Source organism: Condylostylus longicornis, unplaced genomic scaffold (genome assembly GCF_029603195.1).
Source record: "Condylostylus longicornis isolate FDR11 unplaced genomic scaffold, ASM2960319v2 ptg000010l, whole genome shotgun sequence".
Classification (NCBI taxonomy): Eukaryota; Metazoa; Arthropoda; class Insecta; order Diptera; family Dolichopodidae; genus Condylostylus; species Condylostylus longicornis.
The window spans coordinates 5,701,299-5,823,872 of record NW_026577979.1 but is presented as its reverse complement, the minus strand read 5'-3'; the positions used below and the strand labels follow the sequence as shown (position 1 = coordinate 5,823,872).

The following is a 122,574-nucleotide window of genomic DNA, read 5'->3' as shown; positions in this document are numbered from 1 at the left end:
ATTCCTTTCTGCTATAAATAAAAAATTATGTTTTTTTCAATATTTTTGTTTAAATTTCAAAATTTAAATTATTTAATAAAAATTTTTGGTATTAAAAATTTTTATTAAAGTGAAATGTGATTTTTTACAATTCATTGATTCGGCCGATTTTTTTTACATGTTTTCAATTTTTTCTGATAATTCAGTCTGTCAATAAAAAGGTTATTTATTTTTTTTTAACCTGAAAATATTTTCATAAAACACCTACGTACATATATGTATACATATCAGTTTATATTAACTTTAATTATTTGATTTGATTAAAATTTAATAATTTAAAAATTTGAATTTTTTAAGCGATTTTAAGGAAATATTACTTTAATAAAAATTTAATCAGGTTTTATTGTAATTGTTATATATAATCACAGTTCGAATTTTAAATAATTTAATTATTAATATGCAAATATGTAAAGGTTAATATAGGTTTTTGCTTACAAGGACGAAATTGGAAGAATAGTTTTAAAAATCAGTCATTAATTTATAAAGACTAAGTATAAATTTTACATGTTAAAAAATATCAATACAATATTATTATTGCAAATGAAATTTTAAATTTTTTAAATCTGATAAAAATTTTCAAATTCAAAATGGAGCTTATAACGTAAATAAAGACCATTTGCCGTGAATTAAATATTATTATTCTTATTAATTCTAAGAAATACTTATATATAACGAAATAGGATATGACAATGTAATAAATTTAAGTTAAACGAGAAAAATTAGTATTAACCGTGTCTACTATGTGCAAGTAAATACGCCATTGCTGACTATGGGACCGACTATGACTTTAAGTAGCCATATTACCATACTAATTTATGCAAAATTACTGCGATTTCAATATTTTCTAAGATATGGTCAAACTACTATTGAAGTTGCAAGGCAGCTTCCACAAAGTGTCAAGAAATTTCACCGATTTTTATCAAACAAATGACATTCAGCGCATGCAGACAAGCAATAAATTATCAACAACTACTATCAAAAATGATGGCCCAAAATTTTCTTATGTGCAATTTCAGTATTCTTGCTTTTATAATTTCAGGTATCTTATTTGCTTATCAGATAAGCAAATGGTATTGGAAGCTATATGGCAGCTATCCGAAATCAAAACAACTTTTATCCAAAAATTATGCCACACTTGCGGTACAGTAAATAAATTAAAACAATTGTTTATTTTAAATACTACTTTTATGGTATTATTTACTATTTATATTTACTTTTTATATACATGTGTATAAAGAAATATCAAACAGCGAGAATGGCACATACACACGTAAGTTTGTTTGGATTAATAACACTAAATGCTAAAATATTGAATATTCAATATCATAATATATTTAATTTGCTTTAACTTTATATTCTTTGAATAAAAGTTTAATTTATTTAGAATACGTTGTAAGGATATAAGATTTTAGATATGAATCCTTTATAGAAATTGCAAAACTAGATTTGAAACACTTAACCTATTATTGAATATTGAATAATAAATACTCGTACATACCTATGCAATAAATACTTTAAACTGTAACTAAAGTTGTCGAATATTACACACTGTATAAATATCAAGGAATATAACATACTTTTACGTTATAAATGTATTAAACGTATAGCTGTATACATGCATGTAATATATGCGAAATCAAATACCGTAAATATTGGTTCTTTCTGGTAGCTGCCATACAACTTCAATAGCAGTTTGGCCATATCTTAGAAAATATTGAAAACACCGTACTGAAATTTTGCATTCGTACGGGTATCACAGAGTTGACATGATCAACTAAATTTTTTCTCGTTTTGTTTAAATCTCAAAATGCGAAAGCATTTACGTTTACATGTAAAATGTGTTTAAGCTCTTTGCTACATTTTTTCATCGTTATACTATAATAAATTTATATCTAATCCGTATAATATCAAGCTTAAATTTACGAAATTTTACATTTAAATAAGAACAACCCTTCTTAAACAAGAATACAACCTTTCTTGTTTAAGAAATAACATCATAAATATTCATAAAATAACAAAATATACATGTCATGTACATTTGTAGAAGATGAACACACATGTATGAAATTTATTATAATATAGTATACACTGGGAATTATTCTTGACGACAATCACTTAGAAAAACTAAAACACGTGAAGATAAAATTGTACGTGACCCAATTTTTCCAATAAGGATCATATCGTCGTTAACTTGTATATGTATAGAATATAACAAACACCTGAAATCTATTTGATTGCATTTTTCTCTTTAAATTGTTATCATAATATTATGCATATTTGCAATATGCATGTACCCTGTGCATATTACATATATACCCTGTATATGTAATATGCACTGGGTATGTATAAATGAATATTTTTAATGTTTAAAAATCAGCAGTATTTCTTATATCATATATGAAAACTTATATATAAGGATTTACAAAATTATTACATACAGAATTTTACTTATATTGAACATTCACATGAACAAATAAAATATTACATACCTTTCATTTTATCATTTTTTTTAAGTGTTAATATATAAAAACTTTTATACTATTAATTTTCTTTTTCTTTTTATGAAATTTTTTCATGCAAAATTTTCAAAAACTTTTCAATTTCCTTATAAATATGATATAGCATTATTGATGACAAGAGTAATATTTCTTAAATAAATAAGTTATAAAAATAATATCAGATTTTGGTCTTAAAAAGAAATGCATGTAAATTCATATTTCCATATATTATACATATACATATGTATATGGAATATATGCGTATACGTACATATTCATATACATACATAATACACAAGGCAAAAAAATTTTAAATACAATTTCCTCGAAACTTTATGTTATGCACTGTGAATTCATAATATACATAAATATATTATAAATATTACGAATTATGAGTGATATAATGAATATACTATTATATCACTCTGTAATTACCGCAATTTTTATGATACTCGTATTGTCTCTAAAAAAGTTTATATAAAAAAAGAATTAAGATTAACATAACATAACATAACAGATAAATTTCTTTTTAAAAATTTTTTAAATTTATCTAAGAAAATAATAATAACATTATTCTTTTTTTTTTAATTATACACTATTATCAGTTTGGATAAGGACGAATCATAAACATTATTATAACAAATTCACAGAAAAACGACGCAAGTTCCAAAAAAAAGTCATACAAAATTAATAACTTGTATTAAATTTGCAGAACTAATGTGTTAAGTTTGAGTAATTTTATCTATTTTATTAAAATTTACAGAATATGTAATTCATATTTCCGCCCTCTTAAAAGTACCTTTCCAATCATATTTCTTTTCAATCATATTTTACAATGTGATAGAAAGTTATGCGAGTTACATATTCAGTTATACAACCGAATAAAGTTGTAATTCTACCCGTTACTTCCACTTAATTTAAACAAACAATTTTTTTTTCCTTTTAAAATATTTTTTTTTATTCTTTCTACTAAATTAAATTCAAATTCTAAAATAAATAATCACATCAGCATTTTTACCTGTTATACTTTTGCGCGTGTAAAAATCATGCTATGTAAAAATGCTTAATTAACAAATTTCATTTAAACTACCTTACTATGTGATGTTTCTTATAATTATTAAGTTTTAATCAGTCGTTAGCCGTAAAAGTAAAAACATCAGTTATTTTATATATTATAGTAATTGTCATATATTACCCGTAAAAGAAAGAAAAGTTATCTTTGTAAGAAAATTAAATCGAATTAAATTGCCATATAAATTTTAAATTAAAAATAATAAATCATAAGAAAATCAAATTGAATAAAATTGTCATATAAGAAAATTGTGAATTATAAATAATAAATAATAAATTTAAATTGTGAGAATTTAATTGTGAGAATTTTAAATAAAAAAAGATAAGAATAAAAATTCAAATAAATAAAATAAAGTTGTTTTAAATTCATAAACAAAATATAACTCTTTATTTATTTTTCCTTAAAAAAAAAAAGAAAAAAAAAAAATATAAAACACAAAACTTGCGCACTGTTACACCTTTCAGGTTTTTCAACATACGAACCACTAACCATAGGGTTCCAATTATCAAACAACAAAGCAATTAGTAATAATTTAGTTAACAATTTACAATTTATTAAGAATATACTGATATAAAATATATAATAGCTTATAATACATGAATATTTCAAACTTTAGAACACAATAAAATATATTACACAAAATAAATGTATAATTGTACATTAATATAATGAATAAAAAAAATATAAAAAACAATATTTAACAATTTAATAGAAGAACAAAATAATTTCTTTTTCAACTTCTTAATAATTATTAAAAGATAAAATATGTGATTCTTTTGTCGTGTTAAAGCAATTCCGAAATTTCTAATAAATTTTTATCAATTTCATTACTTTCATCACTTTCATCATAATCAGCATCATAATCACATAAACCACGATATCTACCACTCTTACGGAAATCACAATTTGATGCTGATGGACCAGATTTATAAATTGATTCACCATAAATACTATTATAATCATAATTACATACGACATATAATGCTCTACCACGTATATCATTACTAAATCTTACAGCTGAACATCCAACTTTTTTAACACGATCTGATACCATTAGTGTAAAATGACCAATTTTTTTTCTGAAATAAAAAAAAAAAATCATACATATGAAAAATAATTAATTTTCAAAAAATAATAGAGATTTGATAAAAATTGACTTAATTCGTTTCAGAACTAATCGACTATCTGTAATTGATGATTTTAGAGATTTAAAAGCTTAAATTAATTGCAATTAAAATTCAAGAAATCAACACTGATGATTTAAATTGTGATATCATTCACTATAATCATATAATACATAACCGCAAAATATTGCAAGTGAAAATTTATTTATTTTCATAGGTTTTTAATTAATTTATTGATTATAAAATATCTTAGTATAATAAAACGGATTGATTTCTTTATAAATTTCATAAAATTATTGCTATTAATTGTAATTTGTTAATAGTTTTCTCAACTAATTCATTTGTAATAATTTGGTGCCAATAATAACAATTAAATCTAATTAATTTATAGGCACATTATTCAAATTATAAATTTCGACTATAGATAAACGATATTAATATACACATACAGTTATATCATATATATTAGTGGTACATAACAATATAATAATTTTAACAATAGGTACATAAATTTACCAATTAAATTAAATACCGCTATAAATAAATGTATAAGTTATTTTTTTTAATAATTATTATTGATAAAATATCAGACTTGCTAATATTAGGCAGTTGAAAATTAAAATAATTTAATCAACATATTAATATAGAACTAAAATTTATATATTCAGCGTTTCACCCACAATTTAATTTTGAAAATAAAGAGTAAATATATGAGAAAAAATATCTCAAATATTCCAAGTGTGACGCATAGGAAGAAAGTTTATTCCTAATATATTGAATTATAATACAACCCCTTAAAAGTTCATTGGTACTTATTGCCAATAAAGCTGTAGCTTCATTCAGCAAATCCTAATTGATTGAATTGCAATTTACGAACTTGCACCAGGTTCTTACAAAATCACTTTTTCCCCAGGTGATTACAAAATTTAATTTCATATAAAATTAAAATGTTGAGAATTAAATAATTTAAATTCCTTCGCTAAAAATAATTGATTCGGTGCTGCAAGCTCAAAAAAAGAGTTTTTAACTTTGATCTCAATTACACACACATTCTAAAACTCAATTCGTTTTATAGAACCTTTAAGACATGAATTAATTCCAAATCAACTCCACTTTAAATTTTAGTACTTTATATATACTAGTATTCTTAACATACTATATGCTAATATTGTTGATATACTAGTATTCTTAAAATACTAAATACTACATTTTTGAATTATGCTAATATACAATAAAATCAAAATGATTATAGTGAGATTTCTCTGAACGGACGACAGACAGACAAATAAAATTTCAATTCATCTATATAAGTGTATTCAAGAAAAATTTTATAATTTAATTAATTAATTTTCTTTGCTATCAAAATAATATAAAAACCAAATATAATTAAAGTTTTATTATTTTATTGTACAAATATTTAATTTATTGTACAAATATTTCAATTGAACTTTAATCTCTGTAATTATTATTCACATGTATCTAAGTATGCAAATTTAATAATATATTTCACTGATGTTTGAAACACATTTATTATTTCAATAATTTTCCTTTGCTGAATTATGTGATTTAGATATACATTTATGACTTTATTTGAAGCTTCTTCTAAAATTGTACTCTATGTGGCAGTTTCTATGGATAAAACATTGAATACCTATAATTATTAATATCTACTTTAAAAGAAAAGGAAAACTGCAAACAATGCAACCTTGCCAATAACTCAATTGATTTTTTGTTTAGTAGCTTAATTATTACAGCAATTAATGCCTAAATATTAAAAAAGTATTCAATATTTGAAAAGTTCTGAATTGAAAAAGATAATTTGCATTTTTTAAATTCTGAAAAATTTGTTTTACTCCAAATAGATTTAAACCAGTTATCTTCCGATTTTTCGAATTCGCGTTCATCAATTAAACTGTGAAATGCGGTAGAACCACATAAACTAACGTAAAGAATAAAAAATATTTAGAAAACTGTTTTTTTTTTTCAAATGACAGTTTCTGAGTTCAACATTGATTTAATTGGAATTTTTAAAATTCGTATACAGGGTGTTTCGCATAAGGTGGCAAATAATATCAGGAATGATTCTTTAAACAATTCCCAGCAAAAAACTGTATGGGTGGAGGGGAAGGGCGGGTGCAAATGTACTTGTTTTGTTAAAAACAAACAACAGTTTATTGTTAAAAAAGATACCAGATTTTCCTGTATATAAATATAGAGTAACTATCGGGGGCTGGTTTCACACGCAATTGACTGCTGTTTATTTTCGGTCTTAAAATCAATTTGATTTAAGTCATACTTTTCGAGATAGAGCTTATCAAAGTCAAATTTTTTTTTTAAAATTTTGAAGTTTTTTTTGGATGCGTTACGATAAGTAATTATCTTAAAGTTAACCAATTTGAAATTTTTTTTTCATCTCCCATAGTTTTGCCAGTAAAACGTGCTAAATGTGTTTAAAAACATGAGAAAAATGCATATTGCTTGAAATTAATCAAAGAATTAATCCTGAAATTACATGTTTAGCACCTAATATAATACACCCTCTATATAAAAAAGAGCAATCACGAATAAATTTAATATTTTAAAATAAATAGGTCATAAAATTGACTAGAATTCATTTCAAAATTAAACATTTAAATATTATTTTGAGTTTTGAGAAGAAACCGAGAGTGGGTTCCTTTTAAAAGAATGTAGAATTCGAAAATACTCCGGAGCAGTTGGTAACGGGAACTTTGAATTGTATAAAAATTCTGTAAGATACAAAAATAATAACATATTAATCTATTTATATAGATAAATGTTGAGCCATCTACCGCAATAAGTGTACATTACTACTCCTCACAACTTCTCCTTTATACAATTTTTATATTATCTGTTCTCATTTTTATATTAATAAAATTTGCTCGATCAAAACATTTTTATTTTTATATTAAAGAATTTGATTAATATCAAAATAATAATGAAAGCAAGTATGAACTTTTTTATGTCGTGAACATACTATTAAAATGAAGTTATACAGTAATAATATGCATATACTTTCAAAATAATAAATTAAATATTACAAACATTAATAAAATTGTAATTATTATTTTTAAATTTAAAAACTACATGTATATCTTCCCTTTAATAAAATTTTCAATTTAAATAAAATTGTACTAATTACAAAATATAATAAACATGACAATTTAATTACTAATTATTATCAATTAATTATTATATGTTTGCAATTAATAATTTATTAGATAAAAATCACTATAGCACGTTCAACTTCTCATCTACACAATATAATTTTAGAATAATATAAAAAAAAATTATGTATACATATTTTGTATTAAAAATTTTAATTTTAAACAAGCTTTTAAATTAATTATGCAATCATCGCATACATAAATTACTTATTAATTATAATAGTTTATTAGAATAAATTTCTTACCCATCTGTACGATCTTCATATGCATCAATAAACGATTGATTTGCATCTTTATGTTCATTAAACCATAAGCCAACAATTAATTTTATTCGTTTTGAATTTGAATGAAAAGCTGGTTTTTGCCAACTGATACCAACATTTTGTCCACTAATTTCAAATTTATCTTTTAAATAAAATATTATTTTGAATTATATTAAAATATTTAATTATTATATAGAAGTTTTAGAATAATATAGAATTATTTAAAATGTCTTGTAATATATAGTGTTTAAACACGCAAAATTAAAAGAGATCCTAAGATCATTTGTATAAATAGAGAAGCACTGCCCTGGTTCGTAATTTTTAATACTATGGTCTTATATACGAACCAGGACAGTGTAGAAAATTATAAAATAATCGAAACTCTTGGGCTTTAATTTATATTATGTATCATAAAAACAAAATATAGTAAATTATTAAAATTTTTGTTTTTAACCATTACTTTAAATACATTATTATTTATACTCGTTTATATTTTCATAGATTTTTTGAAATTTCCATATATAGGCGATAATATTAAATAAATTTTTTTTTATATATTACCTGTATTTCTACACATATCATGTTCGAAACGACAACGTTTAGCATTAAGACCAGCAAGAAATTGTAATTCATTATCCCATTTTAAAACTGGCATATTTTCAGCTGGTTCAAAACCTGGTACTTCACCCATTGCTATTTTATTTCTAGCAATATTATGTAAATCAAGTATTAAATTAATACGTCTTTGATTCATATCTACCATAGTAGCATCTGTTGGACAATCGGAACCAAATTCACCATCATTATTACCTAAACAAAAAATTAAACAATATAAAAAATTATATACATAGCTAGGCTACCTATATAAACTATGTAAATCATATGAAATTGCATAAGTATAGGGGCAGTAATTTACTAAAAGTACAAAAATTATTCTATTTAGCTATTATATTATTTTTAATAGCTATAACATACTTTTATTCGAATTCATAAATTTTATTCAAAAATTATTATGATTTTAGTATCCTGAATTGTACGCTTGTATAATATTTTAGCAAAAATAATCATGGAATTATATTAGAATAATTGTTCAATTTTTGTGTTCGTTACCTAAGTATTTTTATATGAAAATAATTGTGAAGATTTTTTATGAAAATTCTATAATATAAAAGGATTGAAACTAACCTATAAACTTAAATATTGAGGATTTGATATTTATTTTGCATAATAAATATGCTTAACTACATACTCCTCTCAATTATACTCCCACACATAAGCATAGACCTTTACATTATTATAAATAAATATTAAAATTATAAATAATCAACTTAATAAATTATTTTTAATGGAATTAAATATATTATATCGCATATTGTTGTTTCACTTAATTTGAAAATTTAAATTATTAAATAACAACATATGATAAATAAGCATAAATATTTTTATATAGAATCAATTATTGCAGAATTATATAAATATATTAAATTTCAAATTTTTATTTGCAAAATTAAGTGACAACATTTTACTATTAGTTCCCAAAATCATAATATTTTCTATTTAATATTTTATGCAACCTATTATATTATTGATATAAAACGATGTTATCTAATTAAAATTCAAATCACTTTCAATTGCAAATAGAATTTTTGTATTTTCAATTATATTGTTGTTTGATAAGTGAAAGAATATTTATATACCATTAGTAAATGATATGAATTACTCATAAAGATAACAATTAAAGCAAAAAAAAGGTAAATTAGAAAATATATGATCGTGAATTTCACTATTTTACTCGCCAAGTGAGAAGAAAGTGAGTAACTATCAATATACTCTTATAATGTAATTTTCGAGTGAAAAAAATTATTCCGTATATTGGCGTGTCTCGTTTTCTTCAAAAATGTATATAAAATTTATTTGCTTTGTTTTTGAAGTAGAACGTTCAGTCGATAATTTGAGAAAAATTTCAAAAATCCAAATGAAAAACTGGGTAGTCTTATTGGAAAAATGAAATGCACATAGAATAACGTAATCTAATTTGAAAGTGAATAAAAAGTGTGTTGAAAAAGTGAAATACACGATTAGGCTGTAAATATTTTTCATAAAGTCACCCACTTTACTGCCTATTTTAATTATATATACAGAATAGGATAAGGTACTCTCATAAGGTAATAATAATTTAGTAAATAAAATACAAGCAAATGAAATTAAATGAGTAGATAATTATGCATTTTTACTTACATCCAATATGTTTCAAATAATTATAATCGGTTCCATTCCATATTTTACATAAATCTGGTTTACAATAAAATACTTTATGATCTAAAATATTACTATCAACATCAAATTCTTCTTCATCACCAAATATTTCCACTATATTATATGATAATAATAAAATGTGAATTCCAAAATTAATTATTAAAAATTTCATTTTTAATTTTTTTCTAATAATTTTCACGTAAATTTTTCTTTATTTTATTAAAAATTTTTTTATTTGTTATACTATTATCAATAAATTTGAATTATATTTTAATATTTAAATTAATTATTTATAAAATTTTTTAAGAGTAATATACACACTTCTACATCTATGGGAAAATTCATAATAAAATGTGAATTAAGTTTAACTAAGAATTTATTTATAGTTTCGCAGCTTTATAGTTAGCTAGTAATTTTCTTAAAAATTAACTTTTCGATTTGAAAACAAAAAAAAAAAGAAACTTAATAAATAAAAAGTTTTGTTTTAGTTGCCAATTTATTAATAATAAGAATGAAAAGAATAGAAAAAGTGGGAAGTTATTAATTTGTTAAAGTTAAAAAAAATAATAGATTTATAATTTATTTACTTACTAAAATCTTGTATAATAGTTTCATTCTCGCAATTTATTCGAAATTTATTTGTACGAAAATTAATTTGTATACTCATTTGTAAATTTTAAGATTTCAATTATTTATTTTTAAAATAGCAAAATATAGCTGCTATACCAGATTGCTTCCAAAGTGGCTACGAAAATAGTAGATTTTGTGGGTTTGTTTTGCAAGTTTTAATTCCTAATTACTAATCAATTCATTAACTTCTTCTTTTTAGTTTCAGTATAAAATAGGCAGATTGTATGAAATAATTCAATTAACATACTATTTTTAAATTGTGCAAACTCAGAAAAGTAGTGACCTACCAACTATCATGAAACGACATAGGCATAAATATTACAATCATATACATTTGTTTTTTTTTTACTAAACAATTTTAATAGTCTAAAATTTTTAAAAATTTCTAAGAATAAGGAAATAGTTTTTTAATTGTCGGAACGAAATTATTTTTCTTTTCTCTCATCCCCATGAGTCAAAGTTATCGCTTCTCAAATTTATAGCAAAATTTTAATTTTCATTTTCATATATTTCTAAAACTGCATTCTTTCCCAGATTTAAGTAAAAGCAAAAAATCTAACAGTAAATATCTTTTTATTAATGAATGAATTTTTGTTTACCCCCGGAAATTATGCAATACTAACGAGCTATTTATCTAATGATAAATTAAAATATATTTTTAAAAAAGTATTTTCACTTGTTCAAAGTAAAAATGCTACCTTACAAAACATTTTTTTTTTTGATCCATCATTTGCGTTTTCTTAGAAATTTAGTGTAGTATGTTTATTTCTTTTTTCAAAATTCAAATACTAAAAATGTTTATTTCATTTTCAATTTTTAAATTATTAATAAATTTTAAATACAATCTTTGATCCATATTAGATTCTATTGTATTGCAATAGACCAGAAGTGATGTATTTTTCAATATGTGTGATCGTCAATTATTTTTGTATTTTTGCAAGCTATTTGACATATAATTCGGTGAAGTGTACAACATTTATAAAGTACGTATTTATGAAAATTTCATAAGGAGAGTAGCCATAATAGTAACTATTCAGCCATTTTTAATCCAAGAATTAATTTGAATAAATATTAATTTCTCAGCTGTTACATATTTTAAAGTAACCATTTATTTCGGAAATACTTTAAATCTTATTAAAATAAGATTAATCTCTAAAAATAAATTATGTTGAATGAATTTAATGGCCAGTAACTCTATCTATATTATAAATTCTTACTTAAATATTTTGTTTTAATTTCTCTAGCTCATTATGATTTTCTTACTATAATTTTTTTTCTTTGTCTTTTTAAATACAAGCAGTATAATTAAAAAATGGTTAATAAGATTTTTTTTTATATAAAAACTTTAACTAACATTATAGCTTGATGATAATTTAATTAATAATTCATCTTTTTAATTAAATTACTATAATTATATGAAAACAATAGCATTAAAAAAATTTGCTTAAGATGTCTCGCAAACAATCGATTAAGACATCATTCACAATATTTTTTATTGGTACAATAAAATTATTTTAATATAATTGTTATAATAATCGTGGTTAGTTACCTATATTATTTTCTATATTACATATGTGTATATAAAAATCAATTGAATTAAATTGTTTTCCAATTTTTATGTATGATGTAAATTGTACTATGTAATCCATTTATGTTAAATAGCTTAAGTTTACCATTATAATTATCATTTTGAAAACGTGTCCGTAAGAATTGAATTATTTTCTTAAATTAGTAACTAAAATTAATAACTTTTAAAGTATAGGTACCTAATTATCAATATGTGTACATTGACTTAAACTATAGATAATAAAAAATTATTTTCCTGGTTTTATTTACAGTCACTTTGTACATAAGTAGATTGTAGAAACAATTGACACGAACGCAACATATCAAATAAACAAACAAATTATAATTATATATATATAAATATATGTGTACCAACATACATGTATAAAATATTTTAAATGATAAAAAAGACCAATTTAATACATCAGTATTATTATTTTGTAAAAGAAAAAATTAAGATGTTGCGTGACTGGAAGCTATTACCTATAGAATATTTTAAATAAAAAATAACATAAAATATAAAAATCTTTTTAAAATACATCTTAAATCTCCAATCTTAAAAAAAATTCTCCATGTACATATAGGCAGACAATTAGCACGTTATGCACATACATGCATGTAAAATGTAATTTAAACCTGGAACTCAATTGTATTATTTTATCTAATTTACTGATAGAAAATTGATTAAAATACAAAGATTTTCTCTTCAATATTACACTCATATTTCCAAATTAATCAGAAATCATTATAATTGTACTCTCACAATAGAGAGTTTATAGATTTCTTTAGTCTTAAATTTAAATTTAAAATATTTAATATTTAAATAACAATAAATTTAATTAATTTTTAATAATCTAGCTGATAAAAGCCAATTTAATATTCAAAGAACACAAGAACACATTCATACACAAGAAAACATTCACAAGAACCTCTAATCATAAGCGAAAATTTTTTTTTAGAAAAAGTAATTAAAAATAATTTAGTTTAATTGCAAAAACTATAATAAAAATCATATCCGAAACAATATCATTGAAAATTTAAACACAAAATTAAGTTAGTTAAAATGAATAATTATATTATATTTTGTTTGCAAGAAATTTTGAAAAACTTTCGATTTTGGAAATATAACAAAATTGAAAATTTCCTAATTTCGGGCAGTGTTAACTTGAAATAAATTATTAATCAACAGACCTGGCTTATTGTCTAATATAAAAAAGCTGGGTCGAACCAATAGTTTGTAAAGCAATACTCTTCACTTCAACAGATGAAAGAACCAATAAATGACCAATATAATATTTAAATAGATGCCACCAAAAAATAATTATATTTTTTGTTGGCATGGAATTTCTCGTTAGCTTCTGCATTTATAGAAATTTGGAAAAGCATGCGGTTTCGAAAATATATAGTGTAGAAAATTTTAATTTTACAAATTCAGAGAGGCGGTAACTTGAGATGAGAAGGAAATGGAAAAAATGTTTGTTTTAACAAAAAAAAAAACTTTATTAGTATGTATAAACTCCCAAAATTTCTGACTCCTACAACCTATTGTACTCGTATATAGAAAAAAAACGATATCAAAAATTTGAAAAAAAACGGGTTTTAAATAACAATTAATTTTAGCAGCCATTTTGTTTTTAAATATCCAATTATGCTGTGCCGTGGTAGCACAAACTAGCCGCAAAGCTTGAAAAATGTTTATTTTTTTAATATAAATAGTCAAAAAAATTACATTTTCGGCCTTTAAGTAACTATAACTTTTATAAAGGGTAGAGGGATATAAGTAAAAATTTTGGTTTACTGAAATAAGTTTCTAGCAAAGATCTACATATGTACATATGTACAAAATTTCAACTTTCGATCTTTTGTAAAAGGGTCTACGGACGCGCGGACGGAGTAAAACTTATGTATATGCATTTTTTTCATAATATTTTCGAAAGCCGAATTTGATGCTAAATATTTAAAAAAAGCAAATAGAATATTAAAGCGCCATTTATTCAAATGTAAGTAAACCATTTTCAAAAAAGCTATCAGCCATCAGCATAAAGTTTAAGGCCTGCATTACACATGCAACTAAAAAATATGCAATAGAAACAAATACTTCTTGCTGCAGAAAATTGATGTTAAGAAATATAAGAGAAATATAAAAAGAAGAAAAAAGTATTTACTACTAATACGCATAACATACGTTAGTAATTAGACTAAAATAAAAAATTTGACAAGAAATTATAAAAATATTCAAAATAATTTAAAGAAAAACAACGACAACAACAATTGAATAAGCAAGGCAATTTAAGTCAAAGGGAAGCTAAACGGTTAACAAAGACAGTATAATTAAAAGCCACAAAAGCGTCAAAAAAATTAAAAACGTCATAAAATTTTAATAAAATTTCACAAATCGCTACCACGAATTCTATTTTTAAAAATTTTAGAAAAAAGGTATTTGATGTTTACGCAATGTTTGCGATTCATTTCATTTGTGAAGCCAACAGATCTATTAACAGAAAGATTCAAAAGCCTGAAACACAATATGTCGCAGGTACATTTATTTTTCTTTATGCTTATAACATGACAGATTAAAATACAATTAAATAATAGACTTAAGCAGGTAATTTTAGTACAAAAAATATTTTCACCCAAAATAAAACAGTTGAGTTCCAAAATATAAAAACGTTATCGTAAAATTTACTATATAGTTTACAAGAATTTTTTGATAACCTTTCATACCAGTCTGTCGATCTAATTTGTCTATGGTCACGAAATACACGTAATTGATAAAGTGACACATATTTGTTTTTGACAACATTCACTTCATATTTTTATTTCTTCCTACTACTCTTTACATTTCAATTCTAGGAAGTTAAAAATTTTCTAGAATTATTTAAGTTTAACATAATTTTGAAATGTAAATTTTTAGTAAGCTAATATAATTCAAGATGGTGTATATTGGAAGTGGTAAATGTTTTTATTTTATTTTAAATTTTTATATATTAAAATAATTCAAATGCAGATGGAAGAGTTTATGAGAAACAACCTTGGAGTGTAAGCTGGTTTTTGGGCCTATTCACAGGGTTTTATCATTTTTTGATTGCTTTGTAAGTAAAATTAAACTAATTAAAAGAAAAATTATATTTAATATTACATATTTACCTACAAAATTCAAATTCACTTAAACAATACAAATGATGCAATAAAATTTACGAAATTATCTAATGGTCCTCCATATAAGTATACATAGGTGACGTACATAAAAATGAATTGTAGCAATTGATCCGTTATTACTTTTAAGTTAGTGTATGTGCTAAATAGCAGATTTTAGCATTAATTTAAATTATGCAAGATAACTTAAATTTAATTATTTCATTTTACATAAGTATGTACATATATATTTATAATTTTCGGTTGAAATGAATGCCCAATTAATTTAATGAATACCTTCAAAAATCAAATTTATAAAAACCGAATTTCTTTTGAAATTTTACTTCTGTAACATTACACCTGCCCACTATTTTGATACATACATATCTATTGATTTTGACAAAGTGCTATTACTGATTTTTCTGTTTTAATGTGCAGATAGGCAGGTAGGCAGATGTAGTTACTATATATAATATTCTATCAATTATATGAGTACCTACCTTTTATATTTTTATGTTAATTCATCTGTTGGCATTTTCGTACTAATATAATTTATTTTAATTAATTTTAGCTTTTCATCTTTAATTTCTCCATTGCAAGAACTTCAAAGTAGTGGAGGTTCCGGACAAAGAGGGGGTAAATATCAAAATAAATTTACTTCAAACGTTTGTTACCTATCAAAAAAAATTTTTTTTAAGGATGGGGTCCCGGAGGAGGAGGAGGAAGTGGTTCTGGTAGACCTGGTGATGACGGAAGAGGTAATGGACCTCGGAATAGGCGTGTCGGAAGAATAATGAGGATGTCAGATTGTGTTGTTCCTGGAGGAGGATGAGCACGGTAAAGTGTTCATAAAAGCTCAACACTTTTAGTGAACACCTAATTTTTCAATATTTATCTGATTATTTGAGTAAATTTTTCTATTGAAAAGCTTTACTGTGAATGACGAATTGTTCATAAACTCGAAAATTAGAGGGGAACCTTTCTGAAAATTTGAATCAGATAAATATTTTTATAAAAATAGTATCTAACAATGTATATACTATTTCCTTATTTTTAATTGAATGATAAATTAAAAGTAATTCATATTATATGTATTAAAATTTTTATCGGATTGGTCATAATTTTAAATGTAACCATTGTAAATAAGTTGATTTTCCACTATAAATATTGTAATAAATAATACTCCTATCGAAATCTATGATAAAAACTCTATTTAATACTCTATGAAAACCTAAAATGAATAGTCATTATTACAATGAAAAAATTTCTTAATTTTCAATATTTTATTGATATTCTCAAAAATTCATAATTTTCAGGTAAATTTATAATATTAACGGAAATTAGAAAAAAAATCAGGTTAAGGGTAAACCAGAAATTAAACGATCTTGAGAAAAACTTAAGAATTTTGTACAACTTTTTTTAAAGGAACACATATTGTTGTACCTTTAATATTATTGTTTTTATCAACCAAATTCAATTTCGGTCTTCAATAAACTTTTTGGCAGGTCCATTTAAAACTTTTTCCAAATGACTTCCATCCCAATAACATTTACCACAACCCTTTTGCAAAGAAAATTAAATTTCAATAATAGGAATTTTGATGCTGTAAAAATTAATTTACCTCACATATATAGAAATAATAATTTAAATCTATAACATGGTCAGGAATTTTACTGAGCTGAATTTTTTTGTTCTGATTTGTTGTTTTGGAGAAGAATGTTTTGCTGCTTGGAACATCTAAATGAAATAATAAATACAAGTCTGATGAAGACAAAATATATAAATATTTACATAAACTTACTTAAAATAAAATTCCGCTGAGGAGGTGATTCTGTAGGTTTTTTGATGTTATCTGTTTTACTATAATTTCCATTTATTAGTCTCTTCATATCATAGGTGTTTAATAATATAAATTCATTTGAATTACAAATTTGGCAGCGACTGAAAATGTCTTTCTTTGATAAAACTACATTATAATATTTTAGGACTTCCAAAATTTGATCTTCAACATCATTTGAATATAATTTAAAACAATGACCGTATGGTAAGTACTGTGAATACTAAATAGAAAGAAAATATACAATTTAAAATTTTTAATTCTATATTGTGTTACGGATATTCATTTTTACCTTAACAAAACGTTCACCTTTTGTTAGTACAAAACGATTCTCTTTTAAAGCTACTTTAATACAAATATCCTCAGGGACTTCTAAACCTGCAACAACTAAGCAATCGACACCATATTTCCTGAGACCCTTACACAAACCGGCAAGCATTTCATCACATATAAATTTTACATCCTTAGTGCTATAAAAGTAAAATATATAGTACACATTTAAAAGCAAATATGCAAATATACGTTGTTTTCATTGAAAACGGACTTGGCGTTTCTGAATCTTCTGTTATATTGCTTTCAGTTTTAGAAACCTTTATTGGAACCGCTTTCTTTTTGAATTTTTGTGTTTTGCTTTTAGATTCAGAAATAATATCTTCAACAAAAGAATCAAAGCAATATGGCTGTCTCTCAAAGATTTCTTTGATTGTGTTATATATCTCTATCAAACAAAATGCATCCAAAGCTTAACGGAAAACAAAAACAAATAAATTGAAAAAATTCGTATATTTACTTAATAATTTTAATATTTACCCGCATAATTAATTTGCTCTGTACGTAGTGGACGATTTGACCAATTGGAGCATTGGTTTGACTTGTCTAACTTTTTTCCAAAACATAATTCAACCAAAGCACTTAAATTTTGACCAGGTTTTTCAACTGAAAAATAAAAATTCAACATCTTCTACTTTTTAAAATAAGAAAAACTTATTAACCCTTATAAGGAAACTTAAAACTCATTATTTTGTTAACATTTCTCCATAAAATTTGAATATCTAAATACGCACAACTATTTTGTATATTTATGTTTAACATTGGCAAATCTTTTTCTAACATTGCTAAGTCTTGTTGCAAACAAAAACCCAATTTTAATATTTCGTTATTACAAAAAACATTTTCTCCAAGTTTACTCCACATATTACCTTTGAGTTCATTACTAAGCACATCAATTAAGTATACTGTATCTTTTGCCGCAATTTGTATTAAATTAAGCATAGCTTCACCTTTAAAGGATGGTTTAAATTCTGCATCAAATGCTATTAAGCTTTCTGATCTCAATCTTTTCAGCATAGCTTCAAAAGATTCTGGTCGGTCTACATAAATAATATTCTCTTTTCTCAGATTTAAAGTATAAAATTGCTTTCTTGAAGTTCCCGGTTCTTCACCGACGACTGATCTTTTTGTTGAAAAAAATTTCATTTGACCATTCCACGAATCGTCATCAGCAGAAGTTTTTATTCCATCTGCTAAATTTTCTTGAAGTGCAAAAGGTAAACGATCTATAGGTATCCGAAATACTTTTAACCAGTATAAAGTTTCTTTTGTATCTCCGTTGAACCAAATTGCATATATTAGATCAAGTTCAAGATCTTTTGAATTTGCTAATAGCTCCGTAACAAGTTCGCGCCAGGCATCATTACTCATTCCTTTTTCTATATATCTTTTATGTATAAGATATTGAAGACAGCCATAATTTTTTTGTCGATTAACATTAGGTACTGATTCCTGTGGTATATTGTATTTTTTTGCTAATCTAACAATTAGTTTTGTTAAAGGTTTCGATTGAAGCTTTTCATACCTAACATCATTATATTTATATTCTCTGATAAGAAAAGAATTAAAATGATTTTTAAATCAAGATGTTAAAAATATTGTCGGTAAACAGGCTGTTTGTTTTGCCTATTTAAAAAAACATAAAAATTAATCTTACACTTACGAAATAATTTTATCACATTCATTTGTAACTGAAGAGTTTGGATTTAGAAATGAATCTAAAATTTCAACAATGTCGCGTTGTAAATGCTTTGCTTTGTCTAAATATTCTTCTGCAATAGATATCTTATCTTGCATAATTAAGGGCAACGGAATATCATAAAGTGTAAACCTGTTTGTTAAGTCCAAATACAACGCCCAATGAGAAGCCTTAAAGCGAAATTACAATCAATTCAAATACGTACATAGATATACTTTTATAGTAAGCACTTTAAGTTTATTGCAAAATACTCACGTCTTTATAATAACGATTTTTCACTAGCTCTCTAATTTTTTCCACAAATAATTCCTTGGCCTTTGTTAATTCATAAGCATCCCTCACAGCCTTATATAAAATTGGGATGCCTTGAGTTTTGATAAAATTAAAAGCCACCATTTTCATATTGTCAGTACATTTTTCAGATATGTGTGGTTTCATTTTTTTTAAATTACAAACTGTAACTAAAACTGAACACACCGTTACAACCAGACTAGAACTAGAGCTTATATTTAAATCAGATTATCTTACCAAAATAAGCTAAATTATTTTTTGTTTTCAAATTGTTACATCCAGGGGAATTTGCAAAAATCTTTAAAGCCAATAATAGAGGATTTTCATTTAAGATGAATAAATCTTCAAGAGCTTGTTTAATGGCGGGTGTTTTCTTATCTAAATATTTTACAAAAGTAAATATTTTAATAGTATGTAAATACTTATTCAAATTTCATTTCATACATAAGGCCCATTGCTTCTTAAATGTTTCAAACCAATTATTAATTTCCTCACACAAGCTTGCATCAAAATCTAAAATAATTGAGTATCAGAAAATGTTTATTAATCAAAAGATACCGATTACCTTTGTCATTTAAATCAGCTCCTTTGGTTAAATCTAAATCAAAATGAAAAAGAATTTTAATTATTTAAATTTAATATAAAAAATAAAATTTATGTTCAATTCTAGTTTTTTGCTTTTATGTGTAAAATTTTTAATAGCACTAAAGCAATAATTTAAATAATTTAAAAAAATATTTGATTTAAAAAATATAAGAGACCCATTTCCGCAAAATTTCTAATTGCAGATTGTTTATTTTTTTTTCATATTTAGTTTAAATCATAAATGTATATAGTTTCATTTTGTCATATTCAGCTAGGTAGGTATTCACCTACCCGATATATGATATACAAAATTTAACATTATATACATATTATATATGTATATATATGCAATAATATATGGATTAAAATTAAATTCCACCAGTATATTATTTTGGTAATCATCATATTTTATTACCTGGAACTACAGTCACACACATGTTTTGCAATGTCTTAGTTAAAGCATTAGCGCCAGGGCAATAAAAATCGTAAATATCCTAAAATAAGAAAATAAAACATTTGCTTTAAACAAATCTAAGATAATTTTTACGTCATCTTCTTCATCCTCCATTCCAGCTGGCAAAAATCTAGTGCCCATTTTTAAAATTTAATAATTTTTTTTCTTTACAAACTACTAAAATATTTTACTTTATTATTTATTGTAATTAAATATATTCCAAACTATTTAAATCATATAACGACACCCCTACGAAACTTTAGTTCTATGTACTTGTTTTTCAAAATTAAAAGCCAATGTAAAAATCTCCTTTAAAATAAATTCTCAATCTTTAGATCTGTTCAGTATTTGCATTTTGACTTAAACTGTCATTATGTAGTATGTTTACAATACTATCAAAACAAACCCGACAAATATTAGATCTATCAACGAGCTCTTTCGAATATCAAAAATTTTGTAAATGTCAAAAAATTTTCATTCTCTTTCTCTCTCATTTTTGAATTTTAAAAGTTTTTTATACATTTGCGTTAAAATTTTGTTGTTTATTTTGAATGAACTTTCATTTAAATTTATATATGTACTCTTCTTTTTGGTACTTTTTTGAATGAAATATATTTTGAATTGAGAATGAAATATATTTACACAGAAAGCTTTTCTATTAAATTTTTCATTGGCAAGTATATGACAAGTAAATGACATGTATATTTATAAGTTCACAAGCAAAATTTTAAGGTACCTTAACCGAAATGCAACAACTAATTTAAAATTATTTTTGTACTTTGAACAACGGAAGACTTGTTAGCCAAATAAAAACATTCCTTTTATTAGTAAAAGTATATCCTTAATATTTATATAACAATGAAACAAAATTATTAGACAATAATTAGACAAAATTATTAGAAACTTTGGACGAGAAATTTTGAACTTAAAATTTTGTATGTAAGTTGATAATATATGTAGTGTTTATAATTGTATTTCGTAAAACTGGAACATTCTTATTAGTTTATTTGAATATGTTTCAGGAAAAATATCTTTTATAGGTATCAGATCAATTCATACGAAAATTTAGAATCAATTGAAATATGGACGTCAGTTTTTTGCTAAAACTAGTTATATTATATGACCATAAGTTGCATCAGCTTTCAGCACTTTTATGCTCAAGTAGTACCAGATGCTCAAGTAGTACCAAATAACATTGAAAATTAATAATTTAAAATGTGCTATATGTGTATAAAATAACAAATAAGATAATCGTATCTATCTAATAGCAATAACTAACGCTTAATATCGACATAAAATTGAAAAACTTTTACATGATAATATTTCTGATAACTATAACAGGCGTTTAAAACAGAAATGTTTTAAAGCAACGATCGAAAAAAAGAATATTTGAAAACTTCAAGGACTTTTTGTTTTAAAAATGACCAATCTCTGACTGTTACTGAATGTCAAACTTTAAATATAAAAAGATCAAACGTCAATCTGACATTTTATAAACGCTTCCTACTTCTAAAGACAAAATCCAAAAAAAGTTTTATTGCTTGGTTTTTTTAATTAAATAAGGGTTTGCTTCAGTATATATCAAATAATATTATTAATAGAGCTTATAAAACTAAGGAATTTTTGAAGTTGTTGAAGTTGCAATAAAATTAGAAATTAAAGTTTTATGCTCACTTAATATGGATGAACAAAATGGTAGGTTATGAAACGTTATAATATAATTTATTAATAATCGATTTTCAGGTGAATATGAGCATCAAGTAAGGCCTGAATCAGCTCAATCTGAAAATTCTGATGCTCAAGTAGACTCTAGCAAAGGAATAAAATCGAAATCGAAAAGTCGCAGTCGCTCCCGTTCTTGCAGTCAAGGTGAAACTACTCGGAAGAGTCGATCAAGAAGTGGAAGTCGTGATTCATTTGATTCTAGAAGTAGAAGTCGTAGTAAATCAAAAAGTGATCATGAACAAGTAAATGGAAACGGTAAAATTGAAACCCGATCTAATTCTAAAGAAAACAATGGAAGATCAAGTCGGAGTCGTAGTGGTTCAAAAGATTCTGTAAAGTCCAGAAGTCAAAATAGAAGTGAGTCAAGAGAAAGCGGAAGCCATTCTCCCATTAGTGAAAGTGGTTCCAAGCGAAGTGGATCAAGAAGAAGCAGAAGTGGTTCTAAACATAGTCAAAACATTTCAAGAAAAAGTCGCAGCGGCTCAGAAAGGAGTGACCGAAGTAGATCTAGTAAAAGAAGCGAACTAGATTCTGCCCAACATATTGCCGACCCTTCACGAGAGAAAAGCAGAAGTGGTTCTAGAAATAGTAGAAGTGGCTCCAGACGAAGCCACAGCGGCTCAAGAGAAAGCCGAAGTAATTCTAGGCGTAGTAAAAGTCGTTCCAGAAGAAGTTTGAGTAGATCTAAAAGAAGCAGGAGCGGTTCTAGGCAAAGTGTAAGTATTTCTAAACAAAGTCGAAGTGGTTCGAAAGAAAGCGTGAGACGGAGTGGAAGTGGCTCAGGCCGCAGCAGAAGTGCTTCAAAACATAGAAGTAGCGCTTCAAGGAAAAGCAGAAGTGGTTCTCGGAAAAGCAGAAGTGGTTCTCGGAGAAGCAGAAGTGGTTCAGAAGTTAGTATAAGTCATTCTAGAAAAAGTAGAAGTCATTCGAGACGGAGCAGGAGTCCTTCAAATCGTAGTAAAAGTGGTTCCAGAAAAAGTATAAGTCCATCTAAAAGAAGTAAGTCTGGTTCTAGGAAAAGTCGAAGTGGATCTAGGCATAGTAGAAGCGATTCCAGGAGTAGTAGAAGTGGTTCTAGAAGAAGTAAGTCTGGTTCTAGAAAAAGCCGTAGTGGATCTAGACGTAGTAGAAGTGGTTCCCCACGCAGCCGCAGCCGATCCCAACACAGTCGTAGCGGGTCGCCACGAAGTAGAAATGGCTCAGCTCGTAGTAGAAGTGGCTCGGCACGTAGCAGAAGTGGGTCAAGAAGAACTCGTAGTGGTTCCAGGCGCAGTCGAAGTGGTAGCGCACGTAGCCGCAGCGCTTCAGCACGTAGCAGAAGCAGATCCAGGCATAGCAGAAGCAGCTCTCGTGATAGTAGAAGCAGGAGCAGGTCTAAAAGAAGTAAAAGTGTGTCCAGGAGTCGTAGTGGATCGCGACGAAGCCGAAGTGGCTCTCGGCGCAGCAGAAGTATAAGTCGTAGCAGATCCAGAAGCAGAAGTGGGGCTGATTCAAGAAGTAGAAGTAGATCAAGAGGTAAGGATTCTAGTCGTTCACGTAGTGCAAGTAAAACACGATCTAGAAAAAGTCGAAGCCGTTCAAGATCTAGCAGAAGTCGAAGTGGATCAGCAAGTGACTCTCCGGTAAAAAAGAAAAAGAGAGTTGTTTTTAGCGACTCAGAAGGTATAAATTTGTTTGCTTAAATACCCTTAGCTTTGAAACTACATGCCTAATTCAATAATTAAATTCAAACTTATAATTTAGATGAAGAAAACGAATCGAAAGAACAACGAAAACGGCCAAAAATTACAGACACAGATAACGAAGACGAAAATGAACCAGGAGAAAATGCTGAAAATTCAGAGAATAAGGGCGAAACAACGAAAGAAAATAATACCGTTGTTGACAGTTCTGATGACGAAAATATTCCCATTTCAAATGAGTAAGATTAATTCATTTAATACGTATATAACACTCTTGATTTTAAAACCAAAATAATGTTTTTAGCGTTGATAATTTTATTTCGGACTTTGATGCTATGTTATTACGAAAAAAAGAGGAAAAGTCGAAGCGTCGCAAAAGACGGGATATTGATTTAATAAATGATAATGGTAAACTAAAAAATTTTGTATATTAATTTCAACACTTCATTTTATATTCGTATTTGCTAGATGACATAATTGATCAATTAATTCAAAATATGAAGGCTGCAGCAGAAGATGATCGTACACTTAATATGGAAAACAAACCTGCAATACGTAAAATTTCTATGTTGAAACAAGTTATGTCGCAATTGATCAAGAAGGATTTACAATTAGCGTTTTTAGAGCATAATATTCTTAATGTTTTAACTGATTGGTTAGCGCCATTACCAAATAAAAGTTTACCCTGTTTACAAATAAGAGAAAGTATATTAAGACTCCTTTCAGATGTAAGAGCTAACAAAATCAATAACAAATTTTTTTTAATTAAACAAAAAATATATAATCATTTTACAATACTTTTAGTTTCCCACAATAGATAAAAGTTATTTAAAACAATCAGGCATAGGCAAAGCAGTTATGTATTTATACAAACATCCTAGAGAAACCAAACAAAATCGGGAAAGAGCTGGTCGTTTAATATCCGAATGGGCCAGACCAATTTTCAATTTAAGCACTGATTTTAAAGCAATGTCACGTGAAGAAAGAGTTCAAAGAGATTTAGAACAACAAGTTAGCAAAAAACGTAAATTAAGTCCTGAACCAAGTACATCTAAATCTACGAAACGTGATATACATTCAGCAATTTCAACAACTGAAGAAAAAGCATTAAGACCAGGTGACAAAGGATGGGTAGCGCGTGCAAGAGTTCCAATGCCATCAAATAAAGAATATGTTGTAAGACCAAAATCTACAGTAGATGTTGATATGAGTAGAGTGAGTTTATTATATACAATATCAATTTAGAAATGTAAAGAAAAAATTTGTTTTAAATTTTTAAGATTTCAAAAAAGAAAATGAACCGCTATGAGAAACATTTGAAGAAATTTATGGATGCAAAAAGATTGAAACAAACAAGACGAGCAGTGGAAATATCGATTGAAGGTAGAAAAATGGCACTATAAATTTAATTATATTATTTTTAAATTCTGATAATGGAATAAAATTAAAATTGAGTACGTATAGATTTTAATTCTGATTATGTAACTTAGATTTAACATTTTCTGTAAGTTAATTTTTCTTCTTCGTGATAATATTGAAATTTTGTAACTAAATAATAAACAAAATTTTGAAAAATAAAATAAATCTATATTATATATTTTATGTAATTGTTATATGCATATTTACCACATCTTTGTAAAACGGCATAGGTAAACATGTTTTTTGTGCCTCTCCTTTAGAGGAATTCACCAAAAAAAGGCTTGGTTTTAACAAACAGTTCGGCAAATATAAAAATGTTTTCTTAACTGGAAGTAATTCGTTTGTTAATGAAGCAGAAAATCTTTTTAATTGGTAAAATGACACACAAAATGTTTCACGTGGTACTATCCAAGTAACATTTTTAAAACTTTCACCAGTCTGAAGTTTATGATTACTATTATATAAAAAGTAATCATTTTTAAAAGGTGGTAGCATTTTATCAAGTTTAAATACATTAATATGTATACCACAATTACTCTTGCGTATTTCATCCATTGCAATCAAAATTGGCTCCAGAGATAAATTCATTTGGAAACGCATTTCAAAAATATATGATATAATTACAATACCATCATCATATTTTGCTGCTTCCTCCACATTTACGTATTTTCTTTTTATATAAATAACTTGAATTTCTAGAGCTTTTCTAATATTTTCAATTGTGTGAAAACTGCCGTATTTAAAATTTTTACCCCAATAAAAAACAATCCTTGAAAGAGTATAATTTCCATTTAAAGGTCCGCCTGTTAGATATGGACGTTGATTTGCATTCCACTTTCCGCTTAATACAGCTGCAAAAAACATTCCGATATTTATTGGAAAACTCAAAGAATTATACGCGGAAAGTAAACAAGATAGACGAAAGCTTTAGAGAAAAAAAACAACCAAAAGTATACTACGTACACATTGTTTTTCGCAGCCGCAAGTTATTTTAACTTGCAATTTTTTCTAAACTATTTTTTATTTATTATTTATAAATTTAATTTTAACCAAAACCTAGACCTGCTTTGAAAGCAACTGCGTCATTAAAATTATTGTTAACCACTAAAAGATAAATGTGCAATTTATGTATGGACATAATCAGCTGCACCACCTACATATACTCATAATGATATTAGAGAAATAGAAAAATTTTTCTAAAAATTAAATGGTTCTGAAGAAATTGTGCTATAACAGGTTCTTAGGCAATGCTGAGCTTACTAAGCACAAGGACAGCCTAAATACACTAACCACTCCAACTAACAAACTAATTTAATATCGATAATCCGCTTTTTACCTATCTTTCCAGTATTTTTGAAAAAAAAACTTTTCGGTTCTCTAAAATAGTTTGAAAATTTAAGAGCTGGAAGTACTATTTTATCTGCTACTTCATAATTAAGATCCGTTGGACTTAATATATTTTGATCCAAAATTCTTGCTTTATCGAATTTATTTAAATTTTTTAAAAAAATGTCTTTTACAATACTGATTTCATCTTTTTTGCTCATTTTGTGCGAATTGGTGTGAATTGTTTAAACAAAAACTGAATTTACGGATAATTTGGTTTAAATATATGTATGTACATATGTAATTTCAAATTTGATATTTACACATAAAAAATAAACAATTTAGTTTGTTTTTATTTTTGATTGAAAATTTAAGAAACTTTTGTTTAATTTTTTTAAATTAAATGAATGTACATAAATAGGTATAGTGCATAAGATCCCACAATATTTTATTATTTATTTATTCTATGACATTCATATGTACTACATAAAGATAATGGTACTAACACATAAACCCTTAAGCATTCGACTTGTGAGCTAAATTCAGGAAATATTGCTAATTTTATAATATTGTATTTTTGATTCCCTGTTCAAGTTCTTTATTAAGCAATTGAATCATTTGGTCCAGATAGTTTTACATATACGGAATTTAATAAATGAAATTTAAGTCTTTATCACAGAATCTTTAAAATTTATTTAGAAAAAATTTGTGTTAATATTTTATATTAATAGATTATAATTTCGATTTTTTTACAATATTTCTTGCAAAAATTACTTCCGGTTGTTTTGTTGGCTTTTGTATTTCACGATAGTTGTTTACAATACGTTTATTCTCATCTCTTGGACATGATTGTAAATTGCGAAAACTTGCAACCTAAAAATATAAATAAATATTCTATTATTATTACAAATATGTATATATATGTATAATTTAATACTTATATAAAATCAAAGAATAAGCTTTAATTAAAGCATTCTTAACGGAATTATTATCAATATACATACTTATATATTTTGCATGCATATATGTATGTACTTATTATTTAAGCGGAATACACACAAAGCATGCTCTTATATTTTAACTTCAAAATTCTTTGAAATCTTTAAATTTTGTAAAAGAAATATTTACATATATGTATGTACATATCAGAAAATTCATTGGCCAGGTTTTATTAAAATCCCTATATATAAATTCCTGATTTCAAAATTACAATAATACTGCATTAACACACTATTCAGGAATTATAGCTCTATAAGCTAAATTGTAAGTTAATACAATATCACTGCAATTTTCAAGCTACGCTATATTTTTGAAAATTTAAACTAATATATGTATTATGTACCCTGATATCGGAATTGTAATAATACCCGTATCGATACACAATTCAGGACTTGATATTTTATATGCTGAACTTTGCATTATTACAGTATTATTATAATTCCGATCTCAGGGATACAATTTATTTTATTAAATATTTAAAATAAAAAAATTGCTTAATAAATAAACCATTAACAGAAATTTTAATACATGTATGTACATCTAGTACTAGTATTATAGTATTTCATAGAAATTTACTTGTCCTTTAGAAACATAGATTGGTGTACGATAAATTATCCATGTAACACTTTCAAAATATGGTGCTGTAGTTAATGATCCCTTATATGTATAATAATGTTTACTTAATTCTTGTAAACCAATCCAAGAGAGGCAATCTAAAACAAAATAAAAAAAATAAAATTAACATTAGAAACAATTTAATATTAAATTATTTTAATAATAAACATTACGTTTTAAATTTTAAAAATGTATAGTAAAATTGCATTAGTATAAATAATTCAACAATTACAGCTCATAAGCTGAATTGTGTACTAATATAGTATTACCAGTTGTAATTGAATTTTTTAAGTAAAGAGAATGCATTATTAATAATTTTAAAATTTAATATAATAGCACAGCAATAAAAAAATTAGGATATTATGCAAACGATTCAAAAAATTTATTCAAAAGAAAATGCTAGAGTCTAAATTAGAATAATGATTGAAATACAGATTAGACCTAAAATTTAAAATAGACTTTTTCTCTTAGTACTTAAAAATTTCACAAAATCTCATTGAACTCTAGTCAAATGACAGTGTGTTGCCATATTTAATTCAGCATCTTAAATTTAAGAATATCGTACAAGTGTTAAAAAAAAACAGTTTGGAATTAACACCTTGGAACCATATAGCTTTATCAAAAAAAAAAATTAATTTTATATTAAACAAACAGAATTATAAAAAAAAAATACCTGGATCTAATGAAGTCCTTGTATAAACTTTTTGTACTCTATCAATACCAGCTGTTATTTTACGAAATTCTTTACATTCTTTATCACCACATGCTTGTATAAAAAATGCAACAACTAATAAACCATCATTTTTATTTTTTGCAATATCAAAATTATCATATTTTGAATTATAATGTACAACATGTGCTTCCATTGAATATTTTATACCTTCTAATGTATGTTCACAACCGGATTCATCATGATCAGCCCAATGAAAATGTAATTGTTCAAATATATATTTTTCATTATTATTTAATATACCACCCATTATATATGGTTGAAATTTTTTACCACGAAATGTTATTAATACTGTTAAACCAGTATTTTCTAATAATGCTGTACCAATTGGTTCCCAATAACCATGATATTCTAATGGTTCAATATCATCTTTATGTTCAATTTCACGATTTGATATTTCAATAGGTGATTGAACTGCCATTATTATTAATATATAAATTTTTTTTGTTGTTTTATTATTTATTAAGTATACAAATACTATTTTCTAATTTTTGACTTATAAAAAATTAAAAAATATTTTTTTTTCTCTACAATTTTAAGAAATTTGTTTAATAATACAATTATAGGGTACTAGTTACCTAATGAATTACAAGCACTTTAATAATTGTTATTTTTTTATTTATTTTTGTTTATTTAAATTGTATGTAATAAAACAATATTGTAAATTATGGTAATTTTCCTTATTCTCTTACAAACATAACATTTTTAAGTAATATTTTGAATTCACTATTCAAGAAGTTAAACACAAAATAAAAATAAGTATATTATAAAAATTTAATTATACAGTACTTGTCAAAAGAACTTTCTCATAAAATATTTATAAAAAATAATTTCAAAATAATTTGAAATTAAATATTACAGTTTTTGTTTACTTATTCTTCTTTTATTCCATTATTTTTTGTGAATGGAGCACTGTTTTTTTTTTTTTTTGTTTTTTATTTATAAGGTCTCACTATTGTATTCAAAATCTATTAATAAATTATTTTTGTATTTAATTAAATTTTACTACCCTAAAATTGTTGTAGGTATGTATGTGTTTATATAAAATTCAACAAAATACAACATGTGCAATAATTAACAAACTATTCAAGTGTTTTTTCCGTTTTTTTGCTTGTTTTTCACTCTGAATGTGACCAATTTCTTGAATAATAAAAAAAAAAACAAATCCAATGTTTTTTTATTGTGTTTGAATAGCGCGTTTGCGTGTAACTTTTATTTGAAAAAAAAAACAAAAAAAAAATGACAATCAGTCTCATCGATAGCTTGAATACTACTAAACTACTGATTCCTAAAAAAAATATTATTCTGACTAACTGACTATGGAAGTTTAATATACTTACAATTAAATAAAGTAATAATAATTAATTTTTTTACTATTCTACGATATTTTGTGCTTTTTTTTTATATATACGAGTATGTATATGATTATATAATCAAATGTTAAAATTATACTCGTAATAGCAGTTAACATAAAATATTTTGTTTTACAGCTTTCTTTATATATTATAATATAAATTTTAATTTTAAATTGTGATTTATTATATGCATATAAAACAGAAGGTCTATTTAAATTATATTGCATATGAATGTTAAATTTACTTTAAATTAAATATTATTTTATATAGAGCAATTAAGATAAGAGAAAATGAATATATGAAATTATTTTGTATCAGTTACATGATTCTTTCTAAGCTATTTATATTTTTTTTTTCAGTTTTTCCACTATTTTAGTTATCTATATTTTGAATTTTTGTTTTGAAAGTTGCATAAGAAAAAAATTAGGTATAAATTTTTTATCAAAAACAATGCATATGTCTTCAAAATTGCAGTAATAAATATTTTGCTATATAAAAAATTCATTAATTACAATTTTAAGGTTTCCTAAAACTTAATTTTGAATATTCGAAAATTCAATTTCGATCTCGTGAGATTTTTCAATTGTCGAATATAATTTGAATAACAACTTTCTGTTTTGAGTTACAATTTCGTATAACGTATAACACTTTAAATGTATAATACTCAAGTTTACATATATTGCGGTAGATCAATTCAAATTTTTAATATCTGGAAAATAAAAATCAGTAAAAAGACTATTCAAATTTGAATTCAATTGTGTAAAGAATTATACGTTCCATTTGCAAACTATTCCCAAATATTGCAGGTTAATTACATTTCAGGTAGGGTAAATAGAAAAGCACTTGTTAATTTTACTACACATAATTCATGATTATTGCATAATAATAACAAATTAATGAATAAATTATAAAAAAATAATTTGCGTCATATTCAATCTTAAATGCAATATGTAAAAGATACACATACAATACATATAAATCAATAACTTGGATATTAGCATTGTCAATATAGTTTATAAAGTGATAAGAAAAGACAATTTATATAATTACACAATAGATCACTTTTTTTGAGTGGCACTATTTTAAATTAAAAAACTTAATACTCACTAGCGCTCCTCAAAAAATGTAGTACGTTGTGTAATTACAAAAAGTTGCCTTCTGTGTATCACCATAAGTTCCATAAATATACAAAATGATATTAGTAAATATATTTTCAATTTTATTCGATTAATGAATAATTAATTATTCGCATAAGTTTTATAAATCTTATTTAATTTTGTAAATTAAAAATTTAAAAAGTGAACAATTTCGAGAAATTATTTATAACCTTTTACAAAACTTTCTATTAATGCTTTCTAATATGCGGCAGGCAGACGAACTATTCTAAAGTCTTACTTTATTTAATTTTAATTCTTTTTTGTTTTTTTTAATGTTTTTTTTTTGAAATACATAAGAGAAAACAAAACGTTGAAAATAATTTTGAAAAGCAATCAACCTAAAAGGACGTATGGTTTTATTTTATGGTGGCTACGCATTATTATTGTAGATTTAAAATTTTTTTACTTAAAGACATACAGCTTAGTATAACTATATACACATATACATAGATATATAAAATCTCTTTATAAATTATAGTAAATTTTGTTAATTAATAAAAATTAAGACAAATTACATGGATTTTGGAGATAAAACAAAAAAAATGATAAAATACGAAAATTCTTAGTGATCGTTTATAAAAAGTTCTAATATAGAAAGATAGACTAGGTGTGGGTAACCTTTTTCAGTCGTGAGTCGTAAATCTAATAAAATAGGTTGGCAACAATTGACATGAAGCTTACTTAGACGTAATACTAAATATGCGGCAATTAATTTGATTAATCCACGTTAGTACTAACATAAAGTATACAAATATTTATTTATGAATCAACAAAACGTAAATAAATAATATAAAAAATGTTTTAGGTAAATAAAAATAACATTTAAAATTAAATTTCCAATAAAATTTTTTTTGCAATTGTTAATTTATTAATGTTATCAGATGCTATTAAATATAATACACTAAGTCCTCGAGATACGACATTTTTGGTTCCAGAAATTTATGTCGTAACTCGAATTGTCATTTGAGGAGGGAAAAAAATGTATGGAAACAAAAAGTGAAAATAGACAAACTGTTTTATAAAATAATTGATCTTTTTTTTTAAAAAAGGTAACAAAGTTTGAAAAAAACAACAAAATATAATAACAAAACCACAAAAATTCAATGATGTAACAAAAATAAATAAAATAAAATCTAAATAAGTTGATATTTTATCACTTCAATTCGTATTCTTAACTACTAACTAGAATTTTTAACTAGAAAGAGTTCATTGTTGAAGTATGTGCTTTAGTCTCGTCTTATAACTAAATTCGGTATAGATTTTTATTCAAAAAACAGTAAAATCTGTCAAAAAAACAATTTTTTTTTTAAATTTTCAATGTCGTATTAGGAACAATGTCGTAAGCCGAATAAAAATGATCCAAATTTATATCATGTCGTATTAGAAGATGTCGTATCTCGAGGACTTAGTGTATTTAATTTTACTTATACTTGTGTTATTTGTAGTTTACGTTAAAATAAAAATAAATAAAAAATAAAAGGCAATGTCAATTATAGACCTACATGTACAGGTTGGTGTAGTTGGTGCAGTGTTATACTACTTAGAGTGCTATATGGCTTAAAGGGAGGAGGGACATAGACATATAGAATTTTACTACTCAAATAAGCACATTTAACTTTTGCAAACGAACTTTTAAAAACTAATTATTTATTCATACGAATTTCGTTCGTAGCTCTGAAATTTGGAAAATTACAAATAACATATTAAAATTCTGCTCCGAATATTCGTAAAGGAGTAATCAGAGAATGATCGTAATAAATTTTCAAATTTTTAATACATATTTTTGTTTGAACTTGAGTTACTCTAATACAGTTACAATGGAAAGAAATGAATCCATATATTTTGCCAACCGAAAGCAAATTTTGTTATCGATCATTTAAAAGTTTACGTCGTAGGTAAACTCATTATTCGTAGAATTCTGAGAGTGAAATTTTTAATAGAGCTGTATACAACTATGTATGTATGTATGTATGTATAGTCAAATTGAGAATTATTCTTAGTAGTGTTTTAGTCTCGTTAAATACAGGAATTAAGTATTACTTTTGCTTCAAGAGAAATAGAAGATCCTTTAATTGAAATACTTTTGAAAATGAAAAATAATCGAAAATTTACAATGATTCAATTTTTTTCTATCTTTTCACTCTATCAGTCTGTTTTACCGTAATAATCCTACAAAAAAATTCAAATTCGAAAGAAAGTAATTATAAAACTTTTGAGCGTTTCACACATTTCCTTCATTCTAATTATACAATCAATATTCAATAATTAAAAAAATAAATTAGTATGCCGAACTACATGAAACAATTATTGAATGCCTTCCATTTATATAGATGAAAATATCTAGAGTTGATATTACATGTTTTATACACTTTATATAATATGTACTCATATATATATTAATGAAAATAACCAATTTACAATAGTGCATCTTCTTAAATGCAATAAAAATAAAAGTAAAAAAAAATTTCAACTATGTATAATCATGATATAAAAATCAATAATATATCAAAGTCAAGGGAAAGAAAAAAATGTTTACATACTCTTATTATAGGACTATATACTTTACGTCTATATAGTGTTTTTCTGATTGATTTATTTTATTGGATTTGTGCATGCTTTCTATTTAGATTTCCTTCATTTAATAGTAAAGTTATTATTACCTATAACAATTTATATATATGTACATATACATATAAGTATAATATTGAGTGCATAAATAATTTTATCATTAGGGTAACCGATTCTATTAAAATTTAGTTGATAAAAAATATTGAATTATTATTTAATGTAGATTCATTCTGTAGTATATTATACTTGTAGTCAAATAATTAATACGACGAATGTAAGGAAAAATTTATCTGATCTTGCAATGCTTTTTGTAAAACCTATTTTGGAATCGATTGCGGTACAATGTTTCTTGACGAAGTATGTGAAACGATTTCTGTTGTTTAATTTACAAATTGAATAATTCAATGATTTTCAAATGAAATTGAAAATCTTAATAAGAATAAGTTTCTGTAAATTTTATAATTTCCTTATTCTATTTTATATTATAATTGATTTCTACTTGAACAATAACATCATACCATACACGCACTCTGGCTCCAATAATTTTATAGAATTATACATTAGATAGGGTCCTTTATTTTATCTTAATGGAAATTTCTTCATGCAACTGCAGAACAGATGGATGACGTAATCAAAGGAACGAGTTAAAGGCAGAAAAATTATTCATTAAAAAAATTTTTCTCCTCGAACTGGACTCGAACCAGTGACCTACCGCTTTCTAGGCGGACGCTCTACCAACTGAGCTACAGAGGCATGAAGAAATTGCCGACGAAATGTTCTCTACATTGCTTTATACTGTAATTCACATGATTACTAAGTATTTGTTTTTTGTTTACATTGATTGCTACATACAATCCATTGAAACACACAATATTCTTATTGATTCCGCAACTATAATGTTGTATTAGTAAAATTCATAATATAAGGGTCCTTTATATTTTATTTGCATCTAATTAGTAGCACGTTAAAATGTCAATTATACCCAAATGCAAAATTATTTTTATCATTCGGAAACTCCTTATTATTTTCAATATTGCAATTCCATTATTAATTTTATATGCAATAAAGTTCATTTAAAAAAATTTCATTGCAATATTTCTTGGAACAAGATGTGAAGAACTTGATACGTATATGTATTGTTGTAGAAGTTTAATTAATTTTATTAAATATTAGAATTTTGAATTATTTGCATTTCAAATTATAGAAACTATGGAACTTACAATATATCAATGTTTATTAAAAGTTATTACATAATATTTATTACATATTTGAAAGTTATTCAGAAACTTATTACGTAACAAGCATAAAATCTATAACAGCATTAATCGCCTATCCCTTACTGGATGTTAGCGGTCATATGTCGGTTTTCATAATACGCTGGTTTCCATGTTGTTGTATTCTACTCAGTATATTGCTTCAAGTCATCTATATTTAATATACCCGTCCACTATGAGTTGTAGAAGTTCATATATCCTGCCCTGCATTATATGACCAAAATATTCTATTTTTCTGCGCTTAATATTTGTCAGTAGCTGCCGGTTTGATGCAACTCTACGCAGAAACTCGTTATTGGATACGTGGTCAACTCATGGTAGTTTAGCATTTTTCTAAATATCCACATTTCGAATGAGAACAAGCAAATTTCTGACACTGACTTTAAAATATAATATTTATACAATAGAAATAAAAATTATTGTTTATAAATTTTTTATTAAAATATAAAACTAATGTTGTAACGTTAAAGTTTAAATTGTATAACAATATTCTTGTAATTGTAATTGCTTGTAATTGATAATTGTATAACAATATAATGTATGGCTTTTTAAAATTATTATTGATTAAACAATTTTTCAAAGAAAAGCTACTATTTACGAAGGCATGTAATGCATAAAATGCACTCCATGAAACTAGAACTGTAGCTTTTAACAGTATTTTAATCGAAAGTCGAAACAATCAAAAACTGATAGTTGTTTTCGTACATATATATGTTGTGTATAATAAATTTAATTTACAGTTTTTATTATTTTATTTTAGAGTTATACCTTTTAAATTAACTTCAGACCCATTTTAACTTCAGAAAAATGTAAAATTGAATTTAACCTTTGGTTTACACCACAAACTTTTTGATTTTAAATTGAGTTTTAAAACTACTTTGACTTAAGCAACGAACTAGAAAATTTTAAATTCTACAACTTTAAACCCTAAAATTCAAATTTTTTATAGTTAAGAAATTATTTGTTTATTTCCTTAAGTTCGCAATTTAAAACTTTATAAGTTCGCAATTTGAAACTTTAAACTTCTTTAAATTTAGATTTTAAGTCTTGCTTAGATTTTAAATCCGACCATAATTTAAAGTTTGAAATTTAAAATTTACTATATCTAATACATTTGGTGTACAGTCTGCCTCTACAATAACGCCGCTTACAAATACGAATACGAATGTCCTCAACTATTGTCCTTTCTTATTACATAAATTTATTTCTTTAACTTTATTAAACATCAACAAATTGTTCATTCCATTTTGTTTTTTTTCTTTTTGCCCCCAAATTATTTACATAATTACAAAGTTATTTCATAGCTAAAATTTAAAAATTATAAAAAAAATTTGAATTAAAGCAAAGATTATCAAAGTGTTTACAATGTCAAAATTTTTTAATTTTTATTTCTATTGTTAAATTTTAAATACATTTTTATTTTTAAAAATATTTTTTTAATAAATATAGCACTGAAATGGAAGTTTGTCGTTTATTTTCGATTTTTGATATTTTTTATACTTTTATCATTGAAAATCCAGGATCAATTATTGTTATTCTTGCTATAATAATTGCAACATTCATGTTGTTCAACTTTTTTAGTATATTGCATTTAAGTGAGTGTAATACAGGGAATGGAATTGATTATTACGATTGTACTCTTAAAAATGGTAAGAATAAAAATAAAACAGTTAGAATCAACAAAATACATTTCGCTTCTCGAAATTTTTGTATACTTAATAATGATTAAAATTAGGTCCAATTTCATGGAAGCACAAATATCCTTCAGCAAATGGAAACTTTCAATCGCCTATAAATATAATTAGCGTTGAGACATCATTACTGTTAATTTATGAGCCGTTAATTTGGAATTATTATGATGAAATACCTACAGAAATATTTATTCGAAATTCAGGGTATACAGGTACGAATATAATAAAAAAAAAATTAAAATTATAAAATCTTGTTAAGGTGCCTAAATTATTAAAGTGTTCGTTGTTTTTATAGTTGAATTAAAAGCAAATTTTTCATGTAACGTTCCAACTATAAGTGGTGCTGATCTACTTGAAAATTACAAATTTTTGAATTTATGCTTTCGTTGGAGTATTTTAGATGATCAGGGATCAGAGCATTCAATTAATAATAAAAAATATCCTGTTGAATTACAAGTAGGTGCCGTTTAATTTATCTGGTACTTAACATTAAAAACCTTTTTTGTTAACATAAATAAAGTTTTATTAATTAATTTGTTTTCATTAAGCTTACATGAAAATATTCATTTTTTTATAGGTTTCACACGTGTCTCAAGATAATTTGGTGCATAATAGTGAATCATCTGATTTAGGAGTGCTAGTATTAAGTTTTTTTTTTGCAGTAAATATTATAAAAATTTTCATCAGATGTTCATATTAAATTAAAATATGTTTTTTTTTTTTTCATTTTAATTAAGATAACAAAAAATGATAATCCATGCTTAGATCCAATAATTTTGAATTTACGAAAAATTCGTGGACCAGGAATATGGGTTCAAATACCATCATTTCCCTTATCATGGCTATGTTACAATTTTCAAACAAATTTTTATAGCTACGGTGGATCATTGACTGAACCACCTTGTTGTGAAGGAGTAACTTGGTTTATTTTTCCTGAACCAATGGCCATAAGCATAAAACAGGTAATAAGCTTCAATAAAATGTCAATTACATACATACATATATACATGTATAAAAAGATTGTAATATCATTAATATAAATATTATATTATGGAAATATATGTGTATATGTATGTATGTAGAATTTCTTACATATTAATATTTCAATTAAAATATCCTGTAATCCAAATTAGCTGTCTGAGTTTCGGACTCTTCAATCAAGAACTTTAAATAAAATTTTAAATAATTCAAGACCAATTCAAAATTTAAATTCAAGGATTGTTTGCCTAAATAGATACATTGGATATGATGAAGAAACTGAAGATGAAGACGTTCCAGCAATTTGTGATTAAAATAAAAAAATTAATTTTTTTTTTTGTAAAATATGACTTTCAAATGCCTGTAATAAAGTATTTATTTCGACAGTTTAGGGATACTAATTGCTAAATTGTGTAATTTACGAGTAAGTACTAATGTACATATATTTGGACAGCTTTATAGTTATGGAATCAAAAATTATTTATTTTTATCTATATCTATACATATATCTTTTATTAATTAAATATTTTTTAATTGTTAAAAAAGTAATATTGTGTTATTATTGAAAATGTAGATCTAACTTCAAGTTGACTCCTGTAACACAATTTCAATTCTCTTTTTACATTATGTATATATAACGTATGTCCGTACAGGTTTGGTAGCCTTTAATGATTGCTACAACAAAAAATTTGACTTGATATTTCATCCATTTAAATTTTTTTCGATAATTCATTTGATATTATTATTCAATTTTTGACGAATTGAAAGTTAAATATAAATTTTGTTTGACTTGGATTTACTTTAAGTCAAGCATTAATTATTTTTCATAACACTTTTTCTATTCTGTAGGTACCTGTTTTTTTTACCTATTACTTTTTCACAACATTCAAAAGCAACAATCTCTTCACTTCCACTTTAATAAAATAACAATTTCTAAGCTGTATGTTTTGTTATAAATATTGCAAAATATAAAGGTCATCTTTACTTAACCCTCTTGGATACCAGGTTAAAGTTACGTTTATCCGTGGGTCACTTTTAATTCTTTGGCTTTTCCAAAATACACACTTGAAACGCATTTTAACTTGTAATGAGTCACTGAACACACACAAACAATTTAAACTCTAATAACACTTGACAAGTAAATTTTGAGGAATATACTAGCCTATAAGCGTCTGTGGGTTAAAATATCATCTCTTCTACTCGCCGCATGGGCAGCACTCGTATATTTTACATTTTTGCATTCTAAAATTTGAACTATTTTATTGTTACTGTTTTTTTATTGAAATTTTAAAAGAATTGTACGTTATTATTTTAAAAAATTATATTGAGAAATGACATAAAAATTAGTCTTGTATGTATATGTGTGTATATATGAGACAACTCTTGTTTAGCACTATATCCTTTAAACATTTTGTCAAAATGACCCAATACAACATAATTAAAGTTTTTTAAAAAGTAACTATTATTCGAACAAGAGACAAGTGTCACCATTTGTATAGGGGAAAGATCACAATTCGTAAAATTTATAAGAACGAGTTAGGAGGAACATATAGAAAGCACACAAAGTTGCAGAGCTCACATACAAAACAAAAAAAAACTTTCTTAAATATTGCCCCCACAAGGCAAGGAAAAAGTAATTAATAATCCTTACACGAAAAAGCACACACAAGAACAACCTAACAAAAAATAAATCATTCAGATTAAAATTTCTCGAAAGAACCCTAGAGAAAGTACTTTTGCTCAGGATAGGATAGAGTAATATTATAAAGGGTAACTGGATATTAGTGTAATTTATAGTGAATTTAAGATAATGACAATCGTATTTGCGTATATCATATTGTACATATTATTTATTTGTGGTATTTTATAAGAATGCATGTAAACTTCAACTTCTCAAACTATTATTTGCATTTAATTTGCAATGTAACCCAGCATTTACATGTACAAGTTACTTGCAAGAAAGTTGCAATACATACAAAAATTTTACTAACACATTGAAATATTTCTACTTGCTTGTTTACTTGCAGTTCAACTTGCAAGAAAATTTTGCTGCCAGTAATTTGAGCAAGTAATTTGACATATTGAGAAATTCACAAAAAAAAATTTGTTGTTTTGATTTTTTTTTTTTTTTAATTTAAAATTTTTGAATTTTGTTTTGAAAAAATTAAACTTAGCAAACTTATGGTTTCTAAAATTTATAAACAATTATATATATTGCTAGTTGTTTTCTTCTCAAAGACATTTTCAAAAATTAACTTGCTAAACGCCTACGTCATAATAGCAAGTAATTTGACATTTCGAAAAACTAATTGACAATTAATATTATACAAACTTGCATGCAAGTAACTTGTATGTGTAAAAGCTGGGTAAATTCAAACACAGAATAAAAATTAAAGGAGTAAATTAAAATCTTGGCAATTATTATTCTTGATTACAAATTTGATTTCGTTCAGAAATTTATATAAACTTTTTTTTATTAAACGGCATCACTTCTTGAATGTCAAAATAATTTTCGAAAGTTCATTGAAAGAAAAGTGGCAGTAAATTTCGAAATAATTCGATGAAGTGAAGTGATGATGGCCGCGACAAAAAAAAGCATTTGGATATAAAATTTAAATTTTAAATGATATTATTTTGATAAGTTTAAAACATTTAATTTATTTTTTTGATTCAATGTTAAAATCTTATTTACGGTGTATTTTATATATTTATTAAAACATATGCAAATGTGGTATATACTAAGAAATTTATGAAGAAACAGTGTTATTAAAAAAAAGATTTTTTTGTCTTTGTCAAAATCAATTTAGTATTTTTATTTAAACCTTACAAGTAGACTTATTTAGAAATATTTATGATGATTGTTTAATATTTAATTTAAAATAAAAATACAATATAAAAATATAAAAAAAAATTTAGTGGAATTCCGAATAAAATATGAAATTAGAAATGTAATAACAATTTTGACAGGTACAAACGTTAACGACCATAAGAAGACGAAGGTGGAATTTGTAGATCATCTCTTTTTACCTGGTTTTTTGGCTGTGTGGTTTCTCATATCAAAAAAATCACAACAAAAAATTTTTTTTTGCATATTGTTTTTTAAACAACAAATTTTTAATATTTTATTTTTGCAATAATGTCTGGAATTATAAATGATCATCATCGCAAAAGGTAATTTAAGTTATAAATGAATTTAAGAAATGAAAACAAAGGTGTTTGCTTATTGCAATCTTAACTTCATCTTCATTATTAAAATGTTTATGTGATATTACATTATATTGTCCAAAATACCTACTCATAGGCATAACTATATCTTATAGGTATAGGTATACCTACTCGTAATTTCTTACTAGTTTATTTGCTAAAAAACATTCATTTCTAAATTTATAAAGAAATAATTGAATCATGTTATTGAACTAATTTTTGGTACAACATGTAATAATATAAAATTCTCGGTAAAATAACTGTCGTTTTTATTTTGCATATTCTTCATTTTTATTCCTTTCAAATTTTCTTTTTGTAGTCTAATTCGTGTATAATTCATACCACATTGTCTAATGTAAACGTACCTAATCTGATTTCTTTCCTGTGTAAATTTGAGTTAAATAGTAAAATTTTATGCAAGTCTAAATAACGAGATGATGATAGAATTCAAAAAATATTTTTTTACCTATCTACAAAAAGCATTTAAAATCATATCTATATCAAAAATTGTCTCTTATCTTTAAATAAACAATATATGTAACATTGATAGTTTTTCAGGTAGTACTAAGTTTGGTTGGTACATAAGTTTGATCTTAATAATTTGTCAGATAGCAAAAACTTACACACATACATATATTTATTTTAAATGAATTAATGACTAAAACTTGTTGAATTATTATTGTTTAAATTTATAAATAAATATTTGTGTAAATATTGTCGTTAATATATTAAAAAAATTATTGAATGAAATATGTTACTATTTTATTATTAAAAAGAAATTATGCTTCTGAAACTTTCAGGCTGCAAAAGCTGGAGGAGCAATTGCGGGACCCTTTTAGTATTGCAAATGTGGATTGTCTTTTAGATACTATAACTGCTTTAATAGCAGATTGTGAACATGAATCTGTTAAAAGATTGAAAAATATTGAAGCTTACACTAACAGATGTAAGTATTTTGAATGTTATTAAAGTAAAATGCAATTAATTCATTTGAATATTTTTATTTTTAGATGAAACTTTAGCTAGGGAAATTATTGAATTGCGCATGAAACCAGAAGATTTCGATGTTATTAAATTAATTGGACGCGGAGCATTTGGTGAAGTTCAATTGGTAAGACATCGTTCAACAAAGCAAGTCTATGCAATGAAGCGATTATCGAAATTTGAAATGATAAAAAGGCCAGATTCTGCTTTCTTTTGGGAAGAACGACATATTATGGCGCACGCGAACTCCGAATGGATAGTTCAATTACATTATGCATTCCAAGACAATAAATATTTATATATGGTTATGGATTATATGCCCGGAGGTGATATTGTAGGGTTAATGTCAGTATATGAAATACCAGAAAAATGGGCAATTTTTTATACTATGGAAGTTGTTTTAGCACTAGATACTATTCATAATATGGGATTTGTTCATAGAGATGTCAAACCTGACAATATGTTGTTGGATAAATATGGGCATTTGAAATTAGCTGATTTCGGTACTTGTATGCGAATGGGTCCAGATGGATTAGTTAAATCTAGTAATGCTGTTGGCACACCCGATTATATTAGTCCAGAAGTCTTACAATCACAAGGTGGAGAAAATGAATACGGAAGGGAATGTGATTGGTGGTCAGTTGGAATATTTCTTTACGAAATGTTAATAGGCGATACTCCATTTTATGCTGATAGTTTAGTAGGAACATATGGAAAAATTATGGATCATAAGAATTCATTGAATTTCCCATCTGATGTTGAAATAAGTGAAAACGCTAAATCACTTATTAGAGGATTTTTAACAGATCGCTTAAATAGATTAGGCAAGAGTGGTATTGAAGAAATTAAATGCCATCCTTTTTTCCAAAATGATACCTGGACATTTGATAACTTAAGAGAATCGGTTCCCCCTGTTGTTCCCGAATTGGCAAGTGATGACGACACCAGAAATTTTGAGGAAATCGAAAAAGATGATACACCTGAAGAGGTTTTTCCTGTACCTAAAACTTTCGCCGGAAATCATTTACCTTTTGTGGGATTTACGTACACTAGTGATTATCAATTACTATCAAATGATAATGTAGACTCCAAATTAACAGCAAATTCAATACATCGTCATAGACCTTCAAACTCAAGTGAAATAAAGCGTTTAGAAGCTTTATTAGAACGTGAAAAATTAAATGTAGAAAATTTGGAAAAACAAGATAGGAATTTAAGATTACAAATCGAAACAATTACTAAACGCGAAGCCGAGGTTCAAATGCTTTGTAGTAATTATGAAAAAGAATTAGCAATTTTAAAACACAATTACAAGGAAGCCCAACGAAAAGCAGAACACGAAATGGATATGAGACGTAAAACTGAGTCGTTGCTGGCTGAAACTAAAAAGAATTTAGATGATGAACAAAATAAACGTACTAGAGAAATGAATAATAATCAGCAGCATAATGATAAAATCAATATGTTGGAGAAGCAACTTTCAGAAATGCAAGAAAATTTAATTTCAGAAACTGAAAATAGTCAAAAACTTAAAAAACAAGCAGGAGAATTACGCTTGGCAAAGACTGAAGCTGAACAAAAAGTCAATCAATTGCAAACTGTCCTTGCAGGTTTGCAAGCACAAAGAGATGCGTTACAACAGGAGGTAATTCGAAAATATTATTTTTATTCCATTTATTTAAAAAAATTATATTTCTTTTTCTAGATTACAGAACTCCAGTCACGCTTAATGCAAGAGAAAAATGCTCGACAACAACTTAAAGAATTACATAAAGAATTAGAAAACAAATTACAAACAGTAAATATAGATCTTGAGAAATGTTTAAGTCGTGAACAACAAACAATAAACGATAATCGTTCGTTAGGTGAAAAAATATCTGAACTAGAAAAAGCAAATGCGGGTTTGGATTTGGAATTAAAATCAGCACAACAACGATATCAACAAGAAGTTAAAGCCCATCAAGAAACTGAAAAATCTCGACTCCTTAGTCGAGAAGAAGCTAATATGCAAGAAGTAAAAGCTCTTCAAACAAAACTGAATGAAGAAAAATCAGCTCGAATGAAGGCTGATCATAATTCACAAGAAAAAGAACGGCAAATATCTATGCTTTCTGTTGATTATCGTCAAATTCAACAAAGATTGCAAAAGCTTGAGGGTGAATGTAGGCAAGAAACAGAAAAAGTGTTGGCGTTGCAAAGTCAATTAGAGCAAGAGCAAAGCAAAAAAGCGACAATATTGTCTGAATACAGTCTTCAAAGTTCTGAAGTTGCACATTTAAAAGCTCGAGAAAATCAGTTGAATAAGGAAGTAAATCAGCTGCGGGAAGCAAAACGTCGATACGAGGATGAAATAGTTAAAGTAAAAAATGCTCACAACGTTGATATATTACAGATGAAAGAATTACAGGATCAATTAGAGGCCGAACAATATTTTTCTAGGTTATATAAAACTCAAAGTAGCGAACTTCGTGAGGAAAATAGTGAAAAAATGCGTGCAATTCAAGAATTAGAAGATGAACGCGTTTCGTTGAAGCATCAAATGCAAGTGGCAGTGGCTAGAGCTGATGCTGAGGCTTTAGCTAGAACAATAGCAGAAGAAACAGTTGCTGATTTAGAAAAAGAAAAAACTATTAAGGAATTAGAATTAAAAGATTCTATGACTAAACACAGAAATGAAATTGCAGCAAAAGAAGCAGCTTTAAATGCTCTAAAAGAAAATGAGGCTGAGGTAGTCAAAAAATTAAATCAAAAAATAACTGAATATGAAGACCTATTACATGAGAAGAAAAAATTGCAAGAAGAAATGTCACAGCATTTAACGGATAAAGATACAGAATTGGAAAAATTAAGAGAAAAATACAAAAACGAATGTTTACTTAAACAAGTAGCTGTTAATAAATTAGCTGAAGTTATGAATAGGAAGGATACAGATATGGGTACTTTTTACTTTATTTTTATTTTTGTTTAATTGATTAGCAGCGTTTTCAAAATTTCTATAATAATTTTGATTTATTTTTAAGGTAAACCGAAAGGCAAAGTGCGTTCTTCAGCAGATCTTAGGAAAAAGGAAAAGGAGAGTAGACGACTTCAACAAGAGTTAACCCAAGAAAGGGATAAATATAATCAACTTTTGCACAAATTCCAAGATTTACAAAGCCAATTAATAGAAGAAAGCAATGTAATCAAAAATATAAATAAGTAGAATTAGTTAACATTAAAATTTTATAATAATATATTTCAGTCAAAAACGAAATTGCAAATGGAAATTGATTGTAAAGCAACAGAAATCGAAAAACTTCAGTCAAAATTAAATGAGACAGCATCACTCTCTTCTGCTGATAATGATCCTGAAGATAATCAAGTACTTTCTTTTGTTTTAATTTTTTTTAATGCTTTTATTGTAAAACTTCATTATAATAATCAAATATATTTTTGCTAATAGGATTCAGTATTCGAAGGATGGTTAAGTGTGCCAAATAAACAAAATATACGAAGACATGGTTGGAAAAAGCAATTTGTTATCGTTTCCTCACGAAGAATAATCTTTTATAATTCTGAAATTGATAAGCAAAATACTATAGATCCCGTGCTTATTTTAGATTTAAGGTTAGAAAAAAAACAATTTTTTTTATTAAATTATATATGCTGGAATGTTTGTTTTCTTTGTTTTAATAGCAAAGTATTTCACGTACGTTCGGTAACTCAGGGTGATGTTATTCGTGCTGATGCCAAAGAAATTCCTCGTATATTTCAGTTACTTTATGCTGGTGAAGGCGAAGCCAGAAGACCTGATGAACAACAAAATCAATTAGATATTAGCTCATTTAGAGGAGGTGGAGATGAAAGGCCAGGAACAGTAATACATAAAGGTAATATTATTAAATAAGTATGAATATAAGAAAAAATATTATTCTTATTTTACATTTAATAAAAATTTGAATCTTTATTTAGGACATGAATTTGTTCAAATAAGTTATCATATGCCAACAGCTTGTGAAGTTTGCCCTAAATCCCTTGGGCATATGTTTAAGCCGCCGGCGGCCTATGAATGTAAAAGGTATAATTAATTATTTTTTTCTTTCATGACAAAAATATTAATTTTTTTGGATTTTTTCTTTCATTTATAATTATTTTAAAATTTATAATATGTTATAGTAATAAACGATATTTTCTATATAAATTTTTTAGATGCCGCAATAAAATTCATAAAGAACATGTAGATAATAATGATCCCTTGGCTCCATGTAAATTACATCATGATCCTCATAGTGCTAGAGAAATGTTATTATTAGCATCTACAACTGAGGAACAAAACCTATGGGTTAGTCGTTTATCAAAACGTATCCAAAAGTCTGGCTATAAGGCTAATTCTTCATTAAATAATAATAGTACTGGAGATGGAAGTAAAATTTCACCAAGGTAATTTTAAATATTCGTCACTATTATTAATTAATTTGCTATTATGATTATTATAATTTATTTTGTTTTTATATTGATTGTATTATTTATCTCTTTGCATTATAATTTTTTGTTTTTTTTTTAATTAATATGCATGATTTTAATTTATTATATTTACACTAAAATTTATATATATGTCTTCTTATATTAAAATATATGCATATACATATATCAGTTGTATTTTTACACAGGATGATTTTATACTTAATGTTTTAATATAATAGCTATGCAATTTGAATTTTAAATTTTTGTTGAAAAATGTTTATTATACACAAATATTTCTTTTTGTTTTTGAAAAATTTAATAAAGTAAAAACTATAGGATACTGAAATTATTATCTGTGTAGAATTTCAACAGATGTGTATACTTTATTACAAACTAAAATCAATTATTGTTTACAATATTTTTAAATTTAATTAAAAAATTAATAAATCATATACATTTGCGTTTTTTTTTATTTTTCATCACACAATGAATACTCGAATATATAAAATGCAAAAATAACTACAAAAATCAATCATATACATCATCAATATACATAAATATGTTATGTAATATATGTAAATTTTAACAACATCATGAAAATATTAACACATAATCAAATTGAAATTAAAAAAATTAAAAATTGTAATTTGTTCTTCAACACCCACTATATAAAAAAAAATCAGCCAATCAACTCGTTCCAATTTAAAGCCATTTGCAGTTAATGTACAAAGATCCGCCACACTTCCAGCTAATTCATCATTAAAGCAGTGATTTTAAATAATATTAACAAAATAATAACGATTAATAAAATTTATTTTTTTTTTATCTTGTAATAACTTAAATCTCGTTTTAGTCCTCCTTTTTTTTATTTTATTTTTTATCATTTTTATTATTAATTTCCTATAATAATAATAAAGTTAAAAAATAAATATTAAAACAAAGAAAAAAAAATATATATATATTAAAATATTAAATAATGTAGGCACAGAACGAACGAAAAAATTATTAATTAGTTTTTAAGATAATCAAAATATTTTATTATATAACAAGAAAGAATTTTTTTTAATTAAAAAATATAATTATTTTAACAAAATATTAAAAGAAAACCCGCTATATAATTTTTTTTATTGAAATTTTTACTATTTATATACATATTTTATACAATATGTATATATATATATATATATATATATATATATATATATATATATATATATATATATTTATATTTATATATTTCTTTACTTTTATTCTTTTGGGAATAATAAACTCTGATGATGGTTAACACGATTTTTCGATTTAATCGATAAAATGATATTTTTTAAATTATTTAAATTTTAAAAATAAAGAAATTTTTCCTTAAATTAAAATAAATTTTATTTTTTTATTAAAATTAATATAAAATAAAAATAAATTTTAGTTTATTGGTGGAATAAAAGAAGTAATTCAATAAAATAAAACAAATTAAATTGGCGTTGTTATTGTAGAAACAATAAGAACATTTTATTGCATCAATATAGGCAAAATTTGATATTAATATTTTTCAATTAAAAATAAAAAATTAGAAAAATTTTATAAAAGTGTATTTTTACTTTAACAATCAAATAAAAAACAATAAAAAATTTTTCAATTAAACAATTTAAACTTTTAAAATTCTGTTTTTTTTTTTTTATTAACTAGTTTCAATTGTATTGTAATATAAAATATCCAATTAATAATAAGAAAATTTGAAAATAATATGATTATGTTACTTAAAAGAATGTCAGCATTTCACAAAATTAAAATTGCAAAGTTAAAATATCAAAGCAATTTTTTTTTTTACTGCCAAATCCAAACATTAAATTATTTAGGGGATTTTCTATAATTCAGCTATAAGTTAAATCTTAATACAAAACACTTTCGATAAATTGAAATTGCAAAATCTGCAAAAAAAGCATGTTCGAAAATGGCAGCTGTGCTGGAAATTCTAAAGGAATTTTTAAGTTCTTTTATAGGAACACATTAGAAAAATGTTAATGTTGAAGAATAACTTGCTTTAATTCTGCAAAACCAAAATATTTTTTTTCTGCAGATTTGTATGTGTAAAAAAGGCTTAAGATTTAATTTAGAACATTCAGTGCATGTCTGAATTATCGAAAGTCTCCCTAATTTGATCCACAAATTAATTTTTAATATTTTATCTATTAAATTTATTAAATAAAATCGTCTGAAAATAAAAAGTTAAAATTAAATTTGAATTAATAAAATTGAATTGATTTTATAATTTATTAAAAATTTTTTTATTATTCCCGAAAAATCAAAGTTGGAATATCAGAAAAAAAAAATTATAGGATTTTACTATTTTTTTAAAATTTACAAAAACTTTTTTATCATTTTGATTATAAAGAAAAATAAACGTAACTGTTTTTTTTGTTTAAAAAAGCAAAATTTTATTAATTTAAAAATTAAAAAGGAACAGCAAAAAATTTTTATATGAGAAAAGTGTTAGGACTCTATTGTATTATCTATTTTTATTTCTATTTAAAAAAAAATAAATTTATCTTTTAATTTAATTATAAGTAAAACAAAAAAAAAAAAAAGATAATTAAAAAAAAACTGCTAAAATTATATATTTTTTAAAAGAATTTATGTGTATTTTTTTTTTTTTTTTGTATTTTAGGTTTTTTTTTAATGTTTTTGTTCATTGAAATTTTTATTTTTCTTTTTTATTGTTTGCCTTTATTTATTTCCCTTTATAATTTCATACTGTTTCATTCCAGTTACATAATAAATGTAATAAAGAAATCGCAATTATTTTAAGCTTAAAGACCGCCAACCTGTTTGGTATTTGTTATTATCAAAAAATACTTGGATATTTTATGGTTGTAAGGGCGGCTGCAAAGAATTATTTAGGCAATTTTTTTTATTTTTAAAAGTGTTTCTCTTAATAAATATATTATCAAATGCAGCATAAGGCGGCAGTATGCAAAAATATTCGAATTTCGACGAGTTAGTTTTAATTTTTGTATTTAGTGTTTATGATATGAATAATCAATCACACTTAATAAGTTTTTCCAAGTTTTGTTTCCAGAATTCATTTTAAATTTTTTAAAATTTATTGTAATCCTTAATTCAATTCCCTTATAGCCAGCAACACATTTAATTATTTTTCAATTATAATTTTCGTATTTATACCAAAATCTCGATTTTGGTATATCGATACTTTTTCTTTAAATTTTATTTTTCCTCTCGAATTAATATATATGTATATTTACATTTAATGATAAGGCACACAATTCAAATACTGGAATGAGTTTAATTTTTTTTTAATTTAAATATACTTTTTAAATTTTTTTTAATTGCAGAATGATGCGAGCTGTGGATATGTTTTTTAATAAAATATTTCCAGCATAAGGTTCGAAATTTTCGTGTTTTATTTTCTTTTTTTTTTTTTTTTTAAGTTTCTTAATGATTTTTGTTTAGTACTTTTTGTAAATTTGTTTTGCATTTTATTTCGTGGGCCTCAAATTTTATTTTCTGTTTTAGGTACCTATAATAATTTTATTAAATTTAAATAATTGTTTCCTTTCCATGATTGTTTTGAGTAAATAAATTATATTTTTTTATTTTAATGCTATTATTTTAATTTCTTTAAAATTAATATTCTTCCCTGGAGTTTAATATTCTTTTTGATATTTCTTTTTATTATTTTAAGCTTGAAGTTTAAAACAGTTCTTTCAAAGTGAAATTAGTGCTTTTTTAGTATTAATTTTAAAAATAATTTTATAAACAGTTTGAGAAATTTAGTTGGATGGTAACAAAAATTTTACACTGGTATTTTCTAAAGATGCAACACATGATAATCCCATAATATTACGCTTTCATATCGTGTGATGCATCTTATAACATGGTATGATGGAAGAACTGCTATTATTTTGATACGTTTAAGAAAATACATGAGTAACATATAGCTGAAATAATACCAAGCTATAATTATATACTTTTAGTACAATATTTATATTAAATGAAGAGCTTAAACATATTAAATTATTGGTTTAATCATAGCTGACTCGACTTGTTGAGTTCAATAATGTGCATGAATCCAATATCTCTTTTGTCACCAAAAAACACAGAAAATTATTACGAGTATACAATTATTTAAACTAATAAATTTTGAAACCTCACTTTATGTAAAGGTCTTAGTTCGAATTATAAGTGTTCTTTTGACTTCCAAATTAAAATTCACTATTTATAATTTAGTTTTGCTTAAAGATTTGTTATAAAAATATTTTTATATAAAATCATTTAAGAATTACAAGTAATTATTGTATAACAGATTAACGTATGGTATTTTTTTTTTTGTAACGCCAATAGGCTTGCCTTACTAATCACAAATCATGTTACATAAGAAAATAATTTTTTTCTATATTTTTCAGTTAATTCAGTCAATTTTTATTATAATTAATTTAAAATTTAACATTTTCATTTGTTTTTTATTTTAAAATAATTATTTATATATAAAAATTTTAATTTAAATATTAAACGCACATAAATTATAGAAATTATATACTATATTTAGATTTTAATAACATTAGTAAAATATCAGAATATTAAATTCAAAAATTTTATATCATCAAATTTTTTTATAATCGCATTACTAGTTAAATAGTAGTCAAATAGTTTTTTAAAGTAAATTTTAAATAAATCATTTAAATAATGTACATATTATCATAAATAATTAAAAATGTACATAAAATATAATATTAATATAAAATAAAAATTTTATTTATAAAAGCGTAAATTAATACGTAAGCCAACATTTTTAAAACAATCATTTAAAATTTATATTTATAATATTCTTAAATATCACTATAAATTTTTGTATAATTTTTATCTAAATTAATTTAATTATATAAAATATATTAATAACATTAATTTAATATTTGAAAAAAAAAACATATAAATTTCTTAATCAAGTAAAATGCAAATCTATTTTTGAGATAAAAATTTAAAAAGTAATTCATGCAGTGACTATCTAATATTAAATAATTATTTTTTAAAAATTTTTTTTTAAATTTTAAAACTATTTTTTCAAAAATAACTCAAAAAATTTTAAATAATTCATACTTACATTGACTTAATTTATTTTTAAATTAATTTTTAGTTTAATTTATTGAAAGAACTGTAATTGCAGCCGTTTACCAGTATATGAAATGCGTGCAACTGATTATAGTCGTGAATTTCAAATGCGACATGATATACGCGTCATAAGTTCCAACAAACGTCACCAACGGCAACTGATTATTGCTTTAGTTTTTTTTTTTTTTTTTTTTGCATTTCTGAGAATTTTATATTTGTGAGAAATTGGTTGACGGCGAAAACATTTTAATTTTGAAATTTAAAAATTCGATTGCAAAAATTGCTTAGATGCAAATCATTGTTATTTGCAAAATCAAACGAATGACGTGGTTAAAACAATCTTCAAATCTTTGACATACTGGGAAACGACCTATTTCATTAATAATTTTATCATTATTTTTCTTCTGAGCCATTATTGCATTTGAAAAGGAAATTCTAAATTAAAATTATCTTCTATATCTTTCTGAATTTTCATAATAAATTTTACAATTACATATTATATTTTTTGGTCACTATTTTTTCTCCTTTTCTTACTAAACATTTCAGATACAAATCTTTTTTGCATCTGTGATAGCACTGCCTTGTTTTTAGTGTATATGTTTTTAGTATAATGAAAAATAACATTTTGAAGAGATTTGTGCTTACCGCATTGTATTATAATTATGTTATATAATCTTACAAGTATAACAATTGCAATAGGTATGTATATATATTGAAATACACTTGTTATGTAAAGTATTCTGTATTTTATATTTACTATATTAGTATTTCCAATATTCTAATATTAACAAAAAATATAACATGGAAAAAAATTGTCATTATATTATTGGAAAAAGTTGTTGACTACTAAAATTAGAGGTAATCTCATACACAATTCAGTAATTGGAATTTGTAAGTTGAATTGTGTATTAGATACCATTTTGCTATAATTTTGAAGTCAGGGAGTATGTTCATCTTATTTAAAATTTTATAAGAAAAACTGAATATAATGAGGGCAAAATGGTTTACTTAAAGGTAGATCTAAAATCAAATAAACATGTTCAGAACTATAATTTCAAGTGCTGAATAGGTCAAATTAATTAGAGACTTTCATTAAGGTGTTAAAGTACCAGTACTTGATTTCATTATGCTAAACAAATTTTTTTTATTTACATATTTGTATTTCAAAGAATAGTTGTTAGATATTTTAGGTTCAAATTCTTTAGCCATTTCGAATGCATAAAGTACAATCTAAAATTATTTAAAATAAAACATATCGTAAAATTATCAGTTTTCTATTCCTGTTTAATTCTCATACTTCTGTATTACATAAACAACCACATGAAATTTCTATATAAAATAAAAATGCGAATTTTTTAAGTGCAAATTAAAATGTTTAAATAAAGACTAAAATTTTAATTAAAATATTAAGAAAAACATAATATACTCCTTGTCAAAATTTATTTTGAAATTGTTAATTATGTATTTAGTAAAAAACTTTAATTAGAGAAATGTGCTGTTACAAAGATCTAGTAAAAATATTTGCTTAGTTTCGCTTTTTTAAAAAATGTATTGGTTTACAAAGAGCTATAGCCATTTATAGTACGAAGATGTATTTATTGTAGAACAAGCTCTACTCATATAGAATACATAGAACAAGCGAATTTAGTTCTATATAATAAAAAATCAAGAGACGCACTATCGACGCCAACAAACCACGATATTTGCTTATTAATAACTAACTAGCTTGTTGTAGATTCTTATTGAAATACATCTAACTTCTCTATTTCTTACATTTCTTTAACTCGAACTATTTCTGTTTACATTTTCAAAAATTTTACTTGTACTTCTTTCTCACATTTAGTGAGTTCGAAATTATAGAAATTTCTCTATTGTCTTACAACAAAATTATACAAGACTATAGCCTTGTTAAAGAAAACATAGTTATTTAATATTTAAAATGACAAAAATTTCTTATTTAATTCGGCCAACATTAGAAATACAATGACAAATTCAAACTCATATCAATGTTGTATTTTTAAGAAAAAATATATACCAACAGAAAGTATTAAAAGTAGATGACAATAAGCATTTTAAACCAGCAACATCTGAAATTTCGGACAGACTAACATTACGTTTTTCATACCGTAAAAAGGAAAATCATTGCGATCATTTATAAATAATTGGACTGCACTATAAATTTAGTAAAAAGAATATCGAATAATAAAAATCATTTACAAAAAAACATTTTTTTAATTAATTATTAAATGTTTAGTACATATGTAAATTATAACAAAGTTTATAAAATTTATCATGTACTCCATAATTATATATGTATAAATATTTCGATATTATGTAATATCATAAATTATTTTATAAATTTTTTATTTTAAATTCAAAAATAATAATGTAAATTTTCTATATTTTTACAGCCATAAACAGCTTTAATCAATATATGTATGTATATAATTTAAATAATCGTATAAAGTATATCGTATATCAAATATCGTATATAATAATAAAAATCATATCTTAGATGTTAGTAAATCATTTACAAAAAATTATACTATTCATTTAGAAATCGAATCATTTAGAATTTTGAAAAAAAAAAATAAAATAAAAGAAATATTTATATATAGTAATATAATTAAATAATAATTGTATAAAAATAAAATTGTATGAATAAATAAATATAAAATTTATAATTATTATTATTAGTTACATGCCATTTAGTCTTCCAATAAATTTTTATAATATATGCAAAATTACCAAAATTAGTATATAATTAAAAGATATAATTATACTTTTATAAATATTATATTCAAAATTTTATTTAATTTTTTAATATTGTAATAATAATTTGAAAACGTATGACGTGCGTGCATACGCGTACGTGATATAATAACACACATTATACAATATACAACGAACGAACGATGAATATAATATAATAAAATAATATCATCTTTAAATATTGGAAATATTACATATACTTATTTAAAAAAAAAACTTATACAATTAATAATGTTAGTATAGAAAATTTAATAATCAAAATTATTGTAAAGTATTTGTTTTATAAAGAGATGTAAAGGTGATATTCCATGACTTCAAAATTGCAGTAATACGGCATTAATACAAAATTCAGCTTATCAGTTTAAATTGCTGAATTATGTAGCAATATAGTATTATTGTAATTCTGAAATTACAGATTATATGTGCCTATATACTTAATAATTATAAAATATAATAAGAAAATATTTACTATTATTACTTTATGCATGTATTCAAGGTATATATATATGATAAGTTTTCCTTCTCTGGTAATTTTCATACATAATTGATAAATTTCCATTTTAAAATAGAAAAATTTCTTAAATTCATAATATTTAATTAGAAAATGTTAATACTCTACATAATGATTTAAATAATTAAGGTTTTATAATAAAATCATAAATATATGAAGCATTGATAACGTATAGTAAAATTCCTAGTTATTAGAAATTGCTTTATTAAAATATATATAATTTAACATATTTTTATGTTAAATATAGTTATACAATATAATAACTTAAATTTCAACTAAGTATGCATTAATTTAAATGTCAAGTTACTATGCTAACATTCAATTAAGTATGCATTGAACATGTATGACTGTCATTGGTTAACGGTATAATCAAAGCAATTTTTGATCATATTTTCTCGAAATTTCAATTTGGTACTTATTTGATAAAGATGCGCAGATTTGGTATACTAAAAATAATATTTATACAAAAAAAAAACAGCAGAATCTTTCTATTATCTTAAAAAAACGTAGAAATCTAAATTAGAAAAATTAAAATAGAAACTATTTTTTATGCTCTATTAATGTTTCCCGTTATTTAAGTAGACAGAAAAGTTGATAATTGAATTGAAACTATATACCTTTACCCTGCAATTCATGCTATAATTATATCGTATAATAAAATACATAATATTAAGACCGTACTCAGAGACACTATATTTTCCATAAACATTTATTTTATATCACCATGAATTACCAAAATTTAAGAATTTAATCAGAAATATTAACACTAATGTAGTAATAAACACGACTGTATTCAAAATAACGCAATTTTTGCCAATTTTATCAATTTGTAAATGACATTACTGATTACGATCTAATTTATTGTACGTACTGGAACTCAATACTTTTTTCTTTTCAAACATACATCTGTTATTATTTAATTTTTGAATTTTATCAATTATATTTTGAATACAAAAAATGGCCATGGTTTGTAGCTAATAATTAATGTAATAATAATATATAATTAAGCTTTTAATTTAAAACTCATAATACGAAAAACAAAAAGAAAAATATAAGAACAACAAAAACGAATTTTACGATGAATTTTAACTTATGTTGCTCAAAAATTATGTGGCCTAATTTTAGAGGTCTGTTTAATAATAAGAAAACAAAAAAATTTAAATAAAATATTTATGTATAATGAAATTTTTTTTTAAATTTTTTACATGTGCCTTTTTAAAGTATGTTTTTATATAAATATATTAATAATAGTATATTATACGTTTATATATGTATGTATATATATAAAATATAAGTATAAAGTACATAATATGCATATTTTTGTTTTTTTTTAGTTTAATTTTTAATTTATGTAAATTAAACGATATTTATGTAACAATTTTTATGTATAATAATCTGAAAGTTAAAGAATGCAATGTTTAAAATTTATGCAGTCTTCTGCTATAATTATAACGATAATATATTGCTGTTCAATCGAGATTGTTATCGGAACTTTTGCGTGTATTTTTTTAAATTTTTGTATAGGAATTATAAAAAAATTGTGCGGTTTGTTCCAGAAACTTAAAATTGAAAAGCAAAATTTAGGGGAAAAAAATTATTAAATAATTTTAAACTTAGAGAAACTCGAAAAATATTCGCCAATTTAACAAAATAAACATTCTTTATTAGGGAATTCGGCACTATCCAAGAAGAATAATTATAATGAATGAAATCCCGTTTTTAAAGTTTAGATAATATTTTAAAAATTTTATAAGTTAGTTCAAATTTTTTCACAAATCTTAGTACTTATTAGTTGATAATATTGAAAAAATAATTAAAATCTTTTTTTATAAAATGCATTTTTTCAAAACAAAAATTTGTGGTCAGATATATTTATTATGCGCTCACAACTCAAATTACTAAAATGGTAGAAAGGGTATTTTACGTTCCATTTCTTAAATTTATCCAATTACAAGCCTTTGGACGAAATTGCATATACATATCCTAATTTTGCTTATAAATATAAAATTAACTTCAAGTTTTAACTAAAATCTATGATACTTTTATTTTTTTGGAAAATCTAGCTAAAAGTTCCAAAAAAGTAGTGACTGAAAAAATGCACAAATAGATGAAATATATAACAAAATTCTTGAATAAAAAATAAATTTAAAATAATAGAGCTCTCCATTTTTTTTTTGCAATTATTAATTGGCCAGGTAAAAATTAGCTTCATAAATAAAATAATAAGTAAACAAAATTTACTACAAGTAATTAAGAACTCACCGTAAAAAAAATATTAGCTCTTATTGAAAAGTAAATATAAAATTTTAATTTGTAATTTTATTTCAATGTTTAAAAAAAAAAAATTTAATATGTAAATAAATTGCCTAAGTGAATTTAACATTATAAAATGCATATAAAGCTTTATTACATTATTGTAAACTTATAATAGCCTTAAAATTTAAATTACAATAAGACTCTAATTGAAAACTTCAGATAACAATGAAAAATATAAAATAATTTTTTTTTTGAAATTTAACATTTTCGGTACTTAAAATATTTTTTAAGAAATTTTTACTTTTTTTTTTTTAATTATACATTTAATAATATTATGTATGTATATATAACTAGCATGAATTTTATTGCAAAATGTAAAGTGCGTTTTAATACAATTATATGTATAATAAAAATATATCTATTTTAAAATTAAAATTTTTGTTTAAATAAAAATTTTCTTTAACATTAAAAGTTGAAGCAGAAAAAAATCCACAGAAACTAACTAGTTACCTCTTTCAGATTTTTAATAATTTACATTTATTTACTTGATTTATTTCAAACCCAAAATATTTTTGCCAGATTAAAAAAAAAAATCTTTAAAAATGTTTTGGCTTTAAGCATGTTACGATATTCGAACGTACACTGCCTTTATTGTAAAGATTAATTGTATTTGTTTTATATGGTTCGTAGCAAACTTTCTCCTGGTTAAGCTGATATAAAATTTAATATTTATTAAATTTTTGGTAGTGCCCTGCAAATGGGATTATATTAAATTTACATGTTAATGTGAAATTTAAAAATTTATTTTTACTAGTAATTGAAAAAGTTTTCAAATAATAAAATAAAACGATATTATATGAATTTGTTTTTATTTATTTATTTTCTTAATAAAACAATAAATTTGAGTTTAAATAAAACTTTAATAAATTAAATCACAAAACATCATAATTATTTTTATTTTTTAAATTCTATTTAAATATTTATGTCTCATTTAATGCGCTACAATGTAAATTAATTAGGAATGCCTTCATATGGAATTGACTATTGAAAAAATATAATATATATATATGTATATAAATTAAATTTAAGCACAAATCAAGCATTATATAAATGCGAAATTTCTAATTAAAAAAATATATTCTATTTAAAAAGAATATTTTAATAAATCAAAAAAAAAAAAAAAAAAAGAAGTGATGTTTTTTAATGTAATATGATATTCACCTAATATTTTAAATTAATTAATATTCAATTTTATATAATTCATATATAATTCATATATAATATATAATTAATTACGATAAAAAAAGCTCCGATGCGTTTGCTTTAAAATATCAATTTTTCATCAAATTACAATATCATTAATATATTTATGGTAAATTTATATTTTTAATATAATTTCATGCACTTATAAGGTATGATTTCTTAAGCTATTCTAATTTTTGATTCTTTTTTTTTTTAATTTTTAATTTTTCAATTAAAAGAAGAAATTTCTATTTTAAATCTACAAAATTTGGTATTAAATTATAAAAAAAGAAAATATTTTTTTGTTTCTTGTGGAAAATTTTTGTAATTTTTTATCCATTTTTATTACAAAATATTCACTGAAAACTTTAATAATTTTTTCTTCATATATTTTTATCACATTGACTATAATATAAAATATAAAAAGAATTTTTTTTTTAAATAGATAGGTAAATAAGAAAAACATATAAAGCTGTATTGTGCAAAATAATTCAATAATTTAACAGAAATTTCAAAATTGCGAAAATATATTTTATATTATTTTTTTTTGTATTTTTCAATTTGTTTTTTTTTTTTTATATTTTTTTTACAATAAAAAACTGGATCTAATGTGTATGTGACTTAAAGTTAACAAAAAATATTGTTAATATAGGTATGTATTTTAAATTCGATGGTTTTATATTATAAATTACAAACACATTCATATCTAATTAAATTTATTGTTTTTCTGCTATTACAATTTATGGTAACTAAGGCAGTTAATTTAAACTCCAAAACTATTTTTTTTTAAATCAACAAGACATTTTTAACTCTAGCCAGACACACAATATAATATTAATAAATTTGAGTGAATGTTTCATTCTTAAAGTTAATAAATTGGCTTAATTTTTATTTGTTTACTTATTTTTATATTTTTGTTTTAAATTGGAAATTTTAAACAATTAGTATATTACTTTTTTACATAGTTTGAGTATACTATGAAAAATAATCTTTACTTTATAAATATATAAATAATATTACATTTTTTGTATAAATTAATAAAAATGCAGTTTTAAAGAAGAAACATAAATTATAAATATAAGAGTAATTTTAAATGCACTATCAAATATCTTTTATTTTCATTTGATTTATTAGTTACATATGTTGTATATTTTATATTTAAACATTTTACTTTATGTTCTTTTTTTTACTTAATTCAGTTTAAAATTCATAAATTTTATATTTTATGCACGTAGTTGTTTTATGAAAAATATGTTTGTATATAAAAAAAATAATTTATTATTCTATTCTGATGGAGTAAGATCTTTTTCAGGCTCATTTTCATTTAAGATTTGTGATAGCAAATCATGCACAGGCTCAAAAATTTTCTTTGTCCCAGAATTTGTAAGATTTAAGTAATCAAACTAAAAATAATATTGAACATATTATACTTATAAAAAATGAAAACCAAATTTTTTAAAATTATATCTTTTTACCATATCGTGATGGCTTATTGAACCGTCACTTTGCACCACACCTTTGTCAATATCAACGATTTGAACTCTGTTAAGGCTAGAACATTTTTCTTTAAGAAGATGATTTACTGTAGAATTTTTCTGTCTTAAATTATTAGGTTGTTGTCCTCGTGGTAGTAGAGTCTAGAAATGTATATTAGAGAAAATGTAAGAGTACTATATACCGAAATTGTAACTTGCAAAACTTACTGGAAGAACAATATAAGCTGCTGAATGTTTTTCCCGTATAGCTTGAACTAATAAAACATAGTTAATTTTCAATAATATCATATTGGATTTTGAATAAAACCCTTACCAATTTTACAAATTCCTTCAACAATCTCTTGAGCGGTATTTTGGATATTATTTGTACCAACATGCAGAACAATAATCTTTAGATTTATGAAAAATAAAATATACATAAATTTCTTTTAAAATATTCATTTTTTTACCTTGGGTTTCACGTTATCTAGTTCTCCATTTTCTATTCGCCAAAGTACATTTTCTACTCGGTCATTTCCTTAAAAAGTAAACTTGGTTTTTATTCTTTTTGTCTCAGTTACTTATGTTTAATTAACTTACGAATACTAAAATTAAGGCAATGCAGTGGTGCAAAAAAACTATTCCATGTCTCTGTATGCTGTATTCCCTCCGTTATACAATCTCCAATAAAAATTACATCTGGATCTTTTTCTCTACATTCGGATATAAATCGTTTATGAATACTGAAATATTGAAATCAAAAAATTAGGAACATGAGATTCAATAAATTTTGTAAATTTTATAGAAAATTTAAAAGTATAAATAACTTTTTCCGAAACTTTAATACGCTTGAAAAACTTATATAAAGGTTTTTAATCTTTAAGTTTTTATTTTATGAAATGATTATTGTAAAATATTCGACATTCTTAGTTAATAATTTACCTCATCCACCGATCATCTTCATGCTCATCTTGAAAGGGAACTGGATTACAACAAGGATTCATATTATATGTAAAATTTGTAAAAAAAATTTGTAAAACTACTTAAATCAACGAAAGGTTGTTAAGGCAGAAATTATAAAAATACTTTCAAATCTTAAAATTAAATAAAATATTTCTTTATTTCAACCTAGCCAAACACAAACGCTAAAAAGAACCAACTGCAAGATGACATATCGAAAAAATTTTCACAAGAGTTCAGAAAATAATCTTTTCAATCAAAATGACTTTTCAATGTAAAAGCTTGTCTAAAAAAGTGTGCCCGTCTAGAACAGAAAAGAAATGAACACAATACATTTTTAGAAAATATATCAAAATATATTGTGATTGTGATTAGTTTTAAGTAAGTATAAAAGAAATAATTACCAAAATTTTTTCAGTGAATTTTTCATTCTCTTAACATTAGCTACTTTTTAATGTCATTCACCTCATCTATTTTTTGTTAACGTGACACACGTTGGAAAGTAATATGAGCGAGCAAGAAAATGATTTTAAACGCTTTTCAACATAAATATAAACACTGGCTTTTTAAAATACCCATACAACGGCAGCACTTATTTGTAGAAATTTTTGGTACCTTGAAAAATTTTGGTAAAATAAAAAGTTATTTGTCATTATACTTCAAACGTGAAATTAAATGTCACTTTTTTTGTTTTGCCTTCGTTTCTGCAACAATTTTTTTTTAGCAAAAAATTCTGAAATATATATTAAGCTTATTTCTAACAGAATACAAAAATAGTTATATTATTTTAAAAATACAATGCACGCTAAAGGAAAAAGTGTCATGAATGGTAATGATAACCTATATAATTTAGGAAAAAGCTAGATATTTGTTTTTTCAGGGCCAGGGTCAGATTATACCAAGAAAACGCAAAATGGAACAACACCACTTAATCGATCAGAAACAAAAAAGTCGTTGGTGATATTGTTAATTATTTTTATTCTTAGTTTATCGGCATTATTTTACGTATACATGATGTTTCCAGAATTGGAAGAGTAAGTTTTAAATTTCATATAGAATCATAAAAATGCTTATCACCTGCTCACAAAACATTGTTACGTGTTATATGTATTTCATAAGCTACAACAATTATTTCATTTGCTATTACTATTAGAAATAATGATATTACTAATAGTAACTATTAAATGAAATAATAAAAGTATTTAAAAATATTGTAAAATATGCAAACTTTGTTTTTAAGGTCGGAGAAGCAACATGTTAAACTCCCCTGGAATATAGAAGATGCAAAAATGCTTGCAAAAGTATTAGATAGGTACAAAGACATGTATTATTTTGAAGTAATGTTCGGTGTTATAGTTGTATACATATTTCTTCAAACATTTGCCATTCCCGGATCGTTGTTCCTTTCAATTTTAAGTGGATTCTTGTATAATTTTCCGATAGCTTTATTAATAGTGTGTTGTTGTTCAGCAATTGGAGCAACTATGTGCTATTTATTATCACAATTAGTGGGTCGACGATTAATCAAACATTTTTGGCCTGACCGTGCAAATGAATGGTCAAAACATGTTGAAAATCATCGAGATAATTTACTTAGTTATATACTTTTCTTGCGGATGACTCCACTTTTACCGAACTGGTTTATTAAGTAAAACATAAATTTTTTAAAAAATTTTCAAAGTAAAAAATATATCTTCATTTTTAGTTTATGTGCTCCGGTTATTGGTGTGCCATTATACCCATTTGCTGTTGGAACATTTTTTGGTGTTGCACCACCTTCAGTGATAGCAATTCAGGCTGGTAAAACATTACATACAATGACAAGCTCTAATGATGCATTCTCTTGGACTTCCGCTTTTGCTTTGAGTGTGTGCGCTTTATTGTCATTACTTCCAGTAATTTTAAAGAAAAAATTCAAAACAAAACTGGAATAAATTTTTAATTTTAATTTTAACTGTGAAATGTTTATAACTAAAATTTAACTGATTAAATTAGTTGAAATTTGTTTTTGAAGCTATGTATGTATTTCTAGCCTTTATTAGAACAATTGAATGTCTTATAAATTATATTATATTTAAATAATAAATATATTTCGACCGTAAAAGAATTTTTGTAAATTCAAAATCAGTATTAAGGAAATCGGGATAAAAATTCGAATTTTAAAGACTAGAATTTGTTTTAATTTTTTATATAAATTTTGTAAAAAAATTAGTAGGTATAAAGTTTTTCTTTGCGGTCAAACAAATTTTCTGGTGTTTAATTTATTTTAGCTTAATAAATATTATATGTTAAAATATGTATTTATAATAACATGAGGCTTTAGTTTTAGCACAAATTTCACCTTGTTTAATAAATTAACTTTTCTGTAATAATTTACGAGCCTCTAGTAATTTTGAATATAAATAAAGATTTTATATGTATATATGTACATATTTGTGAAAAATGGAAAAGATCATGTCTTTTTATTTTTTCAAAGCAAATAGTTTTCTCATAGAGATTGAGTAGTGACAACTTGTAACTAATATTCCTACTAACTGGTAACTAGTATTTTTCAAATCTGCGCTACCCTAACTTATTATTACCGGATCTGGGCAAGATTTCAACCATTTTAATTTAAATTTTTTTCTACGTCGAAAGTGTTTATTGTAATATTGAAAGTGTATATTCAAAGTTAAATCTGTATTGCAATATTAATTTGCAATTTGACAAAAATTGAATCAACTTGTGTACCTATCTATTAACCTAGTTATATTTTAGAAATTTTTTGTATTATTTTTTTTCTAAAACATTTTTTTTTCATATGAAACATAAGTTTTTAATTTTTTTTATCAAAGATTATATATTTGCCTTTATCATATCTTAAAATATAAACACAAATCAATCAATTATATGAATGTTAATTTTAAAGTTCAAAATATAATTGTACATTTATTATATTAGTAATTTCACAAACAAAATTTTAAATAAATTTGTTATTATAATTGACAATATGCTTACGAAAAAATATATTGTATGTAAGTTATATAAAATATATATGTGTTTTTAATTATTTTATCCGGAATGTCGCTTCATGTGAGAGTAAAAATTGCTTAAGTTTTTGCTCATAACAAAGATTTCAAAAACTTACATAAATTTTTAAATATACAGAAAAAAAATCGACACAAAATAAATTCTTCAGTGCTATAAAAACAAAATCCTTGGTTATTAAAAATACCTAAAAAGAATATACATCTACATACATATAAAATGCATTTATTACATATGTAAATTAAAATAATTATACAAATTATTACAAACGAAAATACAAATTATGCTTGCAAAAATGCAGTTCTTGAAGTAATAACTAAAATATTTTCGAAAATTTTTTACAAATTTCAAGGATTGCATTTTTAAAATTAATCATTCGTATATGTATCTGTTTAATTTTTTACATGCGATTTTAAATTTTCAGACTTTAGACAATTTGGTTATTTTTGATAGAGATTCCGAATAAGAGAATAAAATAATAAAAGATTCATATAAAATTTAATATCATTTACGGTATTCAAAAAATAAATCCTCATTTTGATTAGTACTTTAAAAAATTTTGATAATTTCCAAATGTCATTATTTATAGCTGCAATTAAAAATAACTGCACATAATTTATTTTAAAAATAAAAATGGCACGTAAAATAAATTCATATTTTATTTAACTTTAATTTATAATAAATGCAACATAAACTCTTATGTTTACGTAGTGTCATTGTCCCCTACAATCTACTTGAGTTTTCTGGCAACAAAGGCTTTTAATATCTTACTTTTTAACAAGATCACTTACGAAATTGAACCATAAATTTTAAATATCTTACAATAATTATCAATTCAGTCAATTAAAAACGTAATTAATATAAAAAAGATTTAACAAAATGTTTAAAAATTATTAATAATTTTTTTGTTTTGGAAGAGGGTTGAAATTATTACATATTTTCAAACATTCAGTTAGATATTTTCCCTGCAAATGAGATTATTCAAATTTCAAGAATAATTCTAAAAATGTTTTATCATTAATTTACTATCTCTTTGACTGAGCTTATTATTTTCTACATATTTTTCCGTTTTTTAACTTGATATTATCGCATACACAAAAGCTATAATTATTTTTCTGTTATTTTGCAACATAAATATAATGCTATGTAATAAATAATAAATGAAAAACATATTAAATAATTAAATATTTAAGCCTGAAAATTTTAATTTAGTACTAAATTATTTACATATGTACATTTTTAAAAAGCTCAGCCAAAAATTTGCACATTATTAGTCCCCTAGTTTACCCGGATAAACAACTATTTTAAAAGTAAAAAAAAGTAGGAACTTTCCTATTTCTAGTGTTTAAAGACTAGTTATAATTTATTGCATATTAAGAGTGAGTAGTAACACAATATAATAAAAAAATTTACTTATGTGAGTTAAATAAATAAAATAATTATAAAATGATTATAATTATACTGAATTGCAACACCCTTGCACAGTTATATTTTAGCAATTCCATACACTAATAGCAATAAATTATTGTTTTAGTTTTATGTACATAACTATTTATTGCAAAAAAAAAATAAAATTATTTTAATATTAAAATTTTTTTCATTCAAATTTATCCTCAAATGTAGTTAATAAACAAAAAATTAAGGGACTACTGTTAAATTCAAATAAAATTTTATAGCAATTTAAAAAGGTATTTTTTTTGAGTTGATGCAACTTTTACTCATTACATGCAGCATCGCTATAAAAAAAACGAAGGAGTTTTGAAATGCTGACTAGAATGTATAATATATTTGTGTATACGCAATTGAATATCATCTTTTACAATTATTTCGCAATGTAAAATTTTGTTCATACATTTTAAAATTTGTATTTTTCTATCTATTTATTTTTGCTGCAAAATTTGTTTGCTTTAGCGTCTTAACATTTTAGCCTTTGAATTTTAAATTACATATACACAAATATATGGTAATATATATATATATATATACTCTGTTTACGCGTGTTTCTATGTCTATATATATATATATATATATATATATATTTATGATTTGTAGAAATGCGTTTGTGTATATAGCTTAAATTATATTATTCCTTAACAATAAGATCCTATAAGACTAATGGATGAAGTTTTCGAAAAGCTATCAGGGGCAGAAACAGGTTTCCAATACCACCAGTTATAACTTACTAAAATGGCAAAAACAAAATATTTATATCATCTCATATATTTTAAATTTAAAATTTACTTACAAACATACGATTGCGTTAAACGTATCGAAATCGAACGACATTTATTCCGACACTCAATTGTAGGCCTGAGAATAATATTACGAGTACCTTGAATTTGTTGTATATACATATTTGAACACTCCCCATCTGGCAGTATATATGATTCTGCATTATGGGTATCCATTGATAAAAAACGTTCTAATGCTATACCAGTACTTGGAAGACGCTCTGGACGAACAAATAATTGTCTAATTAGACGTGCTGGAGACATTCGATTACATCTCCATAAATTATGACTTTGTGTTTGATGAGTTCGATTAAAATCTCTAAATAATTCATCTAAATTCGTTATTTCATTATTCGTTGAGCGTACTCTGTATGCATCCCTTTGGAAGATTTCCTTATTTGATTTATACAGTTCAAAAAAATCATTGACTGTAACTGGGATTTGCTTTACCTAAAAATATCAACAAAAATATTCAAATTGAAAAGAAAAAACGCATATTATGAATTTGAAAAGTAATAAGTATGAATTTAAAATTTAACTATAAGGTACACTATATCTTACATAAAAGTTCATTCTTAACAATAAATACCTTAAAAACAAATGGCACAGAGTCTGTTGTTTTCTCAACATTTGTTAAATCTAAAACATTTACAATATTTGAGCAAGGATTACAATCTAAATCTTCCACTTGAAAAAATGGATTCATCATTAAACAACTTTCGTCATATAACTCGGTTAAACCTAAAATTTTTAAAATAACATATTTTAAGTTTTACATAAGTGTCAAAACAAATATACCCGGAAAATTGTTTATCATAGGTAGGGTCATTCTTCGCCATAGTTTCATTCCTGGATAAATAAAGGTTTGTATGTTTCGTAATATTAAAGTTGATGCCTGCAATAATTTCATGTAATAAGCTCATAAATAATTTTGTTTTATTACTTTTTAAACTTACTTCATTTTTATACGAAACACATAAAAATCCAATAGCTAAATAAAACAACCAGAAAAATATTTTTCTTTTTCGATCTACAATAGTTTTTACAAGCTCAGTTTTTATCAAGGCGACATGACTCATTCTGTTTGGTGTGAAGTAATATTGGATGATAAAATTATTAAATTCATTATTATTAATTTTAAAATTAGTTTCTGCAAGTAATTTTAGTTGATTTAAATTATATAAATATTTTTGCAGAATTTGATTGCGCGTTAAATTTCTACCAAAATTTATTTCAAAATTCATCTTTTGCAAAAATATTTTTAGAAACAGAAAAAAAAATAACAAGATAAAATATTTGGCATTTATGTCAAAATAATGTCAAAAAATTTTGTAAGTTTGTTCATTATTCATTGTTTTCAAAATCTTCAATAGTTTTATTAAATTTGATGTGTTGTGGAAATATTTTTTTTGTCAATTTTCTCAAAATGAAATTTTTGACATTTTTAAAATCAAAATTTGTAAGGAAGATTATTTTACAGCTGATGCATTATTAGGCAACATTTGACAATCTTTAGTATAAAATTACATTCTAAAAATAAAGTGAATACTTTAACCAGTTGCACAAGGTTGAGGAGGTTCAAGTGAAATTGCTATAGTAATTCTACGAGGTGCACAAGCTTTTTAAATCTTGTTTTGGCTTTTTAAACCTTTAAAAATAAAGGATTACATAAGGTTTACAAGACCTGAAAATTTGAAAAAAATTCGGTATCACAGTTCATAAATATTCAAAAATTCATTAAAGACGAAAAGAAGTTGCAAAATAAATGGAAAATCGGAAGGTGAAGGAGAAATAATCTTTCAGCAAAATAAAATTTAAATGAGTAAATTTCAGTTTTATAACATAATTAAAAAAACATAGATAAATGATTAAATGGATGTTAAGAAATTTTTAGAATAATAACCAAAAATGTATAATTTTTAATTAAAATGTAAGTGAGTAAGCTAGCGATTTGAAATGTAATATGGCAAATGCACTATTCAACTTGATTCTTGAACACGTTGAAGTTCTTCCACAGAAGCATTTTCCACAAAAAAGAGGAAACAAAGATAAAATTTTGCTTGTAAAATTCACACTAATATAATATAAATTTCTTGTGGTATTTGTGTATGTCTATTTTTCCTCACCTGTCCACGGGGTGCGCAGTGCGCTATTTATCAAATATTCTTATAAGTTTTAATTCATTAGGTAACCTTAATTTTATAAAATGTCAATGTTTCAATGGCTTTTCAAATTGTCAATTGTTTTGTTAATGACATATAAATATGAGTAGTTTATATAGCATGTACATAGTTTTGTTATTATAATTAATTATTTTTGTTCATTTTTCAAGTTTTTTGAAATTTTTTAAAGGTAAATTATTAAATTTGACATATTGCTATACTTGAATATTTTGAAAATAAGAAATTTAAACATGTTGATTTAATTTTTCTTCATAAGTGGGTGACGCCCTTTAGTCTATTTGCTAAGTGGAATTTTTAAATTAGTAATTAAGTGTTTTTTTTTTTAAATTAATTAAATTAAATTAAATACAAAGAGAAAAAGAAGTTGCTTACATTTTTTCAAAATTCTATTTCGACAGGAAAATTTTCTTATGGTTTTTTGTTTAAGCAGAGCATTAATATGAATTACGGCAGGAAAACCCCTTCATCATACCGATCGAATCATTCGGTGTATTCACATACAACAGCTAGGTAAGAATCCTTAAAATTACATAATCCTTTTCGTTTTTGTTATTTTATTCTTTTTATCGATTCTTTATTTTGCTTTAAAAGCGTATTTTGATATTTAATTCTTAATTATGAACTTTAACAGGTCGGATGCATGTTCTATTAAATCACGCTCCGCTAGATCGGTCCGCATACCATGGTACAGGAAACCTGTTTTAAAAAACAACGAGTACATTGATATACAAAAAGGTGCACTTTTAGTTGGAATCTTTTCAATTGTAAGATATTTAGATCGATATTTTTACTATTTACTAACATTTTACATTTATATTTTAAAGTTTGTGGCCATGTTTACTTTTGGCACAGGAATATTTGATATATATTGTCTAGCGATGGCTGCCCCTGGGTCAACTCATTATGGATATTATATAATTTCATATGAATTCGTATATGTTGGAAATATTCATAGTAAAATAATTTTATATTGTTAAAAATTTATGTAATTTAACAAATTTACAATTTTTTTTTTCAGTTCGGAATGCTCTAATCATATTTGCTCTGTTTTCACTTTTATCATCATTAGTAATTTTTATTACAAGTATATTGTTGGTGGTAGCTCTTCGCAAGGTAAGTTATTGAATTAAATATGTATGTAATATTTCTATAATACTTGCTCATATGAATTATAAATGACCGGAAAATATGCAAATTTTAAAAACTATACAAGAATATTAAGGTAAAATTTGTAAAATAAATATTTACGTGCACTTTTTCATATGAGCTTTATTGTAATTAAGCATAATCTATAACTAACTTGCAATTTTGCATAATATGCACGCCCACAAGTCAAATGAACGTGGAAAGAATAGGAAGCCAAAGGTACTTTAGCAAGAATGTTGGAAAAATTATCTTTATGTTTATTTCTTTGATTTAACAATATTTTTGTTTGCGAATTGGGTTTTAATATGCTTTTGTATTATTTTTGTATTCCTTAATGTGGATTCACATTTATTTTTTCTCTTTCAGTGTTCTATACCTAAAAAGAAACGATAAGTAAATTGATTTTTCATTTTTAATTAGTACTTAAATTGAAATTGCCACTATGCCATTCCAAATACACTGTTATGTATATAATTTTACATATTCAATCTGTTTATTATTTTTTAAATAATAAAAACTAAAACTTTATTCTAGAAAATTTATTTAGTAAAATTTATAGTTTTTCAAATCTCCAAAATACCTTTTCCAATTCACCTAAATGCTTACTATTTAACTCCCAAATTGGATTTTGCAATCTTGTAAATTACATGTTTTAATTTTCAAGTACATAACAAAAACGAAAAAAATAAAATAAAAACTTATTTTTGTTAAGTATTAAATAATTTTCAAACCAATTACTACATATTTTTAGGAACATGAGCGAAAAATCATTCCTTGGTTATGGACTTTTGCAGCTTTCACCATATTCAGATTCTTCGCATTTCTATTTTTTTCAATAGTCAACGATTTAATATTTGCATATAATATTATGATGGTATTATTATGGATTTTAATTATTGGAATTTCAACCTACGGTTGGTTGATTGTATATTCTCTTTATTTAGAGCTTGCTGATCTAACCAAATTAGAAGATTTAGCGCATTTAAGAGTAAATCTTGTTTAAATAACAATATATTTTCAATTTTAAAGTTATTTTTTTTATAGATGGGCACAATGGCTTCACTAAATGCTTCAACAACACATTCCCTTGCTGGTTCTAGACCAACAACTCCACATAGTACCGTATCTACTATGCCAGTGGGTTAAAAAGTCTTTAACAACAGATTTGTGTTTAAGTCACATATCGTTTTAGAAATAAGAACAACAAAAAATTTTAAATTTAAAACAAAATTAAAAATCTTTAATACTTGTATTATCCGTCCAATATTATCTTAAGGTTTTTTAGAAATTCAAATTTTATATACATGTTTTTTTGTAGATATAAATTTTATTTTATATCAATTTTCGAATCGTAGTGTTAAGTTTACATGAGAAACAAAAATCATTGTTTTTGTTACTAATAAAAATTTTTATTATGGAATTGAGTTTTTGGATTTAATTTGTTTTACATTGTATCAAAATAAGCTTTCTCAACATTTATATTATCCATACATATATTATTTGTTTACATCGCTTAAAATCGGTTTTGGGACAGAAAATTTAAAACCTAAGCAAAAATTATATTTAGATTTTATTATTTAAATTAAATTACTTAAAGTGAGGAACTAGTATTAGTTGGCTTAGAGCGAATTTTTCAATATCGAGATGACTTTATGCGAGGGATTATTTTGCTTTGTAATTGCGTACGTTAGGTTTACAACAGGGATTGCCCAGAGTGCATTTTCCTAGTGAGATATAATAAATATTTACATCAATTTCGCTTTTTTAAATAATATTAAATTATACATTACATATTTACATAATATATGTACAAAAAATTTGCCGAAGAAAAAGAAATTTCCAAAATTAATTTTAATTAATCGGGAATTTCTGAACGTTAAATAGACTAATAAATTTGGAAGAAAAAGAAAATTAACCTTTTTTATTGAGGCAGATTGTGAATAAGAGAGAATTTTAATGAATATAATCTTTATAAGCAGCTAAATTATAAAATATTTAACATAAAAAAATTTACAATGTAATGAAATTTGAACTAATTTGCCATTTTTTATTTCTTTGAGAAATATTTTTGTAATATAATAGTTAATATTATTTGGTAAAAAAAATTGCTTTCATTAAGGGATTTCATTAATTTTTTTTATAAAACTTTGATTTGTTTTTATTTTACTTTATTTTCTAATTTTATTATAATTCTCCTTTTACAGATACAAACTCCTTTCAAATTATTTGACTTTATATCTGTAAAACGCAAAGTTTTAAATATTTAATTGCTTTTTAAAATTCAATTTCCTTTGATAGTATGCCTACTCTGGATTTTAATGCAACTTTCTATAATTTATTCTTTGATTCATAATTCTCTTGAATATTTTTTTAATTACAAAATGTTCATAAGTTTTAAGACAAAAACAGAGAATTAATTAGAAACAACCTTAAAATATTTGTCGCTCTCTAAGTCTAAAATCTATAAAACAGAAAATATAAAAAAAACTAATACAATTATTAAAATATCCAAAATTGTAATTTGATAGCTACCAGACGCTTTTAATAATTAACACCCTCCTCTATATTCTTTATTTTGCATTTCTAAGCAAAAATTCTTTATCGATGATTATATAGGTCAGAATTAAAATCAAACTTATAAATTAACAAGAAAATTTATGCCAGAACTCCTGAATAATTTCAAAAATAGTTCCTTTAAGGCCATTTGCTCTAATTTATAAGTTTTAAAATGAATTTTATTTTACGATCTCTATCAAAAACTTCATCACTTTTCGAGATACGAAAATTAAAATATAGGAAAACAGTTGTTTAGATACTTATTTTGTAGTCAAATATTACCCAAAGAAAAAAATATGTAGCATAATATAATTATAAAAAAAAATACTAGCTACTCGTATATATTGCATTATTATTGCGAATAGATAATTACAGGTTTTTTACTTTAACAATATTAAAATATTTTATTACATACATATTATGTCGTTCTTTTTCTTTCATACTGTTTTAATTGGCTACACGCATAGTGATCCCATTATAATTACTAAGATACTAAATAATTTTCAATACTGATACATAATTGAATTTAAATTACCCCTTGTGGTATGCAATATTTGTGTATCAAATTAAAATTGTACATTTTTTTTCCATGAATTAAAATTGTATTAAAATTAAAGATTTTAATTATTAATTTTAAAAATTGAATTTTGTATTAATGCCTGTTTTTGTTTATTTCTAATTTAGTTAAGGTTTTGCAAAAAAAAAAATTAAGTTTTGGGTAAGAAAAAGTAAATTCAAGAACAGTTTTAATAAGTGATTGTGTTGCGAATAAATAAATAACTTAATAATGAAAATATTAAATGTGATTTTCTTTGACCAAGGATTGTCTATTTTAAAGATATAATTTATATAATAAAGTTACATGTACAATAAAATTTTTAAAGTTTTAATAAAATATACTTAAGAATGGAAAATATTATGGAAACAAGGAAAATATTGCATTCAGTTGATTTTAAAACTATATGAAACTTTTTTCTATAATATTTCGAAATAATTACTAAAGATCACATCAACAATATAGACTGAGATTATAATATTATAGGTAGTATATATGTCAGGATAATGTAATACATATATATGTATATATAAAATTGATACAGCATTCATAAAACGAATATTTTGACGAGTTCATAAATATTTACATATAATTATAAATCTTGTTTAATTAATAAAAGTAGATGTATAATTTACTTATATAATTTCATTATAGAATTGTATTATAAAATATTATACAATTTATTCATATATTATAGAAAACTTGAAGATTAGATTAACTGATATCTTTGACTATTGATAAATTTAGAGAATATTATGAATATTTCAAGTAATATTGTATACTATATGTGGCAAAAAATGTTTGAAATTTTTCAATTCAAAATATAGTCAACATATACAAATATTATATATATATACATAATATATTAACACAAATACAAACAAATATTGCAAATATGTTACTCCTAATAATGACAAAATTTTTCATATTTGATTTTAAACTCTATAATTTTATTTTGAATATTTGTCTCCATCATTAAATATTAAATTTGTTCTAATTTATTTTTATATAGCTACAAATATATATTAAAAATATATCTTTATCATAAAGTTGTGTAAATATTTTATTCGTTTATGTACTATAGAAATTTGTCCTTCAAACATTAATTTAAACAACATTAATTTGCTATTATAACACAATACATATACAGATATTATGTAATATAGTAATAAAATTATTTACGTACATATATGCTTATAAATACTGTACAGGCATTATCTACATTTTATATGTACACCAAAATGCATATAAAAATTTATATGTAGAGAATTACGAGTATTATGAAGATTTACACTTACATATATAATTTTTACTTGCTTTTTTGAAAATATAAAATAAAATTTTATTTAATGAATATCAAATGCATATACATATATATATATATATATAAATTTATTTTCCGGTACCTAAAAAGGTCTTCTTTATCGTATAATTCAATGTAACATTTTAAATATACCATTAATAGAGAATATTTTCATAATACACACAAAAAATCTGCAATCCTGCATATTATCTGCATACATTTTGTTTGCATAACATTCTGTGTAAAACATTGAAATAATAATTTTTACTCTCAGAAAATGTATAGTGCGTAATTTATTATTTTTTTTTTATTTTCAGTTTGTTTTACAGATTTTTTTTTTCTGAATATATTATGTTTTTGTATATGTTTAAGTTACTCGTATCTATGTGTCGATATATAAGCTTTATATAATTTATTTTAAAAGTAAAAAAATTTTTTTTTGTATTATTTTTATATTTGATTGTTTTCAATTTATATTAAAATTTTTTAGATCTTTCCAGATTTTCTATGGTTTATGACATTTAAAATATGAGAATGTGTGCTAATGTAATAAAAATAGATATATATGTAAGGATGTATATCTATTTGAAGAAAAATATGTACATACTACAAATAGAAATATATTTAAGGAAACCTTAATATTAAAGGAAATATTTAGAAAAATGGAAGCCGAAATTTATGATTAATAAATTATTCTTGAATATCTAAATTAAATTCGTATTAATTTTAAAATTTTAAAAAAATTTTATTGTCAATGCAGTTTTTTTTATTATTATTAATAATTATTGTTTGTACTATTATTATGTTCCTAAATTATACATACATACAATAAAAATATAGAGTAAAAGAGATCTTTACCATTTTCTATGTTATACTTTCAGGGAGCAATAATAAATTTGTATTAAGTTTAGGCTTGTATAAGAAGTGAAAATAAAAATTTCACACAAATTCATTTTAAAAATGAGAGTGACTAAAATAAATATTCAGGATATTTGAATTCTCTTTTAATATCAGGATAAAATGTATACGTATAATATTAATACATCTGTATAAGTTATAATGTATATATTATAATGTTTGTCAGTATTTGATTTTAATTAAAACCATACAATATCCTTTGTTATTACTATATAATTTTTACATATAAGAGAGAAGATGACAGTTATATACGTATATGTATGTGTTAAGGTATCATATCTTTATGCTTTCTCAATATTTTCTATGAGATAATATTTCATGTTAAGCTAAAAAAGAAAAAAAAGGAAAAAGTATGATTATAAGATAAAATTTATGTGGGTGGTAAATAAATTTACATGTTACATGTATGTCAAAGTTCGTTCTAATAATAGGATGTTGTATTTAAGGAAAAATTAAATTTTATATAGGAATATTATAGTATATTAAAGTATACAAAAATTTACAAGTATTAATTGCATACATCCATTATATAATTATGTAGATAATTTTAAAAAGATTTCTATGTACATAAATATATTCAAATATTATCAGGTGCATGTAGCAATTGTGTGTTATTTTTATAAAGTTAACTGGTACAATACATACATACATGCATACATTTGTTGCTTTTTGAATACGGTTTTGGAATTAAGATTCGTTTTTTTTAAGATTGCTTGAGTCCGGATTGGAATATTAAATTAAGAAGAAACTTGCACCAATAACATATAACACTAGACATTTGACGTATATATACATACATACATTCATACATATTTACATACATATTATCATTTATATAATCCAAGCCAATCGTATTAAATGTATTTTTAAGAGCCATATTTTTTTGAGCAAAAAATTTCATCATTTAAAGAAAAGCAAGGTTAAACATAGTGTAGTTATTAACAGTAGAGCATTAATATATGAAAAGTTACAATTGCAGTAAATATGATAAAAATCACCAATATTAAAAATTGTAAAATTATATAATACATATACGTATTAATTTAGTTTCTAAATGTGAAATAAAAAAAAAACTTACATACATATATTAAATTCAAATTATTCGAAACTTTAGCGTTGAGGGGAGCAGTTTTACCTTAAATAGGTAATTCAAAAGGACTAAATAATTCGGAAGTCCTTTTAGTGAACGAATTTATATTTGAACTCTACTAAATTACTTACGAATTTATTTTAATTTGAACTCTACTAAATTAATTGGAAAGTATAAATAATGAAAGAAGAATATGTATACAGGGTGATTCAGAAAGGTATACAACACCATATATCATTGATTATGGGATCGAAAATGGGTAAAACTTTTGTTCCGCACTGGGTGCCAAATCTCAAGAGTTTCTGCGTTTCAGGGATTTTAACGAATTTCACGAAGCCTTTACTTATCCAAGTTTTTTGATTATAACCTCCGTTCCGAAAAGGATAGGAACTTTAAACAAACAGTTTCTGAAAGGTAAAGGGCTTAAAATTGTGCTGTTATAGTACAAAAATCAAAAATATTGTGAACCACGAATTCATTTAAAATCCAAACAGATGTTGCTAAAACTAAAATTAAATTAAGTTCAATACCTATTCATTTATCAAAAAATTTGGAAAAATAAGAATTCCTTATCCAATAATTTTTTAAATTTCTCCTATTAAATTCACCTAATTCGGCTAATATTTATGTATGTTTTTTTTTCTATCCAATCCATTTCTATTCAATCGCATATTTGAAATTTTTTTGCTTACATGGGACACCTCTTTATCAACCGTACACCAATTTTAGTTAGAGATTTGTTTAAAATTTATTAATCGCACTAAATTATTTATTAATTATTTATTAACTTCAAAATATTAACACCATATCATTTAAAAACTCCATTTTATACAAAAAAATTAAATTTTCCTATAGAAAAAAAAATTTTTCTATTGGAATAAATGTCAATATTTATATGCCATGTCTTTTGAAATTCGCTCCAGCTGGATAATTTTAATAACTTTAGATGCCAAATGGTGTCTAGATTCCGAAAATTATTTTTTCAAATTTTTAAATTGCACCTAATGTGAGAAAAATGCATTTAAAAATCTCAAACCATATAGGTACCATTTCTTATAAAAATTGGCAAAAATTAAAAACCTATCAATTTTCTTTACCAAGAAAAGTTTCGAAAAAATTTTTTTGATTACTAGATTTTTTTTTCGGTTTTTCCTTATACAAAATTCTAGTTTTTCTTTTTTAAAAATTTCAAATTTTTTAAAATCAATTTTTGTTTTTCAAATTAAAAGTTTGTATAAAATTTCGTTTCAATTTTATTTATTTTTTTGTTACATTTCGATAAAAACATTAAAATTCAGATTTTTTATCGAAAATAACGTCTCATAAAAATGTCAACTGTTTTTTCGGAAGACTTCTGTCATCAAAAATTAATAATAGTTGATAGTTACAGCACTTTAAATCAATAAAAATCAAAAATAGTGAAAAATAAGGCCTTTAAAATCTTGAAATAGAAATGGTTTTCGTGCAACATCTTTTGTACCATAAAATTTTTTTCATGTTCGAGGACTTAAATTAAAGCTTAAGCAGTTACGAAATTATTTAGTTAGAACAAACTGAAAAAATAAAACAAGGAAAAAATTTGATTTTCCTAAAAGTTTGAATGCTTAGTATTATACAAAGGTACATAAAATACAGAATCAAGCAGTATGTTTATTTTAAGCCCTTTACTAGGTCTTTCAGAAATTGTTTGTTTAAAGTTCCTATTTTTTTTGGAACGGAAGTTATAATCAAAAAACTTGGATTAGAAAAAATTTCGTGAAAATTCTTTATAATCCTTGGAACTCGGAAACCCTTGAGATTTGGCACCCAGTCCGTAACAAAAGTTTTACCCATTTTCGATCTTCTAACCAATGATATATGTTGTGGTATACAACAACTTTCAGAATCACACTGTATATTTTAAAAACTGTATAACGGAACATAATGACTCATTTCGCTTTGCCCTTAATACTGACCTTTATAAATTAATAAAAAATAAATATTGTAAAAGGTCCTTTTCGGTTGTTTTTATATAATAGTGACGAAAATACTTATTTTTAAAATTTTTTTTTATTACCAAAGTTTTAATTAAAATTGTTTTATTTCTCTTTAAATTGTGTTGGCATCGTATACCAATGTGTAGATCTGTGTTAGTAAAAACAGCTACGATCGACCTGTTTATTTAACAGGGACTAATTGAAAGAGAAAACCTTAACATAAGAAATCTTAAATTGTCGTATAATTTATGAAAAAAATACCATAATTTTATATGAAATATTGAATAATGGGCTGCGTAAAAATATTTATTCTAATTTGATTTTCTGATATTTGAAGGCAAACATTTTTTTCGCCTCTATACGTTTGTGAAGTTTTTGTACATGTTTTGTAGTAAAAGAATGATCTGAAGTCTCCTCTGCTTCTTGGATAATAATATTCTGCTATACGTAATCAATATGCCTTTGCATATCATTTGGTAAAAATGAATTTCTTGATTTATACATTAATATAAAACTTATTCAATTTATGAATTATTAATTGAATTATTCATAAATTTAATATATGAGTTAATGAATTGATTATTGTGTTTTGCAAATTAAGTTTATAGATAGAAGATAAGAGATGGGAAAATTAGCCCTTCGTAATTTTAAAAATTCTACATTTATATTCAATTCCTTTAAGATTTATACGTTATCAAATGAAGTTTAAAACTAAAAATTAAATTTTTAAATTAAAAAAATTTACTTGAAAATTTGCTCATTTAATATGATGCTGATTGGTAAGAGAAAATAAATTTTAATTCTTAATTTAAAGCAATTTTAAATAATTATCTCTAATCTCTTAATTTTGAAAATATTATGGTTTTTAATTGCCTTAATTGGAATTCAATTTTCGATAATAAACGTTCTGGGTGCCTTTTTTTTTACCGGTCTAAAAATAAATTATATCATAATAATTTTCTATATAGAATTAATTAATTAATCAAATCTATATAGAAAATTGGAAAAAATTTATATTAATCCTTTCAGTATTTTTGTTATCATTAGGTAACATTAAGCTAAATTTTTATATTTCTGAGTCGTATTTGTCACTCTACGCCTCTAGACTATAAAAACTCATTTGAATATTTTTCTTTTGGAAAAACTGTATATTAAAATTTGATGTGTCTGTGTACGTCCATAATTATATGTTTTCAAAATAAAATGCAGTCTGTTTGTGTATTTGTGTATATATGAATAAAAAAAATAACTTTTTGGTGTTTTCAAAAGAATTGGTTTATTTTCAAATTTATCTTTTCGCAGGATGATTAAAGTTAGATTACAATGAAGAGACTTTTAATTTTTAACATTGAACTTCTGTACTCTTAAAATAGCAATCGCAACAAACATTTTTATTTATTTGATTTCTATAAATTTGTAAATTTTCAAACAAAATTTAGTAAAAGCTATATAATTTCTGTTCAACTGTGACTTGTTCAATGCAATGACCCCACAAAATATGCAATAATACCGATATATGCCAATATAGAGGAAATAATTTTTATCTGCAGCTAAGTTTTATTTGATATCAATATTATTAAAAAAATAAAAAACTAGTTTCCATAATAACTTGTTTTTCACAACTCTATGAAAAGTTTCTATTCGTTTGGTATTAGAAACTCTTAATATCGGTCCTGAATTAAATTTAACATTAGCTATTCCGAAAATTATGTCAAAATTGCACTTCCTTTTCTAAAATACTGTTTGTAAATAGAACACTTTTCACACTTCAAAATAATAAACAATATTTTAGAACGTTTAATTTTCTGCAGATCTCATATCCTTTTGTAATATATTTACTTTAATATTATTTTAATATTTCTAATATATTTCTGAATATTCGAGTGATATTTTTTATGCAAGAGATATGAAAATATAATTAAGAATGTAATCTCCTTTTATTTTTTATAACAAAATCAGTAGAATATTTCATATAGTTAACATTCAACTGTTTAAGGCTGATTTGATTACTTGATCTTTCTATTTTACATCCTGTTTTGATTAATTTTCTGGTATGTTCTGCTTTGCATACTTTTTGCTGATTTAGACCCATTTAAAAAAATTGATGTCTTGTCAAAATTTTAAATTAAAATCGCGAAAAATATTACGCAAATAATTTCATCATTAAATTTCATTTTGTTCATATAGAGCAGTGATTTCAAAAGTGGTCTATATAGACCCCCAGGTGTACATGAACACCTAGTAGGGGTGTACGAAAAAATATGTATTTCTAATCTTCTAAATAAAGCAGCAGGGGGGTCTATCAAAAATTGAAAAAGAAGACAAATGGTTCAGGAGATAAAAAAACTTTGGGAACCTCTGATATAGAGCAAGAAATTGTCACCTTTATGAATAAATGTTTATTCAATAGTTGATACGTAGTACAAGGTTTTCTGCTTAAACCAGAAATTATAGATGTTTTAGATGAATTTTTAAAGAGATTAATCAAAAATTCCAAGAAGCGTATCTTTAAAGTAAAAAAAAATTAGTTTACGTTTTCGGGCTAAACTAAAAAGAGTAAAAGAGTTTTTAAAGAAATTTTTTGAATCAAAATGTTAACTTATGTGAAAATAATCCTGGCATTAATAGGTTTGAAAAATATGAAATTTCTGAAATATGAAAAATTTCGAAAGTTCCATACTCTCATTATATTTTATTTCCAATTTAAGTCTTCCTGCTTTACAACTCACAATATTGAAATGTAAATCTAGGCCCGAGCGAGCACATCTAATCAAACTGAATTTTTTTATATTTAATATAATTTTTATAATAATTAAATAATTAAACTTGAAGTTTGACTATTTACTCTATGATAACAGTCAGATTTCAAAAATTTTCGTGATTATTTTTAACGATCGATCAGTAAATGTAAATGATTGTTTTTGAAGTACTTAAATCGCCGTAAAATATGCAATTTTGTGAGATCATTAATATTTGCGTATACGAAGAACAATTTTACTCAACAGACATTTTTCTTATTAATCTTTTAAAGTTTTTAATTTCTTAAACTACATGGTGATATACAGGGTGCCCGGGATTCAATGGTATTCCCGAAGCAGAGTGGTAGAATGCATGCAGACGAACAAAAAACACCTAGTGACATTTTTCTTTTTGGGCACTTGTTCTCGAGTTATGGGGCCTCAAAGTTGAAACATGCAAAAACCATCTGATTTTCACATTTTTATTTATAACTCGGAAAATGTGACAGGTAAATTCCCTCGTAGACACGATATTCTTAAAACTTTTGGAAATATTTTGTAGAGAAATAAAGGTAATGCAAATGTGTTTAATTTTGGAAAAGAAAAAGCACCTGTTAATAATGCGTAATACTGCCTAATAAAAATTAAAAAAATTTGTTTGTTAAATCAACAGGTTTTTTTCACTTACAGTTGGACGTCCGGCTATATGAGTAACAATTAATTTAGCTCCTGTTTAGTTAATTATAAGATGCAGTCAAAACTATATTTTAAGTTTTTACTACTTTTTTCGTCCTTTATTTTGGGCAATTTTTCAAAAATTTTTAATTTCGTAGATTTAAAAATTAATTCTTATACCGAATTTAATATTTAATTTACTTTTTTTCTTTAAAGTATGTATTTTATATTTATAATTCATGTTATAACTTAGTTTTTGGTTAACTAAGAAAAAAATATAATTAAAAAAAAAATATTAAATAAAATTAACGAAAAGGCGTGTAATTGACATTAAAAAAAACGACATTAATAAACGACAGCAAACATTTAAAAAACGGGCAGTCAATAAATCTTCAATATCATTTAGTAATATTTTTAATGAAATATTAGAAGTATAGACTGCCAATGTCAAACAACATACTTAATTATTTGAAGCACATCAAATCATTTACGAAGTTATAGACTACGAAAAACATTTAATTAAAAAATAGGCGAGTCAAGTGTTTTTAAATGAAAAATAAAATAAAATAGATTTTACCATGTTGGATTTAAGACAACTGTACGAATGTTATTACAGACGAATCCTGTAATCGCGACCGAACAAACGGAAAGGAAGACACTCAGTAATAGTATTTACGGCATTTAATATAGCTAATATTCTCAACTTAAGAGATTAAAAGCCTATTTGTGTTAGTTGTTTGTAATTTTAAGCTTAGCTTCATTTTTATGTAGGAGAGGTGTAGTATAAATTATTACCTTAAAGTTAACTCCGAGTATTTCAAAATCTCTTAAAATATGAGGGTCAATGCATTGAAAAGGGCATTATTTGATTTTAGAAAAACAAACATAATATCCTTTCATATATTGTTAGAATAAAAAAAATTTAAATGTGTTATTTAACAAAAATTAAAAAAAACAGTTTGTTTATTTTAAAAAAAAGAAATCTAAAAGGAATATGAACTCGATCAATTAATAGCCTTGTTCATTTTTCAGAAATAGTATCTGATACTGTTGAAAAGTTTCATTAATTAGGGTTGGATTTTGCAAGAATAGTTAAAACAGCCTTAATTGAATCATTTAGAACTGGTGTAATCAATCATTTAGAAGGAATACTGAAGGTTTCTATTGAAATGAGGCTTTCAGTTTTCCTTTTAAGGACATCTCATATATGTTTAAATATCAATTGCATATTTATTAGTATAATCAGCTATAAATGTAGCAATATCTTTATCTCAAATGCTTATATCCTTATCAATAACTTTTAAATTTAAGAAATATTTAATTCTTGCCAAAATAATTTCACAGGTTAGATTTCCAATTTAGATAAAAATTTTAATTTCGGAAGTTGAAATTTTGTGATTTTTTTTTATTTTGCAGCAAATTATTTTTTTTTTTATGAGAATTGAGAATTTTTCATTAAGGAAATTTTTTGAGTATTCCGATATTTTAAGAAATAAAAAATTTTTTGAGAACACAACAAAATATTGTAAATAATTATTTTTTTTCCTAGCTTAGAGTGCAACATGTTTTAAATATACAAAAGCAGAAAGAAATATGCTCAAGAATATATTGGGGTTTACAGTAGTTTTTATGCCTCTCTAAAATTAATTAATCGCTTATTAGAAGTTCCAAACTGTAGAAAAATTCTCAAAATTCCATCCATTTAATCATAAACTAAATGGAGGAGCCTAGAATATTTTATTTTATAAATTTAATCCTTTTGCTTTAAATTAAATCCTTTATATTTAATAAAACTTTCATTCAAATATTGTGATTTTTTTAAATCTAACGCAGTAAAATTTTAAATTAATAAAAATTTATTGTCTACAGGTTTACTTTGTTTTATAATATTGATGATTTAGTCAATTTCTATAAATTTTGTATTATTTACATTTAAAATCTATCTTTACTTTTGACACATTATAAGCTAAACCGTGCTTAATTATATTCAATGAAATATTTCAAAACTTTGGTCTTAAAATAATGAAACACAACTGGCAGATTTATTCATTTATTTTCAAAATCTTATGATTTTTTTATTTAATCCTGATTCTAATTATACTGTAATATATTTCTTTTTTACTTTATTATTTGTTTCTTTTTTTTCTTTAATTTTGGCTGTTGCTTGTTATTATTGATAAATTGCCCCGAAAAATATGCAAAATAACAATTATTTTCAATAAAATAATTCAAAATTACGAAATAATTAAGGACCTTAAACTAATGATGCTTTATAATATACCTACATATGTATATATGTGTGGATACATTTTCGAAACCATATCATATTTATGTATATCACTCAACAGGTATAACTTGACACCCGAGTGCAACTATTATGATATAACCTAAAAGATCAATTGTTGACACCCTTGTCTATGGACATGGTATAAAAGTACATGGTATATAATGAACTAAGAAAATGGAATAGAAAATGAAGAAAATACCAAATAAAAAATATCAGTTATTAATAATAATATATTCAAAATACACTATAGCATTTGGAGTATCAATTCTACCGATTTTTCAGAGACAATTTATTAATGCAATGATGCTGTTATGAATTTTTTTTAAGGTATATTTTTGTGCTATAAAAATTTTTGTGTTCCATTACATAAGTCAATTTTGTTTTAAAGCTTAATCTTTATTCACACAAATATTCTAAAAGAATTTCTATTTAAAATCAGTGCTTGATTAATTAAATTAATGATGAAATTCTGATTGAAAATTAAAGAATTTTAATCAAAACTTCTTTCTTTCTTTTCAGACCTAAAATTTGCAATACGCATTAAATTGTGTTGCAAAATAATTTAAATTTAAGAAGCGAAATTACTATTTCACTATGGAATGTTATAATTTTAATATTTCATATTTGAGAAAAAATGCATACTTCTAGGAGCCACATATCAATAATTCCTTTCATATTTCAAGGATAACAATTGAATTTTTCTAAATATTTTCTATATTAAAGATTTTTATTAATTCTTTAACCTTTTGTTATATTTTAAATTAATTATAAAGTAAAGGAATTTTTACATTCTACATGATCCTTAACATTTTATTTTATATTTTGTAAATTTAATTAATAATTTGACATATACCATAATACAATTATAAATGAGATAAGTTTATTTAATAATCAAGAATTTATTTAGAAAATCCTTTCAAGTATAACATATCATAATAAAACGCAAAATTTTATAGGATCTTGCGAGAATTTACTTAAAAACTTGATTTTTTGTGTACATTTTTCAATATTGCATTTTATAGAAATTCAGTATTGCATGCATATGTATGTGACATTGTAAATTGTTGATTTTTTAAGCGATATTGATCCCTGACAATTCATTCGATTCATTTGTTTTTATTTCTTTTATGTTTTTGGGATTATTTTATAAAAATATTGAATTTTCTTTAACAATATTCCTCTATTGTGTGTATATTATTGTTGAAATATATTTATACAAATTGCAAAAGCAAGCATGTATTGGTGTTATTACAATTCTTGTAGAAATTTTCTATAATTTAAAAAAATTCTTTTTAAACTTCCAGATATGTGCACACAAAATATTCTTGTATTTACAAATACATTTACTTATTAATATACAAAAAAAGAAAACCAATAATAAAATTTAGTTGTGTTTCTAATAGAAAAAAATACAAAAAAAAAACTTTTAATAAAAATGTTAGTGACCCAACAAAGAAGTTTATTTTTTTTTTTCTTTCTTCTTTAATTCAAAAGTCAAATCCAAATAAAATTTATTTGTAAAGAACCTTAATATTTTACAACAACGTTTTTTTTTCTCATAATAATCATTTTTTTTTTGTATTTGTGAATGCGATTTCTATAATTTTCAAAATATATTGTATGTATGTATGTGTTTTCAGTATTACAAAATATATTTTGATAAATACACTTGCGTATAACTTGAATTGATCAAAAATTAAGGGCAAAAATGAAAAACAAAAAAAAAAACAACACATTTTCGATTTCAAAATTGGATAATGTACATACACGCACACCAAAACATTCGTACGCATGTATTCATAAAATATATTTGTGTTATAAAGCTCACACTCATACAAAAAATATGAGAAGCAAAATTGTTAAAAAAAGAAAAAAATAAAGCAAAAATATTGCAAAAGAAAACCAAAAGAATCCAACAAGCGAAAAAAAATTAACATAAAAACAAAAAAAAAAAATCACCAAAAAAAAAACAAAAAAGAAAAATAAAATTTATTTTTAAGCAAAAAATTATTTTTTCTCTTCACAACAAAAATTAATGACAAAGAACTTAAAAATAAGAAAAGAAGAAAAAATAAAAATAAGAAAAAACTAAACTCTCTACAGCATTAAACACCAATACAGTCAAACACACATTTACAAAAAAAAAATTCTTAATACCGCGCATTTTTCATTATTTTTTTCGCTTGTTTTTTTCTGCTTCTTTGTTTTCTTTTTCGTTTTGTCAAATTTTTTAATCGAACAAAACAAAATGATGATATTTGGATTTTTGCAATTGCAATTGTATTAGTGTGAAAAGTTTTTTCTTTTCGTTTTTATTCTTTTTTTGTTTTTATTATATTTTTTGTGTATTTAGAAAAAGTACAAATACATACACAATTACATACATAATTTATATGAATAATTTTAGTATAAGAGTATTAAAATACTTATGACATAAATTATTATTAAATTTTTAAAGAATTCACGCAAAATCAATTAACAAATTTAATTTAAGTTTATTCTGAAAAAGAGAGCAGGAAAATTATTTTTTTTCCAGGATAAATTTTGTTAAGTTCGCATTAGCGCACGCATAAATACACACACGCACACACAAATTCAGAAAGTTATAAAGTAAATATAAATTTAAGATTTTTTTTTTCTTTTTACTTTTATTGTTGCTTTATTTCAATTCTAACTTGTTTTCGTTATTTTAACAAACCATATTTATATTAACATATCATGTATGTGTGTATGTGTGTGTGTGATTATGATGTATAAAATATTAAGCTTGTTGCAGAAAACTGGGAACCCGTTTTAATTCAATTCTAAAAATATATACACAATAATATACATATGTATATACGTAAAATACAATAATACAAACAAAAAATATAATGAATAGAACAATCTAAGAAGAAAAAATTGAATATAGTTTGCAAAAAAAATAAAATAAAAAATTATTGAAATAGAAAAGAATATATTTTATGAAAATGTGTTTGTATTAATAATTTATATATATATGCATATGTATATATGTATGTATTTTTAATTATTCCATGGATGTATAAAATAGTGTTAATTTATTTGACTACACAATTTATGGGTATATTTTTCTACATATGTACATTTATGCATACATATTACACAATTTGTTTCTATTTTTAAATGTTTATGTTATATAAACATTTTATATATATAATTACTTATAGTATATAAGATAATAGTAGTTTAAACACATTCATAAATATATATACACATTTATTGACAAATTATGTATGTATATAAAATTATAGAGTATAACCAGTTATGCATATATTGCAATTTACATAAGTATTAAAATTGAATATTATTAATATACATATAAATATAAATATTATATGCGTTACATAATAAATATGTTATTAATGCTATTTGTATATACATACATACATATCCACATCAGAATAAAATATTATAGATCTGTACATATGTGGGTTTTCATTTTTAATTATTTTGTATAAATTATAAGGGAAATTATTTTGTATATTATATTAGTACACTTTTTCTAATTTATTTAGTTTTCTTAAAATAAAATATACAAATTTTTAATATATATGTATGTATGTATATATTGCATAGTCGATTTTGTGTTAAAAATTCAAAATATTCCCGAATGGTCTTAAATATAAAAGATTTTTGCGTTAATGTCCCAACCTAAATATTGTTTAATGTCATGATATATTATACTTATAATTATGTATATACATGACATACTTATACAACTATACGCATAAAAATATAAAATATCATTTATATATATACACATAAAATATTATATAATATGTTCAACTGTAATATATTCATATTATGTATATATTTGCTTGTATATTAATATTATTGCCAGCTTGTATTATTTATAGTATTAATTTAATATTAAGGAAATAAATAAAATTCCATAGTATCTATATATTATTATTATTTTTCAAAATTATATTTAAAATTAAGAATTTTATGTTTGTATGATATTGCATTTTAATATTGAAATTTTAAGTTGTTAATGCAATAGAATTGCTTATGAATTGAGTTCTCCTTGTTTTTCATACATTCTATAAAATGTGTATACCGTATGTAGTTACATAATATAACAGTTCTTGTAGGGTTGAACAAGTTTATGTTTTATGCTTTCATTTTCCACCATAAATGTACATACATATATGTATATAATACATATGTGTTGGTATTTTGTATATACAAAAAAATTTTTGTGAGAAAATCTATTTTTCATACTACATATTTATTTTAATTTTAAATTTTATATATTTATATTTAATTGACCGATATAGTTTTATATACCATATTTATTAATATTTCACTTTTTATTGAATTTTTATGGCATGATCTTCTGAGATCAATTTATTGATTAAATTAATATTTTGTGGAGTGCATAAGGATAAAATAGAGTATAAGGATTATTCATGTTGTTTTTCAAAGGATTTGTGAAAATTTTTTTGAAATTAGGAAAAGGAAATTAGGTTCTTTTAAAGGATAAATTTTAAGAAAAACACTGATTATGCTTTGTTTTTCCGAAATAAATCATCTCATGTTAATTATTTCTCTAAATTTTCATAAGAATTTTATCATATTTGTTATATTGTTTCTCTCCTTTCTCTCTTAATATTCGGTTAATATGTAATGTAAATATCAATTCTATTTAAGTTTGTATGCATGTTTGGCTACATAATTTAAAGCATATACGTGTAAAATTTATGCCAATAGATACAGATCTATGATACACAGTTTTACAAACTTATATACATAATTATATTTGCAGATTCTACATATACATATATTCTAAAATTTTTTATATAATATATATTTTTTATTATATACAAATTTAAATTATGGGATTCTTTAGCGATAAGTGAGGTTCACTTCTATATGAATACACATTTAAATAAATCATAAAAACATACATATACGTATACGTATATACACATGCTACAATAATAAATAATGCTTTTTTATATGTTTGTATATTGCAAAATTTATATTAAATATTAAAAATTATGGAGTGTATTACAACTAAATATATAAGGTAAAAATTATAAGAAAATAATATTATTAAGAATTTCAAATTTTATTTTTAAATGTTCAAAAATATTATTTATCATTTAAAATATGCGTAAATGCAATTTCACAATATTATGAAAAAAAATTTATAATTAAGTAGTATAAAGTAATACTATGAAGCTTAAGTTTATTAACTTTATATTTAGGTTATTAAAAATATTAGAAATGTATAGATGAATGTGTGCACACACACACATCTAAGTGTGACGTACGTTGTATGTACGTTTTACATGATAATTCTTTCTTTGAAAAATTTATTTATTTATTTATTTTTTTTTTTGTTATAAACATTTATGCAATACTTAGCAGTAATTTTTGTATATAATAATAAATTGTATAATTTTTTTTATTTTGTGTTTTGGTTAATTTTGAATAATATTTTAATATATGAGTTAAAAAATTGTGCCAGTATTCAATATTTTACATTACCCGATTTTAAATGATAATAAAATTGTCAGGTCTGATTTAGAGTTCTATTGAAATATTTAACAATATTCTTGTGTAAATAAATCCTTAATTTTACAAGGCCATTAAAAAATTTATTATGTACATTAGCATTTAGCTATATAAGAATGAATTTTAGGAATATATGTAATAGATTAAGACTATATGATGCAATAGATTTTATATAATAGTAAATTTGTCCAACTGGAATACAAATATATTGTTATACGCACAAAATACAAGATTTATTATGAAAATTTTAAAATATGTTTATTTAAAACAAAATTTTAAATTATCTTATAATTTTTATATATTATAAATTATTAGTTATAAGCTATATTTATTTGTTATATAATGCATGTAATATTTTAAAGTTCAATAGAAAAGGACCTTCAATGTACGATACATGAACAATATAATTTTGTTTTATTCTTAAGTATTACTAATATAATACTACTAATATACTAAATTTATATAAGATTTAATTCAAATTAATCGAAATTTGAATTAACCTACTGTGTATTTAATGAAAAAATCTGCATGGACATTTTCTATTTTACAGTATGATACTTACAAAAATTACAACTCCAAATAAATTTCATATATTTATGTACGACTACATACATATGTAAATGTTCAAATACAATAGTAAAACACGTTTACAATTTTACAAACATAATTGTGCTTACAATTTATAAAATGCATAATTTTTTTTTTGTATTTAAAAATAATAAATAACTGTTAAACATATATAAAAAATGTAAATGTATATGTTTACATATAAACTAAAAATATTTATATTTGATTTATTTTAAAATTATTTTATGATTTTTTTTTACGCTTTTGATGGTATAATGGAACTCCCTGCACATAGATATTTATGTATTTTCTTTTTTAAATCTTATAATATCATATACATACGTATACATAAATTTATTCTACCCTTCTTGAAATTTTTTACATTTCAACACACACAAATATATATTATAATTGTTTATATGTATGTATATATGGGTATGTAAAATAAAATTTACATGATAGAAAAAATTAGAAATTCAAAAAATATAAGTTACATATTTACAATCGCAACTAAACATACATAAAAATTGGCATCAATATATTTTCCATAAGATAATATTGCACATACATATGTACATAGTTAAAAAATTTTGAACAGAATTAATAAATTTTGTTTCTCAACGAATCTACTCTGTTATATTATTATTTCAAGAAATATAATGTAACTTAAATACATTTTTTATTAAATATTTTTTAATAAATTTAAAGATAAAATAAATACTCTCTTATATGTCATGACCTGGATGTCTATATATATGTATGTATATATATAAGTATATTTGAATTTAATGTTTTACTTACTGTGTTATATACACATATTCACATACAATTTCCATGAACATAATACAGGTATAATAATTATTATTTATATTACCTGTACACACTGTATTTATATTACCTGTACTATACTTCCAAATACACATATAACATGCATAATAATTTTTTCAAAAACAAGTGAAGAGAGACAAAATGAGAAAATAATGAAAATTAATTTTCCAATATTAAATATACATACATACACAAATATACACGCTACTTACATACAAAATTTATACGAATATATGATTTAGAGGAAAATTTTTAAGCTTACATAATCTTATGACGTTATTACAATTACATTGTCCGTATAGTATTCAATTTTATATGTTCATTTTCTTTTGTTGTATTAGTTTTTCCTTATAGAAGAAAATTTGTTGATTTGAAAGTTTATTTTTAATATTTTATAATTTTAAATGTAAATTTTCAAAGCAAATTCTCATCATTTTTATTTAAGCAATGACAACTTTTTATATATTACAAATATATCAATTTTTTTAAAGAGAAATCTTAGAATTATTAAAGTAGCATTAACATTCTAATATGTGTACACAAACATATATACATACACATAGGTGCATTTCCCCAAAAATTTTTATTTACACATTTTTTTTTTTTTTTGTAAATTTTCCTCTCAGTTTTCTCAATGTCAGGGCTGTGTACAAATATTAACGTCGAAATAATATTTATGTGATTGCAGGTATGTGTATGTACATTATTATTATATATGTAATAGAATTCACATGTAAATTAATTATTGTTAACGGTAAACCTTTATTATATGTTCATACATATACATATGTACATATATATGAATATATGTTATAATTAATATGTATAATAGAAATAGAAATAAATATATATATTCATTTTATAAGTTAAAAATAATTTTTAAAAATTTAATTTTCAAATTAAGGTTTTTGAAATTTATTTTCAAAAACACATACCGTTATTTTAGAGTATCGTTTTGATTGACACCCTTTTTCAACATATATTAATATTTTATGCCTTTTTGGATACATACATACATGCACATATAATGTAAATCTAAAATAATTATGTATAAAAATATGAAATGTTAGCTAAATTTAAAAATAAAATTAAAAATATGATAATTTAGGTAATGGTATTTTAATTAAATACAAAACTGATTTTAATCAAATTTTCTTCTAATATCTGGAAAATAAATTGAGAAAAATTTTCTTATTTAATTATTGTGATTACTTACATGTTCATACCAACTATTTTTTGCATTATACAACGTTCACAAACTAGTATACACTCCAATATTATATTAGATACGTTCACATATGTATGTAAATATATGTGTAAAAATATATTTGCAATATGTTAAGATAAAATTGCATTAATATTAGTAAATCAAGTTATCATCATATTATGGGTATAGCTACTGCGTTTTTATAATTTCTATACTAAAGTAATGATGCAATTTATTATATACAATTTACGTTTTTTTACATGATTAAGGAGGATCACTTGCTGTATATAGTGTACACATGCAATTTATTTGAAAATTTTCAAATACTTGTTAAATTTTTTTTTTTTTTTCAATTCTTCTTTTTGTTTTTTTCTTCTCGTTTTTTAATATTATCATTTTTATTGCGAATTTATTACTAGGATAGTGTAGAAATGTTAATATGGATACATTTTCATATGTATATATGTGTGTTTGTAGTATTATATGTTAAATTGAATTAATATATGCATATATGTATGTATGTATATATATATGCAAGTAAAATTATGTCTAAATAACTTTGAATAATGTAGAATAATTCTTTTTTATCATACTCGTAATATGCATGTATGTATATAATATAAATAATAAATATAAGTACGAGTAAGTATAATAAAGTAAGGAAAAAATAAAAATCATAAAAAAATGAAAATAATAGAAGAAAAAATAACAAAAAGAGGGAAATAAAGTTGATATTATTCAAAAAAGAAAACAATAAAAAAAAGATAAGCAAAAAAAAAACTCTTTTTATTCTCTGGATTAGTTTTTATTTTTTTTCTGGTTTTTGAATTCTCGTTTGTATTTGTAAGTTTTTCAATTTATTCCTCTAATATTAAAGTCGCAAAATTTAAATTGCATAGGTACTTACAATATTTTTTTTTTTGCTTTTAGTTTGAGTGTGTGAAATTTTTATTTTTAAAGGTATGCAATAAAAAAAATAATAAAAGAATAAATTTTTTATTTTCATTTTTCTTTTTTACCTTTTGAAAATTTATGCGCGAAAAGTGTGGGTGTGTATATAGAAATGAAAACCAATTTTTTCTTTTAATTAATTTTTCTTGGTTTTTTTTTATTTTTGTGCTTTCTTAAATTAATATGTTAAATTTCAATTTAAAGAAATAAATTTTAATACAAAATTAAAATTTTTAATTTATTTTTATAAATAAATTTGAAAATTAATAATACATAAAGAATTTATTTCAATAAAGTTCTAAAAATTGCAATTTAATATTTTAAGATTGAATTATTTAATGCTATTAAGCACCTAGTAGCTAACATCTATTTGTTATTGAAGGTATTTGTTCTAAATCTTATGCTTAATATGTAGAAATTTTAAAAGTAGAAAATTCAAAAAAATTCTAAAATATAAAAAAATCTATAAAATTCAAGTACAAACATCAGAAATGTTAATTTAATATAATCCTAAAATTTAAATATAATCTGCTATATTAAACTCATAATTGCCCCGGCAGCTGAGGGTATTAATAATATTATAATAATTTATTATATATAAGGTTATACATATAAATAAATAAATTATCTTACAGGCATAATATGTAAATCCTACTTAACTATCTTTGTATGTATGTATGTATGTGCTTGAATAAAGTGCATAATTGCATTTAATTATAACAAAAATTAATTACTAAACTAGCAATAATAAAAAACAAAATAAGAAAAAAAATCTCTGTAAAATAACTTAAATAATAACACAAACTATATTGCTAAACTGCTTTTATAAATAAAAACAAAAGCAGTAAAAGAAAACTATAAAAAAATTATTAAAACGCAAAAAACGGAAAACAGAACAGCAGAAAAATAAGCATAAGACCATAATTTTTTTAGTACAATTGACACAAAACAAAAACAGAAAATAAAAACAAATAAAAGCCTTAAAATACAAACAAAATTATCAAGAAAATAAAAAATATACAAAGAAAAAAAAAACCTATAAAATTAACACAAACCAATACAATTTTAACTCAATTCACACAAAAATAAAAACAAAAAAAAAAAACAAAAAAAAATAACCAAATTTATTTTGTTTTTTTTTTTTCCCAACCTGATTTCATGCAACCACAATGACAATTACTTATACACTCTTTATTATATATTATATACCAATATATATTACATAAACACATATTTATATAAATTTTATACAAATGTATTTTATAAGCAAATATGTGTGGATGTGTGTGTTTAAGTTTTATTAAAATAATGATATAATAAAAGCAGCATAAAATCTCGTTTTATTTATACATACATACATACATTAACATGTATATATATGTATATAATACAATGTAAAATAATGTGTACAAAGTACTAAATCTATAAATAATAATAATATAGAATTATAATTTATGAAAATACATAAACAAATGTACAAACGTGCACTTTTATATATCACGAATATGCGAATGTTTGCATGTATATATGTATGTATGTTTGTAAATTAAATTAAATATATTTTAACTTTCGCAATTCCTTTTTTTTCTTTGTTTCGTTTTTCCATTTTTTCATATGAGCATTTTTATTTATGTATGTATGTTTGTAAATGTATTTTCATATAAAATTTTTCTCCTATATTTGAATTTCACATAGTGTTGAATTTTTGTTTAAAAGAAAATTTTCTTTTCTATTAATAATACTTTTTGTTTTTCTCTTTTCACATTATTAAAATCTTTTACTACCATATATAATAATGTTTAAGGGCAAAATTAAATATATAATAATAATAATGATAATATGGTAACATTTTGCTCCATTATAATATGATTAGCACCTAAACAAGAAGATTATTGCATGTAAAGATTAACAGATATGTATGTTGTATGTATGTGTGCATGTTTGACTTTAAGGAAGTTTTTTTTATTTTTAATGTGTTAATTTGTTGTTTTCCCATTTTCAGGAAATTTTCTCATATATAATTTTTCAATATTTTAATTGTCATTGATTTCAACTTTTATTTATTATTTGTTATTGATCGCTCTCTGTATATAATAGGAGAGTTAATTTTATGACACCAAATTTCACATGTCGATTTTTCAAAGAAAATGCATCTATTCGTGATAGAAAAACGTAAATAAACTAATATTGAGAAGAATGTCAATTTTTCTGTCGGTCAGTGTATGTATTCTATTTTTTGATCAAAATTTGTATCCGAGTTTATGGGGTGCCGAAAATCATTTTAGATCTCTGGAAAATCACGTTATTTCGAACCGAATTTAGATTTTTCTCAATTTTAAGAAAATATTGAATTAGTTTTCTGAAGTTTTATCTGAATTTTATGAATTTCACTAGCAACTTGAAAAATTCATTTTTTTACCCATTTAATAGAGAAATAATTAACCAGTTCCCTTAAAATTTAATATCTAAGCTCTCTTTGCGCACGAATTTGATTCATGAATTTTCAGAGACATCGGATTCCCGAAAGTAAACCTTCCCAAAGAATGAAATTTGTATTTTTCTAGGTACTTATTTTAACTATAAGGATTTTATCTTTGTTATATGGAATTTAAAATAAATGTTTAAAGGACATTTGCATAATGGAATGACAAGGTGTAAATAATCTATTACAAAAAGTAAAATTAGCAAAATTATTTTGAGATTGAAAGTATTAATAGGTACCTATGTATGCACATTAAAACAAAATAATAAATATGAGAATAAAATTTTAAGAATAACCATTAAATATTATAGGTATTTGAAGCAATTTCAAATTAATGTAATTAAGATTGAGTAGCTCTTAACTTCTCAAGATTTATCAGTATTAGATTAAATTTTGAAATAACTGCAACGAAATCTTCAATCTGTCGGAACCTCCTTTTCCGAAATACTATATGGAATTATAAATTTTGGTTAATATTATAAATATTATAAATTTTACAACTGGTAATGAAAAGTTTTTAATATTAATCTCTATAACTTAACATATGCACAATTTTATGATGAAAAATAAACACAATTATGTGTGTATGTTGGCTTATACATACATCTGTATTCGTACAAATGATAATAAGAGATTGTTAGTTTGATATATAAACTTAACCTATTTAATTTGCTACTTCCTACTTTACAAAGTTTTAATAACAGTAACAAAAAAACAAAAGTTTTTAGAGTGTGTATATTATAAGAAATTGCAATAAAAAAATATGCCGGGATAAAATTTTCCGCGCCGGATTATATATACATTTGTATATATAGATACCTTATTCAAAGCATAAGTATACATGGATATATATGTATGTATATGTATATAATTATATAATGTATGTGGGTATATGTATGCATATAAGAAATATAAAGTAAACGCATAGTTAAGGTCATATTGTAATATGAATTTGTATGATTGTATACATATGTATATACATACTTATATTTTTATGTTTCGTGCCAATATAATAAGTTCTAATTTAATTTATTTGTATAAATTATTATGTATAAATATGTTCCAGTTAATCTACAAACATACATGCATGCTTTAGTACTATTTTTGACCATTAATTGAGTTTAAATGCTTTGATAGTGCTTTATGCTCGTATAATAAAATAATAATAAAAGAAAAGCATAAAAAAATAGAAAAAACACTAAAATAAACAATTGTTTTTATTTATTACTTTATTAATTATAAAATAAAATAATAAAAATAATGTGAGTCATTGAAATTTCAATGTTGAGCATTTTGTTCTTTTTTTTAGTTTTTTTTTTGTTATATTATACTTACAACACTGTAGGCATATGCAAACTTATGAATTCTCACATTTATATAAATGTATTTATTCTTTGTATATGTTTATGCACATATGTACCCAATGATATCATATATATTAATTTATGTAGTTACATACGTTATATTATCTACAATATACTCACATACATATGTATGTATATTTATTATGTATTATGTAGGTATATATATATATTACTACATATTTACAGGTTGATACTTGGGACAATCAGAGAACATAGAAATTTAATAAAAATATTTTATGAAATGTACACTTATCTCAATGTTAGAAGCGTTAATTGCATTCTACGAAGTAATTTTTAATAAATTATTAATATTCAATACTTTAATATTTACTTTACCAATTTTATACTTTAATATTTATAAAAAATAAGTAAGTACATTTTAAATCAAGTCTCTTTTGATATTTTTATACAAAAAACACAAACACAAGCAAGCCATCTAGTAAGAGAGTAAAAATGCTCGAGCTTTGTAATATTGTAAAGTATATGTGTTCATGTATAGGTTAACTGTTTATAAATAATAAAATTACGTTTATGATATTAAATAACAATAGCATTTTATTATAATAATATTTACTTTATATTTCAAGTCAGTGGCGTTTTCAACTTTTTTTGTTATACAAAAATTATTGTTTTCTTCTTTTTATTTTTTCTATTTTATTTCTGAATAATTGAATATAATATTGTATAATATTAAGAAAATAATATTTACTTTGTGTGATATTTATTATATTACAGAACCCATGTGAGAATTTCACGCACACATTTAAATATGCAATTTCTAATTTTTCAATAATATTTTTATTGTCTTTTTTGTATTCTTATATTTTTTATTTTTGTTTGTTTTTTGTATTATTATTTTTTTTCAGTTAACCTCTTTGTGCTTAATGTTTTGATATTGCCAATGTTTAGATACTAGTTTTTAATGTCAGTATGTATTTATGTTTATTTCTAAATATATATATGTGTATGTATATATATTTATGAATGTATAAATATTAATATTAAGAAATAATAAAACATGAGTAGCTATGTCATTTTTTAGGCATACACATTGCGCGCCGCATATTATTTATAGAAACACATTTAATAAATATGTATATACGTATGTATATAAATTTATATTTGAAAAAATAATAATATAAGGTTAATGTACATACGCATATTTCTGTAAGTGTGTGAATGTATTTATGTGAATTAACAAAAAAACCAAGAAAAGAAAAACATTTTATAATAACGTAAAATAAATTTTTATAGAGAAAATAATAACAAAAAACAACTACAATTGCAAAGAAAAAACAAAAAAAAAAAATTTTTAACTTTATTTTGGTGTGAAAGAGAGAAAAAAAGAACTAGAGAAACACGAAATAAACGGTGAAAGAAAGCAAAAAAAAATAAACCAAAACAATATTAAAATAAAAATAGAAATAAAAATATACACACATTTGATGCTTTAATATACACATACATATTCCATATACACACATTCTTATATGGCAGCATAAAATATAATATTATGAGAATGTGTTGGTTATTATTTTTATTTTACAAATTTTTATATATTTTTCAGTGTGCAGCAAAACTCGAATTTTAGAGGTTGTAAAAAAATTTTTAGTAATTGTTCCCGAAAAATTAAGAAAAAAAAATAAAAAAAAAAAATAATTAATTTTTTTTTTATATATACATAAATATATTAAATTTTTAATAAAAGAAAAATAAAAATTTATTAAAAAATAGTTTCATTTAGTTAGAATTTCTAATAATGTAGTTATCATTAATATAATAAATATGATAAAAGAAAAATTATTTAATATTTTTAATATTAATTTAATGATAAAACTAAATAAATACATAATATAAACGGTATAAAAAAAGAGAGAGAAAAAGAAAAAAAAAATTACAAAAATAAAAACAAAAAAAAAATATAGAAAGAAAATTTTTGTATATATATATATACAAACATACATACATAAGCATAAATATTTATTTATATAAATATAAAAATTATATTATATTATACAGAAATATATATATATATATATATATATATATTAATATAGAAAACAATGGATTTGATAAAGAATTTAAGGCATATGTGCAGAATTTGTGCTGTCAATATTAAAAAGAGGCGAAGTCAAAATTCAGCAGTGAGTATATTTGATACTCCGCAATTGAGGGATAAATTAAAAAAATATTTAAATATAGATGTAAGTATATAATATTTATAAATAAATAAATAAATAAATAAATAAATTGTATTTAAAAAATAATGAAAACAAATAATTTTTTCATTAATTTTGTTTTGTTTAAATTAATAATAATAATATTAATACCTACTATTAAGAAAAAGGAAAATTTGTTAATAATGCGTTAAAAACTTAAAATACTTGTATATATATAGGTATTATACATATATGTATTATACATATAAGTATGTATGTATGTGCACATATGTATATATATATTTTTTTGTTTTTATTGATTATACACATTTTTATATTATACCTAATTTATTTATTTTGATTTATAAATAATAATTTTTAGTTTTACGGTTTTACTTTATAGTTTATACCAATATTATATGTGTATATGAATGTACATATTGCATGCATGTTATGCATAGAAAGAAATTACAATGATAATAGAACTTTGATTAATTTTTTTTTTTTTGGTGTCTTGTAATAATAGAAATGTTTTTTTTTCTAGAAAAATTTTCAAGTAAATGTTAGTAAGATTTTAAGTATTTTTAATTATTAATCAGAATTATTAGAAATTATTTTGTTTACTGATTATATGAAAGCCAATATAACCACTAGTTCTCCCAAATTATGTACATATGTATGTATGTATGTGCCTAGGACCTTTTGTTTTTATTAATAAAATTGTAAATATAAAAATATCATTTTAATGACCAAAATTTTTTTTTTATTTAAAAACTCATCTTCTAAAAATTTTTATCTTCTTCGTGGGTAAGCACAGGTACCTAAAAACAAATCTTTGTATGATAAATAAGAAAAAAAAACTGTCATTAATTTTACTTTTTAACATTTTTCCTTATTATCATTATGTATGTATGTACATATGTATGTATATTCATGTAGGTATTCTTGCCATTTTTTCGTATATATTCTGTATTTTTTTTTTTTTTATTAAATTTTTGCATTAAAGCACAAAAAACTATTCAGTTAGTGTTAATATTATTATGCCTATGATGCAGCACTAACAACAAAAAGAGTCATAAAAAAGTGCATAACAGAAATTCACTTTTGTGTTGAGTTGAGATTACATACTTTTTTAGTAAAACACTTTACATATTTATGCACGAATGTATGGTATATTTATAACATTTATATTGGTATATGTGATTGTATGTATGATGTGCAAAATAATACCTATAAAAATAAAAAGTAAAATAAGGGAAAAGAAATTTTAAAATGTTTTATAAGAAAAAACAAAAAATTTAAAATTAAAAAGCAACAATGTTAAATAATAATAAGTAGGCATACACATGTATTATTTATACATACAAACATACATACATAATACGTTGTAATAAGTATTTACGTATTTTTACCTCAATTTTTCGAGAACCATCAATATAAAAGGCAAACACAATAATAACAATAGGAAGAGAGTTTCAAAGCAAAATAATTGAATAAATGTAACAGAGAAAAAATTAATGAAAATCTTATTAAAATTATTAAAAATTTCATTACTCTTTAATTTAATAATAACGTAAAAAAGGAATAAGTATGTGTTTATGTAGCATGTTAACAGCTAAAAATATGTATGTACATATAATTACAGCGCAATGTTGTTTTTATTCTCTAGATATCAAATATTCATATAGCAGTTCATAAATATGTTTGTAAATACATATATACATACATTTATAAATTTAAATATATAATTGTGTGCGTGTGGTAACGAGATTCGAATATGTGCGATATTTTAGTATTGCTAATTTTATAGAGACATACATATGGATGTATGCAGATTGTTATTTTTATTATTACTATAATAGCAAATTCAAACACACATTATTATGGTGCTCAGCATGAAATTCGTGCAAGTAAAATATACGAAACCAAAAAAAAGAAAGAAAACAAAAAAAAATTTAAGATGCATTTTTTCTCAATATTTTATTTTTGTAAATTTTTTTCTTATTATTTTTTTGCATGCTTTCAATTTTTAAGACTTTTTTATTTACATCTGTAAACATACACACATTGCTATTTAATTTTGATTTTATTATTATTTTTACTGTCGTTTTACATCTTCTATTCAAATATTTTATTTTATTATTTTCATTTTTCTGCTCGTATTATTTAACAAAAAATTTTTTTTCTTAAAATAAAATACAAAAACAAAATTTTTCTTATTCACATTATTCTACACATACACATGTGTAACACATGAACACACACATTAGCATAATTTTTGTTTTTCTTATTTTATTTTCATTGTTAAATTTTATTTTGCTTTTTTCTTTCGACCTTTGTAGAATACATGGATGATAATATAAACATTATAAGTACATAAGTGTATGTAAAATGATTGAGAGAGAACTCTTTTGTATAAATTGTAATGTGTGCATTAAACATTGAGAGAGTAATATCTTATAGAAAGATTTCAATTTTTACATACACAAACGAATATTCATGTGTAAGAAAATGAGCATAGCATCATCATCATCATCGTAATTTTTTAATTCATCTCCGAATCTCTGAAATTGGATCTGTACAAGAAAAAAAAACCAGAAAGTAAATAAATAAACAAACGATTTTCTTACGTTCCTTGCTGTCAGTTATTTTTTTTTTTGTATATACCTGATATACATATACAATATGCTGTATTAGGTGTTCTATAGGAAAACACTGTTGACTTTCTTATGCATAACCATTGGAGAATATTCTTAATTTTTACGATATTTGCGACTTTCTCTGTAATTAATGCGTTATAATTTTCTAGTCCGCTTGCGTTAGGAGGAGGTAATTTTGTATTATAAGAAAAATTTAATTTTAACATGTTTTACTCTACTTTTCGAAAATATGTCACTTTGTTTTATCATTAAAACTTGAAGTCAAACGAATTTTTGACTAAGTTTTTGATCTAAAATTTAGATAATTATAGCTTGTACATTTAAAAATACAATTAAATACAATTAATAAAATAGAATAGATAACAGAATGGAAATTAATACATAACACAATAAGTTGATGACATAAATTAGAAATATAGAGAGTAAAACAAAATTATAATAAAATTGATGTAAAATAGAAGTGTAAATTAAAATAAATTAATAATAAAGGAAGCTTTAGCTAAAGATGGAGGATAAGACAAAACCCTCTTGGGCTATATGATCTCTCAAAATATGAATTCATTTGTCAGGACAACCTATCAAAAGCAAATTGCTTTTAGCATAAGGATCTTTATTTTTAGTAAGGACATTTCGCATTTAAGAAAACTAATTTATATTGCATACAATTAGGAACCTCTTTTGTTATTTTCGAATTTTTTTACAATTTGCATTTCTTATTAGAATGGAAAATTCATATGAATTTTTTGCGTAACTGGAAAATTTGGTAATTATAGAATTTAGAGAAAAAAATAATTGGTCAGTTGCAGAAAGAAAATGTTCTAATTTTACACAAAATATACCCTATAGTAAGCAGCGCATTTAAATAAGTATTTTAAAACAAGTATTGTGAACTTTAAACAAAAAAAGTTTAATATAAACTTAGCAGTTCCATAATAGTTCAATTTAAACAAACTCGGAAAATATAGTTATTAAAGTTCAATTTCAAAAATAGCTGCAGAGTACTTAAATAATCGAGCTTAATAGTAGGACAGAAAATTCCAAATGAAAAACGATTTTATATACGGAAATTATTCAAGTTTGTAAATATTGATAAAAATATTTTACTATTTCTCTGTTGGTGATCAATTTTCGGTCTCCTACTTCTCACATGGGGTTAAAATCTCTACCAAAGCAAAAATTAACGCTAACTACCCTCTTACTCTTTAAAGTACATAATACCTACAATTAAATTCTTCAATTCTTTAAAAATAATTGTATTACAATTAAAACTTTTTATTAATATATGCACCAATATTTTTTTTGGAAAATGATTCTAGCCTAAAATTTCTCCTATATATATGCAAAATTATTTGTAATAAGAAAGTGATTCAAATAGATTGTTTTTATTATTTTGGAGCAAAGGTATAGTAAAGGGATATGTACAGTTTAATCATTTAAAGGGATATGTGCAATTTTATAAATGAAGAAATTGGTAAATAAATGGGCCTTCTAATATCTCTTCTAAAATATGATCGGCTACATATTTGTTTCAGATGTCTTTCACTAATTGCTCTGTAATTTTTTAACAAGGTAAAATCAATTTTTATTTGACATAAACAATTCTTTGACGGAAAAAACAGTATTTCAAAAAATTATATTGCCAATTTATTGGCCCAATGCAACTGTTAGTGTACTTTAACCTCATTATTTTTAATTTTTCTACTCCTTCCAGAAAAGTGCTCATACGTACACACAAACACATACATACCAATTTTTGGATAGAAATTTTCCATGCCTTCATTTCCTAGCTCTTCAACGATAGTGAAATCAAAATGCTTTCCTTTTTTGCTAACCAATGGTTCTGACCTTAATATAATTTTTTATACTATTTTCGTTAAATTAGTTTGTTTTGCTTCATCATAACTTGATTATACTCGTATACAATTAAAATTGTTTTTTTTTTAAATTACAAAATTTTGCAAAATTGTTATTCTATAAGGATGCACACACGAGAATATTTCATTTTTCTTACGTCAAGGAAGAAGTAAAAAAAACGCCATAAAAATAATCACGTGAAGAGTATGCTGAAGACTCCAATCAAGGTATTTTTACTATTCTGTGTTATATAGGAAGGGATTTTCGAAATGATATAATAATATTTAGAAAATTAGAAACAAAAAAAATTATGCATAAGTGTTAGTAGGTATTGTCATTTTTACCTCGTTGTCATTGTTCAGTCTTCACTAGTAATTTCATATATTTTTTTTCAGTACAATGGCACTGCACAGATACATAATTTTTTCTTGTTAGAATTTTGTTTTAACCTTTGACTGTGTTAGTGTTGGTAAAAAGAGAGACCGTGAAAATTTTTATGGTTTATTTATACTCATGAGATTAGTTAACATACTTACGATATTATTATTAACTTATTTTTATTTACGTCCACATCTGAATACGTTTAAAAAGTTTGTTTGATTGTGTATTACATTTTGTTTTTTTCATTCATTCTAATATGTTTGTATATAGTGTACTACCGTTGCTATTTTTTATATTAAGTGTGTGTGCGATGATTAATTTATATAGTAATCTAAATATATTTAATAAAATCGGTATAGAAATTATAACACAAAACAAAACAAAATATAAAAACGTATGCTGCATACATGCTTAAGTAAAAAAGAAAGCAGAAATAATAAATATACACATAATACATTAGTAGTACTAGAATTTTGTAAACATTGGAATCTGTAAGAAAAACAAAAAAATAAAATTTAGAACAAAATATTTTTAAATTTAATAAAACAAATTCGAAAAAGCTCTTTTTACTTTGAAATCAAAAAGACAAGATTAGGTTAGCCGTGATACTGTTATTTTTAGGTGTAGATACATACATACATTTTATATTTATGTATAACGTTATAATACAGAATAAGTAGTTAATGTATAGTTACATAGATTTGTGCACATGTGTATGAAATTTTCAAGTTTGCATTTAATAAGAAATGTTTTTTTTCTATATTATGACAACTATTTAAAATTTTCGCGCCTAAAATATATTTTGAGCTTTAACACATTTAGATTTGTTATTGTAGCGCAATTTTCTTCTTGCTGACAAAAATCACTATAAAAGACAATTTACCGACTCTTGTATATATGTACTTATCAAAACTGGTATCAAACGAATATTTAGAATTCAAATAAAAGAACCTGTCCCTGAAAAGAGAGAGCAGATGGTTATGTTGAGTTAAATGGTGTATTTGAGTAGTATTCTAGGAGTTAAAAGTGTGTTTAGTCATAACAATTTTCCATGTAAAGTTTGATTGAAATCCTTTATTTTTTTAAACAGTTTCTTTAACTTATTTATAAATCAAGAAACATAATTTTAGCCATTTACTTCAAAATATTTTGACAAAATACAAATAAATATGTATGTTTTTATAAAATGACAATCATTAAATAAATTTCATTATTTTAGATACCTAGCAATGATGAATTACCAAAATGTATATGTTCGATCTGTTACAAAAAGGTGGAATCTATTGATGCTCTGGCAGCATTGGCTAAAAAAACAGAAAATTTTCTATTGGATTTTATAAAAATAGCACAAGCTAATCTTAAGGTATCTATGATTTAAGTTTTTTTTTATATTTTTTGTTATTTAACTATTTTGTTAATATTAAATTTTAGGAAGCACAGTCAACGTCATATCAAGCACATTTTCCAAATGAATTTCATTCATTGGCAATGCTTTCTAATGACGATGATGATCTTAACTATAGCAGTAATTCAAATACAATGGTACTACCAGTGGAATCTGACATTACGCCAGATTTAAGTGTTACTGCTAAAGCAAAAGAGCAAGAGAAAAAAACTGAAGAAGTCGTCCTTAATTTTACTTTAAATGATCCTTTAACTAAAAATATTCAGAAAAAAATTGTGGTTGCTAAACAAAAGCAGAGCTTACAGAATTCGTTGCAAAATAGTAATTCAAGTAATTTTATGAGTGGCAGTCACATCAAATTGAATGAAGAAGTTGAGATATCACCATTAAAACCTATGCAGGATGCAGGAGAATTTATGAGAGAGGTTAATAATAGCTTAGAACAAAAGCGCCAGAATTTGAAAATGGTTCTTAATAGTAATAATTCACAACCCCAATCTTCAACACCTCACAAGAATACAACGACAGAAACAAGTGCTAACTATAAAGTTATAGTTCCTCCAGTGCCATCTTCTACTCCAATAAATTCGCATAATGTTAACTCTGCAGGGCAGGTGCAGCAACAACAACCAACCATGTATCCACAGCATCCTGATCCTCCACCAGCTCATGTTCAACCTGTTGAAACTATGCAATTATCAAAAGACGTTATTGCACACGCACATTTAGCTTCAAATGGAAACAATCCCGCTTTTGTGAAAGAATCAATGAATCTTGGAAGTGTTATAAAAGATATGGACCTATTGAAGTTGATATTAAAAGCACTAAAATGGCCATATAACCAAGAAACTTTGTGGATGCAAATACAACGTTTAAAGAATACAAGATTTCGAGATGTAATGATAGATCCTAATCTTTTACAAGATGCAGATCTTATGCAAATACTAAGTTCGTATTTAAGTCCAATTTTACTACAACAGCATCAAGCACAAACCAGTGCATCTGTGTCAAGTCTCCCACCACCACCCACGCTATCACCGTCTGCAATAAACATATTACCACCGTCAGTATCATATAAGATTCCAGCCGAAACATCTGTTAGACTAGTTAGTGTTCCACGAGAAGAACAGCCTAAACAATCTTGCATTGTTGAGCCACAAGAAATAGTAACATTAGAATTACAACAAAAGCATGATGAGAAACGAGAATATAAACAAAAGAAGTTAAAACATCGTCGCCATCATCACAGTGTGATACATCAAAACGAACAATATAACTTGTCGAAAGATAAGGAACCACCTATAATAGTCTTATCTGATGATGATGAACCTGCAAATTTACAAAATTCCTTAAATTTTGCTAAGAGAGACTCGTTAAATGCTTGTGATTACGCACCGAAAGTTGATTTAAGCATGATGCAAAGTTTTGACAGTAGCACAGAAGTTATAAAAGCTATCAACAAATCGTTGAGTTTGTATCATCAAAGTCGAGTATTAAACGCAGAGGTGACTATTCAACAACGTAAAAAACAGAAACGAAAACAAACTTTGAATAAAATAGAATTGCAGAAGAATTTTAATGATCAAGAAATAGTCATAATAGACGAACACGGTGAACAACCTTTTAAATTAAGCAACGAAGTTTCAGTTGTGCCAAAGTCATCAAGTTCAACTGCATCTGCCGTTTCAATAACGGCACCCATAAAAAAATCGGATTCCATACAAAAACCAGCAAAATTTAAATTTGATTTTCTTTTACCACCCAAGAAAAAACGAAAATTACAAAATTTTGAAACTAAATCCACCGATAAATCACAACATTCTACTGGAATATCAAAAATTTCTAATGATTTAAATAATTTGCCATCAATAACGGAGAATAAAAAGGATGAGACAACTTTAATTTCTGGAAACGGTGTATCTACTGAAAAGAATTCAGCGGAAGTTAAACGTGATGATGTAATACTTCAAAAAATATCAAATCAAAATGAGATTAATGAATCAAGAAATAGTACAATAATTACTGAAAATAATAAAGAACCTGACATATCTAACAGTGAATCTAAACCACATATTCTTAGTGTACAGATAATCGAACCAGTTAATGAAAATAGTACAATAGTTTCCAATGAGGAAAAGAAGCAAAATAAAACGGATGAACCTGTCAAACTAGTAAACGATGAGCAGAATGAGGTGAATGAAGATCCTGACGATGAATCGGAAAATGGTTTAGTTATAGACGAGAACTACGAAGAAAAAAGTAAAGACGAAGAACCAAAGACTGAAAACACTAAAGGTGCTGAAATATATTCAAAAGAGTCTAAATCTAAAGAGACACTACTTGAAAATAAACAAGAGTCTCAACAAAAAGAAGATACTGAAGTAAAACTTGACCATAAGGTTGATTTTGAAAAATTATCAGTTATTAAAACAACTGTAAAAGAAGAAAATGAATCTGATCAGGAAGGTCAAAGTGCATCAGACATTCTAAAGACAGCGAAAAATATTAAAAGTGAATGTGTTGATCAACAGGAGATATTACCAGAAAAAGAGAAAAAGGGCAGAACTAGTGCAGTTGTTAAAAATAATAAATCGAATTTAGAAAAACCCACTGTCGACGATAAGTAAGTTTGTTATGGAAATATACATGAATACGCATTATTTTTATTATTTTTTGTAAATTTTTTAGAGAAACACCCCGACGAACAACTAGACATAAAAGAGAAATGCCACTCGTTACAGCCACAAACAAAAAATCTAAAGATTTAAAGGAAACTAAAAGTAGTGTGAGTCCTAAAGAAACTTCAGTAGGAACACGTACTAAAACAAGACATCAGGAAGAAGTTAAAAAAATGCAAACTAGAAATAGCAACATGTAAGTTTAAGGCTTTTAAGCGTTCAAGATATTAAATTATATTAAAATTACAAAAAAAAAAAAATCGTTGCAAGTAAATTAGAGAAGGTTAACAATTAATTTAGTTCAGTGCCATAACAGTTAGGGACAAAAAAAAAAATAATTTAAATTGTATAAATAAATAATGATAATTTAAGCAAAATGCTAAGAAAAGTATAAATTTTTAAGTATTTAGGCTTTTATAAATCGTGCTTATAGCTTATATTTTGATACAATTTATTGCTAAATGAATTTTAGGGGTTTAAAATAACAAAGGTAAAGGTTAAGGAATTATTTGAAAATTTAGATTTCCAATCTTTGTTTTTTTCGAAAAAAAAATCAATCGCTCTTGCAATAGTTTCTTATACTTGAACTTAGAATACTATATTTTTCGTTAGATTAAATGTTTAATACTACAAAAATAACTAATAAGTAGCTATTTATGCAAAAATATTTACCTTACGAGAAGACGATTTCTTATATTAAGATATTTAAATTTAATTAAGATACATTGAAAAAATTCAGAAATTATGTTCAATTATTAACGCAAGCAAAAAATATATACATATTTAGAAAAATTAAACTATAACAAAAATTTATTATAATAATACTTAATTATTTTAATATGAGATTCAAGGATTCAATATAAAAATGAGTGTAATCATTTTCAAAGCTCGTGTTTCTTTTAAAAATTTCTTTTCTTTGAAAGTTTCCACTTTGATTTTATAGGAATTCTTAAATTTACTTTTAGTTTATTTGCAATAAAACTTTTTCTTATATAGTTGCAGTTTCATTGCGATTTAAATAAAATTTACAATTTAATAGCTTCGATTCACATTATAGCTGAATAATGTAAATTCAATTTACATTATATTTGACTTAAATTTTAGGATATAATATCATAAGACTTTCAGTTACTGGATTAGACAACATCTTTTGCTAACTTGTTACAGAGTTTCGTTTATTAATTAATGTTATTAACCTTCTTTTGACACCTCAAAATTAGGAGAACATATCCTAGTACATTTGATTGTGAAATGTAGTTTGCACTAATACATAATAGAAATTACCGAGAACTATTAATGAATTTTCGTGCTAAATAAAATTTACTCTAAAAAGTATATTCATCATTGAGATTAAATTTCATCATTGAGATGATTGAATACCATCTGTTTATTCATAGTAGCAATTAATTAATATTTAAAATGCCAAAAGCTGTATTTCAGATCTTTGACAAATTTATTTATTAAAATATTTTTTAAAGAAAATTAACTATTTTTTTTATTTTTCAGATCGCAGAGAGGACGTGAACATAAACCTTCAGCAAAATATAGTAAAAGCACTTTAAGAAAAAGGTAAATATATAATTTAAAGTTTAAAAATATAAAAATATTAAATATAATTTTTTTATTTTTAGAATTTAATTTGGGAAAAATAAAAATAATATCAAAAATAAAATCAACTAGTCCTCTTAGCCATTTCGTCTGGTTCTATTATGCAATTTAAATGCAAATGAACTGACTTTAAACAAAACATTTACTGTATATTTACCCTATTAATATAATTGGATTTTATTAATCATTATACATTTAATTTGTAAAATAATGTTTATTTTGGAAAATTTGGCTCGCAAATCAATGTATTAAAATAATATAAATTATTTATGTATAAGTTATACATGAATTACATTTTTAAGTTTTTTTTTTAAATTAAAACAAAATTAGGAAAAAAAAAAAGAAATATTAAGATTTTAGGAAAATTTCTATATTTTAAAATTTCTATCTGCCAAGTAGATGTGCAATGTTTATCATTTGAACTATGGTATTAAAAAATAAAAAGAAAACAAATAACTATGAAATATTTTTATTTTTGGATGATCCTGTGATAAAGTACGATAATTCAAAAACCTGTTAATTTATAATTTATGCAATCAAACTTTTAACAAATAAAAAAAAATTAAAACTTTGTTAAAATTCAAATATAAAAAACAAAAAAAAAACGCTAGAATTTAAATAAGAAATGTGCAAAAATATCAATACTTGAGTTATAATTATAGAAAAAAAATAATATCTATTAATGAAATATAAACAGTAATGTAATTTAGAATTTAATTAAATTAAAATTAAAAATGAATTAAATAAGTAGATTATGATAAATTTAGTAATGTGAAACTTAATTAAGTTTTTGATTTTGTAAAATTTAAAATCGTTATATACTTTCTGAAATATAGATAAAGTATTTTTTTTTTTCATTTTTTCTTTACAAAAAATACGTTTATTTCAGTGGTTAGAATTTACTATTTTTACTATTTACTTTTTTAATTATTCCTTAAAGTACAAGAACATTTTTCATCTGCGAGTAAAAGCAAGTTTGAGAATATGTTAAAGCGCCGAAATGCTTAGGACAAAACAGGAAAACGAGGACGAATTCATCATATCATTTGCTTGATCAAGTCACAAAATGCTAATAACTATATATAAAGATTTTTTTTGATCAAAAAGAGTGTTAAAATTAAAGCATGTAAATAGCGCATATTCGAATAAATTCAATGATAATATAAAAAAATTAATTTTTACAATTTTAATTTGACAAAAGACCTTGAAAAAGATTTATTTGCTATTTAAAATATCTCATAAAAACTTAAATAGTATAAAAAGACAAAATTGCAAAAGCAAAATTTTGAAGTCAGGCAAACCAAAAACTTGAAGAAAATAATCGGGGGTTTATTAATTTTATATTTCTAAATTTTTCTTACAGTATTTTTAATAAATATTATTAAATTGGATAAATTAAATAGGTTTAAAAAATAAAAAAATCTTATACATACTTCGTTTTGGCAAGAGAATATTCTGGTAGGATTCAAATTGATTTTTTAAATGTTTAATAACTTTACATTTCAAACAGGCAAAAATTAGAATATTAGTCGATTTTTATTTCCATTTATAAAGTACAATGCTTATACAGAAAACTTGTGCTTTTCTTTTTGGTCATGCGTTATTAATTAAAACAATTTTTAATTTTGAATTTATAGTTAATAGAAGAATTCGTATAAATTTTATATTATTTCATTCTAACGTTTCTATTGAATAAAAAAAAAATTCCACATTTAACAATTAGTAAACAAGCTTAACATGTATTACAGAGACTTTTTATTTCGTATGCAATTTTAACAATAATAAACGGCTTCATAAGAATTAATTATTTTAGGATATAAGCGAAAATCTTTTTTTGAGAAATTATACACGTGAAAAAAATATGTTCCCCAAATAACTTTCTTTTTGATATAAAATATTTTAAAAAAGATGGTAAAATGGTAAGTAAGATAAATAAATTAAATCGTAAAATTAAAAATTAAATGAGATGAGAAAATAAAGGAAATTTCATTTTCACAATAAATTTTTTGACACAGACATAATTACAATGGTATTTTTACATAATAAACACTTTGATTTCTCATTTAATTTTTCAAAAGGACTTTTAAATTAAGTAAATTCCACATAACTCATTTTTTATTTACTCTTAGGAAGATAGGAAGAAAATTTGAAGCAAAGAATAATTTTTCTTATTCCAGTGTTTTTGGTATATAATTAAAATTTAAATATTTCGTATTAAAAATTTTGAATGAAATACCAAATTAAAAAATTTTATTAGCAGCGAAGTATGTTATGGATTTAGTTTTTTAAATTTTTGGTTATGAAAGGTGTTATATTAAATTGGTACACGATTTAACAATGAACATATTCCTTATTCTATAATAAGATAAAATATGGCTGAAATTTAGAAATTTATCTAGGTTAGATCTAGGATATTGGATGTCTAAAATGAAGTATAGAAGAAGGGTATACTAATATCTATTATTATCTTTTATTAAATTTTTAAATTAAATTCTTCGAGTTTTCATTTTGATAGTATTCAAAAGTTAAGTTATTCAATGATTTGAAAAAAAATCTAGATAAGAATCAAAATTGCTCATGATTTAATTAAATTGTCTTCTAAACATTTGATCAATTGCAAATTAAAACAATTTTATAACTTTTTTCAATTAAGTAGTCATGAATTAATTTACCTTATAAAATTTTTTACATGTGTTTTCTACTATATATGTTACTTTTTATTGTGTTCATTGCTATAACATAATACATATTCATTTAATTTGAAAAGTTTCATAATTACAGACAATTAAAATGTTTTGACTATAACATTTTAATGGAATGACTTTTTGGCCAAATATTTAATTGATATCATTTATATAGACCATTATAATTAACTAATAAAGTAATTATTTTCTTATTATCTAAATGTAACATCTGAATCTAGTGATGAGAATATTGTAAAAAGTAAATTTTCTATAGTGTTAAAATAAATATTTGATATTGATTATAAGTCAATTAATATGCTAACGTTACTAATTGAAAGAATTGTAACAAAACTGGAAGAAGCAGAGAGAAAAGAAAAAAGTTAAAAATTGAAAACTTAAGGATAAATGCTAATTAAATTATTGATAAAATATAAAACTTTTTGTTTGGAAAATTTGTTTAATTATTTATCTATATAAACATTTGATTATCTACTCGTATCTATATAAAGCATTTAAACTCTAATTTGTTGTTTTTAAAATAAATATTTTTTTATTTGAAATACCTAAGAAGGGGAGTTTCATAAGCTTCAAAGTGTGTAAACAAAGTTGTCTTTACCTGTAATATTTCCCGAATTAAATTGCAAAAATTAGAAGGTTTTCAGAAATTCCAAATGTAAGTCGTTATAAAATCACTAAGTGATTTTTTTTCGGGGGAAGCATTCTATCACTCTGCTTCAGTAGTACAGTGAAGTCTCGGGTGCCCTATATGTAGATAAACAAAAATACTCCAAATTTGAAATTGATATTTTATGCAAAATAATAAATAGCTATCAATACTCGTATGCATGATTATTGCATTGCATATACAATAAGAAGGGGAGCAATATGACAGCAGTCAGCAATATAAAAGTATATACTTATTTGTTATGGGGAGATTTCAGTTGTCTATTTGTGACCTTGAGATTTTATGCTTTGGCTAAAGCGTTTTTATTAAAATTTATATTTGAATTTATTTCGAAAATTAAATAAATTGATTAACTTTTCAGTAAGAGAATCTCCATTTGAAATGGATAGCATTAAATTCTGAAAACGCTTGCAAAATTAATCTTTTATACAAAACAGCTAGATAATCGTCCTTATAGAACACAAATATTATATTTTTTACTATCTCTTTATACATAAACCTACCATTTAGATGGATTTTTCTTTTGTTTATTACAGACGTTTTATAACGAAATTACTTTTTAATTTATAATAAAATTGTATTGTGTTTAAGGCGCAATGTTCCAAAATAATATAATATGGGTTTTGTGATATTTAAATATAAAAGGGCGCTCAGACCAAATACGCTATTGTTTGAAAAATAAGTCGAGCTTTCTATTAAAAAATATTATTAACATTTATGTAGGTATATTCATGAAGATTTTATTGTATTTATATATTAACCACTTTATTGCGTTTATGTAACCATAATTAAACTTAAAATCATTTTTAACATTCATTACTTCTTATTATCATTTTCAATTTTTGTGTATTTTTTTTTCATAAGTTAAAGTTTTAATATCCTTCACAGAATAATACTCATTATGTTCTATATATTTAACATACGTATACATATAAATATATTCCACCATTTTTAGGAATGAGTTAAAATGAACTTGCTTGACTCTTACTATTAATATTTTAAATGACAATAGTTATATATTATTTGTCTCTATATATATTTATATGCTTTTTTTCATACTCGTATAAAACATAATTAAAGTCTACATTGTAACAATGTGATAGTCTGGCCTGATTATAGTCTGTGTAAACGTACCAGAGGCATCAACACTAAAATTTAACATTATTTTTTTTTGTGTTTTCTATTGTTGTTTTTTTTACATTATGTTGTTGAAGAAGAATATAATAACAAAAAGTAAAAGAAAATAAAAGAGATTTATATCCTTGTTACAAAGTGGAAAAAATGTCCATTTCTTTTGTATATATTTTTTTTTCTTTTAGGTTTAAAACAACTTGATTTCGACAAATAAAAGCCCAAAAAATTTCAATTTTTTTATATTCTCTTACATACATATATTAATATGCGTAAGTATACATTTATATTTTTGTATAGCTGTATGTATTTTATTAGATTTTATTGGAAAAGGATGCACTTGTAGTATAAGATATAAAATTTTTTTTGTGAATAATGGAAAAGAATCAAGGTCATTATAATTAATGTTGAATACTGGATAAATTTCTGATATTGAAGATATTTTATATTAAAAGAAAAAAAAAAGGAAATATAAATTATTATGAGTAATTTGTCGGTCTGTGTATTTTGTCGAAAGATGTCGGAAGTTTTTAAGTGGAACAAATTGAAATTTATTCCGTTCAAGCAAAAAAGTAAATATGTATATATAAAATGTAGGTTAAATTAAAAAGTAATTCAATATTTTTAAAGAGCAAATTAGGATAAGTATAACATCATGTTATATTGTAATTAAATATGTATGTATATGATTTAAGATGAAAGTAATTATTATAACATTCTATACAGTAATATTTATTTAAATTAAGTTTAAGTAAAATTTTATTAATTTAAATACTATGCAATTCTAAAGTCATTTGGAGTTAGATATTTCATCACTCAGAACCTTTCATCTTAAAATTGTAAGAAGAATTTTGGTTATAAAATAATGTAGCAAAGTCGTAAAATTTTATTCTAATAAATGAATTCTAATAATATGAAATCTCCAATACTAAGAGCATTGTAAAATTAATTTTCTTCAAGATTTAGGAAATGTGAAAAATAAAACTTATTGCCAAAATGATTTAAAAAAATAGCAACATTGTTCCTAACTACTTCAGTACTGATTAAATATTAGCAATGGTTTGAATATAATTTGAATTTCAATATGTTGATTACTAAAATATTGGGAACTTGAAATATAATATGTATATAAAAATTTTTTTTTAATGAAATTGCAATATGGAAATTTTCTTTAAATCTATTTAATACAGTTAATATACATATTTATATAGCATGTTTTCTATTATTACTGCATTGAAATATACCAGTCTTACACGGTTTTTGTATTTAAGGAAAAAATGTAATTTTGAAAATAAACCAGTGATCCAAGGATTTAGCGACGATTTCTCCATATTTGAAATTTTTCTAAGTTAACGCGATTGTAAAGACTTGTTTTTTCTTGCGATTTGATTAAATTTTTACCTTTTTATTTTCCTTATTTATTAAATTTCGCCAATTAGATCCTCGTTCTTTGTATACCTTTAATATCTTCAGTATTATATCTAAAAATAGGATTTCACATTGATTTCATCAGAATGAAATTTTGACCTTTTGAAATGTTTTCAACTATATAATAGGCAAATTAAAATCAATTATTTTAAAATTTAATTAAATTATTCCAAAACATTTAAATATTTATTTTGTTGTTTTTTTTTTTTTAATCTAAAATTTTTTAATCCTATTTAATCAAAATTTAAAAAAAAAATTTCTTCAAAAAAAAAGGCCAATCTATTTCCATGTTCATTATAATACTAACAAGATTTTTGAGACTGACAATGCTTCATTGTATTGTAGTAGGTATAGTGTTATATTGAAAAGGAAATTGAAATAATTTGATGAAAAAGTCTAAAATGTTAAGAAAATAAAAGAAAATACTAACATTTATAAGCGAATATTTAATCAACCGTTATGAAAAAAATCAGAAAACAAAAAAATTCTATTTTTCCAGTTCATTTCTTATGGACCCTTGCAGTTTAAATTATTGTAAGATCAAAGAATCGTTTAGCTAATCACCAATAATTTAATTTTAAATGTCATCGTACCGCTTTTATATATACCACCAGATGTCGTTTATACTCTCATTTTATTTTCATTCAATAATCAAGGTACATTATACTTATTATATATAATAGGTGTGGGTGTTTATAACAGTAACTAGAGTATATAAATTGTTTATTTTATTCACTGTCCTCTTTTACTTTTTGTTTTTTTTTATATTGAATTTATTCAATCACTTATTAATATACGTGAATTTGGTTCCATTAATAGAAAAGAAAAAAGATTTTTTGAATATTTTTATTATTATAACACCTTTGTATTTAATAAATATTTTGATTTTTCGTTTCTAATATATTAATTTTATTTTAGGGGTTGGTTTTGTACGAGTTGCTTTTATTTTAAATATTAATTTTTTCTTTGTTATATTTTTCATATAAGGCGCTTAGCGCATTAGTGGTCTACTTGCAAAAATAACATTCCGATTAAATTACGATTGAAATATTTAAATTATTAATTTTTAAGAAAATTTTTAAAAGCAAAGACGAATTTATGTCAAAATAGACTTAAAAGAGGAGTAAACTAAAGTCTATTGAAAATGTAGAACAATTCTTTCGAATTGTAGAATCAATTCTTTTATTTTAACGTTTACTTTCAGTTTTTTTATTTCAATACAATACTATTGCTAGAATTTCTTTAAATACAATGATTTATAAATGAATTATTGACCCTATTTTGTTTAAATATCAATGGTAACAGTGGGTAAATAAAATTAGTACAGTGAATTTGTGGTAGTCTAAATAAGCAATATTTTGAGAGAAAAAGTGTAGTAGATGTGACTTCCGTATGTAGATAGATCAGGTGAATAAAAACTTCGCAAGCTTCTTATCTAAACAAATTTTGTTCAGTGGTGTTACAGGAATTATTTATTTTTAATAATTCACCTTAAAATTCTATTAGACATAATATGGCAACAAGATATAAATTAGGAATTTCATCAAATCGAATATTTTAATTAATAATAAACCGAAAATCTCTTATTTATAGTTTTTGACGCTTGTACTCTTATTCTGTTAACAATATCCCATAATAGACCAATTTCATTTATTAGAAATGCTATTCCCTTTTTTCCATTTTCCTTTGGTTTCTTGAAAAATGGAAAAGAAATAAATGAAAAAGTAAAAAAAAAATTTTTTTTAAGGGACTAAATCTATTCGATTGAAAACGCTTCAAAAGAAAAATTCATTTTCTTTAATAAGGAGATTAGGTGCGATGTTGCGAGAGACTTTAAGTTCCACAAAAAAGTGGCTGATGTTAAAATTATAATCTCGTTATCAAAGATTTTTTTTCTTTTTTTTTTTTTTGTTTTTATTTTTTCGTTGTCTTTTAAATTAATACGCTAGACGATGATTATATTTTTGGTGATGTTGAAAATTGTTTTATTCTTTTTGTGTATATTTTTAAAATGAAAAATGAAAAATTGTTAAACTTATGCACAGATTGTTATTTCAAAATTTTCTTTTGGTTTGACCAATTATTTGATTTTTTTTTTCTGTGTACATATTTTAATTTTAACAGGTGTACGATTAATTATGGTAAAAATGATAAATATTATGGATTTTATGAAATATGATTAAGCTAAGAATTTTATTATTGCTGTGACCTTTCCAATATAGTGGGCATATCTGAATTAAGTGGAAAAATTAATTAAGATTAATTATGTTATTAATTCAGTGCAATAAGGTAATAAATAAAACGAGTAAATTGGAAAAGTTGCATTATTAAAATGAAAATTTTTAATTTTGAAATTTTTGATTTATTATAAATTTAAAGTCTAAAAAGATTAAAAAGTCGTAATATGAGTGGAATTTTGGTTGTGAACGATAATGGAGACAAAAGGAATAAAAAGACATTTGAGGATTTATTGTTATTTTCGTACTTTATAGGTGACTCAAAATAAATGTATATTAAGAAAAAAATTTTTCAGAATGTGGCTATTAGAAATCGTGAAGTTTTGCATTGAACTGGATCTAAAGAAACTTATAAAAGAAAGCGCAAGCCAACAAAATTTTAAAAGGACCAACCTGCTATCATATTCTTCATTATTAAATTTCAAATATAGTAAAATCTTTTTCTATAAAAACAGGTTCAATTCATCATTTTTAAATGTATAAAATCATTTCTTCTTCTTTTGTTTCATCTATGATTAATAACATTCTTATTTCATATTCATCAAGATTTCAAAAAGTTTAAAAATTTCAAAATTCCAATAAATTAAAAAAGAAATCTTTTTAATTTTGGGTGTCAAGTCAAAAGCCTTTAATATTTACTATATAAATTGTGTTTATAAAAAATGGGATTTATTTATTAGTCAGTGCATTTTAGATTTGGTTTAATATTTACTTAATTAGTGGGGCTCCTAACGGGGCATTGCCTTTTGGGGAAAATGGCCAGGAGGCTTGGGTTTGCTATGGCGGATGTATGTCGTGGATGTGGCGGAGTTGGAAGATGTGGAGAGAAGGCGTATCTTAGGGGCTTATTTTTACGATGGCCTGGGGTACCTTTCTGGGGTGTCTCTTGCGCGTTTTTTGGGCTTCGCCAGGGAGGTTGTCTGGTTTGGATAAGGAGTCTTGTGTGTCGAACTGCATGGGGATTGTTGGGTGTTTTGGGGGTTGCCGGTGGGCCTTTTTCTGTTGGCCTACTGTTGGGCTTCGCGCGGGTGTATGGGTGGAGCACCCCTCTCTTACTTGCTTAGTTACTTACTTACTTAATAATAATTTTTTGACATCTTTTTCATATTTAGTAAAAAATATGAAAGTGTTTAAACACACATTGTATTAGGGATATTTGTGTCGGAGTTCGATCAAATCTATTGAGGAATCTAGAACAACAACAGCTTGAAATCGAAAGTATAGGCAGAGTATAAGTTTCTATACAAAGTTTAATAAGAATTTACATGGTATGAATTAAATCTAAATTTCAAATTAATAAATTCGATTTTGTTAAATGCTTATTTTCTGATTTCATATCAATCTTATAATTTAGAAGAAAAATTTGTAATCAATAAATTATCCACTTATTTATGTTTAATACTATGTTTAAGATGAATAGTTGGTTTATGAATGATTAGCTCCACTGCAGTTTAAGTTTTTTAGTGGAAAAAACTTTTAATATTGCATAAAGATTGCTTTGAACTGTAACATTTTAATTTAAAAATTTTTGGAAATTTTAAAATTTGAATTTTAATGGACTAAAATTCGATATTTGATTTGATACTTGTATTTTTAATAAAAGAAATTATGGAATTGAAACACACAATTTTTAAATATTCAAATTTTAAATATTTTATACATATAGTATAGCAATTTATTTTCAGTATAACAATATCTTAGATATAAACTGATCTATTATATAATTATCACCATACATTTTATTTCCATAATTCCACTTTTCAATACACTTTATTTTTTATAAAAAGAAATTTCTAAAATTTAAAAGAGCCAACGTATTTTTAGGAGAAAAAAAAATGAGTTAATGTTATTATGTCGGCCATATACTCATTACCCATTTATATAAAGCAAATTTTAATAATGTTTCTCATGCATGACATAAAACTTAATGAGAATTTATGGTGTCTGTGTAGTTATACTTATTTCATATTACTATCGTATACATAAGAGAAATTAGAATTGTAAAGAATATTGAATATTTTCACGTTTTAAAATTTTCATAGTAGCTATTTAAAATATCATTTTATTTGATTTTCTTTTTAACCATATTGTCATTTAATCGTTAAGTATATTTTTGAAATTTTGAATAAAATTGAATTGAATATAAATTTAGTTTTATCTATTAAAAATAAACAGAAAAAAAAGAATATATTTTTTTTTCTTAAATATTACAAAATTATAATAATATGGTAATTTTTTCAATTTTTTTTTTGTAAGGGGCCTAATATTCTTTAATAATTTTTCATCTTATTAAAATTGATTCGCCTATAAAATCATCAGTATATAATAACTTTATATTTAAAAAAAATGAATTTCCATTGAGAATAATGTTAAAAAAAAAGGATAAAGATGAAAAATGAAAAAAGAAAATTTGAAAATCAAATGTTACAAGAGCCCAAGCGACAGATTTCTTTTTTTTTTTTTTTTTTGAGTAGTCGTCATTTTTAATGGAATTATTAACACAAATCTTTTGAGATTTTGGGTCTTCAAAATTATTATTTTATTAATTTTTATTTTGAATATCGAAAAAAAAATATGTATTCATATTTAATAATATTCTTATAATATGTTGTATTATGTATGGGTTAAAAGAAATAATAAAAATTAATTCTCAAGTCTAGTGATTTTAAATATATTATAAAAATAAGAATAATATGTAAATATTATGTATAGCTAGTATTATTTTTTAAGGATATTTTCAAAATAAATCATATACTATTTACTTTATAACTAATAAAAAAAATAAGGCTCAGGGAAAATTTATCAAACATACGCTTGATGGAATGACCATTGATCTTTTTTCAATTTATAGCGTTAAAAATTTAAAATAAAAGGTTTTCACTTCTTATTCATGCAGGAAAAAGTTAAAATACTTTTATGTTTCTTTCAATTCTTAGAAAGTTTAAAAAATCAATTTTATCTTATTTAAAAATTTTGTAGTTTTGTAGCAAAGTACCATGTTTCAAATGAAGTAATCTCACTCATCATTTGAAGTTTTTCTATTTTATATTTGTATTAACTAGTATTTATATAGAAAACGTTACCAATTTTTTGGCTTCCCTAAAAGTATGCAACTAAGATTGAATTTTATAGACCAGCTATATTTTTTTTTTTTAGATTTTTATTTAAACAAACAAGGTAAAAGTACACTCATTTTAATGCAAATTTTTCAATTTCATTTTAGTTTTTTAAAAATTATATTTTTAATATCATAAATGTAATATTATTACCATAATTTTATTACCATAAATGTAATTTATTCTATGTGCAATTTTTTCTATAGATTATTCACAATTATTTATAAAAAATTAATCTAAATAAATCTTCTACTAAAATTTAGTATCTATAGTAATAATATTTTTTTTTCTTCTTCACTCCTAGGAGGAGCATAGGGCTAGTGCATAATTTCATGCCCTTGTTTCATACCGTCATAGAGTTAACTAGGTAGGTGACTAGCCTTCCGTAGTTTTTTTATTTAAATTTACTAATATTTACTGTTCATTTTTCTTAGTTTCTAATGTCGAATGTTATAAATATTTAAAAATTATTTTAATTAAAGTAATAGTTTTAGTGTCTAAAGTATTGGTTTTATGACAGTGTTATAAAATCTATTAAATATATCTATTTTATTTCTTGAGTTCAATATGATTAAATCCAATAATATTTAAACAAAAAACAGCACTTCAAATTATTCTGGAGTAACTGGGAGAAGTTGACATAAATGGAACACTTTCTTTTTAAAATCTTATTAAATTAGTTTAACATATTAAAATAATAGATTATAATGTATAAACTATTAAAATTTTTTTTTCATATAAAAACATGAAATCTTTTCACGAAACAAATATGTGTTGGGAGTTGGGGCTGTTTGGCTGAGTGTGTCGGTTGGACTATTAAGAGAGTAATATGTTTCAAATGAGAAGATATAATTATGGATATACTAGTTCTGAGTAAATTATAACTAAGATATACCGATCTTGATATTTGTATAAGATTTAATTTTAATATTATATAATATTTAAATATAATTATTTAAATACGAGTTTTATATTTACCCCTACCGAAGCAGAGTTTTCTCTCCACTTTGAACTTCAAAAAAATATATGGGAATTCACATACAATTATCTCCAATGAATTTTATTATTTCGTATACTATGGGCTATTTTCGTTTTTATGGCATATTTGCCATGATTGATCATTGGGATTAATAAATTATCGACATTATTAACTTTTAATATGGATTTTTAGTATAGTTACTCCAATTCACTTGAAATTATTTTCGATGAAAAATAATATTCTTTTTCTATTTTTTTTTTAATAACGTAAATATAGTTCCAATAAAGGTTAAATTTTAATAAAGGCATTGAGAAAAGAAAGTAATAATAATATTTTTATTAAGTGTAAAATTTTCACTTTTCTTATAATATTTTGTAATTTTATGTGTAGATACAGTATGTAAGTATGTATATGTATACAAGTATAAGAGATATTATTGAAAACCAATATTTTCTAAAAATATACAAAGACTTATAAAAGATTAATGTTTAT

At 23.5% G+C, this 122,574-nt stretch overlaps 13 protein-coding genes across 19 annotated transcripts; 7 read left to right on the top strand and 6 right to left on the bottom strand.

Annotated features, from left to right (window-relative positions):
• Positions 1-4,213: 4,213 nt before the first annotated feature.
• LOC129619055 (antigen 5 like allergen Cul n 1-like) lies at positions 4,214-10,655 on the bottom strand. The gene is made up of 4 exons (XM_055534133.1): positions 10,420-10,655; positions 8,743-8,991; positions 8,164-8,323; positions 4,214-4,688 (listed from the first exon to the last, which is right to left on the bottom strand). Exons 1-4 carry the CDS (start codon positions 10,607-10,609, stop codon positions 4,394-4,396), a joined length of 894 nt encoding a protein of 297 aa, XP_055390108.1. The 5' UTR covers positions 10,610-10,655; the 3' UTR covers positions 4,214-4,393.
• A 4,788-nt stretch (positions 10,656-15,443) lies between these two features.
• On the top strand, positions 15,444-16,962 carry LOC129619118 (glycine-rich selenoprotein-like). Its single transcript, XM_055534213.1, has 4 exons — positions 15,444-15,585; positions 15,641-15,725; positions 16,340-16,404; positions 16,467-16,962. The coding sequence occupies exons 1-4, from the start codon at positions 15,567-15,569 to the stop codon at positions 16,598-16,600; spliced, it is 303 nt and encodes a 100-aa protein (XP_055390188.1). The 5' UTR covers positions 15,444-15,566; the 3' UTR covers positions 16,601-16,962.
• Positions 16,963-17,038: 76 nt separating this feature from the next.
• Positions 17,039-21,300, bottom strand: LOC129618818 (exonuclease mut-7 homolog). Its single transcript, XM_055533831.1, has 14 exons — positions 21,058-21,300; positions 20,926-21,004; positions 20,491-20,523; positions 20,370-20,438; positions 20,163-20,303; positions 19,890-20,101; positions 19,599-19,804; positions 18,598-19,484; positions 18,416-18,541; positions 18,128-18,347; positions 17,898-18,075; positions 17,570-17,828; positions 17,390-17,505; positions 17,039-17,328 (listed from the first exon to the last, which is right to left on the bottom strand). The coding sequence occupies exons 1-14, from the start codon at positions 21,103-21,105 to the stop codon at positions 17,242-17,244; spliced, it is 2,661 nt and encodes an 886-aa protein (XP_055389806.1). The 5' UTR covers positions 21,106-21,300; the 3' UTR covers positions 17,039-17,241.
• A 1,176-nt stretch (positions 21,301-22,476) lies between these two features.
• On the top strand, positions 22,477-25,973 carry LOC129618717 (IWS1-like protein). The gene is made up of 7 exons (XM_055533663.1): positions 22,477-22,659; positions 22,708-24,351; positions 24,433-24,610; positions 24,676-24,779; positions 24,840-25,099; positions 25,176-25,586; positions 25,652-25,973. Exons 1-7 carry the CDS (start codon positions 22,644-22,646, stop codon positions 25,772-25,774), a joined length of 2,736 nt encoding a protein of 911 aa, XP_055389638.1. The 5' UTR covers positions 22,477-22,643; the 3' UTR covers positions 25,775-25,973.
• LOC129618867 (carbonic anhydrase 1-like) lies at positions 25,971-26,654 on the bottom strand. Its single transcript, XM_055533891.1, has one exon. It carries the CDS (start codon positions 26,652-26,654, stop codon positions 25,971-25,973), a length of 684 nt encoding a protein of 227 aa, XP_055389866.1.
• Positions 26,655-27,791: 1,137 nt separating this feature from the next.
• Positions 27,792-30,060, bottom strand: LOC129619091 (carbonic anhydrase 2). The gene is made up of 3 exons (XM_055534176.1): positions 29,404-30,060; positions 28,692-28,828; positions 27,792-27,989 (listed from the first exon to the last, which is right to left on the bottom strand). The coding sequence occupies exons 1-3, from the start codon at positions 29,879-29,881 to the stop codon at positions 27,849-27,851; spliced, it is 756 nt and encodes a 251-aa protein (XP_055390151.1). The 5' UTR covers positions 29,882-30,060; the 3' UTR covers positions 27,792-27,848.
• A 673-nt stretch (positions 30,061-30,733) lies between these two features.
• On the top strand, positions 30,734-38,921 carry LOC129618668 (carbonic anhydrase 1-like). Of its 2 annotated transcripts, XM_055533564.1 has the most exons (7): positions 30,734-30,811; positions 37,335-37,463; positions 37,550-37,717; positions 37,801-37,961; positions 38,083-38,166; positions 38,243-38,467; positions 38,639-38,921. In XM_055533564.1, the coding sequence occupies exons 2-7, from the start codon at positions 37,376-37,378 to the stop codon at positions 38,795-38,797; spliced, it is 885 nt and encodes a 294-aa protein (XP_055389539.1). In that variant the 5' UTR covers positions 30,734-30,811; positions 37,335-37,375; the 3' UTR covers positions 38,798-38,921. The 2 variants fall into 2 exon arrangements, with proteins under 2 accessions (XP_055389539.1, XP_055389540.1); XM_055533565.1 differs by lacking the exon at positions 38,083-38,166.
• Positions 38,922-41,059: 2,138 nt separating this feature from the next.
• LOC129618667 (rho-associated protein kinase 1) lies at positions 41,060-54,794 on the top strand. Of its 5 annotated transcripts, none has more exons than XR_008697819.1 (12): positions 41,060-41,654; positions 42,488-42,633; positions 42,698-44,316; positions 44,377-45,607; positions 45,692-45,849; positions 45,913-46,032; positions 46,114-46,277; positions 46,347-46,540; positions 46,623-46,728; positions 46,860-47,090; positions 52,779-52,931; positions 54,644-54,793. XR_008697819.1 is itself a non-coding variant. In XM_055533561.1 (12 exons), the coding sequence occupies exons 1-11, from the start codon at positions 41,620-41,622 to the stop codon at positions 50,505-50,507; spliced, it is 4,053 nt and encodes a 1,350-aa protein (XP_055389536.1). In that variant the 5' UTR covers positions 41,060-41,619; the 3' UTR covers position 50,508; positions 54,644-54,794. The 5 variants fall into 5 exon arrangements, 4 of the variants coding, with proteins under 4 accessions (XP_055389536.1, XP_055389537.1, XP_055389538.1 ...); XM_055533561.1 differs by lacking the exon at positions 52,779-52,931 and adding an exon at positions 50,459-50,508 and having other exon boundaries at positions 54,644-54,794; XM_055533562.1 differs by lacking the exon at positions 54,644-54,793 and adding an exon at positions 50,459-50,508 and having other exon boundaries at positions 52,779-53,590.
• Positions 54,795-60,044: 5,250 nt separating this feature from the next.
• Positions 60,045-61,628, bottom strand: LOC129619051 (platelet-activating factor acetylhydrolase IB subunit beta homolog). Its single transcript, XM_055534129.1, has 7 exons — positions 61,431-61,628; positions 61,089-61,231; positions 60,959-61,026; positions 60,823-60,898; positions 60,717-60,763; positions 60,489-60,650; positions 60,045-60,416 (listed from the first exon to the last, which is right to left on the bottom strand). Exons 1-7 carry the CDS (start codon positions 61,490-61,492, stop codon positions 60,297-60,299), a joined length of 678 nt encoding a protein of 225 aa, XP_055390104.1. The 5' UTR covers positions 61,493-61,628; the 3' UTR covers positions 60,045-60,296.
• A 492-nt stretch (positions 61,629-62,120) lies between these two features.
• Positions 62,121-63,581, top strand: LOC129618688 (transmembrane protein 41 homolog). The gene is made up of 4 exons (XM_055533589.1): positions 62,121-62,277; positions 62,329-62,482; positions 62,689-63,096; positions 63,154-63,581. Exons 1-4 carry the CDS (start codon positions 62,247-62,249, stop codon positions 63,380-63,382), a joined length of 822 nt encoding a protein of 273 aa, XP_055389564.1. The 5' UTR covers positions 62,121-62,246; the 3' UTR covers positions 63,383-63,581.
• Positions 63,582-63,585: 4 nt separating this feature from the next.
• On the bottom strand, positions 63,586-67,956 carry LOC129618686 (uncharacterized). Its single transcript, XM_055533588.1, has 5 exons — positions 67,663-67,956; positions 67,505-67,601; positions 67,296-67,447; positions 66,721-67,156; positions 63,586-66,657 (listed from the first exon to the last, which is right to left on the bottom strand). Exons 1-5 carry the CDS (start codon positions 67,948-67,950, stop codon positions 66,566-66,568), a joined length of 1,065 nt encoding a protein of 354 aa, XP_055389563.1. The 5' UTR covers positions 67,951-67,956; the 3' UTR covers positions 63,586-66,565.
• A 972-nt stretch (positions 67,957-68,928) lies between these two features.
• On the top strand, positions 68,929-71,422 carry LOC129619066 (uncharacterized). 2 transcript variants are annotated; one of them, XM_055534145.1, is made up of 8 exons: positions 68,929-69,058; positions 69,288-69,399; positions 69,521-69,653; positions 69,714-69,843; positions 69,908-70,002; positions 70,222-70,254; positions 70,787-71,023; positions 71,080-71,422. In XM_055534145.1, exons 2-8 carry the CDS (start codon positions 69,329-69,331, stop codon positions 71,179-71,181), a joined length of 801 nt encoding a protein of 266 aa, XP_055390120.1. In that variant the 5' UTR covers positions 68,929-69,058; positions 69,288-69,328; the 3' UTR covers positions 71,182-71,422. The 2 variants fall into 2 exon arrangements, with proteins under 2 accessions (XP_055390120.1, XP_055390121.1); XM_055534146.1 differs by lacking the exon at positions 70,222-70,254 and having other exon boundaries at positions 71,080-71,421.
• A 27,504-nt stretch (positions 71,423-98,926) lies between these two features.
• On the top strand, positions 98,927-110,155 carry LOC129618753 (uncharacterized). The gene is made up of 6 exons (XM_055533715.1): positions 98,927-99,281; positions 105,351-105,494; positions 105,563-108,159; positions 108,225-108,410; positions 109,721-109,783; positions 109,846-110,155. Exons 1-6 carry the CDS (start codon positions 99,141-99,143, stop codon positions 109,850-109,852), a joined length of 3,138 nt encoding a protein of 1,045 aa, XP_055389690.1. The 5' UTR covers positions 98,927-99,140; the 3' UTR covers positions 109,853-110,155.
• The last annotated feature ends 12,419 nt before the right edge of the window (positions 110,156-122,574 follow it).

Excerpts from the sequence above, each read along its gene's own strand:
- LOC129619055 (XM_055534133.1), bottom strand. The coding sequence starts at position 10,609 with ATGAAATTTTTAATAATTAATTTTGGAATTCACATTTTATTATTATCA. Across the intron at positions 8,992-10,419 it reads TTATTTGAAACATATTGGAT|GTAATAATGATGGTGAATTT; the intron begins GTAAGTAAAAAT and ends TTTTTTGTTTAG. Across the intron at positions 4,689-8,163 it reads TATGAAGATCGTACAGATGG|AAAAAAAATTGGTCATTTTA; the intron begins GTAAGAAATTTA and ends TTTTTATTTCAG.
- LOC129619118 (XM_055534213.1), top strand. Across the intron at positions 15,726-16,339 it reads TATCATTTTTTGATTGCTTT|CTTTTCATCTTTAATTTCTC; the intron begins GTAAGTAAAATT and ends AATTAATTTTAG. Across the intron at positions 16,405-16,466 it reads AGGTTCCGGACAAAGAGGGG|GATGGGGTCCCGGAGGAGGA; the intron begins GTAAATATCAAA and ends ATTTTTTTTAAG.
- LOC129618818 (XM_055533831.1), bottom strand. The coding sequence starts at position 21,105 with ATGGGCACTAGATTTTTGCCAGCTGGAATGGAGGATGAAGAAGATGAC. Across the intron at positions 19,805-19,889 it reads AAAATCGTTATTATAAAGAC|GCTTCTCATTGGGCGTTGTA; the intron begins GTGAGTATTTTG and ends TTTCGCTTTAAG. Across the intron at positions 17,506-17,569 it reads TCAGCGGAATTTTATTTTAA|ATGTTCCAAGCAGCAAAACA; the intron begins GTAAGTTTATGT and ends TATTTCATTTAG.
- LOC129618717 (XM_055533663.1), top strand. Across the intron at positions 24,352-24,432 it reads TGTTTTTAGCGACTCAGAAG|ATGAAGAAAACGAATCGAAA; the intron begins GTATAAATTTGT and ends CTTATAATTTAG. Across the intron at positions 25,587-25,651 it reads TAGATGTTGATATGAGTAGA|ATTTCAAAAAAGAAAATGAA; the intron begins GTGAGTTTATTA and ends TAAATTTTTAAG.
- LOC129618867 (XM_055533891.1), bottom strand. The coding sequence starts at position 26,654 with ATGTTTTTTGCAGCTGTATTAAGCGGAAAGTGGAATGCAAATCAACGT.
- LOC129619091 (XM_055534176.1), bottom strand. The coding sequence starts at position 29,881 with ATGGCAGTTCAATCACCTATTGAAATATCAAATCGTGAAATTGAACAT. Across the intron at positions 28,829-29,403 it reads AAGGACTTCATTAGATCCAG|ATTGCCTCTCTTGGATTGGT; the intron begins GTATTTTTTTTT and ends ATTTTGTTTTAG. Across the intron at positions 27,990-28,691 it reads TCTATGTTTCTAAAGGACAA|GTTGCAAGTTTTCGCAATTT; the intron begins GTAAATTTCTAT and ends TTATATTTTTAG.
- LOC129618668 (XM_055533564.1), top strand. The coding sequence starts at position 37,376 with ATGTTGTTCAACTTTTTTAGTATATTGCATTTAAGTGAGTGTAATACA. Across the intron at positions 37,718-37,800 it reads TCGAAATTCAGGGTATACAG|TTGAATTAAAAGCAAATTTT; the intron begins GTACGAATATAA and ends TTGTTTTTATAG. Across the intron at positions 38,167-38,242 it reads TATTAAGTTTTTTTTTTGCA|ATAACAAAAAATGATAATCC; the intron begins GTAAATATTATA and ends ATTTTAATTAAG.
- LOC129618667 (XM_055533560.1), top strand. The coding sequence starts at position 41,620 with ATGTCTGGAATTATAAATGATCATCATCGCAAAAG. Across the intron at positions 42,634-42,697 it reads TGAAGCTTACACTAACAGAT|ATGAAACTTTAGCTAGGGAA; the intron begins GTAAGTATTTTG and ends TTTTATTTTTAG. Across the intron at positions 45,608-45,691 it reads TAGGAAGGATACAGATATGG|GTAAACCGAAAGGCAAAGTG; the intron begins GTACTTTTTACT and ends TTTATTTTTAAG.
- LOC129619051 (XM_055534129.1), bottom strand. The coding sequence starts at position 61,492 with ATGAATCCTTGTTGTAATCCAGTTCCCTTTCAAGATGAGCATGAAGAT. Across the intron at positions 61,027-61,088 it reads TTGCCTTAATTTTAGTATTC|GAAATGACCGAGTAGAAAAT; the intron begins GTAAGTTAATTA and ends TTACTTTTTAAG. Across the intron at positions 60,651-60,716 it reads CAGCTTATATTGTTCTTCCA|ACTCTACTACCACGAGGACA; the intron begins GTAAGTTTTGCA and ends ATACATTTCTAG.
- LOC129618688 (XM_055533589.1), top strand. The coding sequence starts at position 62,247 with ATGCACGCTAAAGGAAAAAGTGTCATGAATG. Across the intron at positions 62,483-62,688 it reads ATGTTTCCAGAATTGGAAGA|GTCGGAGAAGCAACATGTTA; the intron begins GTAAGTTTTAAA and ends TTTGTTTTTAAG. Across the intron at positions 63,097-63,153 it reads TTACCGAACTGGTTTATTAA|TTTATGTGCTCCGGTTATTG; the intron begins GTAAAACATAAA and ends CTTCATTTTTAG.
- LOC129618686 (XM_055533588.1), bottom strand. The coding sequence starts at position 67,950 with ATGAATTTTGAAATAAATTTTGGTAGAAATTTAACGCGCAATCAAATT. Across the intron at positions 67,602-67,662 it reads GTGTTTCGTATAAAAATGAA|GCATCAACTTTAATATTACG; the intron begins GTAAGTTTAAAA and ends AAATTATTGCAG. Across the intron at positions 67,157-67,295 it reads CTGTGCCATTTGTTTTTAAG|GTAAAGCAAATCCCAGTTAC; the intron begins GTATTTATTGTT and ends TGATATTTTTAG.
- LOC129619066 (XM_055534145.1), top strand. The coding sequence starts at position 69,329 with ATGAATTACGGCAGGAAAACCCCTTCATCATACCGATCGAATCATTCG. Across the intron at positions 69,654-69,713 it reads TAGTTGGAATCTTTTCAATT|TTTGTGGCCATGTTTACTTT; the intron begins GTAAGATATTTA and ends TATATTTTAAAG. Across the intron at positions 70,003-70,221 it reads TGGTGGTAGCTCTTCGCAAG|TCAAATGAACGTGGAAAGAA; the intron begins GTAAGTTATTGA and ends CACGCCCACAAG.
- LOC129618753 (XM_055533715.1), top strand. The coding sequence starts at position 99,141 with ATGGATTTGATAAAGAATTTAAGGCATATGTGCAGAATTTGTGCTGTC. Across the intron at positions 99,282-105,350 it reads AAAAATATTTAAATATAGAT|ATACCTAGCAATGATGAATT; the intron begins GTAAGTATATAA and ends TCATTATTTTAG. Across the intron at positions 105,495-105,562 it reads TAGCACAAGCTAATCTTAAG|GAAGCACAGTCAACGTCATA; the intron begins GTATCTATGATT and ends ATTAAATTTTAG.